This window comes from Quercus robur, chromosome 6, assembly GCF_932294415.1.
Source record: "Quercus robur chromosome 6, dhQueRobu3.1, whole genome shotgun sequence".
Lineage (NCBI taxonomy): Eukaryota > Viridiplantae > Streptophyta > Magnoliopsida > Fagales > Fagaceae > Quercus > Quercus robur.
In genome coordinates, this window is record NC_065539.1 from 54,166,632 (window position 1) to 54,310,810 (window position 144,179).

At 36.2% G+C, this 144,179-nt stretch overlaps 3 protein-coding genes, 2 long non-coding RNA genes and 1 pseudogene across 5 annotated transcripts; 2 read left to right on the forward strand and 4 right to left on the reverse strand.

Annotated features, from left to right (window-relative positions):
- Positions 1-746: 746 nt before the first annotated feature.
- On the reverse strand, positions 747-73,508 carry LOC126690381 (uncharacterized; annotated as a pseudogene).
- On the forward strand, positions 18,735-24,051 carry LOC126689538 (uncharacterized). Its single transcript, XR_007644545.1, has 4 exons — positions 18,735-19,130; positions 19,629-19,711; positions 22,716-22,769; positions 23,698-24,051. It is a non-coding gene; the product is annotated as an uncharacterized LOC126689538 (long non-coding RNA).
- Positions 26,122-26,460, forward strand: LOC126689540 (uncharacterized). The gene is made up of 2 exons (XR_007644548.1): positions 26,122-26,179; positions 26,337-26,460. It is a non-coding gene; the product is annotated as an uncharacterized LOC126689540 (long non-coding RNA).
- On the reverse strand, positions 26,806-30,775 carry LOC126689533 (putative calcium-transporting ATPase 13, plasma membrane-type). The gene has a single exon (XM_050384781.1). It carries the CDS (start codon positions 30,080-30,082, stop codon positions 27,008-27,010), a length of 3,075 nt encoding a protein of 1,024 aa, XP_050240738.1. The 5' UTR covers positions 30,083-30,775; the 3' UTR covers positions 26,806-27,007.
- Positions 73,509-94,587: 21,079 nt separating the features above from the next.
- LOC126690382 (putative calcium-transporting ATPase 13, plasma membrane-type) lies at positions 94,588-123,024 on the reverse strand. Its single transcript, XM_050385484.1, has 2 exons — positions 121,260-123,024; positions 94,588-96,094 (listed from the first exon to the last, which is right to left on the reverse strand). Exons 1-2 carry the CDS (start codon positions 123,022-123,024, stop codon positions 94,782-94,784), a joined length of 3,078 nt encoding a protein of 1,025 aa, XP_050241441.1. The 3' UTR covers positions 94,588-94,781.
- A 13,053-nt stretch (positions 123,025-136,077) lies between these two features.
- On the reverse strand, positions 136,078-139,452 carry LOC126689535 (putative calcium-transporting ATPase 13, plasma membrane-type). The gene has a single exon (XM_050384783.1). The coding sequence runs from the start codon at positions 139,324-139,326 to the stop codon at positions 136,276-136,278; it is 3,051 nt and encodes a 1,016-aa protein (XP_050240740.1). The 5' UTR covers positions 139,327-139,452; the 3' UTR covers positions 136,078-136,275.
- Between the last annotated feature and the right edge of the window lie 4,727 nt (positions 139,453-144,179).

Sequence of the window (144,179 nt, forward strand, 5' to 3'; positions counted from 1 at the left end):
CTAGATATGAAAAACAATAAATTAACAAAATATTTTTTATTAATATTATGACATTAAATAATTGCATATTTCTAATGCTACAATATGAATTAAAAAAAAAAATTACAAAGCAACAAAGTTTGGCTTAGAAAGCCAAGAGAATGCATATTGAGAAAAGACCTAAGGAAGAACCGCGGTTGAAAGGATTTTGCACAGATTTGGAGGTGTTACACTTCCCAGTCGCTTGTTGCTTTCCATGGGATAAGCTCGGTGCTACAAAGGTGCTCCCAACTATGGGGTGGAACAAGTATCCACTTGACAATCTAACTGATTGACAAGACACTATTGCAATTCCGATGCATGCACCCCATTGCCCCCCAATTCAACCTTTCTATATTTGGTAAGTTCTTCAAAATTCTATCATAACCACTTGAAGGACTATCTTTATGGCAATGATCCCATAAACAACTTGTTCCAATGTATCCCTTGAAAGAAGTTCTTCTTCTCGAGCCTTCTTGCGTTGAACTCATTGAGACTTGACAAAGGACGAAAGTATTCAAGATCAATTCATGAATATATATATATATATATATATATATATCAAACTCTCCATATATTTGAATTGAAATACATCATCATATACCAACTAAATACTATACATCATATACAAACAAATGAAATATCACCCACAATCTTCCTAAAAAATAGTAAAAAAATCATCTACTCAATGACTTGGTCACCTGGCTACAATACACAATTACAAGCAATTAGACGCCAATCAACCTTGGGCTTGTCTTCAATATGAACGAAAATGGGGTTGGAAGTCCTTGCATCTTTTTCATGTTTAGGTAGCTCAGAAATGGTCTTTTTGGAATAGGTATCCACTTCACAATCCAACCAATTGACCAAGAAACTATTCCAAACCCAATGCACTCACCCCATTGCCCCCAATTCAACCTTTCTGTACCTGCAAACTTCTTCAAAAATTCTACCATCACCACCTGAAGGACTATGGTTATGGCTATGATCCCCAAAAACAACTTATTCCTATGTATCCCTTTAAACACATTCTTCTTCTCAAGCTTTCTTGCATTGAATTCATTGAACACTTGACAAAGAACAAAAGTGTTAAAGATCAAGGTGTCATTTACCTTCACGGTCACACCAAAAATTGATTCACCTTTGAACTGTAGGGTCAAGAGAACGATAATCTGATACAAAGCTTGAGCCACGAGATTTCTCCACATTATGTTAGTAATAAGTGGTTCAGTTTGACCTATTGGTGGCTTTGTCATCAACTCTTCGGTGGGCTTCTCTATTGCAAGAGCTAGAGCACCCAATGTGTCCATAATTAGGTTCACCCATAATAACTGAACTGCTGTTAATGGGACTTTTCTAGCTGAGACAGCTGCCACAAAGTTGATCACAAGAGCAGCAACATTCACGGTGAGTTGGAACTGAATGAACTTCTGCATGTTGTTGTACACACATCTTCCCCACCATAAGATTGTGGCAACAGAGGCAAAGTTGTCATCCAAAATGACAATATCTGAGCTCTCCTTGGCCACTTCGGTTCCTTGAATTCCCATTGAAAGTCCTACATTAGCTTCTTTCAATGCTGGTGCATCGTTTGTGCCATCCCCAGTGACTGCAACCACATGACCTTTTTGTTTCAAACATTCTACCATCAGTAGCTTGTCAAAGGGTGAGGACCTTGCCATCACACAAATTTTATCAACTTTCTCCATTCTCTCCTTTGGTGTGTAGTTTCTGAATTCAATGCCTTCTACCACTGCTCCACTCATGTCTTGATCAAACCTCAATATTCCACATTCAGTGGCAATAGCTTTGGCTGTGAAAACATTGTCTCCAGTGATCATTTTGATGTTCACACCTGCATTTTGGCAATCTTCCACAGCCTTCTTTACCCCTGGACGACATGGGTCCTTAATACCCACCAATCCTAATAGGGTTAGACCATCTTCTTCTATCATCTTTTGCTCCATATCATGTTCTTGATCTTCTTTTGAAATTTGCTTATGTGCAAAAGCAATGCACCGGAGGCTGCTGGCTGCCATACCTTGAATTCTTTGTTCGAATTTCATCTTTTCACTATCATCTAGATCTTTCATAATTCCAGAAGCATCATAGTAACTCGAACACATTTTCAATATCATCTCTGCAGCTCCTTTCCAGTGCACGTGGATTGTATTGTCTGTCTTTCTCCTTGTTATGACTCCGCTTCGTTTCTTCTGTGAATTGAATGCTTCAACGTAAAGAATCTTACGACTTTGCGTCAATTGTTCCATTTCCATGTTTAGCTCCAGAACAGCCCATGAAAGAATTGCTTGTTCAGTGGGACTGCCTGAGAACTCAATTTTAGACCCTGAAGTAGGCCTGTAAACACTACCGGTTGTGTTTAGAGCTACTCCTTCTTGCAGCAGTTCAAGAATATATGGAGCGATTGATGAGTAAGTAGCTGGTACAAAAGATTCTTTCCCTAGCCAAAACTTAGTCACCTTCATTTTATTCAGAGTGAGGGTGCCTGTTTTGTGAGTACAAATGGTGGTGACAGAGCCCATGGTCTCACAAGCAGAGCGCTTTCGCACCATAGCCTGATCAGCCAACATGCTTTTCACGGAATAAGCAAGTGTAACTGTTACAGCCAAAGGCAAACCTTCTGGAATTGCAACCATGACTATAGTAACTGTAGCAGCTACAATTCCCGCCACAACATTTTTTTTTTCATAAGCTGCAATAAATCCCACCACAGCATTTAGTATGTCATCAGTCATGGTGCTGCTACCGTTGAACTTCTTATTTCCATTCTCATCTGTAGTATTCCCAGTGAAGCATTGAACCAAGAAGACTACAAGAACTAGGAAAGCAACTGCCAAACCAACCTTACTTATTGATGAAGTTAACTTGTTGAGCCGAACTTGTAAAGGTGTTTGTTCATTGGTATCACGGCTGATTGAGCTCATCATCTCGCCCCATATCGTGTTCATCCCAACCGAAGTGACTAACATCTTGGCGTAGCCATCAACCACCTTAGTTCCAGAAAACAAAAATGGATGACTACAATTTACTTCTACATGGTCACTTTCCCCTGTCATGCTAGATTCATCCACTTGCAATGAATGCCCGTCTAAGAATAGCCCATCTGCTGGAACTTGATCTCCATTCTTTAAGCAAATGACATCTCCAACGACAATTTCAAATATTGAAATCTGTTGACGCCTCCCGGCTCTTACTACTTCAATTTGGATATTGTTGCTGACTTTGGATAACTTGTCAAATTCTCTGTTTTGCCAAAAGTTACTTATGGTGGGAACAGCAATGACTAGAAATATAGCGACAAATATGCTTACACTGTCATCCCGTCCTTCTTTTATTCCATTTTCTTTGATGCCAAAACCAAGAAAAAGAACAGCACAGCCTAGTAGGATGAGAATGGTAAGAACCTTGAAGGCTTCCACTACAAAATGGAAGAAGCTCTTTGTGGGCGGTCTTTTGTAGGTGTTTGTGCCAAAAGCCTCATGTCGGTGAGCAATGTCTTCAATATTGCCTTGAATCCCGCTTTTAACATTGGTTTTAAGATCGGATAATAGTCTATCAATGCCTCCAATAATTTGGAGCTTTTCAATGTTTTTCTCTTTCACAAGCTCCGTGAGAGTTTTTTGATCGATTTTTGTGAGACTTGGTTGATCAGTTTTCAACCTCAGAAATAGTCTTTTTGGAACAGGTATCCACTTCACAATCCAACCAATTGGCCAAGAAACTATTCCAAATCCAATGCACTCAACCCATTGCCCCCAATTCAACCTTTCTGTACCTGCAAACTTCTTCAATAATTCTACCATCACCACCTGAAGTACTATGGTTATGGCTATGATCCCCATAAACAACTTATTCCTATGTATCCCTTTAAACACATTCTTCTTCTCAAGCTTTCTTGCATTGAATTCATTGAACACTTGACAAAGGACGAAAGTATTGAAGATCAATGTGTCATTTACCTTCTTAGTCACACCAAAGATTGATTCACCTTTGAATTGCAAGGTCAGGAGGATGATGATCTGATACAAAGCTTGGGCTAAGAGATTTCTCCACATTATGTTGGTAATAAGTGGTTCAGTTCGACCTACTGGTGGCTTCGTCATCAACTCCTCGGTGGGCTTCTCCGTTGCAAGAGCTAGAGCACCCAATGTGTCCATAATTAGGTTCACCCATAATAATTGAACTACTGTTAATGGGACTTCATCAGCTGAGACAGCTGCCACAAAGTTGATCACAAGAGCAGCAACATTCATGGTGAGTTGGAACTGAATGAACTTTTCGATGTTGTTGTACACACATCTTCCCCACCTTAAAACTATGGCAATGGAGGCAAAGTTGTCATCCAGAATGACAATATCTGAGCTCTCCTTGGCCACCTCGGTGCCCTGAATTCCCATTGAAAGCCCCACATCAGCTTCTTTCAATGCTGGTGCATCGTTTGTGCCATCCCCAGTGACTGCAACCACATGACCCTTTTGTTTCAAACATTCTACCATCAATAACTTGTCAAAGGGAGATGACCTTGCCATCACACAAATTTTATCAACTTTCTCTAGTCTCTCCTCTGGTGTGTAGTTTCTAAATTCAATGCCTTCTACCACTGCTTCACTCATGTCTTGATCAAACCTCAATATTCCACATTCAGTGGCAATAGCTTTGGCTGTGAAAACATTGTCTCCAGTGATCATTTTGATGTTCACACCTGCATTTTGGCAATCTTCCACAGCCTTCTTTACCCCTGGACGACATGGGTCCTTAATACCCACCAATCCTAATAGGGTTAGACCATCTTCTTCTATCATCTTTTGCTCCATATCATGTTCTTGATCTTCTTTTGAAATTTGCTTATGTGCAAAAGCAATGCACCGGAGGCTGCTGGCTGCCATACCTTGAATTCTTTGTTCGAATTTCATCTTTTCACTATCATCTAGATCTTTCATAATTCCAGAAGCATCATAGTAACTCGAACACATTTTCAATATCATCTCTGCAGCTCCTTTCCAGTGCACGTGGATTGTATTGTCTGTCTTTCTCCTTGTTATGACTCCGCTTCGTTTCTTCTGTGAATTGAATGCTTCAACGTAAAGAATCTTACGACTTTGCGTCAATTGTTCCATTTCCATGTTTAGCTCCAGAACAGCCCATGAAAGAATTGCTTGTTCAGTGGGACTGCCTGAGAACTCAATTTTAGACCCTGAAGTAGGTCTGTAAACACTACCGGTTGTGTTTAGAGCTACTCCTTCTTGCAGCAGTTCAAGAATATATGGAGCGATTGATGAGTAAGTAGCTGGTACAAAAGATTCTTTCCCTAGCCAAAACTTAGTCACCTTCATTTTATTCAGAGTGAGGGTGCCTGTTTTGTCAGTACAAATGGTGGTGGCTAAGCCCATGGTCTCACAAGCAGAGAGCTTTCGCACCATAGCCTGATCAGCCATCATTCTTTTCATGGAATAAGCAAGTGTAAGCGTCACAGCCAGAGGCAAACCTTCTGGAATTGCAACCACGACTATAGTAACTGCAGCAGCTACAAATCCCACCACAGCATTTAGTATGTCATCAACCTTGGTGCTACTGCCGTTGAACTCTTTATTTCCATTCTCATCTGTAGTATTCCCAGTGAAGTATCGAACCAACAAGACTACAAGAACTAGGAAAGCAACTACCAAACCAACCTTACCTATTGATGAAGTTAACTTGTTGAGCCGAACTTGTAAAGGTGTCTGTTCATTGGTATCACGACTAATTGAGCTTATCATCTCGCCCCATGTTGTGTTCATCCCAACTGAAGTGACAAGCATCTGAGCATAGCCATCAACCACCTTTGTACCAGAAAACAAAAATGGATGACTGCAATTTACTTCTACATGTTCACTTTCCCCTGTCATGCTAGATTCGTCCACTTGCAGTGAATACCCGTCTAAGAATAGCCCATCAGTTGGGACTTCATCTCCAATCTTTAAGCAAATGATATCTCCAACTACAATTTCAAATATTGAAATATGTTGACGCCGACCAGCCCTCACAACATCAATGTGAATATTGTTGCTAACTTTGGATAACTTGTCAAATTGTTTGTTTTGCTTAAAGTTATTAATGGTAGAAATAGCAATGACAAGAAATATAGCAACAAATATGCTTCCACCGTCATACCATCCTTCTTTTATTCCATTCTCTTTAATGCCAAATACCAGAGAAAGTACAGCACAACCTAGAAGGATGAGAATGGTAAGATCCTTGAAGGCTTCCACTAAAAAATGGAAGAAGCTCTTTGTAGGTGGTCTTTTATATGTGTTTGAGCCAAAAGCCTCGTGTCGGCGAGCAATGTCTTCATCACTGCCATGAATCCCACATTCAACGTTGGTTTGGAGAGTGAATGCCAGTGCATCAATCCCTCCAATGTTTTGGAGTCTTTCAATCTTTTTATCTTTTACAAGGTTAGTGAGTGTTGGTTGATCAACTTTGAACCCAATGTCTGGGTTGAGATCCAAAATGACGAAAGATGGAGAAGGTGAAACCTTGAGATTTTTCTGGAGTAGAGAATCTTTGAAAAGGGATAGAAGGGCTCTAGAACAATATATGGAAACAAAAGCGGAGTGCCATCTTTTATTGGGTGTGCTAAGGGAGTGTTGTGCACCAAGTAAAGACTCAATGCGGTCCATGTTTTGTAGGATGATATCCTTGAAATGGTTTGCAAAGCACAATAGGAGTAAAAAGAAAAGATGATGTTTAAGAAAGCATGGATGAAGTAGTAATCACAAGAGGAAGAAAAGCAAGATAATGTGGATATAAATGGAACAGAGGAGAATGGAGATATGTGGAGATCGAATATAGTGCTAGCTAGTAGATATGAGAATTGAAGTTGCAGAGAGGGTGGTGGTTTTTATAGGTAGGTACGTAGATTTCTGAAGTTACAGGTTTTTTTCTTTATGTGGTTTCTGATTCCTTTATAGGGCGGTGGTTTTTACTTCGAAGTTGCAAAGTGGAGTTGCTAAAACCTGTTGAACAATGCACGGCTCCACTGAAAAATACTGTTCACCGCTTATTTTACTCGTCAAAGGGATTGTGGGTCTCACGTAACGTATACAAATCCACTAACAGACAACATCCTAATGCTTCTTAATAAATAAATAAATAAATAAATAAATAAAGGAAAATGCAATCGCAGCACCAGAAACGCGTATCCGTACTTAAGTGAACTCAACAGTTGTTACGTGAGAAAAAGATACGAAAAAGAAAAATTCGGTGGCCTAACAGTAACAGCAGACATTAAGCCCAAAAACGTGTCTGCAGTTACGACGCTCTCAAGTGACCGACCAGTCAACGCGCTGGGATGTGAACCCATTGACCATATTTATACCCTCAGGTTCCTACTTTCCTTCCAGTTCCAGGTAAGCAAACGGAAACTTTCTACACTCTTTCGGGCTCTGTTTCCTCGAAAGTCGAAAATGTTTTGCTGTCTAAAATTGATGGTCGACCAGAAAATAATATTCCTCAAGTTTCAAATGAATGTCGCTCAAGTTTTAAATCAAAATCTTCTTGGTTTTCCAAACTTTATGGATTTTAGGATAATAGTACTTCTGAGTGTCTGGGCTTATAGGACTATTATGTTCCTTGAGTTTAGAGTACCAAACTTCTCCAGGTCACAAAGTGCAAAACGAGTCTGGTTTTTATCTAAAAGTCTAAAACCCTTTGCAAAAGATTACAAATAAAATATCAAATGAATTGAAACACAAACACAACACCACTGCACTAAGTCTCAAACCCTCAACGTCAATCTCCGCCTCTTCTTCCCTCGTCTTTCTCCCTTTAAACCTTCTTCTCTCTCCAACCTTAAACACTTGAAAATGTTTTTCAGAGCATTCTTAGAAACGCAACCAAACACTTGGATGTTTTTTTGGTAGTGTTTTAGGGCAATTGAATTTTTTTTTTTTTTTTTTTTTTTTGATAACAATAATTGTTGGTCAACTTTATATTGTTTTTCGGTTGACCGTAGATAACCAAACATCCATTCCCCCGCAACTGTGGCCACTCAACTACTAATGTCCTTGGTCTCTGTTTGCCAATCACTATTTTTTTTAATTTTAAATTAAAAAAAAAATTATATGTGTACTTGAGAGATGAGAAATACAGAGAAATAGTAAAAACAAATTTGATAGTATTTAATTTTAAAAATACAACAAAACACTTAAAATATTTTACACTGAAAAAATATTTTCCATTGAATCAAACCCAGCCTAAAACAAATGAAACCTTAGACTTGCATTCTCATCAACTCATAAAAAATAGCATGATGCCCATTTAGCCAATGAAGCCCAAATAAACACCCACGCCTATTGATGAACCTGCAAGATGAGATTCTGCTTCAGTGCTGGTCCAAATTTAGGAGTCACCGTAGCTTATGTATTTCATTTGTTTATTCATGATTTATTGTCATGGCTCTCTCTCTCTCTCTTTTTCTCTCCCACTCTTTTGTTTCTTCCTTTCTCTCTTAGGCTATTTTTGGCAACATGTAAAGTAATTTCCGAATGTAAAATATTTTCAGTTGAAAATATTTTACGAAAAGAAAAACATTTTTTACCTATTTGGTTGTGTTCTAGGAAATATGTCAGAAAAGTATTTCCGGTGTTTGGTTCTCCAATTTATAACATTTTCCAAAGACAATGTCAAAAAATACCTATAATACAATTGGATTATAATTTTCAATGGATTGATTGATCAAATCCATGGATCAGTTATAATTTTCATTTTTTGACATACAAAAACGAATCAATTGCAACCCAAGAACATATCATTGTTATTACCTCAACCAAATCATGAAAACAAAACAAAAAAAATACCACACTATAAATGGGAATAATCCCTAAAAACCCCAGAGCTCTATTAGAATGTGGGTCTTGAGTAAAAAGAAATGAGGAAGATGGGTCGGTGGAGGAAAAGGGATGGGTTGGTGGAGGTGGGTCAGGGGAGGAATAGGGATAGATTGGTGGAGGTGGAGGTGGAGGTGGATGACGATCTACCCAAACTACCTTCACTGGTGGTGGGGCTTCCATGCACGACGGCGGGGCTGTGGGTCGAGGACAACAATCTGGGCTTCACCAGCGAGGCTGTGGGTCACAGACGACAATTTGATCTTCACCGGTGGGGTTGTGGGTCACAGACGACAATCTAGTCTTCACCGGCGGCCAATCTGTCCATCCTTTGGCTTGGTCTTGGTGTGACTTGTGAGGGATGTGAGAGTGAGGAGAACAAAAATTTTCAGGAGGAGTGTAAATGGTTTGAAGGTAAAATCAGTGTGTAAAATATTTTACAGGTGTAGGTGGGTTATTTTACGGTCAAACACATTAATTTTTAGTTTGACCTTATTTTCCTAAGTTGCCAAACACCATCACTGGTGTAAAGCATTTTCCAATATTCATTTATACCCAAAACAAACACAGCCTCATTTTCCAAGCTCTCCTCTCTCATGGTCCATGCTGTAAGTGGTTTTCTTTTAACAAAATGCAAAGGTAGCTTCAACTACACCTAGGAGGGGTCTTGGAAAATTTTTGGTTGAAAATCTTTTTAGCTACGGATCCGGCGAGACCATTGGTGGATCTTGTGTGGGTCTTTGTCCCAGTCTCGATTTGCTATAATTTGGGTGTGCCTTTTGGTTCTGGAAGAGAGACTATGATTAGTGGGTGGGTAATTTGCTGTGATTTAGGTGGGAGGAAGAGAGAGACTATGAGTTGTGGTTTGTAGGATTGGTGGCATGTGTGTTTTGGCTAGAGAGGTTTGCGGGATTGGTAGAGGTAATAGAGAAAGAGATGAGATAATTTGGGAGAAATAATAAAATAAGATGAGGAAATAATATTTTAATAAAAATAGAATATAAAATAGATAAAAGATGTTTCGAGAAAATATTAAATAAAATAGAAAAAAGTAAGTCTTTGTTTTAAAATAGACTTTTTTTTTTTTTTGGTATAAAGTATAAACCAAAGTAAATGCCCTAAAGATCCTTTCTATTTGTTTAGGTTCATAGCACATAGCTTCAATTGTTGTATAACTTTCCTCGTCCATGTTAATGTTTCGCAAGTAATAAGTAATAACTATTCTTGGTGTTATGATTTAGGGTCCTTTTGGTTGGGAAGATGAAAAAGTGAGAAGAGAAAATTGAAAGGGGATGAAAAAGTGGGAGAATAGAAAAAATTTTAGTTTTCTCTCGTGATGTTTGGTTGGAGAGGTGAAAAAGTTGAGGAATGAATAACATTTTTGTTTGGTTGAGAAGAAAAATGAGAGGATGGAAACTATGGTTTGTATAAATTTAATGTTATACCCATATTAAAATAAAAAAAGTAACAACCTAGCACCAAAAAAAAAAAAGATGAACAAAAAAAACCAAAACAAATGGAAAAATGAAAATAAAAAGAAGGATGAACACCAAAAGAAATGATTAAAAAAAAATCCAAATGAGAAGTACTAGAAAAAAGACAAAAACCAAAGAAGAAGAAGAAGAAAACCAAAGAAAAAGAAAAAAGAAAAGAAGAAAGAAGAAAAAAAAAAAAAAAAGAATTGAAAGATGGGTAAATTAAAAAGACAAAAACCAGAAAAAAGAAAAAGAAAACGAAAGAACTCATGTGAAATGTGCACATAGGCATTTTCGTCTTCATAGCCATGGAACTGTTGTTCTGTGTTTTCTCTACAGTTTTCTTCTTAATTTGAGAAGAAAACATTTTGGTGGGCTTAGAAAGAAACACGCAAGCTTCACTAGTTTTCCCTTTTAAAATCCACCCAATCAAACACTCCAAAAAATCACTCTTTCTCCCCTTTTCAGTCCCCCCTTTTCCGTCCCAAAAATCCATCCAACTAAATGGACCCTTAAATTTAAGTTACATTCAAACAAATTGTTCTTTAGATATGAAAAACAATAAATTAAAAAAAAACTATTTTTATTAATATTATGACATTAAATACTTGCATATTTCTAATGCTACGATATGAATTTAAAAAAAAAAAAAAAATTACAAAGCATCAAAGTTTGGCTTAGAAAGCCAAGAGAATGCATATTGCGAAAAGACCTAAGGAAGAACCGCGGTTGAAAGGATTTTGCACAAATTTGGAGGTGTTACACTTCCCAATCGCTTGTTGCTTTCCATGGGATAAGCCCAGTGCAAAATCTGCTGTAAAGGTGCTCTCAACTATGGGGTGGAACAGGTATCCACTTGACAATCTAACTGATTGGCCAAGACACTATTGCAATTCTGATGCATGCACCCCATTGCCCCCAATTCAACCTTTCTATATTTGGTAAGTTCTTCAAAAATTCTACCATAACCACTTGAAGGACTATCTTTATGGCAATGATCCCATAAACCACTTGTTCCAATGTATCCCTTTAAAGAAGTTCTTCTTCTTGAGATTTCTTGCATTGAACTCATTGAGACTTGACAAAGGACGAAAGTATTAAAGATCAATTCATGAATATATATATCAAACTCTCCATATATTTGAATTGAAATACATCATCATATACTAACTAAATACAGTACATCATATACAAACAAATGAAATATCACCCACAATCTTCCTAAAAAATAGTAAAAAAATCATCTACTCAATGACTTGGTCACCTGGCTACAATACACAATTACAAGCAATTAGACGCCAATCAACCTTGGGCTTGTCTTCAATATGAACGAAAATGGGGTTGGAAGTCCTTGCATCTTTTTCATGTTTAGGTAGCTCAGAAATGGTCTTTTTGGAATAGGTATCCACTTCACAATCCAACCAATTGGCCAAGAAACCATTCCAAACCCAATGCACTCACCCCATTGCCCCCAATTCAACCTTTCTGTACCTGCAAACTTCTTCAAAAATTCTACCATCACCACCTAAAGGACTCTGGTTATGGCTATAATCCCCAAATACAACTTATTCCAATGTATCCCTTTAAACACATTCTTCTTCTCAAGCTTTCTTGCATTGAATTCATTGAACACTTGACAAAGGAAAAAAGTATTGAAGATCAACATGTCATTTACCTTCTCAGTCACACCAAAGATTGATTCACCTATGAATTGCAAGGTCAGGAGGACGATAATCTGATACAAAGCTTGGGCTAAAAGATTTCTCCACATTCTGTTGGTAATAAGTGGTTCAGTTCGCACTATTGGTGGTTTCGTCATCAACTCTTTAGTGGGCTTCTCTGTTGCAAGAGTTAGAGCACCCAATGTGTCCATAATTAGATTCACCCATAATAACTGAACTGCTATTAATGGGACTTCACCAGCTGAGACAGCTGTCACAAAGTTGATCACAAAAGCAGCAACATTCACAGTGAGTTGGAACTGAATGAACTTCTGGATGTTGTTGTACACACATCTTCCCCACCTTAAAACTGTGACAACAAAGGCAAAGTTGTCATCCAAAATGACAATATCTGAGCTCTCCTTGGTCGCCTCGGTACCCTAAATTCCCATTGAAAGCCCCACATCAGCTTCTTTCAATGCTGGTGCGTCGTTTGTGCCATCTCCAGAGACTGCAACCACATGACCTTTTTGTTTCAAACATTCTACCATCAGTAGCTTGTCAAAGGGAGATGACCTTGCCATCACACAAATTTTATCAACTTTCTCCATTCTCTCCTTTGGTGTGTAGTTTTTGAATTCAATGCCTTCTACCACTGCTCCACTCATGTCTTGATCAAACCTCAATATTCCACATTCAGTGGCAATAGCTTTGGCTGTGAAAACATTGTCTCCAGTGATCATTTTGATGTTCACACCTGCATTTTGGCAATCTTCCACAGCCTTCTTTACCCCTGGACGACATGGGTCCTTAATACCCACCAGTCCTAATAGGGTCAGACCATCTTCTTCTATCTTCTTTTGCTCCATATCATGTTCTTGATCTTCTTCTGAAATTTGCTTATGTGCAAAATCAATGCACTGGAGGCTGCTGGCTACCATACCTTGAATTCTTTGTTCGAATTTCAACTTTTCACTACATCTAGATCTTTCATAATTCTAGAAGCATCATAGTAACTTGAAAACATTTTCAATATCATCTTTGCAGCTCCTTTCCAGTGTACGTGGATTGTATTGTCTGTCTTTCTCCTTGTTATGACTCCGCTTCGTTTCTTCGTTGAATTGAATGCTTCAACGTAAAGAATCTTACGACTTTGCGTCAATTGTTCCATTTCCATTTTTAACTCTAGAACAGCCCACAAAAGAATTGCTTGTTTAGTGGGACTGCCTGAGAACTCAATTTCAGACCCTAAAGTAGGCCTATAAACACTACCGGTTGTGTTTAGAGCTACTCCTTGTAGCAGTTCAAGAAAATATGGAGCGATTGATGAGTAAGTAGTTGGTGCAAAAGATTCTTTCCCTAGCCAAAACTTAGTCACCTTCATTTTATTCAGAGTGAGGGTGCCTGTTTTGTCAGTACAAATGGTGGTGGCAGAGCCCTTGGTCTCACAAGCAGAGAGCTTCCGCACCATTGCCTGATCAGCCATCATTCTTTTCATGGAATAAGCAAGCGTAAGTGTCACAGCCAAAGGCAAACCTTCTGGAATTGCAACCACGACTATCGTAACTGCAGCAGCTACAAATCCCACCATAGCATTTAGTATGTCATCAGCCTTGGTGCTGCTGCCGTTGAACTCTTTATTTCCATTCTCATCTGTAGTATTCCCAGTGAAGTATTGAACCAACAAGACTACAAGAACTAGGAAAGCAACTGCCAAACCAACCTTACCTATTGATGAAGTTAACTTGTTGAGCCGAACTTGTAAAAGTGTTTGTTCATTGGTATCGCGACTGATTGAGCTCATCATCTCGCCCCGTATCGTGTTCATCCCAACCGAAGTGACAAGCATTCTAGCATAGCCATCAACCACCTTAGTACCAGAAAACAAAAATGGATGACTACAATTTACTTCTACATGGTCACTTTCCCCTGTCATGCTAGATTCGTCCAGTTGCAATGAATGCCCGTCTAAGAATAGCCCATCTGCTGGAACTTGATCTCCAATCTTTAAGCAAATGACATCTCCAACGACAATTTCAAATATTGAAATCTGTTGACGCCTCCCAGCTCTTACTACTTCAATTTGGATATTGTTGCTGACTTTGGATAACTTGTCAAATTGTCTGTTTTGCCGAAAGTTACTTATAGTGGAAACAGCAATGACTAGAAATATAGCAACAAATATGCTTCCACCGTCATTCCATCCTTCTTTTATTCCATTCTCTTTGATGCCAAACACAAGAGAAAGTACAGCACAGTCTAGAAGGATGAGAATGGTAAGATCCTTGAAGGCTTCCACTACAAAATGGAAGAAGCTCTTTGTGGGCGGTCTTTTGTACGTGTTTGTGCCAAAATCCTCGTGTCAGTGAGCAATGTCTTCAATATTGCCTTGAATCTCGCTTTCAACACTGGTTTTAAGACCAGATGCTAGTCTATCAACTCCTCCAATAATTTGGAGCTTTTCAATGTTTCTCTCTCTCACAAGCTCTGTGAGAGTTTTTTGATCGATTTTTGTGAGACTTGCTTGATTAGTTTCCAACCTGTTGTCTTGATTGAGATCCAAAATTATGAAAGAATGGGAGGGTGAAATCTTGGTCTTTTTCTTCTTTGATAGGGAAGTCTTGAAAAGAGATAGAAAGGCTCTATAATAATAGATGGAAGCAAAAGCCGAGCGCCATCTCTTTTTGGGTTCACTAAGGGTGTTTGGTACAGCAAGTAAAGATTGAATGGACTCCAAGTTGTCTAGGATAATACTAATAGTAGGCATGGTTAGGGAAGCAAAGGATGAATGTACGAAAATTTAGTAGCTTACTATAAAATAATCTCTTTAAGAAAGCAAGGAATTGACAATGTAGTAATTAGAAGGCAAGAAAAGCAAACAAATATTTTTCACGAGTAAATTATAAAAGGATGAATGAGCAAAAAGGTTTTTAGGAAATTAAAAAAAAAAAATCAAAACAAAAGAATTACTATAGAGATTTGGGATATGAAATAAAGATTTATTTGGCTAACTTTATTTTATTTACTTGAGTAGGTATTACTTTTTAAAATCTCACTTTAATTTTGTTTCGAAAATAAAATAATAGTAATACAAATATATTTTTTTAAACTTGGAAGTTGGAATGAAATGGGAGTAAAGTAAAATAAAGCAAATTACTAAAAGAGAATATTGACAATATAGTAGTAAGAAGAAATAAAATTATGGTATCCTACGTACCCAAAATGATATAATTGTGACAGAGAATGATATTATTAGGAAATAAAAGGAACAATAATTAATGTATGTAAAAGAGAATTGAGATAGCAAATAGTGTTTAAGAAAGAATTTGGAGCTGAAACTTGAAGAAGGGTGGAAGCGTTGGTTTGGAAATGGGAAGCAGTAGTAGTAGATGATCTCTGGGGCAGGGGCAGGGGCTATCGGAAAGCAAAGGAGTTTGACTGCGTAAGTGTAGTACTTTTAGAAGGCAAAGAATTGGAGCTGAGATGAGATGAAATGGAAAAAGGGTACGCTCATATATATATATATATATATATATATACTAGTTATAGGCCTGTGTGTTGCACGGTTTTATGAAAAAACTTATAAAATAAATGTAGAAATAATTATATATTTTAATAGATTCAATAAAGATAAAAGAAAAAATTATCAAGTGTAAATAATTATCTCACTAAAATAAGGGGTAAGATTTCTTTCTAAAACTAAATTAAATTGATAATTCCAAATTGAATTTTAAGTTGATAATTATTTTAAAAAAACGTACTAAACAATTGATAAATCTAAAATTAATATAATCTTGATAATATTATAAATTAAAATTAAAGTTAAAGTTGATAATTCAAGAATACACGTGTAGAACATCTTGATAATTTGATGTAACATAAAAATCAAATAAGAAAATTGTTAAAATTAATCTATTAATTCTAACCATATTTAATCATTAATTCTAAGACCCTAACCCTAAGCATAAATTAGATCAAAGCGAAGAAAAATAGTTTAAACAAAAGGCAACCAATACACAAAACCTAATCAATTTAATAAAAACAAAATACAAAAACAAAGAATGAGCCTTTAGAAACTTGACAATGTTTTTGAATGTTTTGAATTTATTAATTAAAATCACATGAAGAAAAAAAAAACCAATAATAATACTAAAGAAAATAAACAAAATGAAAATAATAATAATAAAAGAAGAAAGAATGCATACCTTCATTGTCATGGGATTTAGGCATTCACATATTTAAATAAATTTCACTCCAAAAAGGATATATAGGGTTATATATATTGGTAGAGTTCCATTTGAAATATAATTCATTTAAATCTTATTGAAATTAAAGATATCTAATCAATGTGTTTGTTTTTATCCCATAAAAATTAGAATTAAAAAAAGGTCATATGAATAGAATAAAAAAAAAAAAAAAAGTTGATTCAACATAACGTAACATATAAAAAATTAAAAATTAAAAAAAAAAAGAGAGAGAGAGAAAGAGAACGTGGTTGATAGTTATAAGAAATTTTGATATATATATATATATATATATTTAAATGTCATCAACGTAGAAATTATCAAATTAATGTAGATATATACTGTTTTTTTGGAATAGATAGAGATTATCAAATTATTGGAGATATATACTGTTTCTTGGAATAGATTTATATTAATCACCTCTTAAAGAATTTGGATTGTGCTTATCCCTTAATAATCAAGTTTAGTAGCTTGATATTCTGATAAAATAATATTAATTTAATAATTTTAAAATTTTAAAAATTTAGATGATAAATATTATCTAAATTAAATTTTTGTATGTTAAATATTATCCCCTAATTTAAGAAATATATCCTAACAAATAAAAAAATAATGTTAATTAGATGATAAATATTATCTAAATTAAATTTTTGTATGTTAAATATTATCCCTTAATTTATATATATGAAACAAATAATTATGAATACTGATTAGATATAGAGACTAAGCCTATGTAACGCTATGGAAATAACTTTTTTTGTCCACTTTCAGCTATGCTATATAGATGCGCTACTTTATGCCACCACTTGGCGCAACTACAGCGTCTAAGTCCAACTTTTATTATATATAATATGATATAATATGATATGATATATAGTTGTTCGCTTCGCGTGTCGGTCAAATTCAGTCTGTTGTTTAATAAAGATCTTATTATGTAAGTAATAAGTATGTATGATTTATGTGTGTAGTGAGCAGAGACATTTTGGACCTAAGTCGAGAACTAAAAATGGTGCATTTTTTTATACTTATGTATTAATTAAATTAATGATTATTTAATATTTTTATATTAAAATATATTTTATTTAAAATCTATTTTTTGTGTCTTTTGAGATGCAAATTGACTAATTAATTTTTTTTTTCTTTTTTTAAGTTTTTCATATTCAAATGCATATTTTTTAGTAGACATTTCTAATCAAACAATATATTTATAAAGACTAAAATAAAAAATAACTTTCAAGTGTAGAACAAATGAGAAATAGAACTTGATTTATATAAAAAGTATTGTAGTTTCACTGAACAATAATAAGTTTTTAGCAATCTCAACTTGCTTAAATAAAGACTTATTCAATATATTCCCATAGTAAAGCCACAAGTGTTTGGGGTCATATATGGAGGCTCTCGGTGCCAAACAAAGTCAAAAATTTTCTTTGGAGGGCCTGTAGGGAAGCTATGCCAGTGAAGACGAATCTGGTTCGCAGAAGAGTCATTGAGGAAGATGTTTGTAGCCATTGTAACTTGAAGGCTGAGGACAGTTTCCATGCTTTGTGGGATTGCTCTGAACTTTTGGCCATTTGGGAAACTGACATAATGTGGCTGTTTTGCAGGTCTAAAACGTTCTCAAATTTCTACGAGCTTACAAGATTTGTGTTGGAGTCTGATAGGCGACTTGAGCTGTTTGTGTCGATCACATGGACAATTTGGTTTCGTCGTAATCAGCTTCGAACCAGCAACAAGGCTTTCCCGCTGTCCCAGGTCATACCATCAGCCACACAGATGCTACAAGAGTTCACTGATGTGCAACCAGCAACTCCAGTGCAGATGGTCTCCCTTCACAGGTCTCGGCCCAAGTGTGAACCCCCTCCTCCGTCGCACTTGAAGATTAATTTCAATGGTGTGGTGTTTAGAGAAATAGAGGAAGCTGGGCTGGGTGTGGTTGTTTGTGATTCTCATGGAAAGGTGCTCGCATCCTTGGCGGAGAAGATCAAGCTTCCATCCTCATCAGATGAAGTGGAATCGCTGGCTGCTGTTCATTTTATCACCCTTGCTTTAGACCTCAACCTACCCTCTTTTATTGTCGAGGGAGATTTAGAGGTAGTTATTTCAGCATTAAGAAAGGAAGAGGAATCTTTTTCTTCTTTTGGTCATCTGATTCCTTCTATTAAGCATTATTTAGTTTTTTGTAATTGTTTTTCCTTTTCACATACCCGTAGGTTGGGTAACTTTCTAGCTCATTCTTTAGCAAAACATGCAAGAACTATTGATGGTTTTTCTATGTGGAAGAAGGATGTCTCACCACAAGTTGTTGATGTACTTTTAACCGATTGTGGCTGATTTTAGTTTTATAAAGTTGAGTTGGATTCTCAAAAAAAAAAACTTGAAGGCCCAAACAAACGTGAAACATCAAGCCATTAGCCAGCTATAACTAAACTCAATATAAACAAAACACAAAACACAAAACAGGCCCAAAATATGGATAACAAATAAAATGAAGAGAAAGCCTAGCGCCCGAGCCTTTGTTCTTTATACCTGATACGGTGATACTGTGATACCCAAAATTCAAAACCTGCAGATGCCGAATCAATCAAAACGCATCTGCAACGGCAGCAACGCAGCACGGCAATTATAAAAAAAGAAAAAAGAAAAAAGAAAAAAGGCAGTCGGTACGGCAGTTCAGGGAATCAGAGTTTTCAGATCAGAATCATCAGATGTGATCGGATGATTTAGATCGGAGGAAGCTTCAAGCATGAGCAGTTGATTCACTGAGCCAGGCAGCCAGCAACAGTGGAGAGAATCAGAGAAAGAGTGAGAGAGGCGGAGAGCAGAGAGAAAGAAGCAGAGGGAAAGGTAAAAATTTTAGGGATTTGTGATTCTTTTGTGGTTAATCTCTTAGACCGGATTTGTAGTTTATATGGTTGATTTTTGGTTTGTCTCGAGGATAATAATGTTATTTTTGGGCAATTGATTTTGTTTAGAACCAATATTTAACCGGATCTACCAAAACTTTCGTTTTTTGGGTTAAAAGGTTGTGTCCATATTTGTAATTCATCTGAAACTAATTTTTTTTTCCCCTACTACCTCTTCTTTTCTAAAATTTTGGGCTCTTCCACAATAACTGTAATATCTCTCTAATTCTTTTTATATTTTGAGGGTTTTTTTTTTTTTTTTTTTTTTTTTGGGGGGGGGGGGGGGGGTTTCAAATTCTATTCGAGCAAAAATTCTCTCTGGCTCAGCATTTGATCACATTTCATCTTTTTTGCATCTGCTTTTGTTGAGCATTTTTTTTCTTCTTCCTTACCCAAAACTCACCGTATTACACTTTTTTGGGATAATGTTTTTTTGTAGACGGTTCAGTACTGAGGAGCAAGTGTGGTCTTTGAAGACTGAGCTGACATAGGCAATAGAGAGAGATGTCAAGGGAGTTGGTGGTAGGTCTTTGAATGATGGTGCACTTTCTTTATTTGTGTGTGTGTGTGTTTTTTTTTATAATAATTTTATGAATTTTAGATGGCTTTAACATAGGCAATATATTTAATTCATTGTCTAAAAATTACCACTGGAATTATTGGCTTTACCTAGGCAATTAACAAATATAGGGCTCTTTCTGAAAGGGCATCTTGAGAAACTAATAAAATGTCTTGATGACAAAAGGCCAAGCAATGAGTCTTCTAAATTATGCTACCTTTTATTACCTTATAATTTTTTTTTAATCTTTTGGAGGCATTACTTCTCTGCAACAATTATTTATTCACTATTTTCATTGTTTTATTGTTTTAACTCCATAAGGCCCTATTTGACTAGGCAAGATAAGTTCTTTTTAAGCATTCAGATGTTTTAATGACCTTACATTGATATCAATTAGATTACCAATTTAAAGTGGAGTTGTTAAAACCTGTTGGTCAAGATATTTATTTGAGATCTCTTTCAATACAATCCCTATTAAGACAGCTTTTTTTTTTTTTTTTTTTTTTTTTTAATTTTTTATTTATAAATATATTTTATTTTATTTTATGGGTCCTATTAAGACAACATTGATCCTGCATTGTCTTGCATTTTAGCATTATAAGGTCTTGGAATCTCCCTTAGGGGCAGTTGTGTGTCTAACATGTTTGTGTGTGAGAGAGAGAGAGAGGCTTATAAATTAGCACGTGGGTGGAATTTACACTGCCAAGAACTATTAGTTCAGTTTATTGTCAGTGTGAACTAGATGATTCTTTTTCCTTGGATTTAAAATGATTTCTTATTCATTTACTTTGAAAATTTTCTAGCATGGAATCCTAAGTTACCTCTCTTTAGGATTCTTCCTGTTCATCCTTGGCTAAGTTGCCTTGGTAATGGTGGAAAAAGAATTCATAAAGCCTACTATATCATTATAATAATATGCTTACCATCATAGATGTGGCAAGTTATCATGGTAAGTATATTATTACCATCATTATAATTATATGCTTACCATCATATACAAACATCTTTGAAGACATGTTTGTACAGCTCTATTATTTAGATACAATTATTAGACATTGCTTTTCATATGTTTAAGTTTTGGGTAAAATACTATTTTGGTCCCTAAATTTTACCAAAAGTTTGTTTTTCATCCCTAATCTTTAAAAAGTTCATTTTTCATCCTCAAACTTTGTAAAGACTTTTTTCAATAGCTTAGAGACAAAAGTAGGGATGAAAAAAGAACTTTTTTCAATAATTTAGGAATTAAAAAAGATATTTTTTAAAGTTTAAGGACAGAAATAAAATATCACATTTTCAATAGTTCATGGACAAAATACAAGCTTTTCAATAGTTTAGGGATGAAAAACGAACTTCTTAAATTTTAGGGATGAAAGACCAACTTTTGGTAAACTTTTTCTAATTCTTTGTTCCCATCAATGCCAATGAGAAATGTTCTCGAGGCTTGAAGATGGGTTTTCTAATTTTTTATATCATTTTTACATAGGCTATAAGTCATCTTCATTGGGTAGGATAAGAAAGAAAATGGCGGATGAGAATCAAGTGATTACTTGCCACACTGTTGAGGCTTACGAAAATGGTATTTTGACTACCATTCTTCATTTTTATTTCTGTGTGTGAGTGTGTATTTTCGTTAAAAGGGCTTTTGTTAAAAACTAAGCCAAAAATACATTTATACAAAAAAAAAAAAAAAAAAAGAAGCCAAAAATACAAAGTGGGCATAAAATGCAATAGATTAAGCAGGTATCAATAATAAAAAAATATATCTTCATTGTAGATGATTGTAGTTATTTTATGAAGAGCTTCATTTGAAGTGATTGACATCATTCATTATGGAAATTTACCCTTTGGGTTAATGCATTAGCAAAACCTAGCTACTTTGGTTGGAAAATTATGATTTTTGTATTTACTTTTGGGAGATTTTGAACAACAGATTGTATCTTTAAGTCATATATAGGTTCAAAGAATCAATATTAGTTACATAGATAAACATAGATTGTATCTTTAAGTCATATATAGGTTCTAAGAATCAATCTTAGTTACATAGATAAACATTGATCGGAGGAGTTTTTATAATTCATTTGTTAATTTTGTAGATTATTTAAGTTTTCAATTGTAATAAAAATTTTATATGAATGTGATTAGCTACCTTTGCCATTTATTTTTATTTGTAAGTGTTGTAATAAGTGATGATGATTCAAATGGAAGATCTTTCTTCTTCTTTTTCTTTATTTTATCTTATTTTTGCAATAAAAGAGAGTAGCACGTGCCACTGCTACTAGTTTCTTTGTAAAAAGCTCGTTGGAGGAGTTTATGAGGTAAATGAAAGACAACCACAAAAAAAAAACTAGTAATAAAGATGAATTCGGGCTTAGAAATATAATACAGAAGCTGAGAGAAAGTTGATTCCTATAATTAAGACTATTCTGCTAGGAAAAAAAACCCTCATAAATTCCTACCACGTATACAATTTAAAAGTTACAAAATACCGCATGTTGCACTGCTTGAGGCTTGATTTTATCCGTTTACTGTGCAGTCTACATAGTTCAAAACAAAAACATGGTTAAATTGAAAGAGACTGAGGGAGAGAGTCTGATAAACACACACAGAGAGAGAGAGAGAGACTGAGTTGATTAGGCACAGAGAGTGGAGAGAGAAAAAACTGAGAAATCTGTCCGCCAACTGTGTCAAGCTGTAAGATGGTCCAGGCCCCTGCCACGTCAAGAATAAACAATGCGTCTGATGGGTTCCTATTCTCTCTAACTTTTTTTTTTTCCACAAATTTAAAGTTAAATTAGTTTTGTTATATGTTTTCAAATTTTACAATTGTGGTTGGATTTTTGTTCCAGAAATTAGGGTTAAGGAAATCAGAATTATGATATGTGACTATTTTTATTAAATATTTTCGGTAACGGGTTTGTTTGAATTCTTCTCTTTTGGATTCAAATCATTCAATTTCTTTCTCTGCAGAAATGAAGTGGAATCTTTCTACAATCTAGAGTCTCTAATTTAATCAAAGCAAAGGTACTCATTTCTTTTTCCTAATATTCTCTTCGATTATGGTTTGTTGTCAATTTAGGAATTTGGATTCATGACCCTTTTCCTCTCTATTTGTTAAAATCAGGGAGAACCCCTCACAATATGAAAATCCTACCTGAGTTTTAATGGCCTCTTACTTGTTCTTTTTTTTGTAAGAGGGGGGGGGGGGGGGGGGGGGGAGTGAAATTGTGCAATTTTGAAATCTGATAGTATAACTCTTTATACTAAAGTTTTTTACTTTGTAGATTTTAGTTGATTTTTTTTAAAAGAGATTTTTTAAGTCTTGATTTTGTTGTTTTTGATGTTGAGTTTTAATGAGTTTAAATTGTGAAATCTGAGAGTATAATATTCTTTGTACAAAGTTGATTACTTTGTAGGCTGTGGCAAAGATTAATTTTCTAAGAGATTCCTAAGCTTTGGTTTCGGTGTTTACAATGTTTTGTTTTTTTGGCTTTGCATGTAGTATTACATTCTTGAAAGTTAATTAGGAATCTGTTTGGTACTAAGAACAAATATTAAACAATAGTAAAAGGAATTGCAGCCAGTTCTAAAGTTTTGTTTTTTTGTTTGTTTCAAATTTCAATTACGTTTGTTAGTTTACTTTGCTAATTATGGATTACTTTTGATATTTAAATACGATGAAATTTCAGTAAGTTAAGGAGAATTGGAGAATCTGTCATGTAGTCATGTGAGAAAATTCAGTAATTTAAGGCTTTACATGGTACTTTACTCAATTGAGATTTTTTCTGCTAAATTTGTGAATGATGGAAGTATATGATTTACCTAAATTAAAATGTAATATATCAAAATCTATTACACATCTTTTTTGCATCTGCTTTTGTTGAGCATTTTTTTTCTTCATTTTTACCCAAAACTCACCGTATTGGGATAATGTGTTTTATTTTTTTGGTAGAGCCAAAACTACGGTTCAGTACTCAGGAGCAAGTGTGGTCTCTGAAGACTGAGCTGACATATGCAGTATAGAGAGATGTCCAGGGAGATGGTTGTAGGTCTTTGATTGATGGCGCACTTTCTTTATTTCTTTATTTCTGTTTTTTTTTTTTTTTTTTTTTTTTTTTATTTAAATTTTAATGAATTTTAGATGGCTTTAACATAGGCAATAGATTAAACTGAGCGTCTAAAAATTACCGCTAGAATTATTGGCTTTACATAGGCAATTAACAAATATTGGGCTCTTTCTGAAAGGCATCTTGACAAACTAATAAAATGTCTTGATGACAAGAGGCCAAGCAATGGGTCTTCTAAATTATGCTATGTTTATGTTGGCTTATAATTTTTTTTTAATCTTTAGAAGGCACTACTTCTCTGCAACAATAATTTATTCATTATTTTCAATGTTTTAACTCTATAAGGCATTATTAAATAGCTGGCCTATGAGTAATTAGATTACCAATTTAAAGTGGAGTTTTTGAAACCTGTTGGTCGAGATATTTATTTGAGATCTCTTTCAATACAATACCTATTAAGACAACAATTTTTTTTTTTTTTTTTTTTTTTTTTTTTTTTTTTTTTTTTTTTTTTTTTTTCTATAGGTTCTATTAAGACAACATTGATCCTGCATTATCTCACATTTTCACATTATAAGGTTTGCGTGTCTAACAGTTTGTGTGTGTGTGAGAGAGAGAGAGAGAGAGAGAGAGAGAGAGGTTTATAAATTAGCACATGGGTGGAATTTACACTACCAAGAACTATTAGTTCAGTTTATTGTCAATGTGAACTAGATGATTATTTTTCCTCTGATTTAAATGATTTCATGTTCATTTACTTTGAAAATTTTCTAACATGGAATCCTAAGTTACCTCTCTTTAGGATTCTTCCTGTTCATCCTTGGCTAAGTTGCCTTGGTAACGGTGGAAAAAAATTAATAAAGCCTACTATGTCATCATAATAATATACTTACTGTCATAGATGTGGCAAGTTATGTTTTTGGAGATCTATCTTTGATTTTTGCCTATCTATCCCTCCCTACAAGTTATCCATTGCAATCTTGTCTCGATTTCAAGGTTAATAACAGAGCATTATATGATTACTTTGAATTTTTTTTTTAATTACAGAGCATTTGCATTTCCTTTTCTTTTGATATGTTCTATATATGATTACTTTGAAAGAGTTTGAGTGACTGCATCTTCTCCATTTAAATGCTTGTTCCATTTTGTCAAGCACATATTGTACAGCTCTAAAAATAGACATAATTTGCTTTTCACGTGTTTAAGTTTTGGGTAAAATACTATTTTAGTCCCTAAATTTTACCAAAAGTTTATTTTTTGTCTCTAAACTTTAAAAAATTCTTTTTTCATTCTTAAACTTTGTAAAGAGATTTTTCAATAGCTTAGAGACAAAAATAGGCATGAAAAAAAATAACTTTCTTCAATAATTTAGGGATGAAAAAAAGATATTTTTTTTTAAAGTTTAAGGATAGAAATAAAATATTTTTAATGGTTTAGGGATGGAAAATGAATTTCTTAAATTTTAGGAATGAAAAACAAACTTTTTTACTAATTTGTGCTATTTATTGTTTCAGTGATGTAGAGAAGGAACCATAGGAAGATTGAGTTTTAGTTCTGATGTTGCTTTGCCTTGTGATTCAGCCTGTGATAATCTTTGAATAATCTTCTCAAGGCTTGAAGATGGCTTTTCTAATTTTTCATATTGTTTTTACATAGGCCATAAGTCATCTTCATTGGGTAAGGTAAAAAAGAAAATGGTATTTTAACCACCGTTCTTATTTATTATTTTTTTTTGGGGCGAGCTTCTTCATTTTTATTTATGTGTGTATTGTTGTTAAAGGGGCTTTCATGAAAAGGGCTTTTGTTAAAAACTAAGCCAAAAATATATTTATACAAAAAAAAGAAGCTAAAAATACAAAGTAGGCATAAAATGTAATAAGTTAAGCAAGTACCAATAAAAAAAACTTCATTTGTAGATGATTGTTGTACGTATTTTTTTTTAAAAAAATTTTGCAATCAAAGAGAGTAGCACATGCCACCGCTACTAGTTTCTTTGTAAAAAGCTTGTAGGAGGAGTTTATGAGGCAAATGACAACCACAAAACGAAAGTAGTAATAAAGCTGAAGTTGGGCTTAGAAATAGAAATAAAGGCAGAGGCTTCCTTCCCTACTTAGGCCAATATGGTATAGTCCCACTCCCAACTTTCCACTTTCTCAGCTCACTTATATTATTATTATTATGTAAATACTAAACACCATCCCATATCTTCCTTCTTTCCAAAAAACCTACTCATATTCTTACTCATTATCCTCATCCTCATCCTCATCCTCATCCTCTCTCTCTCTCTCTCTCTCTCTCTCTCTCTCTCACAGACAGAATGGCAGTTAGCAAGCACATTGTGTTGCAGTTCGGAAATCTCATGGTGAGGTGAGTAGTACATCTTAATATCTATAGGCTCTCTGTCACAATTTCTTTTTGCTAATTAATCCATTTCCTTTTGGTGGGACTGGGAGCTCATTAATTTTGATTGCTGCGTGCTTTAATTTGTTGGCCTTCAATCCTTTTCTTGCTCAAATTCTATTAGAGGTTGTCCTGTTTGTCATTGTCCCCTCCACCTTGTAAGCATTCAATTGATGAATATATATGCATAGCTCCAACTCCACTCCTTGTAATTCTTCTCATCTCTTTCCCAATATTTGTTGTGTTTATGTTTTGTTGTCACTATTACTAGCTTTGCGCAATACTAAGTTCCGTTTGATTTTTAATTTTTAAGTTACATTCAAGCATTCCCTTATATATATAAAACATTATTCAAATTCTCCATATATTTGAATTGAAATACATCATCATATACTAACTAAATACAGTACATCTTATACAAACAAATCAAATATCACCCACAATCTTCCTAAAAAATAATTAAAAAATCATCTACTTGTCACTATTACTAGCTTTGCGCAATACTAAGTTCCGTTTGATTTTTAATTTTTAAGTTACATTCAAGCATTCCCTTATATATATATATAAAACATTATTCAAATTCTACATATATCTGAATTGAAATACATCATCATATATTAACTAAATACAGTACATCTTATACAAACAAATCAAATATCACCCATAATCTTCCTAAAAAAAAAAAAAAAAAATCATCTACTTAGTGACCTAGCTACAATACATAATTACAAGCAATTAGATATCAATCAACCTTGGGCTTGTCTTCAACGAAAATGGGGTTGGAAGTTCTTGTGTCTATTTCATGTTTAGGTAGCTCAAAAATGGTCTTTCCGGAACAGGTATCCACTTCACAATCCAACCAATTGGCCAAGATACTATTCCAAATCCAATGCACTCACCCCATTGCCCCCAATTCAACCTTTCTGTACCTGCAAACTTCTTCAAAAATTCTACCATCACCACCTGAAGGACTATGGTTATGACTATGATCCCCAAAAACAGCTTATTCCTATGTATCCCTTTAAACACATTCTTCTTCTCAAGCTTTCTTGCATTGAATTCATTGAACACTTGACAAAGTACGAAAGTATTGAAGATCAACGTGTCATTTACCTTCTCAGTCACACCAAAGATTGATTCACCTTTGAATTGCAAGGTCAGGAGGACGATAATCTGATACAAAGCTTGGGCTAAGAGATTTCTCCACATTATGTTGGTAATAAGTGGTTCAGTTCGACCTACTGGTTGCTTTGTCATCAACTCCTTGGTGGGCTTCTCTGTTGCAAGAGCTAGGGCACCCAATGTGTCCATAATTAGGTTCACCCATAATAACTGAACTGCTGTTAATGGGACTTCACCAGCTGAGACAGCTGCCACAAAGTTGATCACAAGAGCAGCAACATTCACGGTGAGTTGGAATTGAATGAACTTTTGGATGTTGTTGTACACACATCTTCCCCACCTCAAAACTGTGGCAACGGAGGCAAAGTTGTCATCCAAAATGACAATATCTGAGCTCTCCTTGGCCACCTCGGTGCCCTGAATTCCCATTGAAAGCCCCACATCAGCTTCTTTCAATGCTGGTGCGTCGTTTGTGCCATCTCCAGTGACTGCAACCACATGACCTTTTTGTTTCAAACATTCTACCATCAGTAGCTTGTCAAAGGGAGATGACCTTGCCATCACACAAATTTTATCAACTTTCTCCATTCTCTCCTTTGGTGTGTAGTTTCTGAATTCAATGCCTTCTACCACTGCTCCACTCATGTCTTGATCAAACCTCAATATTCCACATTCAGTGGCAATAGCTTTGGCTGTGAAAATATTGTCTCCAGTGATCATTTTGATGTTCACACCTGCTTTTTGGCAAGCTTCCACGGCCTTCTTTACCCCTGGACGACATGGGTCCTTAATACCCACCAGTCCTAATAGGGTCAGACCATCTTCTTCTATCTTCCTTTGCTCCATATCATGTTCTTGATCTTCTTTTGAAATTTGCTTATGTGCAAAAGCAATGCACCGGAGGCTACTGGCTGCCATACCTTGAATTCTTTGTTCGAATTTCATCTTTTCACTATCATCTAGATCTTTCATAATTCCAGAAGCATCATAGTAACTTGAACACATTTTCAATATCATCTCTGCAGCTCCTTTCCAGTGCACGTGGATTGTATCGTCTGTCTTTCTCCTTGTCATGACTCCGCTTCGTTTCTTCTGTGAATTGAATGCTTCAACGTAAAGAATCTTATGACTTTGCGTTAATTGTTCCATTTCCATGTTTAGCTCCTGAACAGCCCATGAAAGAATTGCTTGTTCAGTGGGACTGCCTGAGAGCTCAATTTCAGACCCTGAAGTAGGCTTGTAAACACTACCGGTTGTGTTTAGAGCTACTCCTTCTTGTAGCAGTTCAAGAATATATGGAGCGATTGATGAGTAAGTAGCTGGTGCAAAAGATTCTTTTCCTAGCCAAAACTTAGTCACCTTCATTTTATTCAGAGTGAGGGTGCCTGTTTTGTCAGTACAAATGGTGGTGGCAGAGCCCATGGTCTCACAAGCAGAGAGCTTCCGCACCATTGCCTGATCAGCCATCATTCTTTTCATGGAATAAGCAAGCGTAAGTGTCACAGCCAAAGGCAAACCTTCTGGAATTGCAACCACGACTATAGTAACTGCAGCAGCTACAAATCCCACCACAGCATTTAGTATGTCATCAACCTTGGTGCTGCTGCCATTGAACTCTTTATTTCCATTCTCATCTGTAGTATTCCCAGTGAAGTATCGAACCAACAAGACTACAAGAACTAGGAAAGCAACTGCCAAGCCAACCTTACCTATTGATGAAGTTAACTTGTTGAGCCGAACTTGTAAAGGTGTTTGTTCATTGGTATCGCGGCTGATTGAGCTCATCATCTCGCCCCATATCGTGTTCATCCCAACCGAAGTGACAAGCATCCTAGCGTAGCCATCAACCACCTTAGTACCAGAAAACAAAAATGGATGACTACAATTTACTTCTACATGGTCACTTTCCCCTGTCATGCTAGATTCGTCCAGTTGCAATGAATGCCCGTCTAAGAATAGCCCATCTGCTGGAACTTGATCTCCAATCTTTAAGCAAATGACATCTCCAACGACAATTTCAAATATTGAAATCTGTTGACGCCTCCCAGCTCTTACTACTTCAATTTGGATATTGTTGCTGACTTTGGATAACTTGTCAAATTGTCTGTTTTGCCGAAAGTTACTTATGGTGGAAACAGCAATGACTAGAAATATAGCAACAAATATGCTTCCACCGTCATACCATCCTTCTTTTATTCCATTTTCTTTGATGCCAAACACGAGAGAAAGAACAGCACAGCCTAGAAGGATGAGAATGGTAAGATCCTTGAAGGCTTCCACTACAAAATGGAAGAAGCTCTTTGTGGGTGGTCTTTTGTACGTGTTTGTGCCAAAAGCCTCTTGTCGGCGAGCAATGTCTTCAATATTGCCTTGAATCCCGCTTTCAACATTGGTGTTAAGACCGGATGCTAGTCTATCAAGGCCTCCAATAATTTGGAGGTTTTCAATGTTTTTCTCTTTCACAAGCTGTGTGAGAGTTTTTTGATTGATTTTTGTGAGACTTGCTTGATCAGTTTTCAACCTGTTGTCTTGATTGAGATCCAAAATTATGAAAGAATGGTAGGGTGAAATCTTGGTATTTTTCTTCTTTGATAGGGAAGTCTTGAAAAGAGATAGAAAGGCTCTATAATAATAGATGGAAACAAAAGCCGAGCGCCATCTCTTTTTGGGTTCACTAAGGGTGTTAGGTACATTAAGTAAAGAGTGTATGGACTCCAAGTTGTCTAGGATAATACTAATAGTAGGCATAGTTAGGGAAGCAAAGGATGAATGTACGTAAATTTAGTAGCTTACTATAAAATAATCTCTTTAAGAAAGCAAGGAATTGACAATTTAGTAATAAGAAGGCAAGAAAAGCAGACAAATATTTTTTCACGAGTAAATTATAAAAGGATGAATGAGCAAAAAGGTTTTTAGGAGATATAAAAAAATCAAAACAAAAGAATATTACTATATATAGAGATTTGGTTTATGAAATAAGGATTTGTTTGGCTAACTTTATTTTATATAATTGAGTAGGTATAAATTTTTAAAATCTCGCTTTTTAATTTTGTTTCGAAAATAAAATAAAATAATACAAATATAATTTTGTAAAACCTGGAAGTTGGAATGGAATAGGGGTAAAGTATACTTTTAGAGATTGACAATATAGTAGTAAGAAGAAATAAAATTATCGCATTCTACGTACCCAAAATATATAATTGTGACAGAGAATGATATTATATATTAGGAAATAAAAGGAGCAATAATAAATGTATGTAAAAGAGAATGGAGATAGCAAATAGTGTTTAATTAAGAAAGAATTGGAGCTGAAACCTGAAGAAGGAAATGGGAAGCAGAAGTAGATGATGATCTCTGTGGCTATTATCGGGAAGCAAAAGGAGTTTGACAAGTGTACGTAGGTTGTAGTAATTTTAGAAGGCAAAGAATTGAGATGAAATGGAAAAAGGGGGAGCGTTGACATATATATAGTTCGCTTCGCGTGTCGGTCAAATTAATAAGACCGTGTATGATGATGATGAAGATGAAACATCTATACAACTTCTTGGCTGATGCGTTGCTATTACTCATTTGAGCATTTGAGGATGAGGATGACTGGATGAGGTTCCCTGCCGCTGCCATTAATCCACGCTCCTATTAAATATAATATTACTTACACGATACGCGTCTTCGCCTTCGCTTTTGCAAGTCAACACGAAACCTTTCATATTCAATGAAAAGTTGAATATTATTCATCAGGTATGGTATCCCACGAAAAAAGGTTTACTCGTTTTATTTCTTTTAATCAAAATACAGAAAATGAGGGAATTATTATATACTTATTATATATTGTCCAGAATTATTAATCCGAACCAGTCACAAATCACGATGACAAACCAATCCATTACTTGATCCACACCATACATATAACAAATGGTATCAAAGTCATACTTGTTTTGAAAGGGCAATGGTCGGAACTCTTGGACAATTCAATGTGCTTGTTGTGGTTTTAACGACATGAAAAAAAAAAAAAAATATACATATATATATATATATATATATTGTGGAAAAGAAGATGAAAATATTCTAGAACATGAAAGAAACTACTTGAGACAACTCGATCATTTCATACTTCCTAAAATTCTGAAGTGAGCCTTCTCTCATTTTAATGTCATTGAAGACCACGCGACACGAGTTGAAATTTTAGAACTTACTAGTATTATGCTCATGCGTTGCACGGTTTTAGTTAGAAACTTTTAGTATAATTTTATTGAGAAATAATAAATTAGTAATCTCTTGAATCTAGATTATATAAATTGCGTATAAATTATTGTTCTTAAAAGTATCAAGCAATCACACAACATATTTATATGAAAAATTCCCAAATTTAATAATCAAAAACCTATGGAAACTTAACCAAAAGTATTTCATTTGCCAAAAAAATAAACATAATTCTCCTCTAACTTATCGGTTGTCTTATAATGACATTTTTGTAACGCGCACATATAATATTACTAACAACAAAAATAAAAATGAGAAATAGTAACATAAAAATTTTACTATTCAAGAAAATTAATTTAATTTAATAATGCACATATAAGCATAACTTAAATACAACATAGAAATAAAAAAGATGAAACCCTTGTTGTAGGAGGAAATACAAAATTTGATAATTCTTAGATAATTAATAGATAAAACCTATGATGGAAAAAAAAAATGAGTACAAATAATTCATAAATGCAAAACCAAACAAGAGAAGAAGAAAAAAGCTAAACATATTTTTTAAAGATAAAAAGGAAGAATAATCCAACCTTGATCCTGACACAAACAGTAGATCAAAGTAATAGATGTACTATCAAAAAATTAAATAAAGAGTAATAGATGTAAATTTTTCTTAAAAAGTCGTAATATATGCTTATAAAAAATTATCTTATGAGTCAATTTTATGAATTCCATGGTATATATGGATTCCACATGACATTTCACATGTTAAGAGAGAAATCTCATGAGATGCCAAGATGCCTTCTTGACTTAGATATCCATCTTCCACACAATCCAACAAAACAAAGTTCAAAGAGAAGTCAACTCATTTTTAGCTTTTCAAGAAAAGTAGCTATTAGTCTTTCATCAATCCCTAATGAATATATCAAAGTTTTTTTTCTTTGTTTTCCTATACCTTTAAGTTTAACTCAAATAATAATTGATGCAAACAAATCATGAAGGTGAAATATTTATAGAAGAATGTGAAATATTTATAGAGGTTTATATAATATATTTCATGCTTTAATTACTCATAAGAAGAACCATAAATTAAAAAAACACAAACACAAAAATAACAAAGAAGAGAAACATAAGTACAATAATATGGATGGTGACTTTGATAAAGCATTCTACTACAAACAAAACCAACTCAAATAATAACTAATGACAAATCATAAATGTGAAAATATTTATATAGGCTTATATAATGAATTTCTTGGATTTAAAATTGACTTTATGACTCATAAACAGAACCATAGAAAACAAAAATAAAGAGAATAAACATACCTGTAATAGAGTGGATGGTGGCTTTGATAAAACATTCTACTACAAACAAAATAAACTCAAATAATAATTGATGCCTGACAAATCATAAAGGTGAAATATTTATAGAGGTTCATATAATTGATTTCATGGATTTATAATTGTATTTATGACTCATAAGTGAAACATAAAAAAGAAAAAAGAAAAAGAAGCATGCCTGTAATAGTATTGTTTTAATTAAGCGTTCTACTACAAACAAAAAGCGAGATACAAACTTATTATTAATAATGGGGAGAGAAAAAATCGATTAGAACAATAAGTAGTGTTTCTATCTCCATTAAAATAAATAAAAAAAAGGAAAAAAGAAAGAAAGAAAGAAAGAAAGAAAGAAAGAAAGAAGAATACACTAAAAAAAACCATATAAATAGAGAATTTTCAATTGTGAAGGTGCTAGATTTCTAGTCAATTTAGGAATTATAAGAGAAATAGAATTATTAGGAATAAGATATGTATTAAAAAAATGATCACAATTAACATTTTAAAAAAAGAATAAGAACAAAATGTAAAACTCATCACTTAGGATGCATGTTTATCCAAAAAACTTGGAAGTTAGGACTTGGGAGAGTTCAATTAGACATAGAGTTTCAAATTATATTGAATTTAAATTATAAGAGAAATTATTAGATGGTTTGGAATTAAAGAAACACCAATTCTATGTGAAATTTTAATCAACAACGTGTATTTTTTTTTTTTTCTAAAGTTATTTTTTATCTATAATTTTTAATTTTTAATTTTAAATAAAATATTAATGGTTACACGATCCTAATCTAAGTAAATTAGTTATCTTATCCATGTTTCCAAGGTTTTTTCTTTTTTCTTTTTTTAATTTACGTGTCTTATCATTTTAAATCTAAAAAAAAATTCTTCCTAAAAAAAATAAATCTCAAAAAAAATTCTGCAATATGGATTACACCTTTTTTAGTGTAGTAAATAAAAAATAAGAAGAATTGGATTACACTATGTCTCTACATTTCTGCAATTTAAGATGCATTAGACCTCTTTTTTTTAGTGTAGTATATGTTACTGCAATTTATGATGCATTAGATTTTTTTTATATATATATAAATGTTTTCTTTTTATGTGTAGTGTAGTAATTAAAAAATAAGAAAGTTGCTACATTTTTTATAATACACTACACGTACAAAATAAGAATTACGTGGATAAGATGAAAAATTTGGATTGTAATCAAATTAAGATTTTTATCAACTTAGAAATTATAGGAAAAAAAAATTATATATATTTTTTTTAAATCTAAAAATTTTTAAAAAAAATTCTACAATATGGTGAATCCACTTGGTGCAACCACGTTATCTAAACCTAACTTTTATTACATAGTAAATGATATTATATTTGGAGTTCAATGGTGTTTTCTTAGAGGAAAAGGAATATTACGTGACTTATTTGTATTAGTTAATTATTTGTATAAGCAATGTTTGTAGTCACTTGTGATTCATTCAAATTAGTTAGATTAGAACCACAAAATCTAACTAATTTGAAATGAATCACAATTGACTACAAACATTGCTTATACATATTCAACCAAAAAAAAAAAAAAAAAAAATCAGTTAGATTAGATTAGGAATATGGAGCTAAACCCTAAACAATTAGTTTTCTTGATAATAAATTATATGAAGCTAGTGTTTTTTTTTTAGTTGGAAGCTAGTCTTGTATAAATTCAAATGTGGACAATAAATCTCTCTAAAAAAAAAAATGATTTGGACAAAAAAAAAATATAATTATGATTTTCCAAATTACGTACAAATGTTTAGCTAGTCTTCTTAGATTTGTCCAAAAAATTTAACATAACACTCACAAATCAATACATTACTCATTTCGTTAAAAGTAAACTCAGATCTTTACTCTGAAACACCCATAGAGCTTAGATTGGGGCAGGAAGGAGCTTCTATTTACCAAATTTTTTTTCTTAGAAAACGATACTATGACTTCCTTTTATGCCAATAAGAAAATTATGATTTTTTTAATATTTTGTCACTACCTAGAAATGTTTGAATTTGTTGAAAAATATTGCCGTAGTAAGGTTCACGCAAATAAAGTGGTCAACGTACAGTAGTTCAACTTCCAAATTCAAGAGTAATAACTTCCGCTGACTTCGAAGGCACTAAATTTTAATCTTTATGAAATGGCAATTGGTACGAAAAAATGAAGGAGATACCCCCCTCTTCTTTAAAAAAGACAAACTCTCACACACATAGGTTGGATTGAAAAAACATTCAACTCGACCCATGTACACTTCTTCCTTCATGTTAGTAACATTTAGGATAAATTACATATTTGACCTCTATCTTTTACACCATATTTCAATTTGGTCCCTAGCTTTTCAATTGTGTTAATTTGGTCTCTAACCTTTCAATTTTGTGTCAATTTAGTCGTTGCCCGTTATCTTTTAGATGAAAATTAAAGATTACAATTGTGTCAATTTGGTCTTTAACCTTTCAATGCCGTGTTAATTTCCATACTGTTATATTAGCAATTTTCATTTAAAAGATAACGGCAAGGACTAAATTGACATAGAACTAAAAGGTTAAGGATCAAATACAAATTAAAATATGGTATAAAGGATAAAGACCAAATATGTAGTTTATCTTAACATTTAAAAGGGAAGCCGAAAGTTCTAACTTTGAACATTGACTTTTCAATCTCCTTCACTCTTAACGCCACATGATTTATCATCTAGGTTGTTTTTTTTTCCTAGGTACATTTTATTCTTATTATATATATTTTTAAAATGTTAATTTATTATTAATATTATTATTATGACTTAGAGATTAACACATTAATTAAAATATGGCTTATACTTTTAAGAGCTCTAATACTTAGTTTTGATATAGAGTAACAATAATTCCGACACGACACATTAAAATAAGTTGGTACTTAAATATTTCTTTTCAATAAGCAAACCGGAACATGGTTTGAAACGGTAGCCGTAACTTTGGACTCTGTTACTTGTTAGTTGTCCCCGAGCAGCCTTTTATATTTCTCTCTCCGTGTTGTTCAGATCCGTTACCACTTCTAGTTTTTTGCCCCCTCTTTCAAAGCTGTTTGTTTTGGAATGAATAACCACAAGGGGCAAAAACTATGAATTTTACTTAGCGTTGTCAGATATTGGGAGTGTTAAATGCTCTAACATGCATGGTACAATATGTTACTTCCACCTGATACGTTCAGTTTAGACTTTAGATAACAACTTGTATTTGAGTTTCGCGACCTGTTATTCTTGGAAGTTGCATTTGTACGTGAAACTTGGAAGTTGGAAGAGCGCATTTTATAGTAAGTGTGCTTGGTGAAAATAGCCAAATACCACGTTTTGGTAAAATTTGTAACAAACTAGTACTTTTTCGGAAATATTTAACAATCTATCACTTTTTTAGTACTCTGAACTCGAGTTCCTAGTGAGTCGCTAGTGTGACACTGCTGACCTGGAATTTGTGTAATTAAAAAAATAATGTGGTACTCGATATTACTAAAATTGAGTTTCTTTATAGTACTCAAGCGTCATGTAGTCGAGTACCCTTTCTTTTTCTTTTTTTTTCTTTTTTTTTTTCTTACAAAACTTTTTACTTAGGAAATGCTGACTAGTTTTCCGCACAACTACTGTGTTGACTCTATCTTTATATACAACTATATATGCTATATGCCATTCTCATCCTTGACACATATTAACTCAATGGCTTTCTTTGTTTGCTTCTTTCTCTTGTGATCGTTGTGTCCACCAAACTAAGGTTGCCTATTTCTCCAAAGCTTTAGCACTTTCATGAAACTTGTCAAGTCAAAGAAAATGGCAAGCATTTATGGCCAAAGTGTCATTCATTTCGGCTAAAAGAAAAGAAGCATGAATTTGGTTTGCATGTCAGGTGTTGTTCCTGACCATCTTCTTTGACAATTCATGAAGAACATTTAATACAAGTTCTTGCATTTCTTCATGCATAAAACTTTTTGAATATCATGCATCTTCCTGACATGGGCATGCAAGCCATTTAATGGTTTGTTGGCTAATGTCAAGCCACTAAGTTTGACTATTCAAGCCATTCCAACATAAACAAAAAGTAGAAAAAGAAAAAAAAAAGAAAAGAAAAAAAAAGGTGCTCGACTGCACTAAGCTTGAGTACTATAAAGAGATGCTCAATTTCAATAATATTGAGTACCACATTATTTTTTTTAATTACACAAATTCCAAATCAGCAGTGCCACGCTGGTGACTCATTAGGAACTCGAGTTCACTGAACTTGGGTACTATTTAGAACTCGATTTGGTGGAACTCGAATATTAAAAAAGTGGTAGATTGCTAAATATTTCTAACACAGTACTAGTTGCCACAAATTTTGCCAAAATGTGGTATTTGGCTATTTTCACCAGGTGTGCAAAATATTAATTGTACATCTCATTTTTATGAAAAAAAATGAAGAGTAATAACTTCCACCAACTTCGAAGGCACCGAATTTCAATCTTTATGAAATGGCAATTGGTACGAAAAAAATGAAGTAGATACCCCCCTAAAAAAAAGAACTCCTTTTCTAATTGGTTTGGGTAAGTGGATTTAGGATTGACAACTCTGCCTAACCTAACCAGACTCTCTCTCTCTCTCTCTCTCTCTCTCTCTCTCTCTCTCTCACACACACATATATATATATTATTATTATTATTATTATTAATTACTCTTTTATCCTTCTTATTATTTAAATGTCATTTGGTTTCATTATTTGTTTATGCTGTTATGCTTAGAATTTTTAGATGATGGGATGGGGACAAAAAACACTTGTAAATTTTTATACAGTCAGTTGTTGTTGTTCTAATGCTCATTTTTTTTTTTTTAATTAAAAAAACTGTCAAACCCAGCCCATGTGGATTGAGTTGGACCCATGTGATAGGTTGGAATGAAAAAACCATTCAACTCGACCCATCCTTTCCTTCACGTTAATAACATTTAGGGTAAACTACGTATTTGGTCTCTATCATTTAGACGATATTTCAATTTAGTCTCTACCTTTTCAATTTCGTGTCAATTTAGTCATTGCCTGTTATCTTTTAGATGAAAATTGCTGATTTTAAATTTAATTGTGTCAATTTGGTCCCTAAAATGTCAATGTCATGTCAATTTAGTTCATGTCGTTATATCTTGGATGGAAATTGCTGACATCAGCAATTTCCATCTTATGTCTTTCTCCTCATTATGACTCCACTTTGTTTCTTCTAAGAATTGAATGCTTCAACGTAATGAAATTAATGGAATCAATTCAGAGGATTGGAAGATCTTTTAGAAACAGGTTTTCCAGTTGAAGCATGACAATGAGCAAGAACTTACTGGAATCAATTCAGAGGAGATCAAAAATTAACAATGCCATTCATATTCAAACCTGGCAAGGGAATGACGTCATTCCCCTAGGTTCTTTCTTCTTCTTCTTCTTTTTTTAATTAACATTTTTCAGTTTTTTTTAATTAAAAAATTTTTAAAATCCGAAACGGCGTCGTTTTGGTTAGTAGACGACCACTGTTAACCGAAGCTTAACAGAGGACTAAATTGACCAAATTTGAAACTTAGAGGACGGGAATGACAAAATTGAAATTTAAAAGAATGAAATGACAAAATGTAAAATTTAGAGGGTTAGTTTTGTATTTTAGCCTATTTTTTAAAAATAAAACGACAGATAAACTGTTAATGTTTGGCATGAGAAAAAATTAATATGTTAATTAGAACATTTGGTTATTCTTAGATTTTTCATCATTATTGATTCGAGCACTTTCACACCAAAGATGCAAAATTAGACTGGAGTACTGGTATTGATTATTTTCAAGGAGGGTATTTATACCATGCTTCACACACCATTTCACAGCCCCGTAACGCATGAACAATATTTTCTTCGTATAGTTTGCAGTTTTCACACCATCTTTCCGCTACAACGCTTCTCTTTGCCAAGTTAAAATTAGTTGGAAGGAGATTCTTTTAGGCTAGCCACGCAAATCATTTAACTTTAGTTGGTTTCTTGTCTTCCACAATTCCATCCTCGCTTCACCGCTTGAACTTCTTTGTTCTGATCCTTTGTTTCTTGTCTTCCAGAGTTATTTTAGCATATTGTTTAACTGGAAAGCACGGACACGGTAGAATTGCCAATGTATCGCAGACATGTATTTGATATGGACACAAACGTGTCAAGTATGCACTCAGGAAGAAAAAAAAAATCAATTTTTAATTCAGTTGTTCACTTGTTTTATTTTGATATTGAATATTGGTTATTTGAACTCTTTTTATGGGTGTTTAGTTTATTTGAACTCTTTAATTCGTACTTTAAACAATATTTTATTGCTTAAAATTAATTTTAGATATATTTCCAAACATTTCATTGTTGTTACATACTTTGTAAATCCAAAATAAACACAACTTATTTGAAATATAAAATATATATACCTAAAAATAAATATTAATTAATTGTTGTATCATCGACGTATCACATCCTAATTTTTCAAGAAATGCCATATCATTGTACTACATGTTGTGTCCGTAATCATGCTACATAGCTATTTAACCTATTATATTTACTTTTTTTTTTTTAACTATATCTATCCTCAAACCATATTTACGCTCACACTTGCTTTTTACATGAAAAGAATGATGGTTGATCAGGTAATGGTGCGGAAGCTCTCTACTTGTAAGGCCATGGGCTCTGCCACTACCATTTGTAATGATAAAACAAGCACTCTCACGTTAAACCAAATGAAGGTGATGAAGTTTTGGCTAGGAAAAGTCTCTTTTGCACTAGATGCTCATCAATTCCAGAGGTAGAGACACGTTGGGGCCGAGGGGGGCCTTGGCCCCTCAAAATATATAATTTTTTTTTAAAATTGAAATATATGCACTCATAAATGAAATATCCGAAAATGTTAGAAGATTTTTCAAAGAAGGTAGCCTTCTGCGCCCCCCCCCCCCCCCCCCCCCCCAATGTTTTTCAAAGAAACTCCTTTGGCATAACAATTTTATGAAGAAAGAAAAATAATTTCAAAAAATGCCCCTTTCTTGTTTTTTGAAAAAATAAATAAAAAATCTCCCTAGCTTACTTTGGTATTGATAGTTGAAGGAGCCTATGTTTCACACTTTTTTTTTTCTTCATATTCAAAAAATTACGCCGCCAATGCCATTGCTAGTAGATTTGTAGTTTACGTTCTCTTAGTTTTCTCCTTTGTCTCTCTGTCCCATTTGTCTTTTCCTTCTCTTTTTTACTTCAAGTAATTGATAATTAGGGTCCGTTTGGGTACTGCTAAAAACTGAAAACACTGTAGTAAAATAATTTTTAAATATGTGAATAGTGCCGTGAGACTCATTTTTAATGAAAAAGTTATTAGAAAAAAAAAGGTTTGCGAGTCCTATGAATAGTGTATAAGACCCACTAGTGTGACATAAAGTTTGAGAAACACGCTTCTCCAAAAAAAAAAAAAAAAAAAAAAAAAAGAGAAAACATAGACGCACAAACCTCAGTATCCAAACAGATACTTAGGGTTTATTTGGATATAACTTATTTTTATTGAAACTGAAAACTGAAAACACGGTAGCAAAATAATTTTTAAATGTGTGAATAGTGCTGTGGGACCCATTTTTAATATTTTTTTGAATAAAGTGGCCGTGGGTCCCATGAACAGTGCTACTACAGTGTGTGAACAATGATAATTGTCTTCCTGAAACGCGTGAAAAAAAAGAAGAAGAAGAGAAAAACGCTGAAAAATGAAAATGCAAACGCCCGCAAAGGTGAATCCAAACACACGCTTAGATTAGTGCTATACAATTTACAGACTCCAAGACTTCTACACTGCTTTCTCTAATTCCAATACAATAAAGCTATCAAGAAAGGACCATATGTATGGTTCAAAAACATACAAGTCAAAAGCAAACTTGATATATCACTTTAGTAGTTTAGTTTACTCCCAGGTGTGGTACGGAAAAAAATATATTACCACAACTTATTTCATAACTTTTTTGTTACAAGATGTAGTCAAGTGTGATTGGTGGAGAAAAAGTTGTGAGTTCATATATAAGTAATAGACAACCACTCTCAACCTGTCATGATAAGTTGTGGCAAAAGGTTATAAAATAATTATGGTCCTAGAACCACTATGGCTTGTCTTCATCTATTCTTTATTTTTTTAATTGATAAATATATTATATAACATATAAATATAATAACTTATTATTAATTTGACAAAATATATCCCTAGATATTTTGATTCAATTTATTTTTATGCATTTTTCAATGATTGTTGTCTAATTTTTAGCTATCTTTTAACCTATTAATAATATTCTTTTATCTTAATCATTATAATTAATATGTTGTAATTTAACTTGAAAACCTAGGTTGATAGGCAAATTAAAAACTATATTGAGTTATAAATTAATCCACTTAATTGTGTTATATATACGTATCACAAAAAAAAAAACACGTATTGTATATTGAATTGTGTTTATGACACTACTATATATTTTAGATAATTATACATGGTATCGATATATATTAAGAAAGACAAATGTAATCCTCTTATTTATTACTCGGCCCCCCCCCCAACTACAAATTCCTAGCTCTGCCACTGATCAATTCCTCCATCTATTCTCCGACTGCTACAAGGAGTTGCTTTAAACAAGACTGGTAGTAAAATCTTAATTACAATTAATTTAGACTCATAAAATCTTAATTATAAGCCAGTTGTAAGCAATGATATATATGCTTCTAATATTTTGTACCTGATGTCATGTACTCTCTTTTTTATTTTGTTTAATGCATTATTTGTTGTGAAATTTTAAAGTACTCGCTAGTGTACGAACCGTACCGAAGTATAGTTTGACAAGAATGAGATCGAACCCACAGGGACTTGTATGAACGTAGGAAAATTAATCAAATCTTAACCAAATTAATCCTAATCTACTTTAATAAAAATAGGTTGCTTTGAAATTAAATAAACTAAGCAAATAATTAAACTAAGCAAAAGATATAATGCAGTAAAAAGATGTAAACAATCAAGAGAAAGGAATTAAGATTTTAGAATTCGTCTTGTTAATTCATATCAGCATATATTTACGATCATTAATTTTTCCCAACCATTACATGATAATCTAGAAATCAATCTTGCTACTATGGAGAATATTATCTGTACGGCACACAGTAAAGGGCCCATTTTCCCGAGCCCAAACTTGAAGAGGTCCATAAGGCAGTACCTTGCCTCCAGGCTCACCATTTCCAATGGTTGACCCTCAAGCGGCCCAAAAAAGTGAGCCCATCATTTAGGAGTTCGGTACTGGGGCAGGACGGTCTCGCTGATTAGTGGGTATATCGATGATACTCGGTCATACAACTGTTGACTGGGAGTGCCTTGGGGGACTCCATTGCCAAATAGATTTCGACGGCTAGCACCAACCCCAATGTCACAGCTTCTATTCCCAACAAAGCATAATTTTGTCAGGAATAATCAACTTGGGTCCCACTCACATGAGTGGTATTAGAGGACAATCATAACCCAATCCACTATCTATTAGCTATAAATAGATGAAGAGAAGGAGGAAAAAAGGTTGGACGTTGGTGAGATAAGATAGATAGAATAGCCGAGCATATGAAAGAGAGTCTTTAAGAGAGAAAGAGAGGAGTTAGCTTCCGTATTACACTTTAATGGACCTGCCTAGGGACTACCCATTGTAGGATACCCAAAACCTACTAAACAAGTAAATTGTGAGCTCAAACACTGGACCCAACCCTTTGTGGAAAATTGGGCTCGTACATTATCATTAAAACTTCTATTTAAATATCTAAAGCATGCTCTTCTTCGCTTCTTATGTATAAAATCAAGAAATAATAAACCAAGCATTTAATTAATTAAGACAAATCCTAAATCATGAGAAAAACATGATTGAACTCATATCTAGAATCTCATCTTAGTCAATTGATATGAAGCAAGAACAATTTAAATCATTAAAGAACAACTATTGTGGGAAAAATCAAATCACATAAATATTACTGATAATCCTTAACAAGGTTTCTTCCTCAACCCTAATTATAAATTTAGCTACTCATGGTAATTGAAATAAAACACAAGAATAAAATACTAAACATTAAACTAGACAAATAAAATAGAGAAAGAAATAGTCACAATGCTATCATGGAGAAAAGCTATAGAGAAGCCATATGCGGCACTATCTCTTGCCCCAATTTTCTGTTTTGCATCACAGCCCTAGCACTAGCCTCCCTGAATTTTGCCCTAAAGAGCCTTTAAATAGGTCAATGAATCCTATTACAAGTTGAATTTTCGTTTGGAGAAAATCCCAGATTTTTAGGCTTCACTTATCCGACGATTTTGGCCCATTTAACATCAGAATTCGGACTTTTGGTAAACTAAAAAGTTGTAGCCCTTTAAGTTAAATTTCCAGCCCAACTTGAATCATCTCAATTGGACGTCTAAGCCAAAAGTAATGCTAAAAATACTAACTGATGTGCAGGCTGAAATCCTAATCCAAATTGGACTTGGATTTGGTGCAAATTTCCTTTGATTCCTTGCCCCAATTGGACTTAAATTTAATTGGGTTGGCCTTCTTTAACTTCATCATGGCCTTTGTAAAAGTAAAGTCCACTAGCTTTCTTCTTTGTACAAATCAACTTATTTAATTCCATTTTCCTACAAAAGACAAATTCACGTAATAAGATTCAATTAAGCACAAAATTGATTATTTAGCATTTTTCCAAAACCAAATATAAAATGCATGAATTAACTCAAAATAAGTATGATAATGCTTTCCAATATGATATAAATATGCAAAATTAAGTTATTATCAATGCACATCATTATTCTTTCATCCAATACCAAAAAACGAAAGAAAGAAGAGAAGTGTTTGTTGCGTTTTGTAGAAAAATTTCAATGTTGTAAAAAATCATTCTCCATTTACTTAGAGTCGAATGTAATCTGCTTAAAATAGTGAAGATTAATGGTCTTGACTCTAGGAACAAAACTCCATTTATGGACTGATTTTTACATTAACATAAACATCAACTCCGGTTCACATTCTTTGAAGTTATCTCAGGTGCTATAGTCAACTAAACCAACACAAAATATACACATGCACTACATTCTATACATATTGAATCCTCAGATAAATACCCAAAATTAAAAAATACTGAGAGCGGAAATGAACCCAAAAAAGAAAAGAAAAAAGAACTAAGAACACCAAAGCTCCATCGACGATGGTTTTAGCCATCAATCCCACCTCTGGGCTTCACCTGACCTCAACACGACCAAGAGCTCCTTTGATCATCACATCTCTCTCCGATCTAACAATCCCGTGCTCCGATCTAACAATCTCGTGCTCCTTCGTGACAAACAGCAACCACCACGAGATTCGTGCTCCTCCATGAAAAATAGCAACCACCACGAGATCCGTGCTCCTCCATGTCAAATAGCAACCACCACATGATGAGAGTGAGGGTGAGGGTGGGTCGGTGAGTGAGTGAGGGTGAGGGTGACTAGGTGAGACCGTGAGGGGCAAATGAGAGTGAGAGTGAGTGAGGGTAAGGTGAGAGAGGCAGTTGAGTTGAGGGAGGAATTAGAGAATGAAAGAATGAGATATTTTAGGGTTAGGGTTATGATATATATAGGTAGTTTTTTTTTTTTTTTTTTTTTTTTTTTGGGTGGTAATTTTACTTATAGCTAAACGGATTAGGTTCAGGTTTGGGGCAAGTTTTAACAAAACCCAGACCCGACCTAGACTTGCTTCAGGTTTTATTTTAAAAACCTAGATCCAACCCTACTGTTTATCAAGTCAAGTAGGGCCGCGTACCCGCGGGTTGGGTTGTTATTGCCATCCCTACTTGACTCCTACATTGAGAGTTAGTAATTCTCAATACTTGCTCGACCAATCAAGCTATGGGATTTTGAATTGAATTTTTAAGTTTCAGCCCATGATGAATTGGCATATCTACGGATTCATGCATAGGGTACTTAAAGGTATAAATTAAAATATATTCTTTTTATAGTGAACATTATATAGAGAGAATATACACATATTAAGAGCAGTTATTGTGACCTTGTGCCCCTTGGGTTTGGTATTAAGCTACTTCCAGTTCTCCGTTGGAATGTGTTACTATAAAGAACTTTGCACCAAGGTTAATGTAATTAAGTTGTTGTTGTGGTGAACTCAATCATAGATTTGAGATTTGTGCACATTGAAGAAGGTAGCTAAGAAAAGTAGTCCAACTAGATTAGAGTTGCGCTTGGATAGCTCAATAGGTTCGTAGGTAGATATTTTGGGATCAAATATATTCCTTGTTCATGTAACCTCAATTTTTATTAGTAGATTTTTCAAGGAATGGTAACCTATATATCACTCGTTGGAGTTTTTTCTACCAATGTTTTTCCCATTGTGATAATATCATTGTGCCTCATAATTTACTTTTTAGCTACATAAAATTTAGGTTTAGTGATACAGCTGTTCCCAACACTTTATAATTGGAGCATTGCATAAATTGAATTTAATTAATCAACTTGGGTAATTGGTTTATTTAACCCCCTAAGTTAAATAAACCCAACACATTTTATATTGCAAAAAATTTACACATTCTACTTTTTTTTTTTTAATAATAAATGTAGGAACATAATTAATTTCAAAACATCTTGCCTGCTTCTATGGTCTTACCATTCTTTGTTAAGCACTTATAATTGCACAAGTCAAGAAGTAGTGAAATTAGGGGTAAAAATTGGGTGTATATCTCCTAAGTGTTATTATTGTTGTCTTTGCCTATGAAGCCAAAGACATGATAGGAAACACTATATTGAAAGGAATATCAAGCTACATATAAGAAACAACCCCCAACGCTGTCCAAGAAGCAATGGTCGAGACAGCTATCAAGGTTAAGAGTCTGGGTTTTAATCAAATTTTATTCCTTAAGGTTCGTTTGGTTAGAAGGGTGGAAAAATTGGAGGATAGAAAATAGTGAGATGATGGAAAAGTGAGAGGATAACAAATATTTTAATTTTTCTTCTCTTTGTTTGATTGGAGTGGAAAAGTGAAGGAAAAGAAAAAGTGAAATTGTATAAATTTACTCATACATTGTTAGTGATGTTTGGCAGATTGGTCTCACTTAACTCAGAATGGATTAACCTATCACTCTGTTTTTGTGCCCGTTTTGTAATTAGTGATGTTTGTAGCCTAGCTATTTTGGCAACTAGAATGCCAATTCACTGCTGTATGGTTAACCCAGCTTTTTTGTAAACTCTTTTCTTGGAATGGTATAAAAAAAAAAAAAAATTGTTGTTGTTACTGTGCTTAATAAAAAAAATTATGTTACATTATGTGCAAGCTCATTGGACCGACATTCAATGAGGAAGCAGGTTTCTCCAAGAAAAAAAAAACGAGGAAGCAGAGGCCTCCTACAGTCCTACTTCCTTCCCCCTCTTCGGCATCTTCAACATCCGTAACTGCTAGGTGAGACGCCATGACCAAAGCCAAAAGCGTGTCATTGGCAAGCTCCACCGACATTATCTGAACTCCTTCTTCGAAGCAACCTTGGTGAAGTTGGTAGCTCCTCCGTTTGTTCACAATCATGATCATCCAGAAATGGTCGTATCTCATTCTCAGCTCAGGTCAGTACATCTTATTAATGTATCTATCTTTTGATCTATCACAAATTGTTTTTACTAGAGCGTTTCATACTGCTTTAATATGTTGGGCTTCCTTGCTCAGTGAGGCTGCCCCGACATTCTACGAGGAAACTGCGCGTCTTAGGCCGTGATGGTTAGCGTCTCGAATACTCATTCTATCTCTTTTAACATGCTACTTTATATTGCACTCAACATGGTTCTATTTTTTACCATTTTAAATAAAAATAATATAAAAAGCTCACAACTAACCACAACAACCCACCATCAAAGCCACAACCCACCGCCACAGTCAAAGTCAAAATCCAAAAAACCCACACCCAAAATGGCAAAATCAATCACCACCACCAAACCCACATCCAAACTCACAAAATTCAGCCACAACCAAAATCAATCACCACCACCGTAGCCAAAATCCACAAAACCACAACCAAAATTAACCACTACCACCAAACTCATAGAGATGAAGAAATAGAGAAGAGAGAGAAAAAAATAAAGAACCGGTGAAAAAAGAAAAAAGAAAAAAGAGAAAGAGAGAAGAGAGGAAAGGTGAATAAAGAAAAAAGAAAAGAAGAAAAGAAAGGAGAAGCATCAGCGAAGAAAGACAAAAGAAGTGAAGAAAGAAAAAAGAAAAAAAGAAAAAAGAAAAAGAGAGAAAGAGACGAGTCCTGGAGACACACCAATACATGAGAAAGAGAGAAAAATTGAAAAGTAAGAGAGAGAAATATTTTTTTAACTGGTAGTAGAATAAAAAGGTACGCAGTATTATTTATTATCGCACATGAGCTATATATATGACACTTTACTGTGTTTCAATTGCTAAAAAACAGTTTTATCTATTTACAAAAATATCTTAAATAATATAAATAACACAATAAAATAATATATTTATTACACTAAATAATAACCATTGTTACTATCACAATCACATAAAATATATTATGTTGCTTTACCATTTAAGCTATAGTGCACAGCTATAGGTGACTGTGCAATGTAGTTAATGAGTTTAATTTTTTAACTTTACCATTACCAATATAGCACAATTTCTGTATATTATGGTGCTAAAAATAGCATTTTAGGCTTTTAGCCATTTCACATTACTAATGTACGTGGATGCTAGGTTCAAACAATTTTTCATTAATTAATTAGATTGGTATTTGTTTACTTTTCCCTCGACTTCATCGTATGAAATGAAGTGAAACCATATCTTGCTTCAACCAACCAATGGTAACCCAGATTGTGTTCAGATGCATGGATAGCAGTAGCACATATAGCTTCACTTGTTGCAAGACTTTCCCAACATTAGCTCTTGTAGTGTTGATGTGATGCCACTTAGACATGGCAAAATGGTTCAGAATTTTCTGACTCGACCCGAAAAATACCTGACCTAAACCCGATTTTTTGACCCGAAGCAAAAACGGGTTGACCTATGACCCGATTCATATTTTTTGTGGGTCAACCCGACCCAACTTGTGACCCAACCCGAACTTGAACAATTTTTAAAACTTTTTTTTTTGGTAAAAATAAAAAAATAAAGACAATATTGGTTTAATTGTTTTTTGTGAACTTTAAGGAAACAATTGAAAGATATTTACATAACTGTATGCAAATTAATTGAAAGATGAATGATTGAGCATTCTGTAATGAGTAAAGATTTTTAGATATCAAATAGCAAAGTACATGTCAAGATAATTTGGTTACAGTACAGTTAAAAATATAGATTTAAAATTGTAGACATGTGTGAGAAGTATTCACAAGTGTGAAACTAGAGAAGCCAAAGTATCAAATTAATATAAATTATGAATGCTTAGACCTATTTTTTAACAATTTATGTCCAAAATAAATGGCTTTTCAAAATAAATTATGATATTTCCTAGAGTGTGTGTTGTTTAACAATGATATGATTTCCATAAAAGAGACCATGTATAAATAAGTAAACAATCAAACTTTAATATATATCTCAAATTGAAATAGAGTGCCAACCACAATTGACAATAAATTATAAAATTAAATTTCAATATTGTAAATTTCTTATATGTTTTTATTCTTTGTCAAATGAATTATCCAATAAGTCATTTATAATTTTGTTTTATATTTTGGGATGTTAATATTGTGTAGAAATAAAACTTGTGTATTTTTTTTTATACTTATCTTTGTGTTATTTTTTTGTTTTAGATAGCAATGTTAGGATTTGTATAATTTTGAAATTATTGAATAAGTATTAATAAGTGTAATTCATTCTTGATATAAGTGGTGAATTCAAAGTAATGCATTTTACATCAAGTAATTTGTTGCATGACTTTATAAATAGCAAATACATGTTGTTTTCTTTAAAAAAAAAAAAAAAAAAAAATCATGTGAAAAATACGGGTCAACCCGCAGCCCAACCCGACCCGAACCCGATTGACCCGAACCCGTTTTTAATCCGTTTAAAATGACTCTTTTTGACCTGCAACCCGATTGACCCGACCCATCCCGCCCATTTTGCCATGTCTAATATTATTGCCACTATCACTAGCTTTGTGCAAATAAAGAAGATAATAACAAGTTCCGTATGATTGTAAATTTAACTTACATTTAAGCAATCCCAAAAAAACATGACTGAAACTGTCCCTAGATTTGAAAAGAACAAATCAATAAAATATTTTTCTTAAAAGATACATCATATACTAACAAATGAAATATCTACAGACAAGGAAATTTTTTTTTCCTAAAAGAAAGCTATACAAAATTGGTAAGAGTCCTTGTCTTTTTTTCATTTTGAGAAATATTATGTCCATAACATTTTTATAATATTTTCACAATAAATCCTAAGCGGTTGGTTGTTATTAGTAGGCCAAAAAGTTAACTTTAATGATAGATTTAAATTATAACCAATAATAACTAACCACCTATGATTTGTTGTGAAAATGTTGTAGACATAACAGTAGCACTTCTCTTTCATTATAGGTAGTTAACAGGTATCCACTTGACAATCAAACTGATTGGCCAAGAAATTATTGCAAATCCAACACATGTTCCCCATTGCCCCCAATTCAACCTTTGAACTTGAAAACTTTTTCACAAGTTCTAGCATGACCACCTGAAGGACTATGGTTATGGCAATGATTTCCATAAACAACTTGCTCCTAAGTATCCCTTCAAAAATATTCTTCTTCTTGAGCTTTCTTGCATTGAATTCATTGAAGACCTAACAAAGGACGAAAGTAGTGGAGATCAAGGTGTCATTTACCTTCTCAGTCACACTAAAAATTGATTCACATTTGAATTGTAAGATCAGAAGGACTACAATCTGATATAAAGCTTGGGCTAAAAGGTTTCTCCACATAATGTTGGTAATAAGTGGCTTAGTTTGATCTACCGATGGCTTCTTCATTAGTTCCTTGGTGGGTTGCTCTATTGCTAGAGCTAAAGTGCCTAGGATATGCGTAATTAAGTTCACCCATAATAACTAGACTCCTGTCAATGGGCCTGATGAGTCAGAAATTTACGATCGTCATTAAGTAGAGATCATCATTAACCAAGAGAAGATGTTACACATTTATTATGCTCATTGATGACAAAACGTAATGGATGGAGCAACGATCACAGAGTGAGCTGTGAACTTCAGACAAAGATTTTGTAACGCACTAGCTGTTGAGCATAAATATAGCGATTCATTGCCCATTAATTAGGCACACAACTATAAAAGAGAAGGCAACAGAAGTTAAAGGTACACACAAAATACTCTACAAAAATCACTCTCCAAACAATTCTCTCTAAAATCTTTCTCCCTTACTGACTTAAGCATCGGAGGCGGTTTGGTTAACGCCACATCGACATGTTACTCTTCCACTCAGTTCGTGTTTTAGGTTTTCCTCCAACAGAGACGACCCTAATCACAACTTCGTCCATCTGCTATGACGAGGAGCTCAACTGCTAATTTTTTGCATCATCAGTTTGGTGTCGTCTGTGGAGAACGCTAATCATTTGAGCCATCTTTCCTAGTGACAAAAAAGTTCCTCGAAGTACGAGATGGAACCAGAAATTGCATAATAGCTAGACGCTGTGCAACAACAGCAAATCCAGGCTCTCTTGGCTAATGTGGAAGAGCTGACTCGCCTGAATGAAGAGCTGCGAAAGACAATAGAATCCCAAAACGCAGAACGTCAGCGAATAGGAGAAAACCGAAATGAAGAAGAATTAAACTCCCAAGCTAATAGGCGAGATAGGACCTTGGGAAAAGGTTCCTCCAGGATGGAGAATGAGCTTCATAACATGAGGAAGGAGATGGATGAGTTAAAAAGTGCTATAAAGGACAAAGCGGGGAGAATTTGGATAGGATGATTCGAAGGATGGACTCACCATTCACCATTGAAGTACTGAACCGTCCCCTCCCATTGAAATTTCGTCTCCCACAGTTGGAATCATATGATGGTCCCAAAGATCCCTTGAATCACATTGAATCATTCAAGACACTAATGCTATTGCAGATAACTCCAGATGAGGTGATGTATAGGGCATTTTCAACGACGCTGAAAGGAGTAGTCAGAGTATGGTTTAGCAAGATACCCTCAGGAATTATTGCAAATTTTGAACAACTCAGCAAGGGTTTTGTTTGTCATTTCATTGTGGGGTAAAGACATAAGAAGCCAACCAGTCATCTTTTCAACATTCAACAGGCAGAAGGAGAATTGCTAAGACAGTATGTGACCCAATTCAATAAGAAGCTACTGTAGGTAGAAGAAACTGAAGATCAAGTCATCCTAACAACTTTCCAAGCAGGATTGCTACTCGGAGATTTTTTCTTCTTAATCACCAAAAGCCCACCAAAAACAGTCGCAAAATTGCTCCGAAAAGCTCAGAAGTACATGAATGCAGAAGACGCAGTGCTTGAAAAAGAAATGAAAGGAAAAAGAAAGAGAGACGAAGGAGCAAGTAGCAATCACGATAAGAAGAAAGGGACATGAAGTGTTGGGCATACCAGAGGAAAAAAGAAGGAACTTTCGGATAGGAATCCAAAGTTTACTAACTTTACTCCTTTAATAATGCCAATTGAGCAAGTCTTGATGTAGATAAGGGATGATCCCTCCCTACAATGGTCGGAGCCAATCAGTACTCTAGCAGAAAGAAGGGACAAGAACAAGTACTGTAGGTTCCACCAGGACCACGGGCATCGCACCGACGAGTGTAGAAATTTGAAAGATCAGGTGGAGACTTTAATCCGGTAAGGGAAGTTACAGAAGTATGTCAAGAAAACGAAACCCTACAAATACCAACGGAAGGACGATAAAGAAAAAGATCGAGAAGCAGGAGATAGCAAACCTCTCGTAGGAGAGATAAAAATGATCTTAGGAGGATTGACAACAGGCGGAATGCTGAAGTCCCTAAAAAAAGCCCATGAGAGAGAAATAAATTATGTCCATTCGCAGCTCCCTCCAGTGAAGATGCCAAGGAATGACAAACCTGATATTGTTTTCTCAGAGAGAGACGGTCGCGGCATCAGGCAACCCCATGACAATCCACTGGTAATCATGCTCAGAGTAGAAGAATTCAACATCCACCGGGTACTTATTGACAATGGAAGCTCAGTAGATATCATCTACTTACCTGCGTTTCAGCAAATGAAACTGGACAAGTGAAGGATCAGACCTTTCACCTCCCCTCTGGTGAGCTTCAGTGGGGATAGAATCGTCCCTAGAGGCATCGTTACTCTAATCAAAATTGTAGGCACTTACCCAGCACAAGTCACCAAGGAAATTGATTTCCTTATAGTTGACTGTCCTTCAATATACAGCATCATCTTGGGAAGACCTGCACTAAACAGGCTAAGAGTAGCAATGTCAACATATTACTTGAAGGTGAAATTTCCAACAGCCTATGGAGTAGGAGAAATCTAATGAGATCAAGTTCTGGCAAGAAAGTGCTACCAAGCTGCCTTTGCATCTGGGGAGAACCACACATGGGTGATTAATGAACCAGAGCCCATCCCTGAACCATCAGAAACACCACAGGAAGTTGAGATCATCTCAAGAGATTCGACAAAGATATTGAAGATAGGATCATCACTCCCAACTCTGGAGAAAGAGAAGATGGTTTCCTTCTTAAGGGCAAACATGTTTTCGCTTGGAAACATGAGGATATGCCTAGAATTGATAGGAAGATCATACAGCATCATCTCAACGTCGACCCAGAATGCAAAACTGTACAATAGAAGTGGAGAATATTTGCACCAGAGCGCAACAAAGCAGTAATTGAAGAAGTAAAAAAGCTATTAGAAGCTGGTTTCATTAGGGAAGTCTTCTACCTAGATTGGCTAGTAAACGTGGTAATGGTAAAAAAGAGTAATGGCAAATGGAGGATGTGCGTTGATTTCACAGATCTGAACAAAACTTGCCTAAAAGATAGTTTCCTTTTGCCAAGGATTGATCAACTGGTAGACTCAACTGTTGGACACAAGCTCTTAAGTTTCATGGACACATTTTCTGGATACAACCAGATCCTCATGGACGAAGAGGATCAAGAGAAGACCTTGTTCGTCACCAGCCAAGGGTTGTACTGCTACAAAGTTATGCCCTTTGGATTGAAGAACGCATGAGTCACATACTAAAGATTGGTGAACCGCACGTTCTCTCACTAGATTGGAAGAAATGTGGAAGTATACGTAGACAATATGCATCAAACAAAACAAACAAAACTACTCATGACTTTTTTATTTCAAAATTTGCTTTGTTGACAAAAATTCAGACCTCTATCTTCTTCAATTTTTTTGATTTAAAAAATTCAGATTTGTATCTAAGGAAGATACAAACCAGTTTTTGTTAAAAAATTCAGATCTGCATCTAATGAAGATGCAAATTAGTTTTTTGATAAGGAAAAATTCAGATGATTTGCATCTAATGATGATGCAAATCATTTTTTTTTTATTTGAGAAAAATTCAGATCTACATCTAATGAAGATGCAAATTAGTTTTTTGATTTGAGAAAAATTCAACTTTGCATCTAATAAAGATGTAAATCAGTTTTTTTTATTTTTTTATTTATTTTTTTAAAATATGATAACAAGTAGATTTTTGAAAAAAAAAAAAAAGATCTTGACAATAAAAGCATCATAAACACATTCTAATAAAGAAAATATCAACAACATATGAGATGAGCATTGCAAAATCAAAACTAAACACATATTTATTCATGCATCACAAAATTAAAAGAAACAGAAGAAGAAGAAGAAGTAAAGAAAAGCTACCTCTTATAGGGACGTACTCTTTTTCTCAAGAGAATATTTTAGGGTTCAAAGAAATTTATGCAATTGTCTTTGAAACCTAAAAATCCTTGCTAACAAAAAAGAAATTTTTAAGACTAAAGCCTCTAGAACCTCTTTAACGTAAAAGAGAGAATATCAAAAAGGGGAGTTAGAAAGAGAGGAAATCTAAGAGCGTCAAAAAGTGTGCTAAATTTTGAGATCTAGTCTCTATTTATAGAGGCTGGAAGACTCAAAAAAATAGCTTAGACAATCAGAATATGAACTGGGATGCGTCCTTATCGCTAAAAAATTGAAAATGATATGTTTTAACGTCACCCGAATGCCGTCGGGTCAAAACCCTAATGTGTGCCATTTGGCACTTTGAAAGTGCCGATCGACACTCCAAAAGTGCCGAATGGCACTTTTGGGTGCCAATCCCACTTTCGAGTTCGGGTGCGTTTTGGACTCCTTTTTTAGGATTTCTTGAGCTAAGACTTGCACTTAGACGCGCTTTTAATCCGTATTCTAAAATTTAAACTCTTTTCTGAATAATTCAGGTCTTTTCAGTAACAATTATCTTGTAGATAAATACTCTAAAATAGATCTTGATAAAGTCTAGATTATCCACAATTTTATCGTTATCCAATTACCTCTTTATTTCCATGCAAGCAATCCTATTTTTGACACTACGTATCAACCAATTACAAAATTATTTAATTAATTTTAATTGTTTAACCAATCAGAATTAATTTTAAATTAATCATGCGTGGTCAACTCTACTTAGATACAATATATGCTGACCGTGCAAACTTAATCATGCGATATCTTTCGATCTGATTGTCCGATTTGGAAACCGGGCATATCGTCGTGACCATTAAAATCTCAAGATCATTTTTATGATATGCAGTGAATGAATTAATGCATGTAAGGCAATCATGAATTTTGGGTATATGATTGGTCACTCCAGTCATCTTCCTTGATTAAATCATGGGTGCAAATTCGAGTCTCTACAAGTATATTTGGAGACACGTGATTTGTAGTTTGTATTACTTGTAAATGTGTCATAAAGCTCTGTAGGGTCACAATTTAGGGCTCAAGCCCAAAATGTATGGAGTCTTGGTCCAATGAGCTTAATACAATGAATTTGTAGAGAATGGGTCAAAGAACTAGGTCCTAACGAGGTGGACAACGGCTAGTATTGAATTGCATGACGATCAAACAAAAATAAAAGATGCTGATATCAATAAACTTTCAGTCCGAGGAGGTTAAACCTGCATATAATTATCACTCTTGGATATCAGAATGATTTAGATTGCTATACTATTTTTTCTCTCTCTTTTTCGATCCCCTTCCATGAGGAGTCTTTCACCTTATATATCCTCTTTTGAATCATCTTCACCCTCCACTTGTTGATCATCTGAATCTCTACTTGAGTATTTATCCCATCAGATACCCTCTCTAGCTCTCTGTGAGTTGCGGTAGCCAAGGTAGCACTGCTCAGAGGTCTTCTCCACATAAATACGGCCAGAAAAGTAGCTGTAGTGCATTTAATATGATGGTGTCAATCTTCCCTTAGATATTGTTAGGTTTTCTTCCTTCTTATATGTCCATGAAGCAGATCCCTATCATTGAAGCTTCCTGGAAGGTCACTTTAATTGCTGGATTATATATTTTGAACCATATTCATTAAGTTTGAGGAGGATGTACTCCTCGGACGACCCTTCATTTGCTCTGTACTAATGGGACCTGGTCTGGGAATATCTCATAATTATTTGCTTCTCCTCGGACTCATTTGTATCCTCGGATAAAGCCCAAGACCCAATATACGATCTTGGGCCCTTATCTCTACAATAGCACCTCAAAACTTCGGTTTTTTCCCCATCCAAGGAGAAAAGTGAGGTTTTGATTTTCTAAGAGCTAATACCATTTGAATTTGTTTATCGCACGTGTGAAAGTTCCATTTTTTGTGCATTATGATTACCCCTGATGCTTCGCAGCCCACGAAGCATCATTAATTGCTCCAGGCAGCCTGTTGTCCCCCAAATCCAATGGTGAAGCTTAGATCCAACGGTTGAGCCTCTTCTTAGAAATTTGAGCGGGATAACTCTCACTCATTTCCATTCCCTATATAAAACCTCGAGGGAACTTGTTTTCCCTTTACTTTACCAATCTTCAAGCTCTCTAGTGATCTCCAGCACTCCAACTCACAGAACTCTCTAAACTACAAAGCTTTCGAAACCTTTTCTTCGAGATTTCTTTGAAAGTCTTTTAAAAACAACAGAGATAAACATTCTCATTCTTGCAAGTTCTTATTCCTTTATATTCTCCCTTTTAATCTCGGCCATCCTCGTCGGCCTTTTTTCTTTTGTTTTAGAAATTTCTTTTTGCGTCATTTTCGTTCATTCAAATGGGTAGATTCAAGTATTTGGTAGACTTCCCAGCTAGTATGGAGAGCTTTAGGGCCAAGTACCACATCCCCCCAAGAGTAGGCTTACAATATTGTCCCCTAGACAGTGTACTCACGGATAGAAAAGAAGGTGAAGTTGTCATTCCAATGATCGCCTTTATAGAGGGAGGAATGATGCTTCCTATAGGTAGAATAACTAGGGACTATCTGCTCAATCATAGGTTATGCCCACATTAATGTGCCGCCAATATTTTTAGAGTCTTAGGATGTGTAGATGCGCTAAACAACCAGATGAACCTCGGTCTTACATGGCACGACGTTACCCATTTGTACAAGTGTCACTCCCTTTCAGGGGGATACTACCTCAAATCTTGGTCCGACGAGGTGAGATTGATATCCTGCCTCCCTAAGTCCAACAAAGGCATGAAGGACAATTACCTAGTTGTCTCCGGGGGATGGCACGACGGTTTTCACTGCCTTGTTAGGGCAGGAACACCAGGTGGGGTACCTTAGGATCAGGTCTCTCGGCCGAGACCTAAGCTCTCTTTATTCATTTTTGGTAGTCTGTCTTCTCGGATAATGTTCATTATTGGTTTAATAATGTTTGCCTTCTCGGATGTTTTTGCAAATAAAGACCATGTTTCTTCAAAGCTCAGTTTTGTCAACGTTCCCGGGCTCAACTTTTTACTAAGATCGGAGATATTCGTGAGTGAGGATAATCAACTACGGGCTGCTCACCTTATCCTAGGTTATGAGCCCTTGTCGCACATATATCGGGACGCAGGCCAAGCGTTGAGAGCAGGTAACACCCGTCTTGCTCGAATAGATGTTTCCAAATCGGGGTTCCTCACGAGGCGAGATCTACCTCCCGTGGTATTGCCTGCTTAACAAAACCCTCCACAGTTTGTGATATCACTCCAACAAGTTCCGTTCGCAATCGTAGCAGCAGCGGAAGGGATAGCCTCCTCCTCGCATTTGTCACTTGAGGAGGAGATAGACAAATTTCATTTTACCGAGGAAAAGAGAACACTCGAGAGGCCTATGGAGCTTTTGGACTCTAAGACCGAGTCTGACAGGCTTTCTACAGCTCATCAACCAGGACAGACCGTCGCTTTGGTTGAAACCAGTTCCGAGGAAGCAAAGATCATGAACCTTAAGAAAAGCCGAGCTTGCGGGGTTTGATTGCTAACAGGGATAAGGGATCAACTCCACCCGAAGCTTCTAAGACCCAGACTTCTGCCAACCTTCCTCTTCCCCTTCCTCTTTCTCCTGTTGACCAAGGTTCGCACGTCAATCCTGATCCGAAGAAGAAAAGACCACCTTAGGAGCTGGAAGAGTGGGAGGTGCTCCCACAGAGGGGCGTAAAACAACATAAGACCAAAGATCCTCGAGACAAGAGGTCTAAGTCTGTGGATAGCCGAGACGATGTTGAGGTATACCGACAGCAGTGTACATGGGCACCCGTAATAGAGATGGACGGGGCCCCTATCCCTTATGACTCTACGATAAGGGAATCTAGTAGGGGGCATTCTATGTATTTGGCACAAGCCTTAGAGTAGCTCCTCCTCTTTCCAAAGGATATGGAAGCCCTCAGGCGGATGAGGTAGCCTGACTTGTTTATGTCTCTAAAAAGAGATTTCGCAATGGTGAGTATAGTTTCATCAGTATTTTAATTCATTCCCCTTTTCCATTCGCATATATTTTTTATGTAATCCCCTTGTTGCTTTTATGCAGGTCACTCAACAAGTCTATGTGGCCGAGGAGTGCGTTAGGAATGCCCACAATAAATTTGAGGCCGAGTCTAATTTCCAGTGCGAATTAGAGAGGACACTCGGGTCCGTGAAGGAGGAAAAGACTCAACTGGCCGAGAAGCTCATGACCTCTGAGCACGAGCATTTAAGCGCTTTGGCAGGGCTCAAGACCGCTGAGACCCAGCCTGAGGACCAGAGTAAGCTTATCTTCGCAACTAAGCTGAATCTAGCCACAAAGAAGGCGACGATCCTAAGTCTAAAGGCCGAACTGCAAAAGGCCAAAGAAGAAGCCCAGGTGTTCAAAGAAGCTGCTAAAACTGCAGAGATAGCAGCCTATGAGCAAGGGATGCTCGAGACGAAGTAGAGGCTGGCCGAGGAGGTGGCCGAAGTGTGCAGGGACTATTGCACTATAACCTGGAATGAGACCCTTAATAGTGCAAGGGTCCCGGCAGACTCCGTGCTGAGGATGGCGGAGAATGTATATTTTCCATAACACATCAGAGAGATCCCAACTGACCCTTCCTTAATTGCTTTTCCCTTACCCTCTCTTGAGCAGGTTCCCAGTGTTCAAGATCTTACCCTTGATGTTGGGACTTCTACTGGAGCAGGTATGGGTAAAGAAGGCCTTCCTCCGGCCAGTGGTGCTCCATTCGAGGATACCCTCACTATTAGGGATGTGATCTCCCAGGCTAAGGTAGCCGAGAAGCCTAAAGATGAGGATGCCCAATCCAAGACTGCCACTAAGGAGGATCCCCAGCCAAAGAAAAAGTAGTTGTAGGATTTTCACTTTCTTTTGTTTTCTCTTCCCGAGATTTATTTTGTTGCTTGTAATACATCTTCTTTGAAGTTAATGAATGATCCTTTCCTTCTATTCTCTGAATCTTTACTTTTTGCGCCTTTTGAACTTATTATTATTATTGCAAACGAGTTTAAACTGTTATTGCTCTATTTCCAACATATCTTATCAACAAATCATTATTGACATTCCGAGAAATCTATCTATGTATTAGCAATAGAGAGTTATTATCCACTTATACTGTGAATTAACCCTCATACAATGAATATTGAATCTAGAGGAGATAAGTAATCTAGAGGAGATAAGTAGTTAATTTCCCCTAAGCCTGTGGTCCGAGGGGCCATGCAGGACTTAGGTTCTGTTTAATACTTGAAAAGATGTCAAAAGTAGTTAATTTCCCCTAAGCCTGTGATCCGAGGAGCCATGCGGGACTTAGGTTCTGTTTAAATACTCGAAAAGATGTCCAAAGTAGTTAATTTCTCCTAAGCCTGTGGTCCGAGGAGCCATGCAAGACTTAGGTTCTGTTTAATACTTGAAAAGATGTCAAAAATAGTTAATTTCCCCTAAGCCTGTGGTCTGAGGAGCCATGTAGGACTTAGGTTCTGTTTAAATACTCGAAAAAATGTTCAAAGTAGTTAATTTCCCCTAACCCTGTGGTCCAAGAAGCCATGCAGGACTTAGGTTCTGTTTAATATTTGAAAAGATGTCAAAAGTAGTTAATTTCCCCTAAGCCTGTGGTCCGAGGAGCTATGCAAGACTTAGGTACTGTTTAAATACTCGAAAAGATGTCCAAAGTAGTTAATTTCCCCTAAGCCTGTGGTCTGAGGAGCCATGCAAGACTTAGGTTCTGTTTAGTATTTGAAAAGATGTCAAAAGTAGTTAATTTCCCTTAAGCCTGTGGTCTGAGGAGTGATGCAGGACTTAGGTTCTGTTTAAATACTTGACTAGATGGAGAGACAAGAAGCATGATGCCTTTATACAACAAAAGAACTTATTGAGAAAGGAAATCTTCATTAATAATAGTACATTTTCAGGTTATTTACATTCCAAGGGCGTGGTATTACATGCTCATCTAAATCTTCTAGAAAATATGCCCCTATACCAGCCACTAAGGTGACATGATATGGTCCTTCCTAATTTGGTTATAGCTTTCCCCATGCTGGGTTTTTCGCAGTGCCCAAAACTTTCCTCAACACTAAGTTGCCAGGCACTAGTGGCCTTAGCTTTACTTTGGCATCATAACCTTGCTTGAGTTTGTGTTGGTAGTACACCAATTGGACCATTGCTCTTTCCCTTCTTTCTTCAATAAGATCTACGCTTTTCTCTAGCAGCTCATTGTTGTTGCTTGGACAGAATGAGCTTTTTTTTAGCGTTGGAAAGCTCATCTCTAGAGGAATAACAACCTTAGCCCCGTAAGTCATTGAAAAGGGGGTCTCTCCTATTGAACTATAGGTTTTGGTTCGATACGTCCACAGGACATATGGCAGTTCTTCCATCCATCTTCCCTTCGCGTCGTCTAACCTCTTCTTAAATCCGTTCACTATGACCTTGTTAACAGCCTTGGCTTACCCATTCCCCTAGGGGTAGGCTTGGGTAGACTATCTATTCATAATTCTCAATTCGCAATAGTACCTCCTAAAGGCCTTACTATCGAACTGAAGACCATTGTCCGAGATAAGGGAGTGAGGGACCCTGAACCGGGTAACAATGTTTTTCCAAACGGCTTTTTGACGTCCACATCTCTGATGTTCGCTAAAGGTTCAGTTTCAACTCATTTAGTAAAGTAGTCAGTGCCGACGAGCAGATACCTTTTGTTCCCTGTCGCCTTGGGAAAGGGCCCAACGATATCCAAGCCCCACTAAGAAAATGGCCAAGGATTGGACAGTGGATTGAGGATCCCTCCTGGTTGATGTATGTTTGGCGTAAATCTTTGACATTGGTCAGACTTCTTCATGTATTCATGTGCTTCTTTCTGCATGTTTGGCCATTAGTAGCCTTGGGTGATGGCCCTATGAGATAAGAACCTGCCTCCTGTGTGGCTTCCACAAATCCTTTCGTGTAATTCCTTCAGGATTAGTTCTAAGGCCTTAGGGTGTACGCAGAGCAAGTATGGTCTAGAGAAGAAACGTTCATACAGCTTCTGGTCCTCAGATAGCCAGAACCAAGAAGCTTTTCTCCGTATCTTGTTAGCCTCGGTCTTCTCTTCGGGCAAGATGTCTTCCTTCAAAAACAGTACTAGAGGGTCCATCCAGCTAGGTCCCACTCTAACCTGGTGGACATGGATCACTTCTCTCTTCGTCACTGAGGGTTTGTACAAATCTTCCTTAAGGATGACCTGGGGTAAACTTTGAGCCGAAGAGGTGGCAAACGTGGCCAAGGAGTCGGCGTGTGTGTTTCCACTTCTAGGGATATGCAGTAAGCTAAAAGAATCGAAACGTGACTGTAGGCGTTTAACTTGGTTTAAGTATCCCTGTATTCTTTTGTCTCTTGCTTCTAATTCCCCATTCAATTGGCCAACTACCAATCTTGAGTCCAAGAACATATTTACTGCTTTTCTGCCCAGTTTCTGAACCATAGACATCCCCTCCAGTAGGGCCTCATATTCAGCCTCATTATTTGTGGCCGAGAAACCCAGTCTTAGCGATTTTTTTATGGTAATCCTTTCAAGGAAAATCAGAACTAGCCCCACTCTGGAGCCCCATTGGTTCGTTGCGCCATATGTCCATGAAGCAGATCCCTGTCATTGAAGCTTCCTGGAAGGTCACTTTAATGGTTGGATTATATATTTGAACCATATTCATTAAGTCTGAGGAGGATGTACTCCTTGGACGTCCCTTTATTTGCTCTATACTAATGAGACCTGGTCTGGGAATATCTCATAATTATTTGCTTCTCCTCGGACCTATTTGTATCTTCGGATAAAGCCTAAGGCCCAATATACGATCTTGGGCCCTTGCCCCTACAAGCTCTAACTTGTATTGTGGAGAGATCAATATATTTATTTATTTTATCAAATGGAAAGAAAAAAAAAATCCCATACAGTTTCTCTTAAAGGCTTGGTTTTTTATGCTCTGGACCTTTTTGGGTTTGGAGCGTGACAATCTTCAAGGGTAAATATGAAGGAAAATGTTTGATGATTCAAACAAATTCCTTACCTTATAAATCTGTATTTACCTAAATTAGACCATATTTCTTTTCGCTGTCTTATTCATTTTTTTTTTTCAAAAATTTTAAAAATGTGTGCTGGGTATACTGTTGGTGATAGGCCACAAACTGAATGACCTCTTGTGATAGAAATTAATTAATTAATTAGCCAAGTTATTAATTAATCAATTTATCATGCAAATGCGTGGTAGCACAAACAAATCACCAGTAAACTAAATATGCAGCGGAAAATAAATAACACGGTGATTTGTTTACGAATGGGGAAAACCTAATGGCAAAAACCCCACCAAGTGATTTTCAGGTCACCACTCCCGAAACTCCACTATTATCACAACAAGCAGTTACAAGTAAAGGAATCCAAGTACCTTACCAACCTACAGTTGAACCCTTATCCCAATACCCAATTGGACTTATTTTGTAGTAACAGTTCCCCTTTCAGATGCACGACTCCCAGTACGTGATTAACCAATTGCGCAGATCCCAGTACGCGACTTCAATCACCAACTAAGAAGGTTGTTGGTTGCAAAGTTCTTCAGTTCATTCAAACGATGAAGATCAAGAAGATACTTGATCACAAAACCTTACGGTGCACATACACAGCAACTTCTTCAAGAGAAAGAGATGAACTAGGGCAAGAACTTCGTCTTTGGTCACAATTTGCTTGAACAGAGTTTTCTCAAAACTTGTGCAACTTATGAACACTTTGACGGCCCTTAAATTGATCCTTTTATATGTCTAGGTTTAGGAGAAAAGAAGGCCCAAAGACACATTCACGGATCCTAAGAAAATCATATTGAAATTCTGAAAATCTTAAACCTCGACAGATAGCAGGTGTCGAGCAGCTGTCGAGCACACTGAATGAAGAACAGCTTCCTTAAGCTCGATAGATGCAACTGTCGACTAGCTGTCGAGTTTTAATGATTTTGCACTCTGAACTTATTTTCTTTAACAGACTTGAAAGTTTCAATACTTGATCTTGAAACAAGGTTTCTTGAAGTATTTAAAACATCTTAAATCTACCCAAATACAAGTAAAGTGCATTTTGTCAAAGGATAAGCCAATTATATAAAATCATGACATATGTTCTTAACAAATGAAACACATATGTCCTAACAATCTCCCATTTTGGCAATCCGTGACAAAACCACAACAAACAAATGAACATATGAGAGAAGTCATAAATCACTCAACTCATATTTACTTGTTGAATACAATAAAATCTATCCTAACACAAACTCTTGAAAAATTTTGCAAGAAGAGAGTTCATGACAAGTAGACTTTGACAACCTGTATTTCTGAAACACTTTAAACAAAATTCATCAAGGCATCTTTGTGTGAAATAGAAATAATAGATTGCATACAAGAACATGTGTATAAAGAGAGAAAAGAAACAACACATGAAGGGGTAGGTGAAAGAAAAACATACATCAATATAAATAAAGAGATAAGTACAATATATGTCTAGAAATGGTCACAAGACCTCATGTACAAGAGTAATGTATCTAAAAAGAAAGAAAAGAAAAAATACATACTATCCTCACTACATCCCTCAAAATGTATCAACACGTCCCCTAACAAAATGGTCCTATACTAACTCTCTCCCTATGATGGACTACTCTTATACCAAAACTACTCCCCCTTTTTGTCACGAATGACAAAGGGTAAGAGTGTCAAGTAGACATCTCATCGGCAGAGCTAGCATCTCCATCATCATCATCACCATCATCATCATCCTCATCCTCAGAAGCAGAAGCCACGGGAGAAGGTGGTGAAGGAGTAGCCTCAGGAGCAAAGCCACCCATAGACGCCTGTCATCGTGCAATACGACCGACACGAACGTTCACCTGATACAACTCTGTAGAGAGTGTATCGAGACGAGCATCCATGCACTGCAACTGTGCCATGATATCTCCTAGAGACACATCGCTCGAAGAAGAAGGAGGAGTCGATGTGGATGGAGCCAAACGGGATGGAGTGGAACGGGAGGAAGGAGCCGCTAAATCCGACTGTCACGACCGAAGCTGGGCCTCGCTACGTTTAACGGTAGCGTAATCTATGGCACACATGACAGTAAAGTGGTCGGAAGAGGGAAAAGGAATAGAAAAATGGCGTAGAATCCTCGTGATAGCGGAAGGAAAGATGAGCGTATCACGGGTCATCGAATCTAGATGAACATTTATAATAGACAGAATGAAATGAGAAGGGAAGTCTATGGTAAGATGCTTAAGAAGAGACAACAAAAATCGAGTACGAGGCTTTGTGATGGAGTTATAGTGAAAGAAGGGATGTAAAACAAAAGTCATCACCATGTTCAAGAATCTAAGACCTTTAGCAAAAGGTGGACATGGTGTAAAAAGACGCTCACCCCAAAACGTAGGGTGCTCACAGAAAGCAGACATAAGCTCATCCCTAGACACAGTCCTTAGACGCTCACAACCAGGATAGTCAGGAAACTCTATCCTAGGAACCCGAAGCACATCCGCAACCAACTGTGGTGTGATAGGAATGCGCGTACCCCGAATGTGAGTGAAGAAAAGAGGTACTGACTGACCAATCCCGTGCATGTTGGAGTAGAACTCCTGGATAAGCACGAGAGGACAGGTGACTGGGACGTCACACAGTGACTCTCATCCCTTACTGTGAATGACAGAGGGAAGGTCGGTGTCGGAAAAATCCGTCAAGATGACTTGGCATTCCGAATGAATGCCTCGTCTAGAAAAGTTCTCCGAAAATGCCTTAAAGGCATCATCATCCATCACGGAACCGGATATAAGATAAGGTAGGATCAGATGAAAAAGAAGCATCGGAACGAAGAGGGTTCCGGGCTGGAGTGGATTTACGCTTAGGTGCCATAGACATAACTAATGTAAACAACAAAGAGAGAGAGAATGAAAGACAATCAGAAAAGTCCCAAACATTTTCAAATATATCAAATATATTGAAAAGAAGTACGTATGCATGGGAAATGCATGAGCATGTGACATGCAAAGGAAACTGCATCATGGGCTCAGCCCAATCCAAACCTATCAGCACACAAACATATAGCACACATCTAAATGCATGGCAATACCATTATAATGCTAATGTGATGCAATGTATGATGTTTTAAACACATTTAAGTGAAAACCCAACCCAAAATTTCAATGAAATCTCATCAATTTTGAAAAACCCCAAAAATTTCCAAAAACCCCAAATCCTAGGTTTCAAAACATGAAATGAATGAATGAGAAAAGATTAGAAGCTTACCAAGTGAAGAAAAACTTGAAAAACCTTGGAAAATCCTTGAGAACCAAGATAGGAGTGAGAATGGAGTGTTTTTGGGAGAGAAACAGAGAAGTATCGAGAGAGAGATCGATGGAAATGAGGACCAGATCGCGCAGGGGCTTTATATAGGAAAGCTAGTAAATCTTTACAGATGCAGGTATCGAGAGGTATCTAGCGATTTGTCGAGGAGGTGTCGAGGAAATACTCGTCGACAGTTGAGGTGTCGAGGAGGTATCGAGGATCAACACACCAGATTTTAGAACAGAAGCTCGATTGATCCACCAGGTATCGAGAAGCTATCGAGCATACAGACCCAATCTCAATAGATCCACTAGGTATCGAGGTGCAGGCGAGATTGCGATAAGAAAAAGCTTAAGGAAGCTCGACAGATAGCCAGCTATCGAAGAGGTATCGAGGAGGTGTCGAGCCAGCTTTTAAAAACAGTTTTTCGAGATGTAAAAAACACAGACATGAATGCAATCCAACATGCAACTCAACCAACGATCCAATCAACATATTAAACTCTTAAAAATATCTCTTAAATGAGAATTTAAGCACAAGGATCTTCAAAAACACACACACACACTAAACAAGTCTAACCAATTTTATATTTCAAAAACAAGTCTTAGACAGTTTAGTGAGCATACATTAATACATGTAAAACTTTGTGATGGCCAAATCACATTGTACCTGCACATGTATCAAGAATAGCAAAGAATATTGCGTGTCGTGTGTGAAAAATATCGCAAGATTGCATAAGTATATGCATGTTATGATGATTTGAGATATGAGAAAATCACTTTAACTCACACACAATCATAACTGCTTAATGGGGACTATCACCTTTGAGATACATCCTATAACTCCCACATCTCCTAGAATACACGCTTGCAATCATGTTTAAAGCATTTTTGATCTTTTTGCTTTTGATTCTTTGCATATTTTTCTTTTAAACATATCATGCATGGGCTTATTAGATAGTGCAAAGAAATACCCAATGATATTTGACATTTTAATTTTGTTATGCCTAGCCACACAAATGTCATTGACATTGCACTTTTACTATGCCGAAGCATATAGGTGTCAAATAATGATTGGCGGGCAACAGTGTTGAGATGATTATTTATGTCTTTCTCTCAAAATTTTTTAGTCATTCCCGTCAAAAAGAGTAATATGTGTGTTAAGTTTAAGAGACAACTTAATCGTACTCATCACAAACACGAGCCACAAAGCTCACTTACTTAGTTGTGCATAGAAATGCTCATCTAAGCTACAAATGATACAAAGTTTAGAAGACTTTGTTTTATTGGCCATTCAAGGTACACAAGTACCAATGTACACAAAACACACATTGTTTTTGTATTTTTCTGATTTTTCAATTTTGTATTTTTTATTTTTATAAAGAAAAAAAAAACAAAGTAAAAATTGAAAAATAACCAAACAAAAACATGTCAAACAAACAAAGCATAAAAACTAAACTGACTCAAAACATGAAAGCCAAAACACATAAGTAATGCACACACAAAAACAAGAAGAGAGAGAGAAAAGTGACAGAATCACTTGGAGCCCTTTTCCTTTCACACCTTGGAAGAACCTTTCCGTTTAGCATACCCTTGAACCGACGGTGAAGGGGAAGAATTAAAGTCGTTCAAGTTCGAAAGGAACATTAGGGCTTTGAGAAGATCACCAAGGGGAGCGAGAGAGGATTGAAGCTGATTTTGGTTCCCAGATGCTATCATGCCGTTGCTCTGTTGAGTGGCAAGCCACTTGTAGCAATTTGGTCCAGTATGACTGGCAGCTCCACAATGATGACAGAGATGCTGCTTCTTTTGTTTAGGCTTTTGAGAGTTAGCCTTCTTAGCCCTAGGGTTTTTAACATCTTTCTTCTTAAGCTTAAGGGGTGCTCCTAAGATAGATTTACCCTTGTCTAAGTTCTCACTAGCTAATTCAGTTTTAATCTCATTGTTCTCAGTTTTAACACTATTAGCAGGAGGAACAAAAACAGTAGTACTAGAAGAAGCAGTATTAGAAGAAGAAAGTCCATACCCTAAACCTGTTCGATCTGAAGTAGATTTCTGAATGCTCAGCATCTCATCTAGCTTTGCGCTTGAAGTCCTCTCCAATTGAGCTCTGACTTGAAACAGTTCTGCTTCAAGCTTCTTGGTCTTCTCAGCCAAGAAATTTTTTCTTGAATCTCAGTGCTCCAATAGTCTGATTGGCCTTATCAAACTTTGTGGAAAGCTCCTCACGGTCAAGTTCCACATCACTGAGCTTCTTGGTGGTTAGCCTACATAATTTCTCATGCTTTCAGAAAGCTTATACAGCGTCTCATAGGCAGTATGGATGTCATCTTGATCATCCATCTTCTCAAACTTAGATTCCACCAGTTCCTCTTCTTCAACCACATCTTCAACAATCCCATCAGTAGGATTGACCGTGGCCGTGAAGGCATTTAAGATTCTGTCATCCTCATTGTCGGAATCATCCTCAGGCTCAGTGTCGCTCAAGGTAACAGCAAGTGCTTTGCTCTTCCCAATGCTCTTGAGGTATGTAGGACACTCATGCTTCATGTGACCGAAGCCTTGACACCCAAAGCACTTAGGTCCTGAGGGAACAGTGTACTGACCACCTTCCTTAGCATCCTTCTTCCCTTTGTCTTGGCCTTTAAACTGAAAAGAGCTAGATTGCATACGGTCCTTGTCGAAACCCTTCCTATTGGCGTTCTTCATAAACTTCTTGAACTGCCTGGTGATGTAGGACTTCATCTTGGAATCTTCATCATCAGAAGATTCATATGTTTCACTGCACTTGACCTTCAGTGCCATACTCTTGCTTTTACCCGACTTGCCTATTCTTGTCAACCCTAGCTCGTAGGTCTGCAAGTTTCCAACCAGCTCAGTCAAAGGAATCTTGTCAATATCCTTTGATTCCTTTATTGCCGTAATATTGGTATGAAATCTTTCGGGCAGAGATCTGAGCACTTTCCTCACAATCTTGGGTTCAGGAATGGTTTCCCCAAGATTGAAGGCTGAGTTCATTATGTCTTTTAGCTTGGCATAGAACTCATCGAAAGACTTATCCTCCTCCATCTTTATCTCTTCAAAACTTGTAGTGAGTCTCTGAAATTTTGAGTCCTTGACAGCCTTAGTACCCTCATAGGTTGTCTGGAGAATGGTCCAAGCCTCCTTGGCAATTTCAGTGGAGGATATCTTCTTGAACTCCTTATTGGTGACAGCACTGAACAATGCATTCAAGGCTCTGCTGTTGAACTTTGCCGCCTTAATCTTGGCATCATCCCAGTCGGCTGGCGCTTCTGTAAGCTTAATCCAGCCTATCTCCACAGCTTACCACACTTTCTCATCTAAAGACTACAAGAAAACTCTCATGTGTACTTTCCAGTATGCATAGTTAGTGCCATCAAATAAAGGAGGTATGATTAATAATTGTCCTCTATCCATGACAAACAGGGGTCAATAGATCAACACATCAAAAATTAAACCCTAATCAGAGTGTGTCTGCTTTGATACCACTTGATAGGCCACAAACTGAATGACCCCTTGTGATAGAAATTAATTAATTAACCAAGTTATTAATTAATCAATTTATCATGCAAACTCGTGGTAGCACAAACAAATTACCAATAAACTAAATATGTAGCGGAAAATAAATAACACGGTGATTTGTTTACGAATGGGGAAAACCTAACGGCAAAAACCCCACCGGGTGATTTTTAGGTCACCGCTCCCGAAACTCCACTATTATCACAACAAGCGGTTACAAGTATAGGAATCCAAGTACCTTACCAACCTACAGTTGAACCCTTATCCCAATACCCAATTGGACTTGTTCCGTAGTGACAATTCCCCTTTTAGATGCACAACTCCCAATACGTGACTAACCAATTGTGTGGATCCCAGTACGCGACTTCAATCAACAACTAAGAAGGTTGTTGGTTGCAAAGTTTTTCAGTTCATCCAAACGATGAAGATCAAGAAGATGCTTGGTCACAAAACCCTACGGTGCACATACACAACAACTTCTTCAAGAGAAAGAGATGAACTAGGGTGAGAACTTTGTCTCTGGTCACAATTTGCTTGAACAGAGTTTTCTCAAAGCTTGTGCAACTTGTGAACACTTTGACGGCCCTTAAACTGATCCTTTTATATGTCTAGGTTTAGGAAAAAAGAAGGCCCAAAGACACATTCACGGATCCCAAGAAAATCAGATTGAAATTCTGAAAATCTTAAACCTCGATAGATAGCAGGTGTCGAGCAGGTGTTGAGCAGGTGTCGAGCACACCGAACGAAGAACAGCTTCCTTAAGCTCAATAGATGCAGTTGTCATCTAGCTATCGAGATTTAATGATTTTGCAATCTGAACTTGTTTTCTTGAACAGACTTGAAAGCTTCAATACTTGATCTTGAAACAAGGTTTCTTGAAGTATTTAAAACATCATAAAGCTACCCAAATACAAGTAAAGTGCGTTTTGTCAAAGGATAAGCTAATTACATAAAATCATGACATATGTTCTTAACAAGTGAAACACATATGTCTTAACAGTTGGCTCTGTGAATATTAAAGAAAAAAATGTTGTTTATACTTTGCTGGTTGAACTTAGACATTGATGCTTAAGATATGTGTTTGCATGAGTAGACAATATCAGCCCAGTCATAAATGGTTACTTTCCTGTGCATTGCACAGGTTAAACGCTAATAGAAATTAAGGCAGAGGCTTCCTTCCCTACTTTGGCCCAATATAAAGTATAGTCCCACTCCCAACTTTCCACTTTCTTAACCCACTTATTATTTTGTGACACACTACCCCATATCTTCTTCCCAAAAAACCTACTCGTATTCTTACTCATTAGTTATTACCCTCATCCTCTCTCTATCAGAGAGAATGGCAGGTATCTAGCACATCTTAATATCTATCGTCTCTGTCAATATTTCTTTTTGCTAATTAGTCAAATTCCTTTTGGTGGGACTGGGAGCTCATTAATTTTAATTGTTGTGTGCTTTAATTTGTTGGCCTTCCATCCTTTTCTTGCTCAATTTTATTGGAGGTTGTCTTGTTTGTCATTGTCCCCTCCACCTTGTAAGCATTCAATTCATGAATATATATATATATATATATCAAACTCTCCATATATTTGAATTGAAATACATCATCATATACTAACTAAATACAATACATCATATACAAACAAATGAAATATCACCCACAATCTTCGTAAAAAAAAAAAAAAAAAAAATCTACTTAGTGACTTGGTCACCTGGCTACAATACATAATTACAAGCAATCAAACCCCAATCAACCTTGGGCTTGTCTTCAATCTGAACAAAAATGGGGTTAGAAGTCCTTACATCTTTTTCATGTTTAGGTAACTCAGAAATGGTCTTTTTGGAACAGGTATCCACTTCACAATCCAACCAATTGGCCAAGATATTATTCCAAATCCAATGCACTCAACCCATTGCCCCCAATTCAACCTTTCTGTACCTGCAAACTTCTTCAAAAATTCTACCATCACCACCTGAAGGACTATGGTTATGGCTATGATCCCCAAAAACAACTTGTTCCTATGTATTCCTTTAAACACATTCTTCTTCTCAAGCTTTCTTGCATTGAATTCATTGAACAGTTGACAAAGGACGGAAGTATTGAAGATCAACATGTCATTTACCTTCTTAGTCACACCAAAGATTGATTCACCTTTGAATTGCAAGGTCAGGAGTACGATAATTTGATACAAAGCTTGGGCTAAGAGATTTCTCCACATTATGTTGGTAATAAGTGGTTCAGTTCGACCTACTGGTGGCTTCTTCATTAGTTCCTTGGTGGGTTGCTGTTGCTAGAGCTAAAGCACCCAGGGTATGCGTAATTAGGTTCACCCATAATAACTGGACTCCTGTCAACGGGCCTTTACTGACATAAATGACTGCCACTAAGTTGATAGTAATAGCAGCAACATTCATGGTGAGTTGAAACTGAATGAACTTTTGAATGTTTTTGTAAACACATCTTCCCCACTTTAAATTTTTTGGCCACTGAAGCAAAGTTGTCATCCAAAATGACAATATCTGAGCTTTCCTTTGCCACCTCGGTGCCTTGAATTCCCATAGAAAGTCCTACATCAGCTTCTTTCAGTGCTTGTGAATCATTTGTGCTATGCCCAGTGACTGCAACTACATGACCTTTTTGTTTCAAACATTCTACCATCAGTAGTTTGTCAAAGGGAGATGACCTTGCCATCACACAAATTTTATCAACTTTCTTCATTCTCTCCTTTGGTGTGTAGTTTCTGAATTCAATGCCTTCTACCACTGCTCCACTCATGTCTTGATCAAATCTTAATATTCCACATTCAGTGGCAATAACTTTGGCTGTGAAAACATTGTCTCCAATGATCATTTTGATGTTCACACCTGCATTTTGGCAATCTTCCACAGCCTTCTTTACCCCTGGATGACATGGGTCCTTAATACCCACCAGTCCTAATAGGGTCAGACCATCTTCTTTTATCTTCTTTTGCTCCATATCATGTTCTTGATCTTCTTCTGAAATTTGCTTATGTGCAAAAGCAATGCACCGGAGGCTGCTAGCTGCCATACCTTGAATTCTTTGTTCGAATTTCAACTTTTCACTATCATCTAGATCTTTCATAATTCCAGAAGCATCATAGTAACTTGAACACATTTTCAATATCATTTCTGCATCTCCTTTCCAGTTTACGTGGATTGTATCGTCTATCTTTCTCCTTGTTATGACTCCGCTTCGTTTCTTCTGAGAATTGAATGCTTCAACGTAAAGAATCTTACAGCTTTGCTTCAATTGTTCCATTTTCATGTTTAGCTCCAGAACAGCCCATGAAAGAATTGCTTGTTCAGTGGGACTACCGGAGAACTCAATTTCAGAGCCTGAAGTAGGCCAGTAAACATTACCGGTTGTGTTTAGAGCAACTCCTTCTTGTAGCAATTCAAGAATATATGGAGCGATTGATGTGTAAGTAGTTGGTGCTTTGCCTAGCCAGAACTTGGTCACCTTCATTTTATTCCGCTTGAGAGTCCCTGTTTTGTCTGTACAAATGGTGGTGATAGAGCCTATGGTCTCACACGCAGACAACTTCCGCACCATTGCCTGGTCAGCCATCATTTTTTTCGTGGAATAAATCTGTGTAAGCTTGACAGCCATAGGAAACCCTTTTGGAGTTACAACCTCAACTATAGTAATAGCAGCCGCTAAAATACCTACCACAGCATTTAGTATGTCATAAACCTTGGTGGTGCTGCCATTGAACACTTTATTTCCATTCTCATCTTTTATATTCCCCATGAAGTATCGATAGAACAAGATTATGAGAACGTGGAAAGCAACCAGCAAACCAAGCTTTCCTATTGACGAAGTTAGCTCTTTAAGCCGAGTTTGTAAAGGTGTCTGGTGATTGGTATTACGGCTGCTGATTGAACTCATCATCTCGCCCCATTTAGTGTTCATTCCAACTGAAGTGACAAGCATTCGAGCATTGCCATCAATCACCTTTGTTCAAGAAAGCAAAAATGGATGGCTGCAATTTACTTCTACACGATCACTTTCCCCTGTCATGCTCGATTCATCCACTTGTAATGAGTGTCCATTTAAGAATAGCCCATCTGCTGGAACTTGATCTCCAATCTTTAAGAAAATGACATCTCCAACGACAATTTCAAATATTGAAATTTGTTGACGCCGCCCAGCTCTCACAGCGTCAATTTGGATTTTGTTGCTGACCTCAGTTAACTTGTCAAATTGTCTGTTTTGCCTAAAATGAAATATGGCAGAAACAACAATGACAAGAAATAGAGCAACAAATATGCTACCACCGTCATACCATCCTTGTTTTATTCCATTCTCTTTGATGCCGAATGCAAGAGAAGATGCAGCACTGCCTAAGTTGATGAGAATGCTATGATCCTTGAATTCTTCCACTACAAAATGAAAGAAGCTCTTTGTAGGTGGGGTTTTATACTTGTTTGAGCCGAAAGCCTCATGTCGGCGAGCAATGTCTTCAACATCACCTTGAATCCCACGTTCAACATTGGTTTCAAGAGTGGATGCTACTTTAGAAACCCCTCCAATGTTTTGGAGGCTTTCAATTTTTTTTCTTCCACAAGTTTAGTGAGTGTTGCTTGATCAACTTTGGACTTGATGTCCGGTTTGAGATCCACATCCACGAAAGATGCGTCTTTCTTATCGGGTAGAGAATTATCTTTGAAAACAGATAGTAGGGCTCTAGAGCAATATATGTAAACAAAGGCGGAGTGCCATCTCTTGTTGGGTACGCTAAGCTGGGAGGAGTGTGGTGCTCCAACGCTTTCCAAGTTTTGTAGGATAATCATAGTCAACATAAGTGATTAGCAAAGCACAAAATATAGGAGTAAAGAAGTAAACAAGAAAAAGGATGATCTTTAAGATTAAGAAAGCAAGGAATTTTCTTTTATGAGTAATCCTAATCCTATAAAAAATAAATAGAAACAAATTAATGGAGCAAAGGGGAATGGAGATAATGTCGAAATGGCATGGATAAAAATTGATCGAGTTAGAATGGGATATTTTAGTTTGGAAGGATAGTATTCATAGGTAGGTGCATGGAGCTTCGTACGTACGTTCATATTTTCCGTATTCGAGAGATTTCCAGAAGGATATGTTATGTTGTGTGTCCGTACTAACTGCTTTCTTCTCACACTCTCACATATCACATTTGATGGATGTCGATCGGTAGTCTGCTACTGCCAGCTGTTGCAATACACTAGTATGTATGTATGTATGTATGTAGTACTTTTGGTTTTCGGCTGTCAACAGCCTGGAAAGCAAACTGAATTTTTTACAACAGGTCAACGCAGCGAGAATCAAGGAAGCTCCCATTGCATCTTAAGGTTCCTACTTTCGTCGCATGTTCCACGCTGCTTGGATTTGGAAACACCTTACGCTTAGTGTCCATTTCAAAAAGTTTATTTAGTTAGAAAATTTTTGTTAATAGTGCGTGTATTTAAAAAATAAAAAAAAGTAAAAGAAAAAAAAAAGTACAGTTTTAAAAAGTTATGCATAAAAATTAAAAACTAAAAAAAGTTAAAAATTGAAACTCATGCCAAATAGGTTCTTAGTATTAAAAACAGATTAATGTTTTAACACAATTAATTAATAAATAAAAAGTCAATTTCATGTTGAATTGCTTAATTCTTAATCAACTCCCACTTATTTGATTAATATAAATAAATTTCATGTTTTCTCAAATAAATTTTAATTCTAAATATAATCAAATATTATGTTTGGGTGTGTGTTTGTTAAAAAAAAAAAAAAAAAAAAGGGAATTACACTGCTTTTTCACCCTAAATTATACCACATTTTACACTTAATTTGCCTCATGAACTATTAAAATGCAAGATTGACTCTCCAAATTGAAAACTTTGTAACACTTAACCACTAGTTTTTTTTTTTTTTTGGGCTATTAAGTCTAACAAAATTTAGCTGTGGGGCTAGAGAATTTGTAATCCCGGCCCATTTTGCATTAGGACCCAAGGCCCGCGCCAAGGATAGACGTTGTCGAGGACGTGCAACGAAAGTTCAAATGGCCTAGAGATGTAGCCGAGGACGATCCTGTCCTCGGCATCCCAGAACCTAGAAGGAAGGAATGGCACGCCATCAAAAGCAGCCCCCAGAGCGCTCCCAGAAGAAAGGGTGAGTACAGTAAGACACGCGCGGGGGTACGGTGTAGGAGCGGTTCAAGGAAAAGCAGTCCCCTTCGCATTGAATGCGCCAACAAACGTCCTGGTTGCATTAATGGGGAAAGGACTCCTGAACAGTGCAGCTTCGGTTTCTACAACTAACAGAAAGTGGGGGAAGGCGGCTGATGGGACAAGCACTCGAGTAGTTATCTGCCTGATCAACAGATGGAAGGTCAGGATCAACTAAGAAGGGTTATATAATGTAAGAATTCATCCACACCAAAGGGAGGAGGGCATTATGTATCGTCTCTAGGACCATGATAACCTAGCGTAAAAGGAATAATAAGAACATTAAGCCCCCCGGATGAGGTCCACGAACCGGAGCTACCCAGGCCATGCTGAGGAGAAAGTCTTCTTGGATAAGCTCAGTTCACCTCTGTGCGATCATCATGAATACCATGACTAATGACTGTTCGTTCATCAAAGCCTAGCCTTTTAGCCCACTCTCTACAAATTTATTGTTTGGGCCTTTAACGTTCGAACCCAATACCAATTTGGGATCGTTACAAATTGGGTCCTTACAATTGGCGTCGTCTGTGGGAAGGCTTGTGCGTTGGCGTAGACGGCAGTTAGTCATGGTAAGATCAAGCCCCTGTCAACAAGGGTCCCTCGAAAGAAATAATTTTGGCAGTGGTACAAGCTATGCGAAAGCTTCTCCATCATTTCCAGCAGCACGCGGTTGTTTCCCTAACTCAGTTCCCACTTAGGGCTATGCTTTGAAGTGCCAGTGGCACGGGCAGTTCTAGGGGCTTCTAACATCAAGTCTATGTCCCACCCATTTGCCAAAGGGCTAATCCTCGCGGGTCCAATAGCTCGATTCACTGAATTCCCATAAGTGCTAGACAGAACCAAGGTCTTGCATGGTCCTCGGACTCAAACCTATAGGGAAACCAGCTACTTCTAGAAAATATAAGTGTTGGACAGAACTAAGGTCTTGCATGGTCCTCGTATTCAAACCTATGGGGAAATCAGCTACTTCTAGAAAATATAAATGTTGGACAGAACCAAGGTCTTGCATGGTCTTCGGACTCAAACCTATGGGGAAACCAGCTACTTCCAGAAAATATAAGTGTTGGACAGAACCAAGGTCTTGTATGGTCCTCGGACTCAAACCTATGAGGAAACCAACTACTTCAAGAAAATATGAGTATTAGATAGAATCAAGGTCTTGCATGGTCCTCGGACTCAAACCTATGGGGAAACCAGCTACTTCAAGAAAATATAAGTGTTAGACAGAACCAAAGTCTTGCATGGTCCTCAGACTCAAACCTATGGGGAAACTAGTCATTAGAAAATATAAGTGTTGGACAGAACCAAGGTCTTGCATGGTCCTCGGACTCAAACCTATGGGAAAACCAGCTACTTTAAGAAAATATAAGTGTTAGACAGAACCAAGGTTTTGCATGGTCCTCGGACTCAAACATATGGGGAAACTAGTTACTAGAAAATATAAGTATTGGACAGAACCAAGGTCTTGCATGGTCCTTGGACTCAAACCTACGGGAAACTAATTACATCAAGAAAGGCTTAAGTCCTAGAAAGAATGGAAATCCTGCACGGTCCTCAGACCCCCAGCTCTAAGGAAACTAACACAACCAAGTGTTTAGACCCTGTACAGTCATGCCTCAGTCCTCGAACTGGATGCCAAAAACAAGTTAAGGCTATGAATATCATCTAAAACGTGGTGAAGCACCCTAGTGCCCGACGACCCCCTCAGAAAGTTCATTTTAGGTTACATGTCCTCGGGTGATCACCCCATACGCAATACAGAACATTCAGCTGTTATCCCGGTTAGTCTCATATGGTTAACCTACTTAAAGTTGGCATTGTTGTGCCCGTCAGTTTTGATAAGTTCAAAGTGATAACTCTTTGCTAATAAGGGCATTGGCCCTAAGTACTGTTAAAAAAAAAAGGACACCAGCACATCCATTCACAATATAATTATTGCAGAAAAGAAACAACATGCAAAATGGGATAAAATCATCTTTTATTTGACAAAGAAGTAGTACAGCATACAAAAAAGGGGCTTAAACAAGCCTATACCAGAAGCTAACTACAGAAACAAAAAAAAAGAAAAAAAAGAAGGGGGATACACGGGAACGATAGATCCTTCAATTTTGCTCTAGCAGCGACTGAGCAAGTATGGGTGGCAACAGTGATGGAAGAGAAGAAGAAACGGAGGCACTCGGGTGACACCAGTGATGGAAGAGAGGAAGAAGCGGGGATGCCAAATCCCCATACAAACTCTAACAGCAATCGAGCAAGTATCATATTAGTAGCAATCGAGCGAGAACGGATGGTACCGGTGATGGGAAATCCCAGTGCTATCGCACCAAAAATCTGATGCGACCTCCGCCTAGTTCAGATTTTGGCTAAAGGAAGAAAAGACTCCTTTCTTGCCCTATCGAAGGGAAGAAATGTCTTGAGTCTATGTCTCCCTTACCCTGACCGGCCCATCTTGAATCTCGAAGATACCCAAGGCTTCTGAAGAGGGTGTGGTCCTTTCACCCTCATCCTGGCCTTGACCATGTCACCCCTTAAGGCTTAGTCACATTGGTAATGGGGACTTTGGGCACAATTGGAGGGTTAGGGATTTGAAAAGCCTAAAGGGTCTACAAATAAAGGGAATGACCTCCCACCGTGCTTCTTATATGTGGGGCAAGCCTGGCGGCATTTAATTTGTACAAATCTCCAAGAAAAACTACAAACAAGATAAGTCCCACCTAATTCCCAAAGCAGTCTTCAACCGTTGGATTTGCGTCGTCTCGTAAAGAGACCTTATTAAAGGAGCGCCTCATGTACCGAAATGGCAGGAACGCGGTGTGGGTAAACTAAAAGAATGTCTCACAACCAGGAGCGTGTCCCAGGCAAACGAAGAGGCTCCGACCCGACGTCACCAAAACCCTCCTCTCCGTCCGAGGAGCCGAACAGCAGGATTTTGAGGGGCTATTGTGGGGCCAGAGAATTTGTGATCCCGGCCCATTTTGCATTAGGGCCCAAGGCCCGCGCCGAGGATAGACGTTGCTGAGGACATGCAACGAAAGTCCAAATGGCCTAGAGATGTAGCCGAGGACGATCCTGTCCTCGGCATCCCAGAACCTAGACGGAAGGAATGGCACGCCATCAAAAGCAGCCCCCAGAGCGCTCCTAGAAGAAAGGGCGAGTACAGTAAGATGCGCGCGGGGTACGGTGTAGAAGCGGTTTAAGGAAAAGCTATCACCTTCGCATTGAATGCGCCAACAAACGTCCTGGTCGCATTAATGGGGAAAAGACTCCTGAACAATGCGGCTTCGGTTACTGTAACTAACAGAAAGTGGGGGAAGGCAGCTGATGGGACAAGCACTCAAGTAGTTACCTACCTGATCAACAGATGGAAGGTCAGGATCAACTGAGAATGGCTATGAAAGTTCAAAAACGTGTACAAAACACTTTTGAACGTTTAGACCCCCAAAAATTAACTTAACCAACACAAGCAATATGTTAAACAACAAGTGTGCGGAAACTTAACATATGCTATAATGTGAAATAGGTTAAATACTATCTAAGCCATAACAAAATAAAATCACAGCAGATAATATAAAGGCAAAGATAGAGAGGAAGGAAGATGCAAACACAAAGACAACACGCGATGTGTTATCGAAGAGGAAACCGAAGACCTCGGCGAAAAACCTCTCCGCCGCCCTCCAAGCGGTAATCAATCCACTAGAAAATACAGTTGGGATACAAGGACAGCAATAGACCCTCCAAGCCTAATCTACCCAGTGCACCTAAGCCCTCCAAGCTTCTTGCTCCAACGAGGTTGCGCCGAACCTTTTTCTTTTCTAGCTTCCCGGATTCCGCTACTAGACCGTAGCATCAACCAATGAAGATTGGCTCCTTCCTAACTGCTTCCCAGAACTCCAAACGACTGTCTCACAGAGATGATAATGGTGAGAACCAGGTTTGGTATAATGCCTCTCAAGGTTTTGACAATGGAGAGGAAGAGAGTAAGGGAATTTGAAGAGACTCTAAGGTATAGATTGTGGGTGAAACAATCTGGTTTTTCTTTAGGGTTTCTCTCTCAAAATTCTCTCTGGAAGCTCTCTTTCAATCGTGGGTTAAAGGGGTATTTATACTGGAGTGGAGAGGAATGTGAAACGTCAGGTTTTGGCAAAACAGGGGTGGCTCGCGGCTTGACCTCGCGGCTTGACCAAGTCGCGAGATCCAGTCGCGAGATAACCGTATGGCCAGTTGTCCTGTTTTGTCCTGTAGTGCTCCAGCTAGCATGACTGTTCATTTTCCAGCATGCTTGGCACGTGTGCAGCTTCTGGCGGCTTGCAGCCGCGAGTCCACCCGCGAGTCCCAGCCACGACACTCTGTTTTCTTGCACACTCTTGAGCAATCTTCACTCTATCTCACTCACTACCCTTACAACAAACCCACCTAAATACAGGGTTACTAAATGCTGAATTACAAGCAAATTTGGCATGGAATAAAGCCAATTAGATGGTTGAGTAAATTCAACCTTACAGGCTATATAATGTAAGAATTCATCCACACCAAAGGGAGGAGGGCATTATGTATCGTCTCTAGGACCATGGTAACTTAGCGTAAAAGGAATAATAAGAACATTAAGCTCCCCGGACGAGGTCCACGAACCAGAGCCACCCAGGCCGTGCCAAGGAGAAAGTCTTCTTGGATAAGCTCAGTTCACCTCTGTGCGATCATCATGAACACCATGATTAACGACTGTCCGTTCATCAAGGCCAAGCCTTTTAGCCCACTCTCTACAAATTTATTGTTTGGGCCTTTAACATTCGAACCCAATACCAATTTGGGATCGTTATAAATTGAGTCCTTACATTAGCTTTTAAAGACCAATTTACCCCTCTAGCGTTTGTTTTGGAGAGAGTGGTAAATTAATATTTCAATACTTAATTCTATCGTACTTAATATTTAAAAACATGGTAGGGGGTAAATTGAAACAAAGTTACAACTTTGGGGATTAATCATGCATTTCGATAGTTCATGGGGCAAAGAATAAAATGATGTATAGTTTAGATTTTACAGTGAAAAAATGTAATTTTCACACCTAAAGAAAAACAAAAATAAAAAATAAAGAAAAAAAGAGAGAGATCTTTGTAGTGGAGGGGAACACCGGTTTAGGACCAAATTCGATGCCCTTCTCATCAGTAAAGAACAATTGTGACACAGTGAACCAATCAAATTGAAATAAAGTAATGAAAATCGATCATTGTAGCAAAATGAGAGAAAGCCCGAACATATTGGTCTTTTTGGATTAAGGGGGAGGGAGGGGAGTAGAGTAATATTGGCCCAAAATTAGCATATTTTCAGCTAACTCTACTCTACTCCCCCTCCCTCCTCCCTATTTTCAGCCAACTTTACTCTACTCCCCTTCCCTCCCCTCTCAATTCAAACGAGCCCTAATGTTCTGCTTGGGAGGAGGGAATAGAATGGAATGGAAAGGAATAAAAAAAAAAAAATTTAGAATATACTTCCCTTATCTTGTTTGAGAGTTTTAATGAAGGGAATAGAAAGTCTATTCTCTTGTTTGAGAGTTTAAGTGAGAGGGAATGGAATGGGTAGGAGGGAACACTCATTCCTCTCTATTCCTTTAAAATCTCAGATTTTTATTCCCCCCAAAATTGGGAGGAATGGAAGGGAATGAAATTAGATTTAATTATTTTTTTACTAAAACTCCCAAAATACCCCTATATATTCAACCTTTTATTTTAAAATAAGGGTCTAATAGTAATATTGTCATAAAATGATTCCATTCCATTCTCTCTATGTTGCTTCCAAACAGGATTACTTACATTCCATTCATTTTCATTCCTTTATTTTAAAACATCCAATCAAGGTTACTTAATTTCATTCCATTCCATTCCTTTCCCTTACTTAAATACATTTCATTCCATTTTATTCCTTTCCATTCCCTTATGACTATCTCATTCCATTCACTTATGAACTCCCAAGCAGATCCTAAAGGAAAATGGGAGAGAAAGTTTGAGTTACATGTACCTAAATGTAAGAACCGTGGGTATAACAATAATAATAAAATAAAATAAAATTGTAATGGAATCAAGGCATCACAATGAAGTTAATATCTGCTCTACTTATGACCTTGTTAAACAATCTCAAACTATTGAGGAGGCCACCTAATCCAGCCCCTAATCTTGCCATGATTGATATAGCATGGAACTATAGAGAGGCTAATTGGGTCTTGGCAGCTAGAGCACTCTTAGAATAATAAATAAGTACAACCTAAGAAATAATACCTAAGGAGAAATGAGGTTATATGAAGAATATTGTGTACGTACAAAGAGGTGAAATATTGTGATCAGCATGTTAATATTATATATATATATATATATATCATATTTTTTGAAGGGAATAAAAATCAAGTATGACGGATACATGAGTTTGACGACACTAAACTATGTAAGGCGACAGATCAATGTTCTCGACGGAAATATTGCATGACGGGAAGTCCTTGATGTGTGGACACGTGGACAACTAATGTTAAAGCCACGTGGCACCCACATGGCTTAAGTAAACTCCAAGGAATCTTAAATGGAAATATCTTGCGCTCTACGTTTGGTCTTGGTCAGGGAACCCCTATTTGGGAAGAATCCAGTGAAATACGTACATTTATTAGTTTTTTTTCCCTTGAAATAGTGTGCATGCCATGTGTATCAATTGCTATATGATATTTATCACTTCATTTTTCTCCTGTAATTTCTAATTTAAAACATTTTTGATTTGTGAAAATAGAGAGAAGAGAAGTCACATTTGTTTATAGCCACCACTTTTTCTTTCTTCCTTTTATGTTGCATGATCAGGCGAGTAGAATGTTTTAATCATTTTGTTAAGTGAACTTTGAAGAAAGTGTATTCAAGGGGAGGGATTTGTTGATTCTTACTTCTTCGTAATATGGTTGACACTCAAACTATGTTGGAAAAGTATATTACTTTTATTTTTTTTAATAGTTTGTCCTGGGACATCCTTATTGCTTTCTTATTAGACGTCTTTGTTTTAATTTCGTAGATGAGAAGAATTCCAACCTCATTTGCTTTTAATTTATTCATTCTTTGTAAGATCTCTTATTTAATAATATTAAAATTAAAAGCAGGTTAGTAAGATATATATATTTTTTTTAAAAAAATTTCTAAATGAAAGAAACAAGCACGTGGTTGCACAATGCACGTGCCACCAAAACTAGTTATTAAAACTAGCTAGAGGTCAATATTTTCTCTTCTATTTTTATCCCCTAAAGGTCAATATTTTTCATTCATTCTAATTCCGATTTGATACATTTTTCAATCACAAAAATACTTAGGAGTGTGATGAGATTTATACATTTGTGGGAGAAATAATTTTTTTTTATGCAAAATCTAATTACAATTCTAATTATTTTTGTGATTGGAAAATGCATCAACCTTGAATTAGGATGAATGAAAAAAATTGACCTTTATAAATAAAAATAAAAAAATAAAAAATTAGAAGAGGCTAGTATTAATGTATTAAAGTCTCAAAGTAATGATTTGCAAACCTTAGCTTCTTTTTTGTTTTTTGTTTTTAATTTGGTAGTTAAAACAATGTAGGATGAGAGATTTGAACCTTAGATATCTTCGTTGGATATACCAAGAAATACCAATTGAGCTAAAAAAACTCTTGCCAAATACTTTTTTTTCCCCCAAAAGCCAAAACCCTATATGTTTGGATTTTTTTACCTCAGAGATATGCTTTTATTTTTAAACAATGTAGAAGTTCATAATATCGACATCATTTGTCAGTAAATTAAGAATGTTAAGTTTCAATTCAAATATCAAGATTAAAAGGGATGTGTTTGAAAAAAAAAAATCCTAATATTTTAACTTTATGTGCAAGTATAGATGAACCCTCAAAAAATAAAATATTAGAACAACTTTTTTTTTCTTTGGTTAGATGATTTAAATAATGGTGTAGCTTATCTTCCATTTACACTCTTGTAGGCATTTAAAAAAAAAAAAAAAAATTGTGGTGGAGTTTATATTTGTGAGCTTCATAACTGCTAAGCAGGCATGATGGAATGTGACATGAGGACATTTGTAGTGCATAATTTATTACGATTACTTAAACCAATAGAATTTTTGTCCTATCAAGTGTCTTCAATTTAAGTGTCAATTTCAAATTTGGGTGCTTGCAATAACAGGAAGTCTACCCAACAATAGGATGATTAAATAAGGATTGATCTAAAAAAATTATGAACAAAAATAGTTTTTTTTTTTAATTTAAAAAATCCAATAAAATGGACCAAAAGTGCAATTTTAAGTAAAATGATTAAATAAAGATTGATCTAAAAAACAACAATATAGTATAAACAAAAATAGTTTTTTTATTATAAAAAAATCCAATAAAATGGACCAAAAGTGCAATTGTAAGTAAAATTAATGTGAAATTTCAAGGTCTATTACAACCTCTCACGACATATTTGCTAGGTTGCACGAATACGCCATTTTTGGCGACATGTCAGTGTCCGACATGTGTTGGACACCAGAACGAGTACGACTCGTCGGAATCCAATGTCCAAGCAGTGTCTTTTTTTTTCACTTCTCCAATACAACGCGGCGTTGACACGGCTCCGACACGCCAGCAGTGAAAAAAAAAAAATTACAGATTTTGATAGATGGACTTACCAATACCATTGATTTTGTGATATACCCTAAAACAAAAAAGCAAGTTTAGAGTTTGAGAAGTCATTAGACTGAAAGCTGAAACCCACATCTCAAGTTCTCAACCCACCCTCCCTCTGACCTCTGCCTGCTGCCGCTGCCCTCTGTCCCTTGCTGGAGCTAGATCGGGCCGATTGGCGAGCTCCATAGATGTTAACGCTATGCCCTGTCCGATCTCTCTCTCTCTCGGCGTGGACAACAGGTCCGACCTCTTCTCTTCTCTTCTCTCTCTCTGTTTTTTTTTTTTTTTTCTTTCTTTCAGATATTTTGGTGAGTAGGTGTACTATTACTCACTTATAAGTTATAAGTGAGTAATAGTGTCACTGTCACTATCATAGTGTCACTGTCACTGTGTTATATTTTTTATTATGAATTTTTATTATACTTTTGAATGTAGCCTATTTAACCTTTTGGTTTGTACTCTAAACATTTTATGTGTATTATTGTACTACTTTGGATGTTAGTTTACTTATTTGTATTTCTTACATAGTTTAAATTCTAGACATAAACGTATTTTATGTCTAAAAATATTTAAAAATATGCCTAAATATAAAATTTAATTAATTATTTAATTGCCATGTCCACGCCGTGTCGTGTCCTTATTTGTCAAAAATTTCCATATCCCCGTGTCCATGTTTGTGCAACTTAGCATATTTGGCTAATAAATTGCATCATTGTAACAAATTCATATGGAGTTTCGATTGAGCACCCATACTTGGGGTTTAGAATCTTGACATTGAAATTGATAGAAGGTAAATTTTCTCTTTAGAATCATGTCTATCCTCTTTGAGATTTCAACTACTTCAAGTCCTTTTTTTTTTCACCCACATGAATCTTGGCATCAAGAATCATATTGAAAAACTAAGGCCATCACCATAAATTCGTCAAATTTGACAATAAGATCCGAAAAGCTAATCACTCACTGAATACAATTATTCCTACAAATCATAACCATTTGAGCCAAAAATCAAAACTAAAAATCATTTACATACGGAGAAGGAAAATCAGGAATGAAACAAAATTTCACCCCTATAGAATGCAATATAGAAAGAGAAGTAGAGAAAAATAAACTCTTAACAAAACATGCAAAAGCATGTTAACAAAGGATTGAGACTTGAAGAAACTCCTAAAGAACCAAAAGAGAAAACCATGGAGCTTAATAAGGTACCACTACCACTAACCTAGCCTTTATCCCAATACTTAGGTTCCACTTGCAACATTTACAAACCAATTGTTGCCAAATGCCAATACTCACAAGTAGAATATATTTTATATTAAAATTTTATTATTTAATTGATATTTAAATATAAGATATGATATGTCCACAACATTTTCACAATATTTGTACAACAAATCCTAAGTGGCAGGTTGTTACTGGTTGTTATTTTTAGGTAAAAAAGTAATTTTAGTGTTAGGTTCAAATTTGAACCAATAACAACTAACCACCTATGATTTGTTGTAAAAATATTGTAAGCGTAGCATCTTTCTTTAAATATATAGAAGGTCTCAATTTAGTACTCACCTTAGGCCTAAAATACATAGAGCCGTCTTTACCATTGATTTGATAAAACAAAGACAAAGACAAAGCCGTGCAGTTGAAGAAGAACCATCTGTTGAGGGCTATGATAGCATGCGTGGGTTTTGAAGGTGGTGAGAGCTTCTACCTATGGATGTAATACATACCTATAGACTCTGTTTACCAAAATAAAAACAATTATATAAAGGTAATTAAATAAAATGAGAAGTAAGAAAACCTTGTGCAGAGTCCCTCCATCTACAACTCAACCTTGGTTTGCATCTCTCACATAGCGGCTGTGTTGGTATAGATTAGGGTGAAATAGAAGTGATTTGATGAAACTGATTGACTATGTTTGAAATTGAATTTCAATTTTTAAACTAATTGGAGAGTGTAACGGTTTTATTGGGCATTTTTTTTGGTAAATTACGTATTTGAACCCTGCCATTTACACCATATTTTAATTCGATCCATAACTTTTCAATTGTATTATTTTGGCCCCTAACCTTTCAATGCTATGTCAAATTAGTCTTTATTGTTATTTCTTAGATGGAAATTTTGCTGACGTGGTTAATGACCAAAATAAAAAATTAGTTTCCGTTGATGTGTCAATAAACTAATTTTTTATTTTGGCCATTTGCAACGTCAACAATTTCCATCAAAGAGATAGCGGTATGGACTCAATCGAAATGACACAAAAAATTAGGGAGTAAATTTGACACAATTGAAAGGTTAAGGGCAAAATTAAAATATGGTATAAAAGATAAAGACCAAATACATCATTTACCCAGCATTTTTTTTTCCTCAATTCTGTTCAGTGTAAGGGTATTTTATCACCAAAATGTTCATAGAGTACAGACATAGCCCAACATCATCTGAATCTAAAAAGTAAAAACCGTGGATGTTTTGTGCTGTCAAAAAAAAATTGAGAAGAAAAACAAAAGGCGTAAATGCATTTTTAATCCCTATATTTTTCACTTTTTCCATTTTAGTCTCTATATTTTATTTTTACCACTTTTAGTCTCTAAACCAATTAACGCCTGACATTTAGGTCTTTTCCGTCACCCAACTAACGGTAAAAGCTGACGTGGCAAATGAGTGTACCGTTGGCACAGTAAATGCTGACGTGTCCATTAAAATAAATTTTAAAAAAAAAATGCTACATTAGCATCTACGTCAACTTCCACATTAGCATCTGACCTTAAAAAATAAATTTATCAATTTTAAAAATTATAAAAAACAAAAAAACATAATTAAAAACAAAAAAAAAAAATGGTGGAACTTAGATCTGTTATATTTGTGCCTAGTTTGTTTTTCTTCTTTATTTTTCTTCTTCTTCCCACTTTGCGACTTTATCAATTCCTTCTTCTCTCTTTTCACAAAATTAAATATACCAGTTTTTAGACACAAAATTTTTTTAAAAAAAAAATTTTAAAAACTTTTGAAACCCCACAAACCTAGATCAAAATCCCAAACCACTGGCAATATAGATTCAAAATTGTCTCAAGCCTTTTCTCTCTAAACTGGTTTAAGTTCAAACTCTCTCTTTGACTCACCCTCTCTCTTTACCTCTCTTATTGACCCTTCATATTAGATCGTGAAGAGAGAGAGTGGGCTTTCTTTTCCTTTCTTATTGACCCTTCAGATTAGACAAAAAGAGAGAGAATGGGCAAAGATGATAGAATTAGAGAGGGAGGTGTGGGTTTGGGAGGTATTGCCTAGGGTGGTGACGTTGGTGAATGGTAGTGGGCGAAGGCAAAGAAGATAAGGTTGGCGGCTTAGGGTGATTTTGGAGTGACGGCTTGGGGTTTTGGTGGACAAGGATGGATCTTGCGGCGGCGCTCCTCTTCATATTCTAGTGAGTCCACCTCCACCATTGAACCGGCGGTGCTCTTCTTCAGATCAGTCATTTTGTTTGGGTCTTATTGGGGTTTGTCTTGTAGGTCATGCTATTTGGGTCTTAAGATTGTGAGAGTTGATCTTGATTTTGAGTGGTCATGTTGTTTGGGTCTTGAGACCAAGAGAGTTGTTCTTGTTGGGAATGAATGGGAGAACTCGGGTTTATCAATAAAAGAGTGAGAGATGATAATTTGTTTTTTCTTTTCTTTGGTGTTCTTGTGATGGGTTTGAGTTCTTGGATGCTAGGTTTGATTTGGGAAGAACAAGTTGTTAAATGAAGAACAAGAAGAAATTTTTTTTATCTCTGTTTCTTTTTTTTCATTTGTGTTGTTGTGATATGGGTCAGTGTTTGTGTTTGATGTTTGTTTGTTTGTTTTTTTTTTTTTTTTTTGGTATTGTTGTAATCTGGGTTTGAGTTCTTGTTGCTGGGTTTGATTAGGAAGAACAAGAAGAACAAGTTGTAATGTTCTTATGAAAATTAATAATGTTAAGTAATATTTTTTTAAAATTAAATTAGATTTAAGGTTTTTTTTTAATTTTAATAATATTTTAATTGTCACATCAGTGCCACATTAGTTAATAGGGTAACGTCAGCTTTTCCTATTAGTTGAGTGACGGAAATGACCTAAATGTCAAATGTTAATTGGTTTAAGGATTAAAAGTGGTAAAAATAAAATGTAGGGACTAAAATAAAAAAAAAATACAAAATATAGGGACTAAAAATGCATTTACACCAATACAAAACAAAACAACACAAAGTAAAAATCCTTTAAATAATACTCCAGTATAGAGTACAGATAGAAGAAGAATAGATACAAGTAGGGCCCGTATAGGCCAACATCATCTGGATCTAAAAAGTAAAAACCATTTATGTTTTGTGCTGTCAAAAACAAATTGAGTAAGAAAAAGAAAACAAAAACAACACAACTGTCCCTCATTAATGGTATTGAAACCTAATGCCCCCATTCTCACTTTCAAATTTTCTTTCAATATCCTCATCTTTCCTTTGTCTTCCCTTCTATATTTTCCCATATCTCTGACTTTCTTAATTTAGCATAGTTTTCATGTTTTTTCTCTGTTTTTGTTGATAATATTGCATATTGGTGAGATAAGAGAGTTTGTCTATATGGGATTTGTTGGGTGATTTCATATGCCTTTGAAAATGATTTTCACCTCAACTCAACCAGTTTTATATTATCTTGGGGCTCCTATTGAGTTGCTTTGTGGTTCTGATTATTGGGTTTGTTTAACTTTAGAGATTACTCCATCTATAATTGTTTCATGCAAATCTATCAATGGAGTAGTGACGTTGTTGAAGATAGATGTTCACTGCAATAGCTAGGTGTTAAGCAGGCAACATGCCCTAATCATCGGGGAAGGTTGCCTATGTGCAGTGCAGAGTGCTACACATCATCAAGATAAGGTGCAGCACAGAATGCATCACAGTATTGGGGACAGTTGCAATCCAGTACATCTCAAGGTGCATTGCATCATTAACAGAGGAATCAAGATGCAATTACAAGAAGGTGGAAAAGTGAAGGTGTAGAAGACCTGATAGAGTCAGTGCCACATCATGATCAGATGATCAATGCAATTTAGGGGAGGTGTTCTCTGTTCCAAATAGACCGGAAGACTACAATTGCTGATTGTGCCATAAAGGTTTGGTGATAGATCTTGATTACGCCCAATAATCTTTAGATATATGTTACTTGAATTTATGTTCTTAGCACAATTGTTGTAAAATGTTTAGAAAGTAGTAACTAATCTTGGTGTTAAGATTTTAAATTTAACATTCAAACAAACCACAGAAATGCATGATTGAAACTGCTCTTTAGATATGAAAAAAAAAAAAAAAAAAAAAAAGATCAGTAAAATATTTTTATTAATTTTATGACATCAAATACTTACATATATCATTATATCTTATGCTACACTAGTGTGAACTAAAACAGTAAAATAAAAAATAAAAAATACAAAGCATAAAATATTTTGCTTCGAAAGCCTAGAGAATTATTGCTATGAATACAAAATATTGGAGAAAAGCCCAAGGAGGAACCGCGATTGGAAGAGGATTTTGCACAGGTTTCATTCCATGCTTGTTGCTTGTTGGAGGGGTTCCACTCCCCAGTCCTTAATTCTATTTCATCCTTAGGTAGCTAAGCAATGGTGTGTGTGGAATAGGTATCCACTTGACAATACAACCGATTGGCCAAGATACTATTCCAATTCCAATGCACACACCCCATTGCCCCCAATTCCACCATGACCACCTGAAGGACTATGGTTATGGCAATGATCCCCAGAAACAACTTGTTCCTATGTATCCCTTTAAACACATTCTTCTTCTCAAGCTTTCTTGCATTGAATTCATTGAACACTTGACAAAGAACAAAAGTGTTAAAGATCAAGGTGTCATTTACCTTCTCGGTCACACTAAAGATTGACTCACCTTTGAATTGCAAGGTCAAGAGAATGATAATCTGATACAAAGCTTGAGCTAAGAGATTTCTCCACATTATGTTGGTAATAAGTGGTTCAGTTCGACCTACTGGTGGCTTTGTCATCAACTCTTCAGTGGGCTTCTTTGTTGCAAGAACTAGAGCACCCAATATGTCCATAATTAGGTTCACCCATAATAACTGAACTGTTGTTAATGGGACTTTTCCTGCTAAGACAGCTGCCACAAAGTTGATCACAAGAGCAACAACATTCACGATGAGTTGGAACTGAATGAACTTTTGGATGTTGTTGTACACATATCTACCCCACTTTAAGACTGTGGCAATGAAGGAAAAGTTGTCATCCAAAATGACAATATCTGAGCTCTCCTTGGCCACTTCGGTGCCTTGAATTCCCATTGAAAGTCCTACGTCAGCTTCTTTCAATGCTAGTGCATCATTTATGCCATCCCTAGTGACTGCAACAACATGACCTTTTTTTTTCAAAATTCTACCATCATCTAGATCTTTCATAATTCTAGAAGCGTCATAGTAACTTGAACACATTCTCAATATCATCTCTACAGCTCCTTTCCAATGTACATGGATTGTGTTGTTTGCATTTCTCCTCATCAAGACTCCGCCTCGTTTCTTTTGAGAATTGAATGCTTCAACATAAAGAATCTTGCAACTTTGCATTAATTGTTCCATTTCCATGCTAAGCTCTAGAACAGCCCATGAAAGAATTGCTTGCTCAGTGGGACTACCTGAGAACTCAATTTCAGATCCTGAAGCAGGCTTGTAAACACTACCAGTTGTGTTTAGAGAAACTCCTTCTTGTAGCAGTTTGAGAAAATATGGAGCAATTGATGAGTAAGTAGCTGGTACAAAAGATTCTATCCCTAGCCAAAACTTAGTCACTTTCATTTCATTCAGAGTGAGGGTGCCTGTTTTTTCAGTACAAATGGTGGTGGCAGATCCCATGGTCTCACAAGCAGAGAGCTTTCGCACCATAGCCTGATCAGCGATCATTCTATTCATGGAATAAGCAAGTGTAAGCGTCACAGCCGAAGGCAAACCTTCTGGAATTGCAACCATGACTATAGTAACTGCAGCAGCAACAATCCCCACCACAGCATTTAGTATGTCATTGACCTTGGTGCTGCTGCCATTGAACTCTTTATTTCCATTCTCATCTTCAGTATTCCCTGTGAAATATCAAACCAACAAGACTACAAGAACTAGGAAAGCAACTGCCAAACCAACCTTACCTATTGATGAAGTAAGCCTGTTGAGCCGAACTTGCAAAGGTGTTTGTTCATTGGTATCGCGGCTGATTGAGCTCATCATCTCTCCCCATATCGTGTTCATCCGAACTGAAGTGACTAGCATCCGAGCATAGCCATCAACCACTTTAGTACCAGAAAACAAAAATGGATGACTGCAATTTACCTCTACATGGTCACTTTCCCCTATCATGCTAGATTCGTCCACTTGCAATGAATGGCCGTCTAAGAATAGCCCATCTGCTGGAACTTGATCTCCAATCTTTAAGCAAATGACATCTCCAACGACAATTTCAAATATTGAAATCTGTTGACGTCTCCCAGCTCTTACAACTTCAATTTAGATATCATTGCTAACTTTGGATAACTGGTCAAGTGTCTGTTTTGCCTAAAGTTACTTATGGTAGAAACAGCAATGACAAGAAATATAGCGACAAATATGCTTCCACCGTCATACCATCGTTCTTTTATTCCATTCTCTTTGATGCCAAACATGAGAGAAAGTACAGCACAGCCTAGAAGGATGAGAATGGTAAGATCCTTGAAGGCTTCCACTACAAAATGTAAGTTCTTTGTAGGCGGTCTTTTGTAAGTGTTTGAGCCAAAAGCCTCATGCCGGTGAGCAATGTCTTCAACATTGCCATGAATCCCGCATTCAACATTGGTTTCAAGAATGGATGCCACTCCATCAACTCCTCCAACAATTTGGAGCTTTTCAATGTTTTTCTCTTTTACAAGCTCAGTAAGACTTGTTTGATCAATTTTGTTGAGTCTAGATTGATCAGTCTTCCGCCTGTTGTCTGGATTGAGATCCAAACTTACGAAAGATGGACAGGGTGGAATCTTGGCATTATTCTTGGTAGTGAGGCTCTAGAATAATAGACGGAAACAAAAGCCGATAGCCATCTCTTTTTAGGTTCACTAAGGGTGTTTGGTACACGAAGTAAATACAGAATCTGCTCCAAGTTTTCTAGGATATTAATACTAGCCATGGTTCAGAAATCACAGGATGAATGTAAATTTAGCAGCTCACTAAAAATAATCTCTTTAAGAAAGCAAGGAATTGACAGTGTAGTAATTACAAGGAAAGAAAAGCAAACATAATTTTCACGAGTAAATTATAAAAGGATGAATGAGCAAAAAGGGTTTTAGGTAATTAAAAAAATTAAAGCAAAAGAATTACTATAGAGATTTGGTTTATGAAATAAGGATTTGTTTGGCTAACTTTATTTTATTTACCTGAGAAGGTATGATTTTTTAAAAACAATAAAAAAAAATTATACAATTGTAATTTTTAAAAACTTGAAAGTTGGAATTGTAGTTGGAATGAGTTGTGTGGAATGGAATATAGGAGTACAGTAAAATGAAGCAAATTACTATAGAGAATTGGATTAAGAAAGCAAGGGATTGAAAAAATGTAGTAGTAAGAAGAAATAATATTTTCGTACGAGTAAATATGAAGCAGGGGAATGATATTAGGAAATAAACGATGGAACAATAATTAATGTAAAAAAAGAGAATGGAGATATGAAGAGATGACAAATTGGATAAAACAGTCTAAAGAATAGGACCTGAAACTTGAAGGCTGGAACCGGGGTTTGGAAAACAGAGCAGAAGTAAATTTGGATGGCTATAGACAGGGGCGGCTTGATGCATTTGGGGGCCTAAGGCGAAAATTGATCATCTTATTTAGATTCAAAATTACTACTAATTAACATGAACTACATAGAATTTTTTTTTTTTTTTTTGAATTTTTAAGACAAAAAAAAAATTTGACAAAATTTTTCATACTTGTTGATGTGGTAGATTGATAGTGGTAAGTAAAACAGTGGTGTTAGTGGTAGATTTATATGAAAACTAGTAAAAGTTTGCTAATTAAACTCTTATTATTATTCTTTTTTTTTAGAAGTGCAACATTTACAATATTTTTTACAACAAATCCTAGATTTTAAACTGTTTTTTGTTTTTTATTTGAAAATATCACTATAATTATTTTTTTGCCATCAACAATAGGCTATAATAACTTGCTACTTAGCATTAGTTGTACAAGCGTTGTGAAAAATATTGTGGACGACGTTGCATTTTTCTCTATTTTTTTATTTTTTTTCATCTAATAAAAAAAATTTATTTTATTTATTGATTATAAATAATCCTATTGGTTAAAATTTAGGGGCCTTTTTTTTACTTGGGGCCTTAGGCGGTTGCATTTTTTGCTCTACCATAGAGCCGGCCCTGGCTATAGATTAGGGATCTGTGTTTTGGAAAGCAACGCAAGGATTTGACAAAAATGTAGTAGTAATCAAGGCAAGAAATATAAGGAAAGTAATATCTTAAATTGTACAAAATAAAGTAAAATATCAAGGATGAATGATCGAAAAAGATTTTAGGAAAGAAAAGAAGAGTGGGAGATATGTTGTGGTACCACCAAACGGATAATGAAATAAAAGTAGTCAACTACAAGGCCTGGAAATTAAAGACGATGTTGATGTAATGGAGATTGGAGAGGGCAGTCAAACATTTTATAGTAGTAGCAGTTCGTGTTCATGTATATGTGTCGGTCTGTGTTTACGCATTGTCAACTTGAAATCTTGGAGGGGGTTAAGGTTACCTTGACCAATAAGAAAGAAAGAAAGATCCCTAAGCTTTCCGTATGTTGCTTTTACGTGTAAACATTGGAGCGTTTTTACTTTACTTTCAGAGCAATGATTTTGTTACTCAAACTCGATGCCATAGTCAAATGCGCTTATTAAAGATCTCAAACTCAAGTATCCAATGTTTGATCCCATTCATAGGTTGTGATATGTGATGCTAATTTGGTTACCCAATTGTTAAAGGTCCCAATGTTTAATTGGAACTTCTTCAAATCATTGATGAACTTTTAATATTGTTTGATAAAATGTTATTCTAAATAATTTATGGATTTTATTAACAAATACTAAGAATATTTGTTTCAAAATAGTTTTTTATAAACTTTTTTTATTATGAGAAGTTAAGAGAGAAGAGCAAAAAGACTTTTTGAGGACAACGGTATTTATTTTGATTAGTAAGTGTTGTAATAAGTCATGATGATTCAAATAGAAGATCTTTCTTCTTCTTCTTTTTATATTTTAAATTTTTTTTTTAAATTTTGCAATCAAAGAGAGTAGCACATGCCACCGCTACTAGTTTCTATGTAAAAAGCTCGTTGGAGGAGTTCATGAGGCAAATGACAACCACAAAACGAAAGTAGTAGTAATAAAGTTGAAGTTGGGCTTAGAAATAGAAATAAAGGCAGAGGCTTCCTTCCCTACTTTGGCCCAATATAGTATAGTCCCACTCCCAACTTTCCACTTTCTCAGCCCACTTATATTATTATGTAAATACTAACACTATCCCATATCTTCCTTCTTTCCAAAAAACCTACTCATATTCTTACTCAATACCCTCTCTCTCTCTCTCTCTCTCTCTCTCTCTCTCACAGAGAGAATGGAAGTTAGCAAGCATAATTGTGTTGCAGTTCGGAAATCTCACGGTGAGGTGAGTAGTACATCTTAATATCTATAGTCTCTCTGTCACAATTTCTTTTTGCTAATTAATCCAATTCCTTTTAGTGAGACTGGGAGCTCATTAATTTGTTGGCCTCCCATCCTTTTCTTGCTCAAATTCTATTAGAGGTTGTCCTGTCTGTCATTGTCCCCTCCACCTTGTAAGCATTCAATTGAAGAATATATATATACATAGCTCCAACTCCACTCCTTGTAATTCTTCTCTTCTCTTTCCCAATAGTTGTTGTGTTTATGTTTTGTTGTCACTATTACTAGCTTTGCGCAATACTAAGTTCCGTTCGATTTTTAATTTTTAAGGTACATTCAAACATTCCCTTATATATATAAAACACCATTCAAACTCTCCATATATTTGGATTGAAATACATCATCATATACTAACTAAATACAGTACATATACAAACAAATGAAATATCACCCACAATCTTCCTAAAAAAAAAAAAAAATCATCTACTCAGTGACCTAGCTACAATACATAATTACAAGCAATCAGACACCAATCAACCTTGGGCTTCTCTTCAATATGAACGAAAATGGGGTTCGAAGTCCTTGCATCTTTTTCATGTTTAGGTAGCTCAGAAATGGTCTTTTTGGAACAGGTATCCACTTCACAATCCAACCAATTGGCCAAGAAACTATTCCAAATCCAATGCACTCAACCCATTGCCCCCAATTCAACCTTTCTGTACCTGCAAACTTCTTCAAAAATTCTACCATCACCACTTGAAGGACTATGGTTATGGCTATGATCCCCAAAAACAACCTATTCCTATGTATCCCTTTAAACACGTTCTTCTTCTCAAGCTTTCTTGCATTGAATTCATTGAACACTTGACAAAGGACGAAAGTATTGAAGATCAATGTGTCATTTACCTTCTTAGTCACACCAAAGATTGATTCACCTTTGAATTGCAAGGTCAAGAGGACAATAATCTGATACAAAGCTTGGGCTAAGAGATTTCTCCACATTATATTGGTAATAAGTGGTTCAGTTCGACCTACTGGTGGCTTCGTCATCAACTCCTCGGTGGGCTTCTCTGTTGCAAGAGCTAGAGCACCCAATGTGTCCATAATTAGGTTCACCCATAATAACTGAACTGCGGTTAATGGGACTTCACCAGCTGAGACAGCTGCCACAAAGTTGATCACAAGAGCAGCAACATTCACAGTGAGTTGGAACTGAATGAACTTTTGGATGTTGTTGTACACACATCTTCCCCATCTTAAAACTGTGGCAACGGAGGCAAAGTTGTCATCCAAAATGACAATATCTGAGCTCTCCTTAGCCACCTCGGTGCCTTGAATTCCCATTGAAAGCCCCACATCAGCTTCTTTCAATGCTGGTGCATCGTTTGTGCCATCTCCAGTGACTGCAACCACATGACCCTTTTGTTTCAAACATTCTACCATCAGTAGCTTGTCAAAGGGAGATGACCTTGCCATCACACAAATTTTATCAACTTTCTCCATTCTCTCCTCTGGTGTGTAGTTTCTGAATACAATGCCTTCTACCACTGCTTCACTCATGTCTTGATCAAACCTCAATATTCCACATTCAGTGGCAATAGCTTTGGCTGTGAAAACATTGTCTCCAGTGATCATTTTGATGTTCACACCTGCATTTCGGCAATCTTCCACAGCCTTCTTTACCCCTGGACGACATGGGTCCTTAATACCCACCAGTCCTAATAGGGTTAGACCATCTTCTTCTATCTTCTTTTGCTCCATATCATGTTCTTGATCTTCTTTTGAAATTTGCTTATGTGCAAAAGCAATGCACCGGAGGCTGCTGGCTGCCATACCTTGAATTGTTTGTTCGAATTTCATCTTTTCACTATCATCTAGATCTTTCATAATTCCAGAAGCATCATAGTAACTTGAACACATTTTCAATATCATCTCTGCAGCTCCTTTCCAGTGTACGTGGATTGTATTGTCTGTCTTTCTCCTTGTTATGACTCCACTTTGTTTCTTCTGTGAATTGAATGCTTCAACATAAAGAATCTTACGACTTTGCGTCAATTGTTCCATTTCCATGTTTAGCTCCAGAACAGCCCATGAAAGAATTGCTTGTTCAGTGGGACTGCCTGAGAACTCAATTTCAGACCCTGAAGTAGGCCTGTAAACACTACCGGTTGTGTTTAGAGCTACTCCTTCTTGTAGCAGTTCAAGAATATATGGGGAGATTGATGAGTAAGTAGCTGGTGCAAAAGATTCTTTCCCTAGCCAAAACTTAGTCACCTTCATTTTATTCAGCGTGAGGGTGCCTGTTTTGTCAGTGCAAATGGTGGTGGTAGAGCCCATGGTCTCACAAGCAGAGAGCTTCCGCACCATTGCCTGATCAGCCATCATTCTTTTCATGGAATAAGCAAGTGTAAGTGTCACAGCCAAAGGCAAACCTTCTGGAATTGCAACCACGACTATAGTAACTGCAGCAGCTACAAATCCCACCACAGCATTTAGTATGTCATCAACCTTGGTGCTGCTGCCATTGAACTCTTTATTTCCATTCTCATCTGTAGTATTGCCAGTGAAATATCGAACCAACAAGACTACAAGAACTAGGAAAGCAACTGCCAAACCAACCTTACCTATTGATGAAGTTAACTTGTTGAGCCGAACTTGTAAAGGTGTTTGTTCATTGGTATCGCGGCTGATTGAGCTCATCATCTCGCCCCATATCGTGTTCATCCCAACCGAAGTGACAAGCATCCTAGCGTAGCCATCAACCACCTTAGTACCAGAAAACAAAAATGGATGACTACAATTTACTTCTACATGGTCACTTTCCCCTGTCATGCTAGATTCATCCACTTGCAATGAATGCCCGTCTAAGAATAGCCCATCTGCTGGAACTTGATCTCCAATCTTTAAGCAAATGACATCTCCAACGACAATTTCAAATATTGAAATCTGTTGACGCCTCCCAGCTCTTACTACTTCAATTTGGATATTGTTGCTGACTTTGGATAACTGGTCAAATTGTCTGTTTTGCCGAAAGTTACTTATGGTGGAAACAGCAATGACTAGAAATATAGCAACAAATATGCTTCCACCGTCATACCATCCTTCTTTTATTCCATTTTCTTTGATGCCAAACACAAGAGAAAGAACAGCACAGCCTAGAAGGATGAGAATGGTAAGATCCTTGAAGGCTTCCACTACAAAATGGAAGAAGCTCTTTGTGGGTGGTCTTTTGTACGTGTTTGTGCCAAAAGCCTCGTGTCGGTGAGTAATGTCTTCAATATTGCCTTGAATCCCGCTTTCAACATTGGTTTTAAGACCGGATGCTAGTCTATCAATGCCTCCTATAATTTGGAGGTTTTCAATGTTTTTCTCTTTCACAAGCTGTGTGAGAGTTTTTTGATCGATTTTTGTGACACTTGCTTGATCAGTTTTCAACCTGTTGTCTTGATTGGGATCCAAAATTATGAAAGAATAGGAGGGTGAAATCTTGGTATTTTTCTTCTTTGACAGGGAAGTCTTGAAAAGAGATAGAAAGGCTCTATAATAATAGATGGAAACAAAAGCCGAGCGCCATCTCTTTTTGGGTTCACTAAGGGTGTTTGGTACAGCAAGTAAAGATTGAATGGACTCCAAGTTGTCTAGGATAATACTAATAGTAGGCATGGTTAGGGAAGCAAAGGATGAATGTACGAAAATTTAGTAGCTTACTATAAAATAATCTTTTTAAGAAAGCAAGGAATTGACAATGTAGTAATTAGAAGGCAAGAAAAGCAAACAAATATTTTTCACGAGTAAATTATAAAAGGATGAATGAGCAAAAAGGTTTTTAGGAAATTTAAAAAAAGAAAAAGAAAAAATCAAAACAAAAGAATTACTATAGAGATTTGGTATATGAAATAAGGATTTATTTGGCTAACTTTATTTTATTTACTTGAGTAGGTATAATTTTTTAAAATCTCGCTTGAATTTTGTTTCAAAAATAAAATAAAAGTATACAAATATATTTTTTTTAAACTTGGAAGTTGGAATGGAATGGAACGGGAGTAAAGTAAAATAAAGTAAATTACTAAAAGAGAATATTGACAATATAGTAGTAAGAAGAAATAAAATTATTGTATTGTACTTACCCGGCCAAAATGATATTCCGACAGAGAATGATATTATTAGATAATAAAAGGCGCAATAATTAATGTATGTAAAAGAGAATGGAGATAGCAAATGGTGTTTAAGAAAGAATTTGGAGCTGAAACTTGAAGAAGGGTGGAAGTGTTGGTTTGGAAATGGGAAGCAGAAGTAGTATGATCTCTGGGGCTTGGGCAGGGGCAGGGGCAGGGGCAGGGGCTATCGGAAAGCAAATTAAGGTGTTTGACTGCGTACGTGTAGTACTTTTAGAAGGCAAAGAATTGGAGCTGAGAAGAGATGAAATGGAAAAAGGGATAAATATATATATAGTTGCTCGCTTCGCGTGTCGGTCAAATTAAGTCCGTTTGTTTAATAAAGATCTTATTGTGTAAGCAATAAGTATGTATGATGAAACATCTATGCAACTTCTTGGCTGATGCGTTGCAATGCTATTTCATTTGGATCAGGATGTCATAAGTAACTCGTACGATACGCGCCTTCGCTTTTGCTTTGTTTTTTTATAAGTCAACACGAAGCCTTTCATTCAGGTATCCACACGAAAAATAGAGAAAATGAGGGAGTATATATTATTATATATTGTCCAGAATTATTAATCCGAACCACTCACAATCACAAACCAATCCATTACTTGATCCACACCATACATAAGCTTGTAACAAATGGTATCAAAGTCATACTAAAGGGCAATGGTCGGAACTCTCGGACAATTCAATTTGTTTGTTTAGGTTTTAATGACATGAAAATATTCTAGAACATGAAAGAATCTACTTGAGACAACTTGATCGTTTCATACTTCCCCAAAATCGTGAAGTGAGAGTTCTCTCATTTTAATGTGATTGAAGACCACACAACACTTGTTGAAATTTTAGAAGTATTAGAGTTCTCTCATCAGTCTCTCTTCCCCCACATACTCTCAACACCGCCTAACTACCGCTCAATCACCACCACCACAACCCATGATATTCCAATCACAAAATCAACCAAAAACAAAGAAAAATCAATCCAAACCCAAAATCAAACCTTCAATGGAAAACTCAACAACTTAGAACCCAAAATCAAACTTCCAAAAAAACCTATCAACCGAAACCCAACTCAAATCGAAGCCACCGTCACCACTGCCATGGAGAGCTTGTTGCTGCCATTAGAGAAGAGAGAACTTGAGAGCTACGACAAAGGAAAAGATCAAAAAATATAAAGTGAAGAGAAAAGACCGTGGAAGTAGAGAGAAGATTTGACTTTGTGAGATAAAAAAGGAAAAAAATAAAAACGGATGCTTTAGTGGTGGGGGTTAAAAGTGTGGGGAAAGGAAGCTTCCTTGAACCTTCCTTACTTGTAAATATCTCTACAATATAATTTAACTAGTTGGAAACCCGTACAAAATACGAGAATTTACCTATTTATAATAAACTAAAATAATTTTATAAAATTTTAAATTGATTATGAAACTATACTATTGCGTGAATTGCTCATATCTTTTTGAGTTACAATTTGATGAATAAGCTATTGCTTGAACATGCAATGGGTTGCAAAAAATCTAGCTAACAAATTTAGTTATTGAAAAAAAATAACTAAAAAATTTTGATGTTAAAACGTTCGAAAGGGAAAAAAAAATCAGAAAATTTACTGGCATTGCCTAGAAATTATTGAAACAAAAAAAAATATATATGACTACCAAATAGAGAAATATAAGAGAAAAATAGGTTACTTTTAAGAGAATAATCCATAATTATAACAGTTGAAATTTGCTAAACTGTTTCAAATATTGCAAAAAATTAAACCCAAAAATTTAGATGGTCAAACTTTCAAAAGACAATAAAATTAAAAATCAAAAGATTCAGAACCTACAAATTATAAAAACAAAACAAAAAAAAGTCATTATTGCGAGACAATTTCAGTAAGGATGGAAAGCTTTTCTAAGTTTTTTTTATTCAATTCTTCCTAATTGATGAAAATTTTGGTTCAAACATTGTCAAACACTTTGAAGGTGCAAATAATATAGGCTTCCAACATAATCTTTAATTAATAAACAAAGAAGCATGACACCATAAGAGAAAACATAAGATAACATATAGTGTATATACCTTACTCCACAGCTGTGAAAAAATATCCACACAAAAGGAATTGAAAACTTGTATAACAAATGCAATAAGCTACTTCTGATGTGAGACAACCTAACATACGTCTCCATAAGGTAAAGCTTAAGGTTATATAATCTAAAATAATATAGAATATAATATCTTTGAACCACACAAAAAGTTAGCAAACTTACTACAATACTTGTAGTTATACTATATATTATAAAGGACTTATTCACAAAAAAGAGAAAAAGCAATAGCAAGCGTACCAAAGAAATTGAAACTTAGGATTTTCTCTCTTAGTGGAGACTGACAGAGGAGATTACTTTAGGGTTTTCAAAGATTTTGTCTCTTATATATATATATATATATATATATATATAAGAGACTCCTGTTAGGACTCTCTCATTATTTAGTTTTAAAAATTAAATTTTTTTTAAATTAAAAAGATGTGGAAAATTATGGGAGTTTTAAAGGTTTCGGTTATATATATATATATATATATATATATATAGATTATAAAAGAATTATAATTTTTTTTTTTTCAAACAAAGCATGATTTTATTTGGAGTTTTATTAAAATCTATATTAAAATTTTTAATTCAAATCAATGCCTTTTTTTTAAAACTAAAATCATACCAATAGTAAATAATATACACACACACACATATCTCTCTCTCCAATGCGTAAACTTGAAACGACACACCAAAATATTTCATTGATGGCAAAATGATGGTCAAAGACACCGATTTGTCGGCTGTCAACGAAGCCACTATTTTGGTGGTCTAGCCACTATTTTGGTAGTCTAGCCACTAGTGCTAGCTGTACGGTGGGCGGAGACATTGATCTAGTGATAGTTGCTGGAAACACTATTTCAGCAGTTCGACCATCGGACCTCCACCACAAGCGGCTCCATTGGCCGAGCCATTGGTGTTGGTAGTTTACTTAAAATATAAGTTTAAATTAAAAAAAAGTATGACCATTAGAGAAAATAATAAAAAATTGATGAAGAATGAATATTTTATTGAAATATCTTGTAAAATAGATAATCTGATGTTGGTGTTTTGTAAAAGTGGTGATGTCAAATAGAAAAAATAGGTTTTTTGTGTAAAATAGACGGAATCTTTTAGAAGAGTTAACTAATTTGAAATGAATCACAACTGACTACAAACATAGCTTATACATATTCAAAAAAAAAAAAAAAAAAAAAAAAAAATCAGTTAGATTAGATTAGGAATACGTTATGACATATTCAAATAAATTAACTTGCATTACAATTAGTTTTCTTGATAATAAATTATATGAAGCTAGTGTGTTTTTTTTTTTTTTTGGGGAAGTTGGAAGTTAGTCTTGTATAAATTCAAATGTGGACAATAAATCTCTCTCTCAAAAAAAAAAAAAAAAAAGGATAATAAATAAAGATTAATTATGATTTTCCAAATTACGTACAAATGTTTTGCTAGTCTTACTTGGAGATTTTTCTTTAAGAAAGCCTTACCTTTTTTTCCCCTCTTAACTAAAATAGAATAAACAATAGATTTGTCCAAAAAAAATTAACATAACACTCACAAATCAATACATTACTCATTTCGTTAAAAGTAAACTCAGATCTTAACTCTGAAACACCCATAGAGCTTAGGCTGGGGCAGGAAGGAGCTTCTATTTACCAAATTCTTTTTCTTAGAAAACGATACCATGACTTCCTTTTATGCCAATAAGAAAATTATGATTTTTTTTAATATTTTGTCACTACCTAGAAATGTTTGAATTTGTTGAAAAATATTGCCGTAGTAAGGTTCACGCAAATAAAGAGGTAAACGTACAGTAGCTCAACTTCCAAATTCAAGCGTAATAACTTTCGCCAAATTTCAATCTTTATGAAATGGCAATTGGTACGAAAAAAATGAAGTAGATTCCTTTTCCAATTGGTTTGGGTAAGTAGATTCATGATTGACAACTCTGCCTAACCTAACCAAACTCTCATACATACAGGTTGAATTGAAAAAACCATTCAACTCGACCCATGCACACTTCTTCTTTCATGTTAGTAACATTTAGGGTAAACTACGTATTTGGCCTATATCCTTTACACTATATTTCAATTTAGTTTTTAACTTTTCAATTGTGTTAATTTGGTTCCTAACCTTTTAATTCCATATCAATTTAGTCCTTACCCGTTATCTTTTAGATGAAAATTAAAGATTTCAATTGTGTCAATTTGGTCTCTAACCTTTCAATGCGATGTCAATTTAGTCTGTTAACGTATATTATGTTATGGGCTTTAGGCCCAGCTAGGTTACTTGTATAGCACACTTGTACTTGTATTACACTTTACTTGTACCACACACATATGTCTCCTATATTAAGGCACTGATATATATTCTTTGATTTATGAAATACAATACAATCATTCAGTATTTCTAGCATAGTCTATGTCATTATATCTTGGATATAAATTGCTAATGACGTCAGCAATTTCCATCTAAAAGATAATGGCAAAAACTAAATTGACATAGAATTAAAAGGTTAAGGACCAAATTAACACAATCGAAATATTAGGAAACAAATTAAAATACGTAGCTTACCTTAACATTTAAAAGGGAAGCTGAAAGTTCCAACTTTTAATATTGACTTTTCAATCTCCTTCACTCTTAACTCCACATGATTTATCATCTAGGTTGTTTTTTTTCCTAGGTACATTTTACTCTTATTATATATTTTTTAAAATGTTAATTTATTATTAATATTATTATTATGACTTAGAGATTAACACATTAATTAAAATATGGCTTATACTTTTAAGAGCTCTAATCCTTAGTTTTGATATAGAGTAACAATAAAATAAGTCGGTACTTAAATATTTCTTTTCAATAAGCAAACCAAAACATGGTCTGAAACAGTAGCCATAACTTTGTACTATGTTACTTGTTAGTTGTCCCCGAGCAGCCTTTTAAATTTCTCTCTCCGTGTTGTTCAGATCCATTACAACTTCTTGATTTTTGCCCCCTCTTTCAAAGCAGTTTGTTTTGGAATGAATAACCACAAGGTGCAAAAACTATGAATTTTACTTTAGTGTTGTCAGATATTGGGAGTGTTAAATGCTCTAACATGCATGGTACAATATGTTACTTCCACTTGAGACGTTCAGTTTAGACTTTAGATAACAACTTGTATTTGAGTTTCGCGACCTGTTATTCTTGGAAGGTGCATTCGTACGTGAAACTTGGAAGTTGGAAGAACGCGTTTTATAGTAGGTGTGCCAAATATTAATTGTACATCTCATTTTTATGAAAAAAATTGAAGAGTAATAACTTCCGTCAACTTCGAGAGGAAATACACCCTGTTATGGATGTATGCTTTCCCCTCTCATAAGTTGGTGAGACCAACAGTTGGTGGGTCACACCAGCTATAAGAGGAGAGAAACATACACCTAGTGGTGGAGACAGGAATTTTGAATTGGGGGACCGAACTATTTTGTCAAGATAAACTCAAATTACAAATAAACACTCTCCTAAAAAATCCACATAATATATATGTGTGTATGAAAATATGAATTTTAATTTTCTTATTCTAAAGTAAGTTATATACATATACACAAAATTATCAACTTTAATATCTATATACACACCTAGACACAAGAGCTTCTTTATAAGAGAAACTTATAATCTTCTTAAACTCTAACAAGTATACAAACATTGTATAATTGGGTATACAACATACAAATATATAGAACAAAAAAAGAAAAAAGAAAAAAAATGAATATAGTATCTTCCATCAAAATCATGCTCAACAATAATTCTTCACATAATAAACTTCATCAATTATTATTTTTATAGCAAAATTATTCATAATTTCCTTTTTAATACATAAATTGTTTGCAAAACTTCATCCATTTTGACAAACCAAAATCATAATGCTATAATTGAAGTCTCATATGAGCTTTTTTTTTTTTCTTGATAAAATCTTGAGAATAGGAAATTTCAACCAAATTGCATATATTATCAATGTTGAATGATTTGAACGCATTAATAGGTTTTGAAATTGAGCTAAAAATTAGGGGTTCAACACTTCCACTATTTACTCACAAAACTTACTACCTAATTATTTCATTCTATTGCAATTGTATTCAACTCTAAACTCTCCTTTTTTGAGAAAAATTACTAGATTATTTGATCAATAATTTCTTTTTTTTGGGGAGGGGGGGGGGGGGTGCAACTCCTATTTTTTTCATATAACCTTTAAATATTTATAAAATATACCTAACTTGTATAAAAAAAATTCAAAATTCAAAATTTTGGAGGGCCAAGGCCCCCCCAACTATACATGTGGCTCCGCCACTGCATACACCCATAACAGGGTGTTTTTTCTCCAACTTTGAAGGCACCAATTTCAATCTTTATGAAATGGCAATTGGTACGGAAAAAATGAAGTAGATACCCCCCCCCCCCCCCCCCCACCCCCCAAAAAAAAGAACTCATTTTCTAATTGGTTTGGGTAAGTGGATTCAGGATTGACAACTTTGCCTAACCTAGCCGGACTCTCTCTCTCTCTCTCTCACACACACACACATATAATATTAATTACTCTTTCATCCTTCTTATTATTTAAATGTCATTTGGTTTGATTATTTGTTTATGCTGGTATGCTTAGAATTTTTAGAAGATGGGATGGGGACAAAAAACACTTGTAAATTGTAATATAGTTGGTTGTTGTTGTTCTAATGCTCATTTTTTTTTAATTAAAAAAATTGTCAAACTCAGCCCATGTGGATTGAGTTGGACCCATGTGATAGATTGGATTGAATAAACCATTCAACTCGACCCATCACTTCCTTCACGTTAGTAACATTTAAGGTAAACTACGTATTTGACCCCTATCCTTTACACCATATTTCAATTTAGTTTCTAACCTTTCAATTTCTTGTCAATTTAGTCCTTGTCCGTTATCTTTTTGATGAAAATTGCTGATTTTAATTGTGTCAATTTGGTCCCTAACATTTCAATGTCGTATCAATTTAGTCCATGCCGTTATATCTTGGATGGAAATTGCTGAAGTCAGCAATGTCCATCTTATGTCTTTCTCCTCATTATGACTCCACTTTGTTTCTTTTGAGAATTGAATGCTTCAATGTAAAGAAATTAACGGAATCAATTCAGAGGACTGGAAGATCTTTTAGAAACAAATTTTCCAGTTGAAGCATGACGATGAGCAAAGAACTTAATGGAATCAATTCAGAGTAGATCAAAAATTAACAATGCCATTCATATTCAAACCTGGCAGGGGAATGACGTCGTTCCCCTAGGTTCTTTCTTCTTTTATTTTTTTAATTAACATTTTTTAGTTTTTTTTTAATTAATTTTTTTTAAAAAAAATCCAAAACGGCGTTGTTTTGTTTAGTAGACGACAACTGTTAACCGAAGCTTAACAGAGGACTAAATTGACAAAATTTGAAATTTAGATGACTGAAATAACAAAACTGAAATTTAAAAGACTAAAATGACAAAATGTAAAACTTAGAGGATTAGTTTTATATTTTGGCCTATTTTTTTTTTTTTTTAAATAAAATGACAGATAAACTGTTAATGTTTGGCATAAGAAAAAATTAATATGTTAATTAGAACATTTGGTTATTCTTAGATTTTTCATCATTATTGATTCGAGCACTTTCACACCAAAGATGCAAAATTAGACTGGAGTACTGGTATTGATTATTTTCTAGGCGGGTATTTATACCGTGCTTCACACACCATTTCACAGCCCCGTAACGCATGAACAATATTTTCTTCGTATAGTTTACAGTTTTCACACCATCTTTCCACTACAACGCTTCTCTTCGCCAAGTTAAAATTAGTTGGAAGGAGATTCTTGTTGGCTATCCACGCAAATCATTTAACTTTAGTTGGTTTCTTGTCTTCCACAATTCCATCCTCGCTTCACCACTTGAACTTCTTTGTTCTGATCCTTTGTTTCTTGTCTTCCAGAGTTTTAGCATATTGCTTAACTGGAAAGCACGGACACAACAAAATTGCCAACATATCGTGGACATGTATTTGATATGGACACGAACGTGTCAATTATGCACTTAGGAAGAAAAAAAAAATTCATTTTTTAATTCAATTGTTCACTTGTTCTATTTTGACAATGAATATTGTTTATTTGAACTCTTTTTATAGGTGTATAGTTTATTTGAACTCTTTTATTCGTACTTTAAACAATATTTTATTGTCTTAAAATTAATTTCAAATATATTTTCAAACATTTCGTTGTTGTTACCTACTTTTTAAATCCAAAATAAACACAACTCATTCGAAATATAAAATACATATACCTAAAAATAAATATTAATTAATTATTGTATCATCGACATATCATATCCTAATTTTTTAAGAAATGCCGTATCACTGTACTACATATCGTGTCTGTAATTGTGCTACATAGCTGTTTAACCTATTATATTTACTTTTTTTTTTTTTTTTTTTTTTTAACTATATCTATCCTCAAACCATATTTACTCTCACACTTGATTTTTACATGAAAAGAATGATGGTTGATCAGGTAATGGTGGGCTCTGCCACTACCATTTGTAATGATAAAACTAGTACTCTCACGTTAAACCAAACGAAGGTGACTAAGTTTTGGCTAGGGAAAGTCTCTTTTGCACTAGATGCTCATCAATTCCACGTTGGGGCCGAGGGGGCCTTGGCCCCCTCAAATTTTTTTTTAAAATTTGAAATATATGCACTCATAAATGAAATATCCCAAAATGTTACAAGATTTTTCAAAGAAGGTAGCCTTCTGCCCCCCATCCTCCCTATGTTTTTCAAAGAAACTCCTTTGGTTTAACAATTTTATGAAGAAAGAAAAATAATTTCAAAAAATGCCCCTTTCTTTTTTTTTTGAAAAACAAAAAAAAAAAAAAAAAAAAAAAAAAAAAAAAAAAATCTCTCTAGCTTACTTTGGTATTGACAGTTAAAGGAGCCTATGTTTCACACACTTTTTTTTTTCTTCATATTCAAAAAATTGCCGTTGATGCCATTGCCAGTAGATTTGCAGTTTACGTTCTCTCAGTTTTCTCCTTCGTCTCTCTGTCCCATTTGCCTTTTCCTTCTCTTTTTTACTTCAAGTAATTGATACTTAGATTAGCGCTATACAATTTACAAACTCCAAGATAAAACATACACGTCAGAAGCAAACTTGATATATCACTTTAGTAGTTTAGTTTACTCCCAGGAATGGTATGGAAAAAAAATAGTGATTGGTAGAGAAAAAAATAGTGAGTCATATATAAATAATATACAACCACTCACAACTTGTCATGATAAAGTTGTGACAAAAAGTTATAAAATAATTATGGTCCTAGAAGGCTAGAACCACTATGGCTTGTCTTCATCTATTCTTTATTTTTTTAATTGATAAATATATTATATAACATATAAATATAATAACTTATTATTAATTTGACAAAATATATTCCTAGATATTTTGATTCAATTTATTTTTATGCATTTTTCAATGATTGTTGTCTAATTTTTAGCCATCTTTTAACCTATTAATAATATTCTTTTATCTTAATCATTATAATTAATGTGTTGTAATTTAACTTGAAAACCTAGGTCGATAGGCAAATTAAAAACTATAATGAGTTATAAATTAATCCACTTAATTGTATTATATCTATGTATCACAAAAAAAACACATATTGTATATTGAATTATGTTTATGATACTACTATACATTTTAGATAATTATACATAGTATCGATATATATATATATATATATATATTAAGAAAAAAAAATATAATCCTCTTAATTATTACTTGGCCCCCCCCAACTACAAATTCCTGGCTCCGCCACTGATCAATTCCTCCATCTATTCTCTGACTGCTACAAGGAGTTGCTTTAAACAAGTTTGGAAGTAAAATCTTAATTACTATTAATTTAGACTCATAAAATCTTAATTATAAGACAGTTGTAAGATAATGATATATATGCTTCTAATATTTTGTACCTGATGTCATGTACTCTCTCTTTTATTTTGTTTAATGCATTATTTGTTGTGAAATTTTAAAGTACTCACAAGTGTACAAACCGTATTGAAGTATAGTTTGACAAGAATGAGGTCGAACCCAAAGGGACTTGTATGAACGTAGGAAAATTAATCAAATCTTAACCAAATTAATCCTAATCTAGTTTAATAAAAATAGGTTGCCTTGAAGTTAAATAAACTAAGCAAATAATTAAACTAAGCAAAAGATATAAAGTAGTAAAAAGATGCAAACAATCAAGAGAAAGGAATTAAGGTTTTGGAATCCGCCTTTTAGTTCATATCAGCATATATTTATGATCATTAATTTTTCCCAACCATTACATGATAATCTAAAAATCAATCTTGCTACCATGGAGAATATTCTCATTAAAACTTCTATTTAAATACCTAAAGCATGCTCTTCTTCGCTTCCTAGGTATAAAACCAAATCATCAATTGTATCCGTAGCCAAACAAATCACAAGAGATATCCAATTTTAAAATCAAGAAATAATAAACCAAGCATTCAATTAATTAAGACAAATCCTAAATCATGAGAAAAACATGATTAAACTCATATCTAGATACTCATCTTAGTCAATTGATATGAAGCAATAACAATTTAAATCATTAAAAAACAACTATTGTGGGAAAAATCAAATCACATAAATATTACTGATAATCCTTAAGAAGGTTTCATCCTCAATCCTAATTATAAACTTAGCTACTCTTGGTAATTGAAATAAAACACAAGAATAAAATACTAAAAATTAAACTAGACAAATAAAATAGAGAAAGAAATAGTCACAATGCTATCATGGAGAAAAGTTACAGAGAAGCCACATGCGGTAATGTCTCTTGCTCCAATTTTCTGTTTTGCATCTCAGCCCTAGCACTAGCCTCCCTAAATTTTGCCCTAAAGAGCCTTTAAATAGGTCAAAGAATCTTATTATAAGTTGAATTTCCGTTTGGATAAATCCCAAATTTTTAGACTTCACTTAACCGACAATTTTGGCCAATTTAATGTCAGAATTTGGACTTTTGGTAAACTACAAAGTTGTATCCCTTTAAGTTAACTTTCCAACCCAACTTGAATCATCTTGATTGGACGTCTGAGCCAAAAGTTATGCTAAAAATACTAACTAATGTGCAGGCTGGAATCCTAATCCAAATTGGACTTGGATTTGGTGCAAATTTCATTTGATTCCTTACTCCAATTGGACTTAAATTTAATTGGGTTGGTCTTCTTTAACTTCATCATGGCCCTTGTAAAAGTAAAGTCCACTAGCTTTCTTCTTTGCACAAATTAACTTATTTAATTTCATTTTCCTACAAGAGACAAATTCACGCAATAAGAATCAATTAAGCACAAAATTGATTATTCAGCATTATTCCAAAACCAAATATAAAATACATGAATTAACTCAAAATAAGTATGATAATGCTTTCTAATAATGATATAAATATGAAAAATTAAGCTATTATCAATGCACATCATTATTCTTTCACCAAATACCAAGAAATGAAAGAAAGAAGAGAAGTGTTTGTTGCATTTTGTAGAAAAATTTCAATGTCGTAAAAAGATCATTCTCCATTTACTTAGAGTCAAATGTAATCTACTCAAAATAGTGAAGATTAATGGTCTTGACTCTAGGAATGGCAACAAGTTAGGTTTGAAGCGGGTTTTTTGATGCCCGGACCCGACTTGTAGGCCCTAACCCGTTACCTGAACCTCGCCCATTTAATATATGGGTTTTGTTAACCCCAATCCCGCCTTGTGGGGCCCCATCTAGCCATTTATGGGCCTAGTCCGACCCATTCTTTAAAAAAAAAAAAAAAAAAAAAAAAAAAAAAAAAAAAAAAAAAACCCAAGTAGAAACGGCAACACAAATCCTATCACAATCATAGAAATCACCAACACAAACATAAACACAAGCTCACATTTAACAACAAAATAAATTGTAAATAATAAATCAACATTGTGTTATCAGTCTTGGTGAAATGAGATTCTTAGATAGAAAATAAATAATAAATAATCACAAAAAATAGAAGAAACAAAAATCCATTTATGGACTGATTTTTACATTAACACAAACATCAACTCCGATTCAAATAGGCGTTATAGTCAACTAAACCAACACAAAATATACACACGCATTACATTCTATACATATTGAATCCTCAGATAAATACCCAAAATAAAAAAAATACTAAGAGCAGAAATGAACCCCAAAAAAAAAAGAAAAGAAAAGAAAAAAGAACCCAGACCACCAAAGCTCCATTGACGATGGTTTCAGCCATCAATCCCACCTTTAGGCTTCGCCTGACCTCAACATGACCAAGAGCTCGTCCAATCATCGCATCTCTCTTTGATCTAAGAATCTCGTGCTCCAATCTAACAACACGACCACATCACTCTCTAATCTAACAATCCCATGCTCCGATCTAACAATCTTGTGCTCCTTCGTGACAAACAACAACCACCACAAGATCGCTCGTCCATGACAAACAACAACCACCACAAGATGAGAGTGAGGGTGATGGTGAGGGTGGGTCGGTGAGTGAGTGAGGGTGAGGGTGACTAGGTGAGACTGTGAGGGGCAGATGAGAGTGAGAGTGAGTGAGGGTGAGGTGAGAGAGGTGGTTAAGTTGAGAGAGAAATGAAAGAATGAAAGAATGGGATATTTTAGGCTTAGGGTTATGATATATATATATATATATAGGTAGGTTTTTTTTTTTTTTAGGTAATTTTACCTTTAGCTAAACGGATTGGGTTTGGGTTTGGGGCAGGTTTTAACAAAACCCAGAACCGACCTGGACTTGCTTCGGATTTTATTTTAAAAACCAAGATTCGACCCTACTGTTTATTGGGTCTGGTCGGGCCGGGTACCTGCGGGTCGGGTTGTTATTGCCATCCTTACTTGACTTCTACATTGAGAGTTAGTAATTCTCAATACTTGCTCGACCAATCGAGATGTGGGATTTTGAATTGAATTTTTAAGTTTCAGCCCATGATGAATTGGCAAATCTAGGGATTCATGCACAGGGTACTTAAAGATATAAATTAAAATATATTCTTTTTATAGAGAACATTAAATAGAGATAATACATGCATATTAAGAGCAGTTATTGTGACCTTGTGCCTCTTGGGTTTGGTACTAAGCTACTTCCAGTTCTCCGTTGGAGCGTGTTACTATGAAGAACTTTGCACCAAGGTTAATGTAATTAAGTTGTTGTTGTGGTGAAGTCAATCATAGATTAAAGATTTGTGCACATTGAAGAAGGTAGCTAAGAAAAGTAGTCCAACTAGATTAGAGTTGCGCTTGTATAGCTCAATAGGTTCTACTATAGGTAGATATTTTGGGATCAAATATATTCCTTGTTCTTGTAACCTCAATTTTTTTTAGTAGATTTTTCAAGGAATGGTAACCTATATATCACTTGTTAGAGTTTTTCCTACCAATGTTTTTCCCATCGTGATCATATCATTGTGCCTCATAATTTACTTTTTAGCTACATAAAATTTAGGTTTGGTGATACAGTTGTTCCCAACAATTTATAATTGGAGCATTGCATAAATTGAATTTAATTAATCAACTTGGGTAATTGGTTTATTTAACCCCCTAAGTTAAATAAACCCAACACATTTTATATCTCAAAAAATTTACACATTCTACTTTTATTTTTATTTTTATTTTATATATAATAAATGTAGGAAAATAATAAATTTCAAAACTTCTTGCCTAGCTCTATGGTCTTACCATTCTTTGTTGAGCACTCATAATTGCACAAATCAAGAAGTAGTGAAATTAGGGGTGAAAATTGGGTGTACATCTCCTAAGTATTATCATTGTTGTCTTTGCCTATGAAGCCAAAGACATGACAGGAAACACTATATTGAAAGGAATAGCAAGCTGCATATCAGAAACAACCACCAATGCCATCCAGGAAGCAATGGTCGGGGCAGCTATCAAGGTTAAGAGTCTTGAGTTTTAATCAAATTTTGTTCCATAGGGTTCCTTTGGTTGGAAATGTGGAAAAGTGAGACGATAAAAAATTGTGGGAGGATGGGAAAAGTAGGAGGATAGCGAATATTTTAATTTTTTCTCCACTTTGTTTGGTTGAGAGTGGAAAAGTGGAGGGATAAAAAAAGTAAGTTTGTATGAATTTACTCATACGCCCTTAGTGATGTTTGGCAGATTGGTCTCACTTAACTCAGAATGGATTAACCTATCACTCTGTTTTTGTGTCCGTTTTGTAATTAGTGATGTTTGTAGCCTAGCTATTTTGGCAACTAGAATGCCAATTCACTGCTGTATGGTTAACCCAGCTTTTTTGTAAACTCTGGGAATGGTATCAATTTTTTTTTTTTTTTTTTTACTGTTGTTGTTACTGTGTTTAATTAAAAAAATTAAGTTAAATTATGTGTAAGCTCATTGGACCAACATTCAACGAGGAACCTACAGTCCTACTTAGTACTTCCTTTCCCCTCTCTCGGCATCTTCAACATCCGCGACCGCCAAGTGAGACGCGTTGACCAAAGCCAAAAGCGTGTCATTGGCAAGCTCCGCCGACATTAACTGAACTCCTTCTTCGAAGCAACCTTGGTGATGCTGGTAGCTCCTCCGTTTGTTCACGATAATGATCATTCAAAAATGGTCATATCTCATTCTCAGCTCAGGTCAGTACATCTTATTAATGTATCTATCTTTCAATTTGTCACAAATTGTTTTTACTAGAGTGTTTCATACTGCTTTAATTTGTTGGGCTTCCTTGCTCAGTGAGGCTGCCCCGACATTCAACGAGGAAACTGCGCGTCTGAGGCCGTGATGGTTAGCGTCTCAAATACTCATTCTATCTCGTTTAACATGCTACTTTATATCGCACTCAACGTCAATGCTTCTATTTTTTACCATTTTAATTAAAATAATATAAAAAGCTCACAACTAACCACAACAACCCACCATCACAGCCACAACCCACCGCTACTGCCAAACCCAAACCTATAGCCAAAGCCAAAATTAACCACCACCCCTACAAAAATCCAAGAAACCCACACCCAAAATGGCAAAATCAGTCATCACCACCAAACCCACAGCCAAACTCACAAAACTCAGCCACAACCAAAATCAATCACCACCACTACCATAGTCAAAATCCAAAAAACCACATCCAAAATTAACCACTACTGTAGGGAATTTAACTAAAATTCCCAACCTGTGAGAAACAAAATAAATAGAGAAAACACACGCCAAATAAAAACAATCACATGCACAAGACAATATTTACGTGGTTTGGCAATTTGCCTACGTCCACGGAGTTGTAGGGATTTCACTATTATCAGGGAAAATACAATAGTGCACAAGAACACTCTCAAGAAACCCAAATCCCAATTACACCCTAGCACTCTCTCACAGAAAAATTAAGAATAGAAACTGACTGCCTCTCTTTTCTCTATTTTCTCTCATGCGACTTGCTCACTAGGTTAATTGGAATTTTTCTTGAATCTCTCTATATATTCTCACGGCTACACTACTACTTAAACATAATATATATATATATATATATCAAAAGTCGGCTGGAGTAAAAAATCCTATTGCAAATAGGATTTGTTCAATAGGTGGACGTGGGCTTGTGGCAATTCAAGCCACACACGGCCCACTTCAACAAATCTCCACCTTGGCTTGAATTGATCAAGCTACACGAGCAAACTCCTTCATCAGCTCCACCTTAGCCCTTAAGGGCTCACAAGCTGCAAACATTAGCCACAATCCTCCATAACACAGTCCCTCATCCCTGCAACTCATCCTCTTGTCCTCAAGCTAGAAGACTAATTGAAGCTGCGCACAGCTTCAACTTCTCAATAGTGACACCCTTAGTCAACATGTCTGCCGAGTTCTTAGATCCACAAATCTTCTCAAGCATTACCAGCTTATCTTCAACAAGGTAATGGATAAAGTGGTATTTTGTCTGTATGTGCTTTGACTTTGAATGAAAAGCCGAATTCTTGGCAAGAAAGATTGCACTCTGACTGTCACTGTGTAGAATGCCCATCTCCTGCTTCTTACCCAATTCATCTAAGAAACCATGTAGCCAAATCATCTCCTTTCCAGCTTCAGTTGCTGCAACATACTCAGCTTCTATACTAGACAAAGTAACAATCTTCTGTAGATTTGAAGCCCATGATATAGCTGTACCACCCAGAGTAAAAACAAACCTAGTAGTACTCTTTCTACTATCAATATCACCAGCAAAATCAGCATCTACATAACCCTGCAGTTTCAAACTTGCACCTGTGAAGCAAAGACATGTATCTGATGAACTCTTCAGATATCTCAGAATCCACTTGACTGCCTCCCAATGCTGCTTTCCAGGCCTACTCATGAATCTGCTCACAACTCCCACTGCATGTGCAATGTCTGGCCTTGTACACACCATAGCATACATCAAGCTGCTAATAGCTGAGGCATAGGGCACCTTGCTCATGTGGTCCCTTTCTTCTTCTGTCTTCGGTGATTGTTCCTTGCTTAGTTTGAAATGACTACCCAAGGGTGTGCTCACTGGTTTAGCTTCATTCATGTTGAACCTGCTGAGAACTTTCTTCACATACTCTGACTGTGAAAGCTTCAATGTACCATTAGCCTTGTCTCTAATGATTCTCATACCAAGGATTTGCTTTGCAGCTCCCAAATCCTTCATTGCAAACTGTTTGGACAATTGCTTCTTCAGATTATTAATCTCTTCAATGCTAGACCCTGCAATAAGCATATCATCCACATACAACAATAATATGATGTAAAAATTGTCAAAAAACTTAACATAGCAACAGTGATCAGCTTCACATCTCTTGAACCCAATTCTGTGCATAAAACTGTCAAATTTCTTGTACCATTGTCTAAGAGCTTGTTTTAGGCCATACAAGCTCTTTTTCAGTTTGCAGACTAGATTCTCTTGTCCTTGAGCAATGAACCCTTCTAGCTGAATCATGTAAAGGTCTTCCTCCAAGTCACCATGAAGGAATGCTGTCTTCACATCTAACTGCTCAAGATGTAAGTTTTCTGCAGCCACCATTCCCAGTACTAGTCTGATTGTTGACATCTTCACAACTGGAGAAAATATCTCTGTGTAGTCAATGCCTTCCTTCTGCTGGAACCCTTTAACAACTAATCTGGCCTTGTAACGTTTGCTACCATCATGCTCATTCTTTATTCTGTATACCCACTTGTTGTGCAAAGCCTTCTTTCTTACTGGCAATTCAGTCAGTTCCCATGTCTGATTCCCCAACAAGGAATCCATCTCATCCTTCATGGCTAACTCCCACTTGCTTGAATTCTCATCTTGCAAGGCTTCTTCATAACACTCTGGCTCACCACCATCAGTCAACAGGAGATAATTTAGAGTAGGTGAATAACGCTGTGGAGGTCTAATGTTTCTGGAAGATCTGCGGACTTCAGCTACAGGTGTACTCAGATCTACTTGTGAATTTACATTCTCCTTATCTTCTTCACCCCTTTTCTGGACAGTACCTTTAGTCAATTCATCTAAGTTGACAAACTCAAATTTCTTTTGATCTATCCCTGTAATATCTGACACTACAGTTGACCTGTCCTTGTACATAACCTGTTCATTAAATATCACATTTCTACTTCTAATGATTTTCCTGTTTTGTTCATCCCAAAACCTATAGCCAAATTTCTCATCACCATAGCCAATTAAAAAACATATTTTAGACTTTGCATTAAGTTTACTACGAGCATCAGAATCAATATGAACATAAGAAACACAACCAAAAACTTTTAAGTGTGAAAACTTTACCTCTTTACCGCTCCAAACCTCCTCAGGAAGTCTGAACTCCATGGGAACTAAAGGTCCTCGGTTTATCAGGTAAGCTGCAGTGCTAATAGCATCAGCCCAAAAAGTTTTTGGTAGTCCAGCATGCAACCTCATACTCTTAGCACGCTCATTGAGAGTTCTGTTCATGCACTCAGCCACACCATTCTGTTGTGGTGTCCCAGGAATGGTCTTCTCCATCCTAATTCCCTGTGCAGCACAATACTCACTGAACCCTTCATCTATGTACTCTCCTCCATTATCTAACCTCAAACATTTTACTTTCAAACCTATTTCTGTCTCAACCATGGCCTTCCACTTCTTAAAGGTTTCAAATACATCTGATTTATTTTTCAGAAAATAAACCCATACCTTTCTACTTGAGTCATCAATGAAAGTGATGTAGTACCTTGAACCTCCAAGGGATGCAACTGGAGAAGGCCCTTACAAATCAGTGTGTACTAACTCCAATTTTTCAGCCTTCGGTGTCCTGCCAGTTTTCAAGAAGCTCACCTTTTTCTGCTTTCCTAAGATGCAACTTTCACACATGTCAAAATCAATGGACTTCAATTCTGGTAATTTTCCTTTTGACAGCAGCATCTTCATCCCTTTCTCACTCATGTGACCAAGTCTTCGGTGCCATAGGCTTGTATCAGTACTTACATCAGCAACTGCAATTGTGTCTCTTGGACTTGAGGTCATGTACAGAGTACCAGTTTTCTTTCCACGAGCCAATACCCTAGCTCCCTTTGTAACCTTCCAAGTACCACCAGCAAATAGTATTGCATGTCCTTCATCATCAAGTTGTCCAACAGAAATCAGATTTCTCCTCAGGTTAGGAATATGTCGAATCTTCTCCAATAACCAAACAAACCCATTGGGCAACAATATTCGAACATCTCCCATACCCACAACATCCAAGGCTGAACCATCAGCCAAATACACCTTACCAAAATCACCTGCAACATAATTCTGTATGATTTCTCGGTGTGGAGTGGTATGAAACGAAGCTCCTGAATCCAAAACCCAATCATCAAGTGGACTGTCTACTGCAAGAAGTAATGCATCATGTACCTCTTCTGTTACAGCATTAGCAGAATCATCTTCATTCTTCTTCTTAGGACTTTTGCATTGATTCCTAAAGTGACCTGTTTTCCCACAATTCCAGCATTGTACTTGTTGGCCTGATCTAGATTTACTTCTGTTCCGATTAGAATTTCTAGATTTTGATCTGCCCCGATTTGAATTTCTGTTATTACCTCTGCCTCTTGTCTCAAGGTTTAGGGCAGAACCAGATCCTGAGGATTCACCTGCATCTCTTCTGCGAATCTCCTCAGCCAGAATTAAATCTCGTATATCATTGTACTTGAGTTTTTCCTTTCCTGTAGAATTGCTTACTGCCATCCTCATTGCCTCCCAACTGTTTGGCAAAGAAGCCAAGACGATTAGAGCACGAATCTCATCATCAAAATCAATTTCTACAGACGACAATTGATTTGTGATAGTATTGAATTCATTCAGATGTTGTGCTACTGATGCATTCTCTGCCATCTTCAGATTGAACAGTTTCTTCATCAAGTGCACCTTATTGTTTGCTGACGGCTTTTCATACATACTAGACAAAGCCTTCATCAGATCTGCTGTGGTCTTCTCTTTTACAACATTGTGTGCAACAGACCTAGACAGAGTTAACCTGATAACTCGTAGTACCTGTCTGTCAAGAAGAGCCCATTCCTCAGCCTTCATAGCCTCAGGTTTTGTCCCCAAAAGAGGCAGATGCAATTTCCTCCCATAGAGATAATCTTCAATCTGCATTCTCCAATACGCGAAGTCTGTGCCATCAAACTTTTCTATTCCAGACGACTTTCCTGCTTCCTCTGCCATTGCTCCCACTCAAACCTAACCCTAGGCTCTGATACCAATTGTAGGGAATTTAACTAAAATTCCCAACCTGTGAGAAACAAAATAAATAGAGAAAACACACGCCAAATAAAAACAATCACACGCACAAGACAATATTTACATAGTTCGGCAATTTGCCTACGTCCACGGAGTTGCAGGGATTTCACTATTATCAGGGAAAATACAATAGTGCACAAGAACACTCTCAAGAAACCCAAATCCCAATTACACCCTAGCACTCTCTCACAGAAAAATTAAGAATAGAAACTGACTGCCTCTCTTTTCTCTATTTTCTCTCATGCGGCTTGCTCACTAGGTTAATTGGAATTTTTCTTGAATCTCTCTATATATTCTCACGGCTACACTACTACTTAAACATAATATATATATATATATATATATCAAAAGTCGGCTGGAGTAAAAAATCCTATTGCAAATAGGATTTGTTCAATAGGTGGACGTGGGCTTGTGGCAATTCAAGCCACACACGGCCCACTTCAACAACTACCACCAAACCCACAGAGATGAAGAAATAGAGGAGAGAGAAAAAAAAAAAAGGAAGAACGGGCGGTCAAAAAAGAAAAAAGAGAAAGAGAGAAGAAAGGGAAGGTGAAGAAAGAAAAATGAAAAATGAAAAGAGAGAGAGAGGAGCTCAAGAGACATACCAATACCTGAGAAAGAGAGAAAAAAGAGAAAAAGTGGAACGTAAGGGAGAAATATTTTTTTAACTGATAGTAGAATAAAAAAGTGCGGAGTATTATTCATTATCGCACATGAGCTATAGATGACGCTTTACTGTGCTTCAATGGCTAAAAAAACGATTTTACCTATTTTACAAATCGTTTATTATCATTTAACATTAGTTATTTTATTTTAGCATTTAACACATTAAAATAATATAAATAATATAATAAAATAATATATTTATTATAAATAAACAATAACTACTGCTACTATCACAGCCACATAAAATATATTATGTTGCTTTACCATTTGAGTTACAATGCACAGTTATAGATGGCTGTGCAGTGTAGTTTATGAGTTAAATTTTTTAACCATACCATTACTAATGTAGCACAATTTTTGTATATTGTGGTGTTAAAAATAGTATTCTAGCAATTTCACACCACCAATGTACGACGATAGATTCAAACAATTTTTCATTAATTAATTAGATTGGTATTTATTTACTTTAATTTTCCCCTCGACTTCATCGTATGAAATGAAGTGAAACCGTATCTTGCTTCAACCAACTAATGGTAACCCAGATTGTGTTTAGATGCATGGATAGCACATATAGCTTCACTTGTTGGAAGACTTTCCCAATATATAGCTCTTGTAGTGTTGCTGTGTTGATGTGTGGCCACTAACACTAGCTTTGTGCAAATAAAGAAGATAATAACAAGTTCCGTATGATTTTAAATTTAACTTACGTTAGAGCAGTCCCAAAAAAAACATGACTGAAACTGTACCTAGATTTGAAAAGAACAAATCAATAAAAAAATTTTCTTAAAAAATACATCATATACTAACAAATGAAATATCTAGGGACATGAATTTTTTTTTTTTTTTTTCTCTAAAAGAAAGCTATACAAAATTGGTAGAGTCCTTGTCTCCTTTTTATTTTGAGAAATGTTATGTTCATAACATTTTTACAATACTTTCACAATAAATTTTAAGCGACAGATTGTTATTAGTAGGCTAAAAAAGTAATTTTAATGATGAATTTAAATTATAATTAATAATAACTATCTATGATTTGTTGTAAAAATATTGTGAATGTAGCAATAACACGTCTCTTTCATTATAGGTAGCTAACGGGTATCCACTTGACGATCAAACCGATTGGCCAAGAAATTATTGCAAATCCAACGCATGTTCCCCATTGCCCCCAGTTTAACCTCTCTGAACCTGTAAACTTTTTCAAAAGTTCTACCATGACCACTTGAAGGACTATGGTTATGCCAATGATTTCCATAAAGAACTTGTTCCTAAGTATCCCTTCAAAAACATTCTTCTTCTTGAGCTTTCTTGCATTGAATTCATTGAAGACCTAACAAAGGACAAAAGTAGTGAAGATCAAGGTGTCATTTACCTTTTCAGTCACACTAAAAATTGATTCACCTTTGAATTGTAAGATCAGAAGGACTACAATCTGATATAAAGCTTGGGCTAAAAGGTTTCTCCACATAATGTTGGTAATAAGTGGCCTAGCTTGATTTACTGGTGGCTTCTTCATTAGTTCCTTGGTGGGTTGCTCTGTTGCTAGAGCTAAAGCACCCAGGGTATGCGTAATTAGGTTCACCCATAATAACTGGACTCCTGTCAACGGGCCTTTACTAACATAAATGACTGCCACCAAGTTGACAATAATAGCAGCAACATTCACAGTGAGTTGAAATTGAATGAACTTTTGAATGTTTTTGTAAACACATCTTCCCCACCTTAAAATTTTGGCCACTGAAGCAAAGTCATCATCCAAAATGACAATATCTGAGCTCTCCTTTGTCACCTCGGTGCCTTGAATTCCCATAGAAAGTCCTACATCAGCTTCTTTCAGTGTTGGGGAATCATTTGTGTAATGCCCAGTGACTGCAACCACATGACCCTTTTGTTTCAAACATTTTACCATTAGTAGTTTGTTGAAAGTTGAGGATCTTGCCAACACACAAATTTTATCAACTTTCTCCATTCTTTCCTCTGATCTGTATTTTCTGAATTCAATGCCTTCTACCACTGCTCCACTCATGTCTTGATCAAACCTCAATATTCCACATTCAGTGGCAATAGCTTTGGCTTTGAAAACATTGTCTCCAGTGATCATTTTGATGTTCACACCTGCATTTTGGCAATCTTCCACAGCCTTCTTTACCCCTGGACGACATGGGTCCTTAATACCCACCAGTCCTAATAGGGTCAGACTATCTTCTTTTATCTTCTTTTGCTCCATATCAAGTTCTTGATCTTCTTCTGAAATTTGCTTATGTGCAAAAGCAATGCACCGGAGGCTGCTGGCTGCCATACCTTGAATTCTTTGTTCGAATTTCAACTTTTCACTATCATCTAGATCTTTCATAATTCCAGAAGCATCATAGTAACTTGAACACATTTTCAATATCATTCCTGCATCTCCTTTCCAGTGTACGTGGATTGTATCGTCTATCTTTCTCCTTGTTATGACTCCGCTTCGTTTCTTCTGAGAATTGAATGCTTCAACGTAAAGAATCTTACAGCTTTGCTTCAATTGTTCCATTTTCATGTTTAGCTCCAGAACAGCCCATGAAAGAATTGCTTGTTCAGTGGGACTACCTGAGAACTCAATTTCAGAGCCTGAAGTAGGCCAGTAAACACTACCGGTTGTGTTTAGAGCAACTCCTTCTTGTAGCAATTCAAGAATATATGGAGCGATTGATGTGTAAGTAGTTGGTGCTTTGCCTAGCCAGAACTTGGTCACCTTCATTTTATTCCGCGTGAGAGTGCCTGTTTTGTCTGTACAAATGGTGGTGATAGAGCCTATGGTCTCACACGCAGACAACTTCCGCACCATTGCCTGGTCAGCCATCATTTTTTTCGTGGAATAAATCTGTGTAAGCTTGACAGCCATAGGAAACCCTTTTGGAGTTACAACCTCAACTATAGTAATAGCAGCCGCCAAAATACCTACCACAGCATTTAGTATGTCATAAACCTTGGTGGTGCTGCCATTAAACACTTTATTTCCATTCTCATCTTTTATATTCCCCGTGAAGTATCGATAGAACAAGATTATGAGAACGTGGAAAGCAACCAGCAAACCAAGCTTTCCTATTGACGAAGTTAGCTCTTTAAGCCGAGTTTGTAAAGTTGTCTGGCGATTGGTATTACGGCTGCTGATTGAACTCATCATCTCGCCCCATTTAGTGTTCATTCCAACTGAAGTGACAAGCATTCGAGCATTGCCATCAATCACCTTTGTTCCAGAAAGCAAAAATGGATGGCTGCAATTTACTTCTACTCGATCACTTTCCCCTGTCATGCTCGATTCATCCACTTGTAATGAGTGTCCATCTAAGAATAGCCCATCTGCTGGAACTTGATCTCCAATCTTTAAGAAAATGACATCTCCAACGACAATTTCAAATATTGAAATTTGTTGACGCCGCCCAGCTCTCACAGCGTCAATTTGGATTTTGTTGCTGACCTCAGTTAACTTGTCAAATTGTCTGTTTTGCCTAAAATGAAATGTGGCAGAAACAACAATGACAAGAAATAGAGCAACAAATATGCTACCACCGTCATACCATCCTTGTTTTATTCCATTCTCTTTGATGCCGAATGCAAGAGAAGATGCAGCACTGCCTAAGTTGATGAGAATGCTATGATCCTTGAATTCTTCCACTACAAAATAATGAAAGAAGCTCTTTGTAGGTGGTGTTTTATACTTGTTTGAGCCGAAAGCCTCATGTCGGCGAGCAATGTCTTCAACATCACCTTGAATCCCATATTCAACATTGGTTTCAAGAGTGGATGCTACTTTAGAAACCCCTCCAATGTTTTGGAGGCTTTCAATTTTTTTCTCTTCCACAAGCTTAGTGAGTGTTGCTTGATCAACGTTGGACTTGATGTCCGGTTTGAGATCCACATCCACGAAAGATGCGTCTTTCTTATCGGGTAGAGAATCTTTGAAAACAGATAGTAGGGCTCTAGAGCAATATATGTAAACAAAGGCGGAGTGCCATCTCTTGTTGGGTACGCTAAGCTGGGAGGAGTGTGGTGCTCCAACGCTTTCCAAGTTTTGTAGGATAATCATAGTCAACATAAATAATTAGCAAAGCACAAAATATAGGAGTAAAGAAGTAAAAAAGAAAAAGGATGATCTTTAAGATTAAGAAAGCAAGGAGTTTTCTTTTATGAGTAATCCTAATCCTAATCCTATCAAAAATAAGTAGAAACAAATTAATGGAGCAAAGGGGAATGGAGATAATGTCGAAATGGATAAAAATTGATCGAGTTGGAATGGGACATCTTAGTTTGGAAGGATGGTATTTATAGGTAGGTGCATGGAGCTTCGTACGTAAGTTCATATTTTCCGTCTTCGAGAGATTTCCAAAAGGATATCATATTCATATTCATATTAATTTTCATATGTTGTGTGTCCGTCCTAACTGCTTTCATCTCACACTTTCACATACATTGGATGGATGTCGGTAGTCGGAACGTATAACTTATAACTGCCCCAAAAACGCGTCTACTACTGCTAGCTGTTGCAATACACTAGTGTGTATGTATGTAGAACTTTTGGCTTTCTGCTGTCAACAGCCTGGAAAGCAAACTGAATTTTTTACGGAGTAGTTCTGGTGCCACAACAATGTGCACAACTTTGTGCACAACTCGGCCACGTGGCGAGTTGTGGTTGGTGGAGGGGTGATGGTGGGTCACCCCTCCACCAACCACAACTCGCCACGTGGCAGAGTTGTGCACAAAGTTGTGCACATTGTTGTGGCATTAGAATTTTCCTTTTTTACGGGACAGGCTCCTCTCCAGTTTTAATATCTCCTGTTGTCTCCCGTTTTTATACAGATGACTGACACTTGGCAAGTAAAAGATCGAAGGGCTAAAAAGACCATCTCTTTCTTCCTCTAGCCTCCGTTTCCAGTTTCCACAAAAATTTTAGATTTTCTTTCCATTTGTCTTTTTTTTTCCTCTCTCCAACATCATTACAACCACCTGATCAACAAAGGCATCAAGACCACAGCTTTCCGGAGAAGAATGGAAAAAAGGAAGATCTGATCTTGAGAAAAAAATCAAGAAAATGCTTTCCTTCAAATCTTTTCACTAGAGACTATTCTATGTTTGGTTGGTTTTCTTCAAGTCATTTTCTTGTGTGCCCAGTGATTTCTTAGCAAAAGAGGGGCTGTACAAGACAACATATATATATGTATTAAAAAGTTGCAGAACCCAAATTTTGATAAAACCCATCTACTGCCATTAAAATGATAAGCACCCAAAACCAAATCTTTTCCGTCATGAGAATCAAAGCAACATCAAAATCCTTGAAATCCTTGAAGACCCATCATGAATGAGACTTGTCCAAACCACACTCTCATCTCCATTAGAACCAAAATCCCTTGAAACCCAGCCCATCCACAAAAACAAAAGCAAAAAGTAATGACAGATCTGAAGAGATAGGGTCTGTAATTTTGTAGAGAAAAAGGGAATTGAGAGAAAGGCTCAAGCAATAGTTTTAATGATAGAGAGAGAAGGGCGAGGGACAACAAAGTGAAGAATGAGATGTGAGAGAGACAAATGGATAGAAAATCTAAAATTGCCATGGAAAGAGATGTTGGAGGAAGAAAGAGAAGTGAGTTCTTTTAGCCCTTGGATCTTTTATTTGCCAAGTGTCAGTCATCCGTGTAAAAACAGGAGACAATAGGAGATATTAAAACTGGAGAGGAGCCTGTCCCATTTTTTACAACAGGTCAACGCAGCGGGAATCAAGGAAGCTCCCGTTGCATCTTAGGTTCCTACTTTCGTCGCATATATGTTCCACGCTGCTTGGATTTGGAAACACCATACGTTCAGTGTCTATTTCAAAAAGTTTATTTAGTTGGAAAATTTTTGTTAAAAGTGTATTAAAATATATTTATATTTTAAAAAAATGATTAAAAAAAAATTGAGATTTTAAAAAGTTACACATAAAAATTAAAAGTTAAAAGTTAAAAATTGAAACTAATGCCAAATAGGTTCTTAGTACTAAAAACAGATTGATGTTTTAACACAATTAGTTAATAAATAAAAAGTCAATTTCATGTTGACTTGCTTAATTCTTAATCAACACCAACTTATTTGATTAATATAAATAAATTTCATTTTTTCTCAAATAAATTTTAATTCTAAATATAATCAAATATTATGTTTGGGTGTGTGTTTGTTTCCAAAAAAGAAGAAGAAGAAGAAGAGGGAATTACACTTCTTTTTCACCCTAAACTATACCATATTTTACACTTAATTTGCCTCATGAACTATCAAAATGCAAGATCGACTCCCCAAATTGAAAACTTTGTAACACTTAACCACTAGTTTTTTTTTTTTTGGCTATTAAGTCTAACAAAATTTAGCATTAAAAGACCAATTTACCCCTCTACCATTTGTTTTGGAGAGAGAGGTAAATTGATATTTCAATGCTTAATTCTATCATACTTAATATTTAAAAACATGATAGGGGGTAAATTGAAACAAATTTACAACTTTGGGAATCAATCATGCATTTCGATAGTTCATGGGGCAAAGTATAAAATGATGTATAGTTTAGATTTTAGAGTGAAAAAGTGTAATTTTCACACCCAAAGAAAAAAGAAAAAAAGAAGAAGAAGAAGAGAGAGATCTTTGTAGTGGAGTGGAACACTGGTTTTAGGACCAAATTCTATGCCCTTCTCACCAGTAAAGATCAATTGTGACACAGTGAACCAATCAAATTGAAACAAAGTAATGAAAACCAATCATTGTACCAAAATGAGAGAAAGCCTAAACATATTGGTCCGTTTGGATTAAGGGGGAGTGGAGTAGAGTAGTATTGGCCCAAAATTAGCATATTTTTAGTCAACTCTACTCTACTCCCCTCCACTCCCCCTCCCCCTCCCTCCTCTCTATTTTTAGCCAACTCAACTCTACTCTACTCTCATTCCTTCCCCTCTCAATTTAAACGGCCTTAAAGGAAAATGGGAGAGAAAGCATGAGTTACACGTACGTACCTAGATGTAAGAACCGTGGGTATAACAATAATAATAAAATAAAATAAAATAAAATTGAAATGGAATCAAGGCATCACAATGAAGTTAATATCTGCTCTACTAATGACCTTGTTAAAAAATCTCAAACTGTTGAGGAGACCACCTAATCAAGTCCCTAATCTTGCCATGATTGATATAGCATGGAACTGTAGAGAGGCTAATTGGTTCTTGACAGTTAGAGCACTGTCAGCAATAATGAATAAGTATAACCTAAGAAATAATACCAACGGAGGAAGAAGGTTACATGAAAAATATTGTGTACGTACAAAGAGGTGAAATATTGTGATCAGCATGTTAATATTCTATAATATATATATATATATATATATCATATTTTAGTTTTTTTTTTTTCCCTTGAAATAGTGCGCATGCCATGTGTATCAATTGCTATATGATATTTATCACTTCATTTTTCTCCTTTAATTTCTAATTTAAAACATTTTTTATTTGTGAAAATAGAGAGAAGAGAAGTCACAATTGTTTATAGCCACCACTTTTTCTTTCTTCCTTTTATGTTGCATGATCAGGCGAGTAGAATGTTTTAATCACTTTGTTAAGTGAACTTTGAAGAGAGTATATTCAAGGGGAGGGATTTGTTGATTCTTAATTCTTCGTAATATGGTTGACACTCAAACTATGTTGGAAAAGTATTTTACTTTTTGATGATGCCGAAAATATCACCAGTAAGCCACACGGTCTTCGCGCGCTCGAAACAACACCTGCACAGCAAAAAGAAAAGACCTAGCAGAGAGCACCAGTGTGGTACTGGCCAAATACCCTCCGAAGGTCAAGTCAGAACTATTTTCACAACTCTAGAGTGCTAGAGCGGGTAAATTATGCGTACCTTAGTTTGTGAGGGTGTTTGGGTTTTTATAGTAGTAGGGGTTGACCCATTTTCCTTGGAGTAGAAATCTTTTCCTTATAGGAGTCTTCTTGGGCGTATTTTGCGGGATCCTTTCTATATAGGAATCCCTCTTAGGTTTCTCAAAACGTGGAGGGCAAGTCATTTCCTTACACACGTAAACGTGATTGGCAAGCAATCTTTGACTAATGCCGTCAGCTTACATTATGCCTTTAGTCTTAATCCCGTCAGTTTCAGGATCCCTTCAGCTTTATGATCCCATCAGCCTTAAGGTGTGCCTTGCCGGTGCTTCTCCCTACGAATCTCTTCCGTCGACAGTCATCAAATGAGGGCTGACGACTTAGTCGTTTCCTGTCACCTATAAACCGTCGGTTTATCTTTTTGTGATTAATCTCTTTTTTTATCCTCATCAGTTGCCCCCTACTCCATATCTCCGTCACTTTATATACTGACGGGTTATAGAGTTAACGTTTTTGTTGACTGATTATTGTTATATTCTTTAAGGGAGTGGGAAAATTATTTACTAGGAACTCCTCGAGCCGCTGTGCATTTAATGCTTTGGACAAATGGCGCGTTCTCATTGGCTTTGCTTCTGACGAGGGCGTCGCTTTGTCTTCCGCACAATTCCACTCTATATATAAGCGGCTCCTCCTCCTCATTTCCTCTATTTCTTCCTTGTTGATCTTTGAAAGAGAGAGACCGTCGCCCTGAATTTCGTCAGCTCATTCCTTACTTCCGTCAACTTGTCCATTGCTGCCCTTGAAGCCGTTTTTCTAAGAAAGTCAACTTACCAGTAAGTTCTATTTCCTCTTCTCTTTCATTTTTGCTTATGCCTGAATAATTCTTTAATGAGGACGTCAGCTTAGGTACTTAGATTAGATCCGTTACTTGTAGATAGTCAGATGTCAAGTGACGCGTCGTGTGAGGAGTCATCAGTCCGCGAAGGAGCGGGCTACGACGAGGCCTTTGGTTCTAGTGATGAGTCAGAGGACTTCTCACCTTCGTCAGAGAGAGAGACGTCGGCCCAATCTCCCAATGGTGATGAGAGTTATACTGAGGGGGGTAAGGATGATGTAGAAGAGGGAAGAGGGGAGAATGGAAGTGACAGGGACGATGTTGATGTTGACGGGGTTGATGGTGACGATGATGAGGAATCTAGTGGAGGGACCTCAGAGGGTCCAGGGGATAACCATCATTTCATTCTTCTTGAGGATTGGGCCGTCAACAAGTTTTTACCCATGATGAGTGATAAGATTTTTAGGGAGTTGCGCACCCATTACCAAATTCCGGACCATATCCCGATCCGTCTCCCTAGAGAGAACGAGAGATGTTACTCAGGGAGAACCACTGACGTTGGCATGTATGATGCCATGTTTGCTACGGGTCTAAGATTGCCACTAACGGCCCTACACCGTCAGCTAGCTGATTTTCTGGGCCTGTTCGTCACTCAAATCGCCCCAAATGCCTGGAGAACTTTCATAGGTGCTGAAATCCTGTGGGGTCGCCTTAGTGGAGGAAACCGTCAGCTTACCTTGGACGAATTCTTTTACTGCTACAAACCCCATCACATTGCCTCGTCTAAGGGGACATACCATTTTAATACCCGAGAGAAAAGTTTGAGGCTAGTATCAGATATGCCAGATTCCAATAGGAACTAGAAAAGTAGATATTTCTTTATTGAGGGGACGGATTGGGTTTGCCGTTAGGAGGAATGGGCGATGATGCCCCATGGTTATTTTGACAACACTTGGGCTTTTGTCAGGGATTCAGGTTAATCCCGTTAACCATGTTTCTTTTGTTTTGAAGTGATGCTACTAACATTCTTTCTCTTTTTTTCTTTTCAACTCATACTCGTCCCCACATAACCGACGAACAGGAGGAGTTCATCCGTCGGGTTCTCGAAATTCCTTTGGAGGAACGAAAGTGTAGGGATTTAATCACCCTTGACACTATTCATTTATACTGCGGGGATCCAGAACCGTCAGCTGAAGCCCAAAAATTGGACGACCTTTCTCGTCGTCGTGAGTAGACTCCTTATTACCTCCGTCAGTCTACCCCTCCGTCTGTTGTTCTAACTGTTAATTTTTTTTTTTTTTGTTGGTAGAGATGGAATCTGCTAAACAGAGGGTAAGGGCTGCCGCAGCCCGTCAGAAGGAGGAGAAAAGGGCAAAGGAGGCAGGGGGGGAAACCTCGTTAACCCCTAAGACCGTTGCTAAGCCTGCAAAGAGGAAGCCTGACGGGAGCGACGGCTGTCCGTCTAAAAAGGCCGTCGTCACTCCTGGGGATAGTGCTCCAAAGGAAAAATCCCCTCTTAAGCCAAGTCATGGTGTAGGCAAGGGGGTAATGACTTCCTTAGGTCCCGTTAATGAGGGCCCCTGCCGCCTCTTAATCCATAAGGACTACGTCATCGGGGAGGTTGAGTCCTTCATAAAACCGATGGACATAGAGCCTTGTGATTTGTTGGGGACGGAGTATTTAAGGGGGTCAGCCCTTTTTGATCTCACCAGGGTATGCTTGCTACCTTTTGGTCGAATTGGTTTTATTTTGTTTTGATAAACTCTGACTGACGTCTGTGTTCTCCTCTCAGGCCTTGGTGCACATCAAGGCCCTTCAAGACTGTTACGTTGCCAAGGAGGGAGTTGTTACCTGGGTCCGGAAGCATAATACAAATTTGATGAATGAACAGGGGCAGTACAAGGATGTCGTTCGTATGCTAAACAAAGAGCTGAAGGAAGTCAGGGAAAAGCTGGTGGAGGCTGACCATTAGAATGAAAAGCTCCAAGAAGAGGTGACGGATCTAGGCCAAAGGGTGCAGACGACTGGGACTGACGCGGTTCGAGATTTTAAAGCGTCGCAATCGTTCATTGACTCTTGTGCCGAGTATTATGGCACTGGGTTTGACGATTGCCTTAAGCAAGTCGCATCGGCATTCCCAGAGTTGGACCTGTCTGGAATTACAATGGATGATGGAAATGACGGCTCCCTTGAGACCAATCTTACTCCGGAGGATGACGGTGTTGTTGTTCTAGCCCAGCCTGCTGCAAACCCTCCTACTCCTGCTTCCAACACTCCAGCTGTGATTGTAGACGTTGAAAATCAAAAAGCTGACGGGAATCCTGCTGACGCTCCTGCTCTTTAGTTCTTTTTATTTGTATTTTAACCTTATATTTCAATCATTTTGCAAACAATCGTTTAATGTGTATTTCAATTACTTTTCAAACAATCGTTTAAGTGCCCGTTTGGTTTTTCGAGCTTTTGTTTGTATACAGTTGCATTTATTACGTGGCATGTTATTCCCGTCGTTTCCATATTTATTAATCAGTGATTGTGCCAGGTGAAGTCCTGGTAAGCGTTCCCGTCTATTTTAGGAATCCCGTCAATTTTTTGAACTGGTTTGGAAACTCCGTCAATAGGGTCTTTGTGCGACTTATGAGCCTGTCCATCTTAACCTTTTGGGTTGGATAGTCTCGTTAGTTTTACGGGCTTTCCCCTTGGGTTCACGACCTTGTTCGTCATTTTTCAAGGTTTGTCGGCTTGGTAGCTTTATCCACGTAATGGTTTCATCGCTTTTGGTAGCCCGTCGGTTTTACAGCCTCGTCTATCAATTGTCACCACTTTTATCATTTTACTTAATTTAATGTGACCGTCAGTTTTCTAATTTCTAGTCATTTCATGGACTTAATGTAAGCCCGTTGGTTCTACAATGGCCTCATCCGTTTGGTGAGATCGTCAGCTTTTTGGCTTCCGTCCATACTTGTGGACTTGATGAGATTGATATTTTTGTAGGCCCGTTGGTTTTAGAACTATGTCCATATGATGATAGTCTCATCTATCAAGTGAGACCGTCAACTTTTTAGCTTTAGTCTGTCATGGACTTGATGAGCTTGTCATCTTTGTAGGCCCGTTGGTTTTAGAACCTTGTCCATATTATGATAGTCTCATCTATTTGGTGAAACCGTCAGCTTTTTAGCTTTAGTCTCTGTCATGGACTTAGTCGTTTTACTTTTATTGTTCACTTTTGTGAACTTTAAACTGTAGATTTGTAAAATAGAAACTTCAGCAATTTTTGAATAAACTCCTTTTATTGCCATACATTTGTAAATAAAAGTAGTTCTAAAACCAAATCCTGCCCTTTGGGCTTAAAATGGAAAAGAGGTATTGTTGCAAAAAACTAAAGTAAATGATAAAACTGAGGAGTAAGACTAAACTTTGCTGAAATGTAAACAAAAAAGGTTGGTCTTCATGTTGCCACTTCTACTGGTAATACTTTCGTAAGTGCTCAGTGTTCCATGGATGTGGTAGCTTTTGTCCGTCTAACGTCTCTAGGTGGTAAGTGCCTTTCCTCGGCCATGACGTAACTCGGTAAGGTCCTTCCCAATTGGGGCCGAGCTTCCCTTGGGTAGGGTCTCTAGCGGCGCCCATGACCTTTCTAAGAACGAGATCTCCAACTTGAAAGTCTCTGTGTCGGACCTGAGAGTTGTAGTGTTTGGCCATGCGGTCCTGGTACCTAGCGAGCCTTTGTTTTGCCGCCGCCCTGATCTCGTCCATTAGGTCAAGCTGTAGTCGCATTGCCTTGTCGTTCTTGTTCTCGTCATGGTTGTGCACCCTATAGCTCGTGAGCCCAACTTCGACCGAGATGACTGCTTCGCTCTCGTACGTTAGTCGGAACGGTGTCTCTCCTGTGGGTGTCCTTGTCGTCGTCCTGTATGCCCGTAGTATGCTTGGCAATTCTTCAAGCCATATACCCTTTGCCCCCTCAAGCTGAGTCTTGATAATCTTGAGCAAGGATCGGTTCATGACTTCGACATGGCCATTAGCCTGAGGGTGGGGGGGGGGGGGGGAGGAGTAGTGGTTCTTTATTCCTAACTGCGAGCAAAAATCTCGGAAGGAGTCGTTGTCGAATTGCCTCCCGTTATCCGAGACAAAGACTCTAGGAATGCCAAACCTGCATATGATGCCTCTCCAGAAAAAACTTTGTATGTTCTTCTCCGTAATGGTGGCCAAAGTTTCAGCTTCCACCTATTTTGTAAAGTAGTCAATGCCCACTACCAGGAACTTCAGCTGTCGCACTGCTGTAGGGAATGGTCCCATAATATCTAATCCCCACTGAGCGAATGGCCATGAGGCCGTCATCGGGGTCAGCTCTTCGGTTGGTTGTCTAATAATATTACTGAATCTTTGGCATTTGTCACAGGTCTTAACATAAGCCTTGGCGTCCTTTTGCATGGTGGGCCAATAGTATCCTGCTCGCACAAGCTTGTGCACCAATGACCTTAACCCCGAATGGTTTCCGCAGATTCCCTCGTGTACCTCTCTCATGACGTAGTCTGCCTCTTCCGTACCCAAGCATCTCAGATATGGACGGGAGAAGCCTCTTTTGTACAAGACGTCTTTTATCAAGACGAACCTTGTCGCCTAGACCTTCAGCTTTCTTGCAGCCTCTTTTCCGTCTGGCAAGACCCCGTTCTTTAAGTATGAAATTAACAGTGCGGTCCAGCTACTGTCAGAGCCTATTTCCTGTACGTTGCTGGAATCTATTAGTGGAGAAAGCTGACCAAAAGAGAGTACATTACCAGGGATGATCATATGTTCTACTGAAGTGGCCTTTGCGAGGCGATCGGCTTGCTCATTTTCTCCTCTGGGGATTTGGACGATTTTGGCCTCTAGGTCATCTATTCTTGCCCTTACTTGATCAAGGTACCTCTTCATCCTTTCGCCCTTGCACTCGTAGTCTCCATTTACTTGGTTAGCAATGACCTAAGAGTCGCAGTAAACGACTACCCTTGTGGCTCCTGCTGCTTTGGCGAGGTCGAGACCTGCTACTAACGCTTCATACTCTGATTCATTGTTGGTAGCGGGAAAGTCGAGACGGACCATACATTCAACTGTATCTCCTTCGGGCGATAGTAGTACGATGCCGCCCCCCCCCCCGGCTTATTTGTTGGATGATCCGTCCGTATATATGCTCCAATGAGGGGACTCTTCTGCCCCCTTGTCTTCGTCATGAATGAATTCTGCTATGAAGTCTGCGATGATTTGCCCTTTGATGGCGGTCCGTGGGCGGTACTGGATATCAAACTCACTCAACTCTATAGCCCATAATGCCAGTCGACCCGCAACTTCAGAATTGCTCATCGCCCATCGCAAGGGCTTGTCGGTCAGAACGTTCACCGTATGGGCTTGAAAGTACGGCTTGAGCTTGCAAGCCGCTGTAACTAATGCAAAGGCAAGTTTCTCCATAGGTGGGTATCTTTCTTCGGCACCACGAAGTGCTCGGCTCGCATAGTATACGGGCTTTTGTACTATTTCTTCTTTTCTGACTAAGGTAGCGCTAACGGCTGCGGGGGAGACGGCTAGATAGAGGAAAAGTTCTTCTCCTGGCTGCGATGGACTCAACAGTGGCGGGGACAAGAGATAAGCCTTCAACTCCTCGAATGCCTACTGACATTTGGCAGTCCACTCGAATGATCTCTTTAGCGTGCGGAAGAAGGGCAAGCACTTGTCCGTTGCCCTCGACACGAACCTATTCAGTGCTGCTATTTTTCAGTTAAGGCTTTGTACCTCCTTCACATTTCTCGATGGTGCCATCTCCATAATGGCCCGAATCTTGTCCGGGTTGGCCTCAATCCCCCTTTGGGACACCATAAATCCTAGGAATTTCCCCGCCATCACCCCAAAGGTGCACTTTCCCGGATTGAGCTTCATGTTGTAAGAGCGAAGGGTGTTGAATGTTTCTTTGAGATCTTCCAAGTGATCTTCCTCCCTTCGGCTTTTTACTAGCATGTCGTCCACGTAGACTTGGACATTCCTCCAAATTTGCTGCTTGAACATTTTGTTCATAAGCCTTTGGTACGTTGCACCTGTGTTCTTCAGGCCGAAGGGCATTACTTTGTAACAGAAGAACTAAGGCCATCACCATAAATTCGTCAAATTTGACAATAAGATCCGAAAAGCTAATCACTCACCGAATACAATTATTCCTACAAATCATAACAATTTGAGCCAAAAATCAAAACTAAAAATCATTTACATAAGGAGAAGGAAAATCAGGAATGAAACAAAATTTCACCCCTATAGAATGCAATATAGAAAGAGAAGCAGAGACAAATAAACTCTTAAAAAAACATGCAAGAGCATGTTAACAAAGGATTGAGACTTGAAGAAACTCCTAAAGAACCAGAAGAGAAAACCATGAAGCTTAAATAATAAGGTACCACTACCACTAACCTAGCCTTTATCCCAATACTTAGGTTCCACTTGCAACATTTACAAACCACTTGCTGCCAAATGCCAATAATCACAAGTAGAATATATTTTATATTAAAATTTTATTATTTAATTGATATTTAAATATATAGAAGGTCTCAATTTAGTACTCACCTTAGGCCCAAAATACATAGAGCTTTCTTTACCATTGATTTGATAAAACAAAGACAAAGCCGTGCATTTGAAGAAGAACCATCGGTTGAGGGCTATGATAGCATGCATGGGTTTTGAAGGTGGGGAAAGCTTCTCCCTATGGATGTAATACACATATGTAGACTCTGTTTACCAAAATAAAAACAATTATATAAAAGTAATTAAATAAAATGAGAAGCAAGAAAACCTTGTGCGAAGTCCCTCCATCTACAACTCAACCTTGGTTTGCATATCTCACATAGCGGCTGTGTTGGTATAGATTAGGGTGAAATAGAAGTGATTTGATGAAACTGAGTAACTGACTACGTTTGAAATTGAATTTCAATTTTTAGACTAATAGGAGAGTGTAACGGTTTTATCGGGCATTTTTTTGGTAAATTATGTATTTGAACCTTATCATTTACACAATATTTTAATTCAATCCATAACTTTTCAATTGTATTATTTTGGCTCCTAACCTTTCAGTGTTGTGTCAATTTAGTCCATACTATTGTGGTTAACGACCAAAATAAAAAATTAGTTTTAGCTGATGTGTCAATAAACTAATTTTATATTTTGGCCGTTTGCAATGTCAACAATTTCCATCAAAGAGATAACAGTATGAACTAAATTGACACAATTGAAAGATTAAGCACAAAATTAAAATATGATATAAAAAATAGGGACTAAATACATCATTTACCCAGCATTTTTTTTTCCTCAATTCTGTTCAGTGTAAGGGTATTTTATCACCAAAATGTTCATAGAGTATAGACATAGGCCAACATCATCCGGATCTAAAAAGTAAAAACCGTGGATGTTTTGTGCTGTCAAAAACGAATCGAGAAGAAAAACAAAACAACACAAAGTAAAAATCCTTTAAATAATACTCCTGTATAGAGTACAGATAGAAGAAGAATTGATATAGGTAGGGCCCATATAGGCCAACATCATCCGGATCTAAAAAGTAAAAACCATGGATGTTTTGTGCTATCAAATACAAATTGAGCAAGAAAAACAAAACAAAATAACACAACTGTCCCTCATTAATCGTATCGAAACCTGATGCCCTCATTCTCACTTTCAATTTTTCTTTCAATATCCTCATCTTTCCTTTGTCTCCCCTTCTTGATTTTCCCATATCTCTGACTTTCTGAATTTAGCATAGTTTTCATGTGTTTTCTCTGTTTTTGTTAATAATATTGCATATTGGTGAGATAAGAGAGTTTGTCTATATGGGGTTCGTTGGGTGATTTCTTATGCCTTTGAAAATGGTTTTCACCTCAACTCAACTAGTTTTTTTTTTTTTTTTTTAATTTAAATCTTGGGGCTCCTATTGAGTTGCTTTGTGGTTCTGATTATTGGGTTTGTTTAACTTTAGAGATTACTCCATCTATAATTGTTTCATGCAAATCTATCAATGGAGTAGTGAAGTGACAGTATCAAGTGGCGTCCAAGCACAATTTTACATTGCTTCCATGAAAAAATTCAGGGGGGGTGTTCTCTGTTCCAAATAGCACGGAAGACTACAACTGCTGATTGTGCCATAAAGGTTTGGTGATAGATCTTGATTAGGCCAAATAATCTTTAGATATATGTTACTTGAATTTATGTTCTTAGCACAATTGTTGTAAAATGTTTAGAAAGTAGTAACTAATCTTTGTGTTAAGATTTTAAATTTAACATTCAAACAAACCACAGAAATACATAATTGAAACTGCTCTTTAGATACGAAAAAAAATAGATCAATAAAATATTTTTATTAATTTTATGACATCAAATACTTACATATATTATTATATCTTATGCTACAGTGTGAACTAAAACAGTAAAATAAAAAATAAGAAATACAAAGCATAAAATATTTGCTTCGAAAGCCTAGAGAATTATTGCTATGAATACAGAATATTGGAGAAAAGCCCAAGGAGGAACCGCGGCTGAAGAGGATTTTGCACAGGTCTCATTCCATGCTTGTTGCTTGTTGGAGGGGTTACACTCCCCAGTCTTAATTCTATTTCATCCTTAGGTAGTTGAGCAATGGTGTGTGTGGAACAGGTATCCACTTGACAATACAACCGATTGGCCAAGATACTATTCCAATTCCAATGCACACACCCCATTGCCCCCAGTTCAACCTTTCTGTATCTGCGAACTTCTTCAAAAATTCCACCATGACCACTTGAAGGACTATGGTTATGGCCATGATCCCCAGAAACAACTTGTTCCTATGTATCCCTTTAAACACATTCTTCTTCTCAAGCTTTCTTGCATTGAATTCATTGAACACTTGACAAAGAACAAAAGTGTTAAAGATCAAGGTGTCATTTACCTTCTCGGTCACACCGAAGATTGATTCACCTTTGAATTGCAAGGTCAAGAGAACGATAATCTGATAGAAAGCTTGAGCTAAGAGATTTCTCCACATTATGTTGGTAATAAGTGGTTCAGTTCGACCTATTGGTGGCTTTGTCATCAACTCTTCGGTGGGCTTCTCTGTTGCAAGAGCTAGAGCACCCAATGTATCCATAATTAGGTTCACCCATAATAACTGAACTGCTGTTAATGGGACTTTTCCAGCTGAGACAGCTGCCACAAAGTTTATCGCAAGAGCAGCAACATTCACGGTGAGTTGGAACTGAATGAACTTTTGGATGTTGTTGTACACACATCTTCCCCACCTTAAAACTGTAGCAACAGAGGCAAAGTTGTCATCCAAAATGACAATATCTGAGCTCTCCTTGGCCACTTCGGTGCCCTGAATTCCCATTGAAAGTCCTACGTCAGCTTCTTTCAATGCTGGTGCATCATTTGTGCCATCTCCAGTGACTGCAACAACATGACCTTTTTGTTTCAAACATTCTACCATCAATAGCTTGTCGAAGGGAGAGGATCTTGCCATCACACAAATTTTATCAACTCTCTCCATTCTCTCCTCAGGTGTGTAGTTTCTGAATTCGACACCTTCCACCACTGCTTCACTCATGTCTTGATCAAACCTCAGTATTCCACATTCAGTGGCAATAGCTTTTGCTGTGAAAACATTGTCTCCAGTGATCATTTTGATGTTCACACCTGCATTTTGGCAATCTTCCACAGCTTTCTTTACCCCTGGACGACAGGGGTCCTTAATACCCACCAGTCCTAATAGGGTCAAACCTTCTTCTTCTATCTTTTTTTGTTCGGAATCATGTTCTTGATCTTCTTCTGAAACTTGCATATGTGCAAAAGCAATGCATCGGAGGCTACTGGCAGCCATACCTTGAATAATTTTCTCAAATTTCATCTTTTCACCATCATCTAGATCTTTCATAATTCCAGAAGCATCATAGTAACTTGAACACATTTTCAATATCATCTCTGCAGCTCCTTTCCAATGTACATGGATTGTATTGTCTGCATTTCTCCTCATCAGGACTCCGCTTCTTTTCTTTTGAGAATTGAATGCTTCAACATGAAGAATCTTGCTACTTTGCATCAATTGTTCCATTTCCATGCTAAGCTCCAGAACAGCCCATGAAAGAATTGCTTGCTCAGTGGGACTACCTGAGAACTCAATTTCAGATCCTGAAGCAGGCTTGTAAACACTACCAGTTGTGTTTAGAGAAACTCCTTCTTGTAGCAGTTTGAGAAAATATGGAGCAATTGATGAGTAAGTAGCTGGTACAAAAGATTCTTTCCCTAGCCAAAACTTAGTCACCTTCATTTTATTCAGAGTGAGGGTGCCTGTTTTGTCAGTACAAATGGTGGTGGCAGACCCCATGGTCTCACAAGCAGAGAGCTTTCGCACCATAGCCTGATCAGCCATCATTCTTTTCATGGAATAAGCAAGTGTAAGCGTCACAGCCAGAGGCAAACCTTCTGGAATTGCAACCACGACTATAGTAACTGCAGCAGCAACAATCCCCACCACAGCATTTAGTATGTCATTGACCTTGGTGCTGCTGCCATTGAACTCTTTATTTCCATTCTCATCTTCAGTATTCCCTGTGAAATATCGAACCAACAAGACTACAAGAACTAGGAAAGCAACTGCCAAACCAACCTTACCTATTGATGAAGTTAGCCTGTTGAGCCGAACTTGTAAAGGTGTTTGTTCATTGGTGTCGCGGCTGATTGAGCTCATCATCTCTCCCCATATCGTGTTCATCCCAACCGAAGTGACTAGCATCCGAGCATAGCCATCAACCACCTTAGTACCAGAAAACAAAAATGGATGACTGCAATTTACTTCTACATGGTCACTTTCCCCTGTCATGCTAGATTCGTCCACTTGCAATGAATGTCCGTCTAAGAATAGCCCATCTGCTGGAACTTGATCTCCAATCTTTAAGCAAATGACATCTCCAACGACAATTTCAAATATTGAAATCTGTTGACGTCTCCCAGCTCTTACAACTTCAATTTGGATATTGTTGCTAACTTTGGATAACTTGTCAAATTGTCTGTTTTGCCTAAAGTTACTTGTGGTAGAAACAGCAATGACAAGAAATATAGCAACAAATATGCTTCCACCGTCATACCATCCTTCTTTTATTCCTTTCTCTTTGATGCCAAACACAAGAGAAAGTACAGCACAGCCTAGAAGGATGAGAATGGTAAGATCCTTGAAGGCTTCCACTATAAAATGGAAGAAGCTCTTTGTAGGCGGTCTTTTGTAAGTGTTTGAGCCAAAAGCCTCATGTCGGTGAGCAATGTCTTCAACATTGCCGTGAATCCCGCATTCAACATTTGTTTCAAGACTAGATGCCACTCCATCAACTCCTCCAACAATTTGGAGCTTTTCAATGTTTTTCTCTTTTACAAGCTCAGTAAGACTTGATTGGTCAATTTTGTTGAGACTCGATTGATCAGTCTCCCACCTGTTGTCTGGATTGAGATCCAAACTTACGAAAGATGGACAGGGTGGAATCTTGGCATTATTCTTCTTTGGTAGTGAGGCTCTAGAATAATAGATGGAAACAAAAGCCGACAGCCATCTCTTTTTGGGTTCTCTAAGGATGTTTGGTACACGAAGTAAATACAGAATCTGCTCCAAGTTTTCTAGGATATTAGTACTAGCCATGGTTCAGAAATCACAGGATGAATGTAAATTTAGCAGCTCACTAAAAATAATCTCTTTAAGAAAGCTAGGAATTGACAATGTAGTAATTACAAGGAAAGAAAAGCAAACATTTTCAGGAGTAAATTATAAAAGGATGAATGAGCAAAAAGGGTTTTAGGTAATTAAAAAAATTAAAGCAAAAGAATTACTATAGAGATTTGGTTTATGAAATAAGGGTTTGTTTGGCTAACTTTATTTTAATTAACTTGAGTAGGTATGATTTTTTAAAAACAATAAAAAAAATTATACAATTGTAATTTTTAAAAACTTGAAAGTTGGAATGAGTTGTGTGGAATGGAATGGAATATAGGAGTAAAGTAAAATGAAGCAAATTACTATAGAGAATTGGATTAAGAAAGCAAGGGATTGACAAAATGTAGTAGTAAGAAAGAAATAATATTTTCGTACGAGTAAATATGAAGCAGGGGAATGATATTAGGAAATAAATACTGGAGCAATAATTAATGTAAAAAAAAAGAGAATGGAGATATGTAGATCGAGATGCCAAATTGGATAAAACAGTCTAAAGAATAAGACCTGAAACTTGAAGGCTGGAACCGGGGTTTGGAAAGCAGAGCAGAAGTAAATTTGGATGGCTATAGGGATCTGTGTTTTGGAAAGCAACGCAAGGATTTGACAAAAATGTAGTAGTAATCAACAAGGTTATTAAACCCGGACCGGACCGTACGGTCCGACCGGAAAACCCGGGAACCGTTCAGATTCACGGTCCATTTAAGGTAAGGAACCGTTCCATGCGAAAAAAGCATGGAACCGTCCGGACCGCGGTCCGACCGTCCGGGTCTGTGAACCGTGACCGGTTCACACGGTTCGGACGGTTCCCTAATTTCAGCCTTTTTTTTTTTTTTTTTTTTTTTTTTTTTTTTTTTTTTTTAACCCTCTCTCAAAAATCACTCTTAGCCTCACTTTGAAACCCTCTCTCAATCACTCTCAATCCTCACTCTCTCAAGTCTCAATCACTCTCTCGTTTCTGCCTCTCCCTCGTCACCGTTGCACTGTCGCAGCTCAGCCCAGATTTCTTCCTCAATCCTCACTCTCTCAATCACTCTCTCCCTCGTCGCCGTCGCACTGTTGCAGCTCAGCCCAGATCTCTTCCTCACTCTCTCAAAGTCTCAATCACTCTCTCGTCTCTACCTCTCTCCCTCGTTGCCGTCGCAGCTCAACCCAGATTGCAGCTCACTCTCTCACGCTCATCTCTGCCTCTCTCCCTCGTCCCTGTCGCAGCTCACTTTGTGCCTCGTCGCCGTTGCCGTCGTTGGTACTTTAATCTGTTTTTTCTTTGTTAATATTTGCAAGTTGATTGTGGATGATGATATAGATTTGAAGTGTTGGTGTGTAAATTGATTTGGGTCAATTGAAAATTGATTGTGGATGATGATATAGATCTGAAGTGTTGGTGTATGTGAAGACAAGGCTTGTGATATTATTGTAATTGTGAAAATTGATTTGGGTCAATTGGTGTTTCTGTCTGCCAAAATTACTTTGTTGTGTCTGCAACTTCTTGCTGCATGTTTTTTTTTTTTTTTTTTTTGTATTTTTTATTGCTGTTGGTTTCAATAATATTTACATTATTCTCAAATCATTTGCCCCATTACTAAAAGCAATCTCAACATAATTGAAATCCCATAATTAACATAGCATCTGAATATGCTAGATTTCAAATTTACTTAACTACAGCTATCAGACCACATATTAATAAAAAAATAAAAAGAGAAGAAGAAAAATGACCCTCAAGAATAGAACAGGTGGACCATGGACCTGTTTCAAAATGAGTTCAGTGATAGAACAGGCAGACGCCTTATAGTATCTTAACTAGCTTTTTCTTATGATGGTGTCCTGAAAACAATTGGCCCTAATGTCTCACATACTTGACAAGCACAATGAAGAAGAAATGACTAATCAAAATGTGAAACAAAAGTAAGCTAATAGCTAGTCAAAGTGAGAAGAAGCAAAAACAGTGTGAAACAAAAGTAAGCTAATAGCTAGTCAAAGTGAGAAGAAGCAAAAACAGTAATACAAGTACCAATGACTTGCAGAAACCCTGTGCTTTCCCAGATAAGAAGACATTATTCTCAGAAACCCTATGCTTTCCCAGCAATACAAGTTAATTATTTAGTTTTTTTTTTTTTTTTTGGGTCTGTTGCATAATGAGTAGGTTCTGTGGAAAGTTGAAAAGGAAAAGTGAATGTGGGATTAGGATGTTTTAGGGATCAGTTTTTGTATTATGGTTCAATTAACTTGTGGAAAGGATGTTACATTTGAAAAGTTTTTTTGTCTAGTGACTTGTTTCTTTCATGCATTTTTGATGGGAAGGAGTTTTTTTTGTCTAGTGTGTAACAATGTGTAATTGTGTACTGTATTTTTGTAAGTTTTATGTATTTTTTAGAAATAAGCTTTTCTAAATGAATTAGGCTATTTTAGTTAATTTTTCTATTTTTTTTTATTAATTTAATGTTTTTATATATATATTTAAAATAATTATTAAATTAATTATGACGTCATCACGGTTCGACCCCGGTTCGACCTCGGTCCAACCTCAAAACCCTTGAACCTCTCCCTTTTACGGTTCAATGAACGGTCCGGGTCTGAAAACCTTGGTAATCAAGGGAAAGAAATATAAGTAAAATATCAAGGACGAATGATCGAAAAAGATTTTAGGAAAGAAAAGAAGAGTGGGAGATATGTTGTGGTACCACCAAATGGATAATGTAGTAAAAGTAGTCTACTACAAGGCCTGGAAATTAAAGACGTATGCTGATGTAATGGAGATAGGAGAGGGCATGTCAAAACATTTTATAGTAGTAGTAGTTCATGTTCATGTTCATGTATCCGTGTCGATCGGTCCGTGTTTCCGCGCTGTCAACTTGAAATGTCGGAGCGTTTTTACTTTGCTTTCAGAGCAATGATTTTGTTATGTAGTAGTATTTATTTGGACCCAAATTTCCATAGAATAATGGAAACTTCAGAGTGCTCCCACTTTTGGAGACAGCAACTCAAAGTCAAACTCAATGCCACAGTCAAACGCGCTTATTAAACTCAAGTATCCAATGTTTGATCCCATTCATAGGTTGTGATATGTGATGCTATTTTGGTTACCCAATTGTTAAAGATCCCAATGTTTAATTGGATTTGGAACTTCTTCAAATCATTGATCAACTTTTAATATTGTTTGATAAAATGTTATTCTAAATAATTTATGGATTTTATTAACAAATACTCTAAGGATATTTGTTTAAATTTTTTTTTAATAAATTTTTTTTATTATGAGAAATGAAAATAAAAATTACAGTTTTTTTTATTTATATTTTCATAATAATTATATCAAAAGTCAAAACTTTTCTAAAATTTTTCATTAATAAATGCCCTAAGGTGCTCATTAACGGACTCATAATTTTATATGTTCCATGGATAAAATGTGGATGAAGTTACTTTTTGATAAGTTAAGAGAGGAGCAAAAAGACTTTTTGAGGACAAAGGTATTTTCTTAGAGGATAGGAATGTTACGTGGCTTATTTGTATTTTTATAATATAAGCAATGTTTGTAGTCTGTTGTGATTACTTCAAATTAGTTACATTAGATTAGGAATATGTTATAACAAATTCAAATAAGTTTTTTTTTTTTTTTTTTTTTAGCAAAAACGATAGTAGATTTTATTTATACAGAATCACGTTATACTATGGGGTAGAAAAAAGATGGGCATTCTTCTAACCAAACAATGGTCTCCTCTTTCTCTTTTGCAGTATTAGCCAAAGCTAGAACAACACAATTACATTGTAAAGGAATACTAAAAAATAAATAAAATCAAAACTATCTCTAATCAAGGTAACATCTTCAAGGATCCAAACAACCTCAAGTGAGCAAATTCTATTAGAGAGTTTAGAAGATCAACAAGTTCAGCAGAGTTGCATTCCACTTCCATTTTGAAAATCTAGTATTTTGATAGAATTATAAAGCTATCCTCATCACAAAAGCCGATGTACAAAGGGAATTCAAATAAGTTAACTTGGCTTACAATGCATTACAATTAGTTTTATTGATAATAAATTATATGAGGCCAGTGTTTATTTTTATTTAGTTCAAAGTTACTCTTGTATAATTCAAATGTGGATGATAAATAAAGATTAATCATGATTTTTCAAATTACAAATGTTTAGTTAGTCTAACTTGGAAATTTAGATTTTTCTTTAAGATCCTCAAGAAAAAAGAAAAGATTTTTCCTTAAGAAAGCCTTACTTTTTTTCCTCTCAACTAAAATAGAAAAAACAATAGAATTGTCAAAAAAAAAAAAAAATCCACATAACACTCAAAAATCAATCCATTACTCATTGCATTAAGTAAGCTCATAAGACCTTTACTCTGAAACACCCATAAAGCTTAGGTTGGGGCAGGAGCTTCTATTTATGTTTGAATTTGTTGAAAAATATTGCCGTAGTAAGGTTTACGCAAATAAGATGGTCATTAGTTGTTCAATTTCTTTTTCTTTTCTTTTTTTTTTCTTTTTTGTGAGAATTTATTAGCAGTTCAACTTCCAAATTCAAGAGTAACTTCGTCTTCCCCCAATTTCGAAGAAGGAAATAAATTTCAATCTTTATGACATGGCAATTGGTATGAAAAAATGAAGTAAATACACCCCTCAAAAAAAAAAAAAAAAAATCCCTTCTCCAAATATTAAATCAAAGCTGAAAATAGCAATAAATAAAGGAAAATTATTGTGTAGTCCCGAAGTAGAAGGTCAGCATACTGATCTTGTACTCCTAGCTAATAAGAGCATGCCAGCACATAACCTCAGCGGGAC

Coding starts and splice junctions, on each gene's coding strand:
- LOC126689533 (XM_050384781.1), bottom strand. CDS start 30,082: ATGCCTACTATTAGTATTATCCTAGACAACTTGGAGTCCATACACTCT.
- LOC126689535 (XM_050384783.1), bottom strand. CDS start 139,326: ATGGCTAGTACTAATATCCTAGAAAACTTGGAGCAGATTCTGTATTTA.
- LOC126690382 (XM_050385484.1), bottom strand. CDS start 123,024: ATGATTATCCTACAAAACTTGGAAAGCGTTGGAGCACCACACTCCTCC. Junction 96,095..121,259: donor ATTCGAACAAAGAATTCAAG/GTATGGCAGCCA, acceptor AAACAATTCAAG/GTATGGCAGCCAGCAGCCTC.